Source organism: Mustelus asterias, chromosome 16 (genome assembly GCF_964213995.1).
Source record: "Mustelus asterias chromosome 16, sMusAst1.hap1.1, whole genome shotgun sequence".
NCBI lineage: Eukaryota > Metazoa > Chordata > Chondrichthyes > Carcharhiniformes > Triakidae > Mustelus > Mustelus asterias.
In genome coordinates, this window is record NC_135816.1 from 52,008,247 (window position 1) to 52,152,425 (window position 144,179).

General features: G+C 42.3%; 1 protein-coding gene across 2 annotated transcripts; it reads right to left on the reverse strand.

Moving 5' to 3' along the window:
• Positions 1-11,057: 11,057 nt before the first annotated feature.
• On the reverse strand, positions 11,058-81,560 carry LOC144505172 (ubiquitin domain-containing protein 2). 2 transcript variants are annotated; one of them, XM_078231119.1, is made up of 3 exons: positions 81,389-81,560; positions 30,115-30,351; positions 11,058-16,120 (listed from the first exon to the last, which is right to left on the reverse strand). In XM_078231119.1, exons 1-3 carry the CDS (start codon positions 81,456-81,458, stop codon positions 15,723-15,725), a joined length of 705 nt encoding a protein of 234 aa, XP_078087245.1. In that variant the 5' UTR covers positions 81,459-81,560; the 3' UTR covers positions 11,058-15,722. The 2 variants fall into 2 exon arrangements, with proteins under 2 accessions (XP_078087245.1, XP_078087246.1); XM_078231120.1 differs by lacking the exon at positions 81,389-81,560 and adding an exon at positions 60,654-60,758.
• Positions 81,561-144,179: the final 62,619 nt, after the last annotated feature.

Below are 144,179 nucleotides of genomic sequence, written 5' to 3' on the forward strand. Positions count from 1 at the left end.
AGTGAGTGTTTGCTGAAAAAGATTTAAACATTTAGAGTAAATCATGCCACAGATGAGTTTACTGACACAATGCAGGCTGAAGATGAACATTCAAATTAGCAAGAGAGGCATAGTGAAGTAATGCTAATAGAGCAGGGAGAGGGGCAGGCAGAGAAATTTCTGGTTTGTACCTATGTTCTTAATTTTCGGTTAAGTACCGGTTCAATTACTAAATAGTGCCCCCATTTGGCCAAAGTAATATTGTACATTTTGAGAAGAAAAAAATTAATTTTTAAAAATTGATTTAATCAACGAAAAGTACTTATTTTTAAACTTACATAGAAATATTTAACATGCAACAACTTGTTGACCTGGAAGATATTTCACTGACTAACAATCAGAAGTGCAAAATCCAGGTTTTAGCCCGTGTTACAAAATGTACTCAGTCCATTGTAAAGCAATCTTGGACACGTGTGGAACTGGTTGATTTGAGATAAAATAAGGAGCAGCACAAAAGTGCTGTTATCATTAAAACAGTGAATCACAAACATTTCTACCTTCCTAAGCAAGGTAAGTATTTAGATTATTAACTCTTGGAAGGGTGGTGGAGGCAGAGACCCTCGTAACATTTAAGAAGTACTTAGATATGCGCTTGCGATGCCAAGGCATATGAGGCTATGGGTCAAGTGCTAGAAAATGGGATTAGTTAGGTGGTTTGTCTTTGACCGGTGCAGACACCATGGGCTGAAGGGCCTTTTTTCTGTGCTGTGTACCTCTATGACTATAAATGTTTGTGTAAAAGGTGCTATTTAAACTCAAGTTCTTGTTTGGGTCCAGCCATGCAGGAAATGTAGACTCTCAGAACTCTTAACACTCAAATTGAATTGGTTTTGGGTTGCTTAAATAACCTGAGTATAGGTACAGAGTGGAGCTATTTATTGATTCAGACCAACAATCAGAGACATTGTTTCATCAGTTTGGGTTGGGTCCAGACTTATTGGCAAGATAGTATTTCAACATCATTAAACCATTCACTTGCTCAGGAAGATCCTCTTGAAAATCTAACAAAGGAAATCCAGAATGACATGAAGGAATCTGACAAATCATATGATCAGGGAATTAAACCACCTTTTCCATGGTATTTTTGAACAATATTCTAAAGCAGCTAAACTGTATAGCAGGGGTCGGCGACCTATGGCACGCATGCCAAAGGTGGCATGTGAAATGATTGAGTGGCACTTGCACTGCTAATCTAACGGCACAAAAAGTTCTAAAGAAAGTAAAAGTTGTCATTTACATTATTCTGAGATGGTATATCACATTAATAAAAGTGACGTTCGTGTTAAATACTGTTTTATTCATTACTGGGGTTTGTTAAAGTCCCAATTTCCTGCTTACATCTATATCATGTGATACGGAAGAATGTAGTGTGCTATGACGTCTGTGCTGTCACTGCAAATTGAGGGGTACATTTGACAAAATTTCAGCTCTGAAGAAAGCAAAGTTAGATATCCGTTTATTTCGGTCTTCTCGGACAGACGCATTTCGTTATGTTCAAAAGAAGGACAATGCTGTCTGTTGTACAAGTATTGTTTGCTGCACATCAAGTACTCACTGACATTTTTAAATGAAGCATGAGGAAACCTTTCTTGATGAAGCGGACCAGATTGAATCGATCAAAAAGGCAGCAGCAGAATAAGACGAGCAATGCAATATTTTTAAATGCATCAGTGTGAAATAAAAATCAAGCCACAGAAGGAAGTTAGAAAATTACACAGTGTATATTTTGTAACACAGAGTGTATTACAAAAAAAGGCAGCTTTCTTCAGCAATTTGGATGTTGTGTTCAATGATTTGCCAAATAAAGTTGCGATCGCATACAAAATAGAAGAACTGTCTGTCTCTGCCAGAACCTTTTATAGATGCCTAGGTGAAATGGCAGAAAGCATTAACAAAAAGCAGATGACTCCATTAAAAGGGGCAGTTAAGTGTTGCACTCAATGACAGCATGGATATGAATGATCCACTTTTGGCAGCTGTTGCAAAATATTGTGCTTCTGATAATTCCGAGGCTCAGCAGTCAAAGAGAATTGGAAGGAAAGTCAAAATGATTTGATCTGATTTAATATTGCCACATGTATTGGTATACAGTCAAAAGATCAACTTAATATAAGGTAGGTCCATTCAAAAGTCCTAAAATTGCCTAAATTCAAATTCAAATGCCTAAAACCCCTGCATGGCACGTCAAAGGGGGAAGCTATGGCAGAAACTTTTGTGAACCATTTTGAAGGGTGAGGTGTTGATATCAGAAAAATATTTTACGTGGCAACAGATTGTGCACCTGCCATAGCCGGAAAACAAAAGGGATTTCTGAAGTTACTTGAAGTTCAAATCAGGTACCCGACAGTCAATTTTCATTGTATCAAGAAAACCTGTGTGCTAAAATTTCCGAAGTGATGAGTCCAGTGAAGTTTACTGTTGCTTCATCTGCTTTGACTTACAGACAGCTATGAGTACTGCTAGCAGAGATGGACAGTACATATAATGACATTTCACTTCACAGCAACGTTTGGTAGCTAAGCTGTGGCAAAGACTTTGGTGCACTTTGTAAACTGTTTTGATGAGACCTTATAAATGTTGGCACTTAAAAATTGAAAACTCAAGAGTGAAAAAAATGAAGATTTAGCATGCCACTTCTGAAAGGTTACTGACCCCTGCTGTATAGAATAATGATCTATTTACACTTTTAACGTTCCTGCATTTTTTATACTGTTACTGAAAAATTGAGACAAATTTATTCTCAACGTCCATGAGAATAAGATGCTCAGTTTACAACTGAAGCCATCAATTGTCAATTTTTTAATACAACATATATATTTTAAAATATTATAGTCCCTTATGGGATTTGGAATACGACAAAGAGCTTCTATGTTCTGGATCTGAAAAGTACTAGCAGGGATAGCATGTAAATTAAACCATTCTCACGGACCAGGGCTCCAGTTTACAATAGTATTGGAAAATTAGAGATACATCTATCATGTGAGGCTGCATGTTTGAATCTGTAACGCTGGAGTGAGCCAGAAATCACAACTTATAACTAAGGGAAGACATTCCATTTAATTTCCTATCCACTGCATGCCTGTGTATTAAGCAGAACCTGTAAATTATTAAAATAAGAAACAAAAAAAATGCTAGAAAAAAAACAGGTCAGGCAGCATCTGTGGAGAGAAACAGAGTTAATGTTTCAGGTTGATGATCAGAACAGATGAAGGTTTTTCCAGGATTTTGTGTCTTTTTATTTCAGTTTTCCAGCATTCGTAGTATTTTGCTTTTGTGTTTCTGTAAATCATCAATTCATCGTTCCCTAAAAGATACCAAAGGAAAGTACACAAGTAATCAGTGCCTGAAAAGATCCGAGGGAGTGGAAAGGTGAGAATACAGTGCATGGATAAACAAAGGAAATGGGTGTTGTTTTAACACAAAAGCACAACACTGCAGATGTCGGAAATCTGAAATAAAAACAAAATGCTGGACATACTCCGGTCAGGCAGCATCTGTGGAAAGAGAAGCAGAGTTATTTGTTTCAGGCAAGGACCATTCTTCAAAACTAAAGAGGAGTCTTTGACTTGGAATGTTGGCCAGAATTTCCCAGGTGTTCACGCCCCGCTTCAAGTGAGGATGGGGAAATTTGGCACTCAGCCAAAACTCCATTCACAGCAACAGGACTAGGGAATCCCACTGGCGCGAATGGCCAGAAAATTCCAGCCGTTAACTCTGATCCTCTCCAGTGTTTTTCACTCTGGGCCCCCTGTCCACAACTCTGGAAATGGGTGAGACTGTGATATCAGGTGGGATAAAGTGGTGGCTCTTAGAGACATAATAAATCATTCTAAATCATAATAAATCATATAGAAACACAGAGGGACCTAGGTGTGCAAGTCCACAAATCCTTGAAGGTGGCAACACAGGTGGAGGTGGTGGTGAAGAAGGCATATGGTATGCTTGCCTTTATAGGACGGGGTATAGAGTATAAAAACTGGAGTCTGATGATGCAGCTGTATAGAACGCTGGTTAGGCCACATGTGGAGTACTGCGTCCAGTTCTGGTCGCCGCACTACCAGAAGGACGTGGAGGCGTTAGAGAGAGTGCAGAGAAGGTTTACCAGGATGTTGCCTGGTATGGAGGGTCTTAGCTATGAGGAGAGATTGGGTAAACTGGGGTTGTTCTCCCTGGAAAGACAGAGAATGAGGGGAGATCTAATAGAGGTGTACAAGATTATGAAGGGGATAGATAGGGTGAACGGTGGGAAGCTTTTTCCCAGATCAGAAGTGACGTTCACGAGGGGTCACGGGCTAAAGGTGAGAGGGGCGAAGTATAACTCAGATATTAGAGGGATGTTTTTTACACAGAGGGTGGTGGGGGCCTGGAATGCCCTGCCAAGTAGAGTGGTGGAGGCAGGCACGCTGACACCGTTTAAGACTTACCTGGATAGTCACATGAGCAGCCTGGGAATGGAGGGATACAAACGATTGGTCTAGTTGGACCAAGGAGCGGCACAGGCTTGGAGGGCCGAAGGGCCTGTTTCCTGTGCTGTACTGTTCTTTGTTCTCTTTCTCGTGGGCAGATTCTGATATCCAGATCCTTTTCAAATTGGGGATTGGCGGGGGGGGGGGGGGGGGGGGGGGGGGGGCGGGTTACCTCCAAGAAGGATTCCGAGGCTCAGCAAAGAGAATTGGAGGAGAAATTGAAATGATTTGATTTGTCACATGTATTAGTATGTATTAGTGAAAAGTATGTTTATTGTGTGTTATACCAACAAAGCATACCGTTCATAGAGGAGAGAGTACAGAATGTAGTGTTACAGTCATAGCTAGGGTGTAGAGAAAGATCAACTTAATACAAGGTAGGTCCATTCAAAGGTCCAATGGCAGCAGGGAAGAAGTTGTTCTTGAGTCAGTTAGTACGTGACCTCAAACTTTTATATCTTTTTCCTGATGAAAGGTGGAAGAAAGCATGTCCAGGGTGCATGGGATCCTTGATTATGCTGGCTGCGTTTCCAAGGCAGCGGGAAATGTAGATGGAGTCGATGGATGGGAGGCTGGTTGCGTGATGGACTGGGCTGCGTTTACCGCCCTTTGTAGTTTTGGTCAGAGCAGGAGCTATACCAAGCTGTGATACATCTGGAAAGGATGCTTTCTATGGTGCATCAGTAAAAGTTGGAGAGAGTCGTAGCTGACATGCCAAATTTCCTTAACTGCTTGAGAAAGTAGAGATGTTGGTGGGCTTTCTTAACTATAGTGTTGGCATGGAGGGACCAGGACAAGTTGTTGGTAATCTGGACACCTGGAAACTTCCACTTCATCCTCGTTGATGTAGACAGGGGCATGTTGTCCACTATGCTTCCTGAAGTCGATGACTAGCTCCTTCGCTTTACTGACATTGAGGGAGCGATTATTGCTGTTGCATCATTTCATCAGATGGTATGACAGGGTGGCAATGCTGATGGCAGTATACAAGTACTAATGCAATCAAATTCCTGATCATCAATTCCAACCATTTTGGAGTAGTTGCCACCGAGGTCCTTCTGGGAGTAAAGGCCCTGTGTATCTAGAGCTATATCAGTAGGAGGTCATGAAATTAGGGTGCAATCAAAAATGCAAAGGACATTGCACCAGACTGCTGAATTTTGTGTGGAATAGATGGAGGTCTAAAATAAAGCACTTATCACTAAAATATCAATTTATTATGAATTGAACAAAATAAATTGCATTTGTATCCTACTTTTCACACCCTCAGGAATTCCAAAGCAGTTTGCAGATAATAAACCTTGGCAACAATCTTCTAACTCTAAGGCAAGAGTTCTAAACTAAATTCATGATGTGTGTTTTATTTCAACATATGCAGCACTCAGAGCCCAAGAAGAGTGAGATCAGCAAGGGCATAAAGACCATAAGACATTGGAACAGAATTAGGCCACTCAGCCCATTGAGTCTGCTCCGCCATTCAATCATGGCTGATATTTTGCTCATCCCCATTCTCCTGCCTTTTCCCCATAACCCCTGATCCCCTTATTAATCAAGAACCTAGCTATCTCTGTCTTAAAGACACTCAATGACCTGGCCTCCACAGCCTTCTGCAGCAAAGAGTTCCACAGATTCACCATTCTCTGGCTGAAGAAATTCCTCCTCATCTCTGTTTTAAAGGAATTCCCTTTAGGCTGAGGTTGTGCCCTCTGGTTCTAACGGAAAAGTAGAACAGATGATCTGCATTTTAAAAAAAAATCAACATGCGATGCCACAGAAAAGCAGGTAGTTGATGGAGTTGGTGAGTTTCCTCGCTTTCTAAGCTAAGACTTTGGTCACAAATGTGATACTCGTATTCAAGAAAGGGTGTAAGGAGATTCCCAGTAGCTAAAGGCTAGTCACTTTAATATCAGTAGTGGATAAGGCTTTGGAAGCAATAATCTGGAAAACATTGAAGGGCGCTTGGAGAGGTTCAAGTTAAATACAGAGAGCAAGCAATGATTAGTAAAAGACAGATCATGCTTGACTAATCTAATTGAATGTTTTGATGAATTAGCAGCAAAGATTGATGAAAAGCATGCAGTGGATGTTGTTGATCAGAATTTCAAGAACGTTTTTGACCAAGTACCACATAAATGGCTGATTAATAAAATTGCGGGTCATGGAATAGGTGGTGTCAACCTAGATTAAAAATTGGCTTAAGGGCTGAAAACAGTGAGTCATGATAAATGATTGCTTTTCAGACTGGAAGATGGTAGGCAGCAGTTTTAAAAGAAAAATCAAAATTTGTCTGATACCAAACATGGAGGAATGGCAAAGTGAGGATGGTACAAATTTTCTGCAACAGGGCATACAAGTGGCATAGTAGGGCAGTGGTTCGCACTGCTGCTTCACAGCGCCAGGGACCTAGATTCGATTCCCAGCTTGGGTCACTGTCTGTGCAGACTTTGCACATTCTCCCCGTATCTGCAGGGTTTCCTCCAGATGGTCCAGTTTCCTCCCACAACCTGAAAGACGTGCTGGTTAGGTGCATTGATCATGCTAAATTCTCCCTCAGTGTACCCAAACAGGCGCAGGAGTGTGGCGATGAGGGGATTTTCAGAGTAACTTCATTGCAGTGTTAATGTAAGCCTACTTGCGGCTAATTAAAAGATAGGTTAACAGAATGGGTAGATAAGTGACAGAAGGAATTTAATGCAGAGAAGCGTGAGACAATGCATTTTGGAAGACAGGGGAGGGAGAGACTACATTGACTTAATGACACAGTTCTAAAGAATCTACAAGGACAGGGGACCTGGGTGGAGTCACAAATATAGATCTTTGAACTTGGTAGTACATATTGCAAGTGTAGTTAGCAAAGCATTTGGGATTCTAGGCTTCATAAACAGAGGTATTGAGTATAAAGGCAGGGAACTTATGCTGTACCTTTATAAAAAGCACTAATTAGGTTACAACTAGCATCCAGTTTTGGTCACATTTTAGGAAGGGTGTATGGGTCTTTCAGGTTGCAGGAGTTCGAGGGGTCAGGGATTTTAATGACAGGTTAGGTTGGAAAAGCTGTGGTTGTTCTCCTTGGAGCACAGGAGGTTGAGGGGTGGTTTACAAGATTATTACATGTTTAGATAAGGTAGACAAAGAAAGCTGTTTCCATTAGCTGATGGTACAAGGACTAGGGGGACATACATTTAAGGTTTTGGGCAAGAGTTACAGCAGGAAGGTGAGGAAGAACAATTTATTTCAACACAGCAAGTGACAATAACTTGGAACCTCCTGGTGGAAAAGGAGATGATCAATGGTTTCAGAAGGAAGTTGTATGGGCATTTGAGGGAAATAAACTTGTTGGCAATTTGGATCGAGACAGGAAATCGAATCGATTGCTCAACAGCGAGCCAGCATGAACTCAAAGGGCCGATAGGCATTCTGTGCTGCAACGACTCTGATCTTATACAACTTTAGCAAGCTTTGTACAATTTATTGCTGACACCTGCACTGGTATCATCTTTCAGTGTTGATGGAATGAAGCCAGATATTGAAAGAGAGCTGAGGCCATGACCAGCACGAAGTTTGCACAAATATTGTCAGGTAAGTAACTTATTTACCCCATTGTCCTTCAACTGCACTGACATCAGGAGTGGTTAGCTGGAATTTTAAAATAAATCTGCATGAATACTTTGCATACTACTTAGCATTGGGCCAATAATCAATTAGCCTGCAGTAAGTGGCCATCAAAAGCTAATCAAGGCAATTGTATAAAATATATTCATGTTAGTTTCACAGATTATTTTTCAAATAAATTGAGTATTTGGCCATCTCAGCGGTTAAAATTAACAAAGTAATTTATTTCTCCATTAGTGTACTGTTCAGGTATTTTTACACCAAAACTTGTACAAATTTGAATTATGGGAGAGCATCACTTAAGCATTGGCTACATGTGTTTAAATGGCTAAAACTGTTTTTATGTAGGTGGCAGCATCTTGGACCACATTTTTGTGAATCTGACAAGGGAACTGGTGTTAGCAATGAAAATTCTCTCATTATCCAAAAGGAACAAGTGCCTTGTTTATAATAGGCATTATAGGAGGCCATTATCAAATTTGTTAACTTGCCATTGACAAGATGCCTCTTAAAAAGCTGTACAATAATTCTCCTCCAACCGTTACCCGCACATAATTTCAGAATGGCACAGATTATTTCACTTGGGACTATGAAAGTAGAGGAGTATTGTTGCAATTGTGTTGGTGAAACCACATCTGGAGTATTGTGTCCAGTTTTAGTCTCCTTATTTGAGGAAGGATGTGGTGGCACTGGAGGCAGTTCAGAGGAGGTTCACCAGATTGATTCCAGGGATGAAGGGGTTGATGTATGAGGAGAGATTAAACAGTTTGGGCTTGTACTTGTGGGAGTTTAGATGAATGAGGGGGGATCTGATTGAGGTATATAAAATTTTAAAAGCAATTGATAAGAAAAAAATATTTGGTCTATATCTTAAGGGGCAATCTAGAACAAGAGCATAGGTATAGGTTGAGAAGCAGTAGATTTAAAACTGAGATGAGGAGGAGGAGCTACTTCTTGCAAAGAGTGGTGAATTTGTGGAACTCACTGTCCCATAGCGCAGTGGAGTCTGAATCATTAAATGGTTTCTCGAAGGAGATAGATATATTTCTAATTTAAAAAAAGGATAAAGGGATACGGGGAACAGATGGGGAGGTGGATTTGAGACCAGCGAGATCAGCCATGATCTGACTGAATGGCGGAACAGGCACTGCTTCTGCTCCTAATTCCTATGTTCCTACTTCAAAGATGTTTAACGCACTCTACAGGCATCATTAAACAAGAATGTTGCTCATAATAATATTTCAAATTACTGCTAAAACTAATCAAAATTACAAGAATGCTTTATTTACAGAACTTCATAAAGGCTCAGTTGAAGTTAAGGGAAGTTCTGTTTTAATCTTTGTGTAACCACAGTGTGAATATATAAAGAACAAAGAAAATTACAGCACAGGAACAGGCCCATCGGCCCTCCAAGCCTGCACCGACAATACTGTCCGACTTAACTAAAACCCCCTATCCTTCTGGGGACCATATCCCTCTATTCCCATCTCATTCATGTACTTGTCAAATCACCCCTTAAAACTCGGCAGCGAGTTCCAGGCACCCACCACCCTCTCTAAAAAATCTGCCTCATACATCTTCTTTAAACTTTGCCCCTTGCACCTTAAACCTGTGTCCCCTAGTAATTGACTCTTCCACCCTGGGAAAAAGCTTCCGACTATCCACTCGGTCCATGCCTCTTATACTCTTGTAGACTTCTATCAGGTCACCCCTCAACCTCCGTCGTTCCACTGAGAACAAACCACGTTTCTCCAACCTCTCTTCATAGCTAATGCCCTCCATACTAGGCAACATCCTGGTAAATCTTTTCTGTATCCTCTCCACATCCTTCTGGTACTGTGGCGACCAGAATTGAACACTATATTCCAAGTGCGGCCTAACTAAGGTTCTATAAAGCTGCAACATGACCTGCCAATTTTTAAACTGAATGCCCCGGCTGAAGGCAAGCATGCCATATGCCTTCTTGACTACTTTCTCCACCTGCGTTGCCACTTTGATGACCTGTGAACACCCAGATCCCTTTGCCTATCAATACTCTTAAGGGTTCTGCCATTTACTGTATATTTCCTATCTGTATTAGACCTTCCAAAATGCATTACCTCACATTTGTCCAGATTAAACTCCATCTGCCATCTCTCCGCCCAAGTCTCCAACTGATCTATATCCTGTTGTATCCTCTGATGGTCCTCATCGCTATCTGCAAATCCACCAACCTTTGTGTCGTCTGCAAATTTACTAATCAAACCAGTTATATTTTCCTCCAGATCATTTATATATATTACAAACAGCAAAGGTCCCAGCACTGATCCCTGAGGGGAACACCAATGTATTCCAAAAGAACAGTTTATATCACAAGAACAATTCCATAGCTTATCATTTCAATCGGCCACACAATCAGAAGCAACATAGGTTAGATTTATTCGTACTGGATAATGATTGAGATTTTCAGTAAAATGTCTCGACAAGAGATAAGAATAGATTGTAGAAGTTGTTACTCTGCATTTGGGGCGGCACGGTAGCGCAGTGGTTAGCACTGCTGCTTCACAGCTCCAGGGTCCCGGGTTCGATTCCCGGCTCGGGTCACTGTCTGTGTGGAGTTTGCACATTCTCCTCGTGTCTGCGTGGGTTTCCTCCAGGTGCTCCGGTTTCCTCCCACAGTCCAAAAATGTGCGGGTTAGGTTGATTGGCCAGGTTAAAAATTGCCCCTTAGAATCCTAAGATGCGTAGGTTAGAGGGATTAGCGGGTAAATATGTGGGGGTAGGGCCTGGGTGGGATTGTGGTTGGTGCAGACTCGATGGGCCGAATGGCCTCCTTCTGCACTGTAGGGTTTCTATGACTTCTATGATTTAAGTACAGTGAGCAGACAACATAAATTAATGTTTAGAAAGTGAAGAAAACTCGAGTGGTTTAAAAACACACACACACAAACTAGTGGAGGGGTAAGTTATAGTTTATTATCATGGGTTACCCTGTTTCTTGAACTTTCCCCAAAAAGGAGATTGTTTTTAATAATAACAGCATTCCTTAGGATAATCAAATAATTAAACAGGACAGGAGTTTAACTGCAATTCTGAAAACTTATTGATGGGGTGCAATTATTACAACAATTTGGTTTATTTACTCATTCATTATAAAGCATTCATTACCAAACATTCATTGGTCTTTTATGACAAATTATCATTTATTACAATGTATAGATCTTACAACAGTGCACTGCACATTAAGAGCACAAACTGTATTGGAAAGTGTATAAAGCATCAGTGGACACTGTCCCAACTTCATCTGTGAAAATTTAAATGTACAGTTACAAAACATAAAAAAAACTACTGTCCTTTAAAGAGGGAACAGTGCTAGCCTGCAGTATGGCAGTTTAAAAGCATGATTGAAAACTCATTTTATTAAGACTTTTCTTTTGCAAATTTGCATTTACAGTAAAAACCAATTCAAAAGCCCCAGTACTATTATGACATACTTAAAACATTTCAATATTTAAAAACATCATGATGTACAACAATAAAATGTTGTGCTTTATTATTAAGGGGTTAAAATTGTGTTCTCTCCGGTTCAACAAATACATGATCCTAAATAGCAGAAACATTAACGGAATAAATACTGCAAATAAAACCTTAAAAGGTGTCTCAAACGTTTTTAGGAATAGTTTTTGGGAGACTGAATCTTTCAGATAATTAGTTTTGAAAACAATATCTGACCTGTCACTAATAGCATGCCAGACAATCCTCCAGTACTATACAATTTGTTCAATGCACTCTCCATATTGATAATGGTTTATCTTGAATGTTAAATACTTCTAATAGCTAAATGATAATGCATTAAGTGAAGGCCAACTCACGTTGATCAACCTTTTGTCTGATAGCATTCCTTTCCAATGTGATATAAATTATAGATCTATTACCAAGTAATTTTTTAAAAAGTTCCAAGTTTAACATGAGGGCTAAAAGATTAATAGCACTCCAAGACTGGACAGTAATGCACAAAGTCGTATCTCTGTAATTTTCTTACAAAAGATAATAAATATAAAGCTTTTGATATTAAAACAGTATTTAATGCCTCAGGCACAATACAGGCCTATATTCACATGTACAAGTTCATGGTTTGAATTTGGTTCCAAATGACCATTTTTATGCTTCACTGGAGTTACAGAATTCACTTACTGACACAATATTGTACTTAAGGCTCCCACGTAAGCAATTCAGTGGCTGCATGATTTTTCAAATGGAGGAAATAGACATGAAATAGATCAAATTATAAAATGAACAATTTGAATTTTACATTATAACAGGAATAAAGCATTGCTTTTTCTCGATTTCATGATTGTTATTCTTAATGCCTATGAGTCATTTCAGTTTGAGAGAAAAAAAAAATCTGATGAAAAACAGCAGGTAGAATTTTCCCGTCCTATCTGCCTAGCATGGGAGTCATAGCGGGCGGGACACGGACCGCAGAAAGGTCCATTGACCTCAGGCGGGGTTTTCCAACCTTGGGGCGAGTGCGGCCGGATAATCCCGCCCAATGTTTCTGTTTTTAGTATGCAGACACAGGTCGGATGAATGCATGTACAGATTGGTTTTCAATTCAACCATGCTAACTGTTGAAAATGAACGGCGTCCTTGGAATTCAAAATATATTTAACTCTCATGGTTTTCAATAAAACTTCATTTTCAGATTTTTGGAAATTAATATTTGATGCTAAAAAATTATTTCTCCAAATAGACAATGAAAACTGAGGTTTGTTGAGGTTAACCGGACTGCAAGTGAAACCCACAAGCAGGTTACTTACTCATATTAAGCAACCTGATCAGAATGTTACAAACTAACATAGTGATCTGGAAAATTATTTAAGACAATCAACCAAGCTTAATGCTGAAAGGAGACAAAAACAGTTGAGGGCTCAGATGTTGCCGTGAGCAGTGAAGGAATGGCTTTCACCATGCACTTGGCGTATATTTGTCCAGAGACATTTTGCTGATTTGTCAGTGGAGTTCAGTTTGTGTGTGTTTTGGATCCAAAATGAGACCCGAGAGGGGATCTGTGCTGTCTATTAGGTCAAACAGCAATAAGGTCCTTTAACCAGATTAATGAATCCTCACAGAAAGACAGGCTGCGAAGCAGGGAGTGAAATACAGGAAATATAAGTTACAATTAAATCATTGTACAGGAAGAAAAATATTCAGACATACAGGTGGGGATCAAGGGAGTGATAAAGAGAAAAAGAGAGCAGCTAAAATTAAAAAAGTCTGCACCTTTTTTGTTTTCTGAAAGAGACTCCTCCCTACTTGTAACATTAACCTTTCAGGGCCACAAGATATTGCAGCAATAATGATCACTTATGCAGTTAAAACTCAGTTACACACAATTGTACAACCTCTAACTTTTCATCTGTCTTTACTGTGAGGAGGAGATAATTAGCCTCAGCTCACACCATTAGTGATCTCTGTGCAAACTTCATCGGCAAAGGATTTGAATAGTGCATCCTGTAGAGGAGCAAGATATCAGTAACAGCAGCTCCAAATTTTTACATTTAATGACACAGCTGCGGATGCCACAAGTTACTGTCAGTTTTACCCAGTAATAACAGCTATCCGCTTAAAAAAAAAACCCAGCAAAATACAGGCCAGTATAATTTAAGATGTACATATAGAAAATTAATCTGCAAGCTCTATATGGAATTTATATTGTTCTGATTATTTTGTGTTTCAATTACATCGCACTACCTAAAGCTCTTTTGAACAATTCACGTCACACCAAATTCATGACCAAAAATATGGAATTTAAGGCATGGAACACCCATTTCTCACCAGGCTCTCTTGCACACATTTGAGCAAATGCAGTGCCCTAAAGAGGGCTGTAAACAGACAGACAGTCCCTTAGCTGTCTCAACTTAGGGACAAATCTGTGGTTTCAGAAATGAGCTGACCTAACGTATGTTTTCCTTACCCAGTGGATGATGTTTGATAACAGGAGCACAATTCTGGAAAAACTGACCCTTCGTCATTTTGTTTATTTCACCTGCTGGACCATTTCCACATATCCCAGTGCAATCATGAAGCAACAGCACTGAACCATTATGATGTCCACTCATAGCATATTTACCTCTTAAAATTTCAAGTTTGTGCAATGCCAATTAATTAAATTTAATATTAATACTTATCCCAACGATGGCAGATAGATCTTGGAGCATCAGCGCTGTAATTTTAAATGTGCCAATATTAGTCATCCAATGCTCTTAACCACACTCTACCGGGAAAGCATTAAATCAAAGAAAAACAAAAATTGTTTTAATGCAACTTCCATTTTACATATTGGAAGTTATTGAATAGCTTTGCTTTCTATAATGGGATACAAAAGAGTAAAAAGCAGCATGGCTTTCAATTCATTCTTACAATATTGTCATTGTAAAGATGGCCCTGGTAATATAGAACCAAATTAATGCATACATTAGTTAGGGCTCCATCTGATATAGTCTTTATATATTATATATATAGTTATACATTGAAGCCTTTGCAATGCTTAGGATAATGCTCCTAATAATAACTAGCTTTAAAAACAAAGTACCAATTAAAAGTATCATGGCTGCTGATGAGTTGATTAAATAGAAACTAATTACTCCATATGTAGCCAATTGATGATTTAAAAAAAACAATTTTCTTCCCTGTTTTTTCTGAATGTATCAATATATAAACTGCAGTTTTACAACTACCTTATACCATACCCAATTCTTCATGAGATAGACAAACTATTTGACCATATCAAATATCACTGTCATGTCCCATCATGCCTCACCAACATCCATACATGCACTTTCTAACAGGAGTCAGTAAACCACAATCAAAAGTGACAATTGTGGCTTTACTCCTCTTTGTCTGGAGGTGCCTGGGCTAACTAACATCTCAAAGTGATCTCCACCCAAGATTGGATAGTCAGCACAAAGGTAAGACGGCTTTCTTATTCAAGAAAAATCAAGTGGAAGCTTGTGCATTACTGTATATTCCTAATTTTTCATTAAATTAATATGCCATCAAGCCAGAAATTTGAATCCCCAAGTTTATGCATGTTGGAAACACAGTAAAAAATTTTGCTGTGATTAAAAACCTGATTAAGTTCAACTGATTCAGTCTCACTGAAAATTATCCCTGAAGGAAACCCTTCTATTACCACATAGTGTATGATCTTACACATTGACAATAAGTATGTACCATTTAAAAATAGCCATGTATGATTTAAAACAGATAACTGCAGCACTGCAACTAAATAATGCATAAAATGGTAGCCACACTTAAACTACTGAGTTTTTTTTTCGTAGAACTTAACACTGCCCCTTTATTGAAAGAAATCTATTTAGGCCAGATATGCAAGAAACAAAGTCTTCCAGTAAAAAAAAAACAAATCCTTGAAGGATCTGATTGAACTGGAGCCTCTCCTGAGTTGCTTTCTTGGTAGAAACTGCTGTGCTCTACACTTAAATGGATCTATAGGAACACATTCTGGAAGTCCTCATCACAGATGGGACCACACAGGTGACATTAAATGAATGTTCTTGTGTAGAAAGGAGTAAAAGCCTAATAAAGGGATTCAAAAAAGGCCAGTCAGTTTTCCACAGGGGTAGGGGTCTGCAGAGGTTGGCTGATGATGACCTGCACCACATAGTCCTTGGGGATTTTCAGTTCTTCCAATTTCATTTTGTCTGTCAGTGGTCGGCCAGAAAAGAACCATCTCTGGCTGGAGGGCTCTACTCCCTCTGTTGTGTGCAAACGCCGTTTCATATGATAAACTGTGTCTGTGCTGCGGACAATAAGCTTCAGGTCTTTGCCTGTGGAGAGACGCAGCCGGAGCTGACATTCTTGTCCAGAATTAGGTGGTTGTTCTGGGATGTCTAGTGTCTCTAAGTCACTTTTTTCTTCAATCATGTTGATTGGAGGTGCAAGACAGTAGACTGGAAGTTGATATCTATTTCCCAGCTCATCATAACATTCTGTAAGGACTCCTGTATGTGGGAGCAAAAAGAAAATAAGTTTTCTGAAAAAAACCTCAATTACACATTCTGAACATTTCTTGTGACAGATTGGAAATTTGATTTCAAGTGGGCATCTGTATTAAATAAATAAGGAAAAATATCATTCTAACAGGCACATCAAAAGGAGGAAGTAAATGTAAATAATAAAGGAAGAAAACTCAATTTAGAAAATAATGAGGGTTAAAATATAAGTGGCTCAAAAGCACATTCTCAATACAGACATAATGCATATCATCTACCCATCTTCAGAAAGACTCACCTTTATGAAGCTGAAATTTGAAGTGTGATTTAAGCAGGAGTGCACTGTTAATATCAAACATATCAAATGATAAGGTAGCTCAGAGTAGTCAGTAGGGTTTACAAAGTGACATCTTAAAAAAAAAAACATCAAAATAAGGCTGAATTATTTCAAGCTCTCCTAAAGAGAACCATTAATCATTTTTAAAAAATACACATTGATCCCTCATCCAAATACCTTGGATAGATTTAATTTTCTTCAATTCATAATGAACATAAAATTAGTCTGGAATCCAAAAAAAAAACTAGAATGTTTGCTCATGTAAATAGAAAGAAAAGTTTCACATTGCAAAGAAAAGTCTTAACATTTCTGAAAAAGGCAAAATTATAAACAATTGCAGGAGGGAGAGAGGGAGGGAAAATGGATAGAAAGAGGAAAATAAAAATTGTAATTTCACTCAGCAAAACATTTAAGGAAATATAAAATTAGGGATGTGAAAGAATTTGAATTAACATCACTTAACCATAATATTAACCCACAGCCTATTCTTCTCAACTTTCAATGATCTGTTGCTGCTCTGATCAGCCACGGTAAGCCAACAAAATCACATAATAGGAAAGCGGGTCAAAAAGACCATCAAAAATTCATTCAGCAAACTATTGCCAGCTCCTCCTACGGCAAGACAATCAAGCAGCATAAAAAGAAAACATGGAAAACAATGCAATCTACTGGCCGAATTCCCAGGCTTTGGACAGTGCTTATTCATCGTATTCATTAATAATTTCACAGGATTGATTCCTGAAGAAACACTCAAGACCTTTCTCATGATAAAACATTGATTGAAAAAAAGGGCACTGAGGAGGACAAGCAAGGTAAAAGCTAGGCGTGGTCTTGCCCTGCTGCAGTAGTAGAGGACACAAGGGGAAGAGCTGATTGGTAAGTAGAAAGGTTGGGTAAGTATTTAATAATTTTATCACTTGTAGTCTCAGGGGTAATTTCTGTGGTTTGTAGTTTGTAAAGGTTATATTCGGTAGTAACGAGGAGCAGGAAAGAAGGACCCGAGCGAGTTGGATATAATCTGAAACAAAGCATCTTTTAAAAGTTTAATTTAAAGGGGCAAGACATGACAGGAGGGTTCCAAGCCATTGTCTGCTCTTCGTGTTCCATGTGGGAGGCTGGGAACGTTTCCAGTGCCCAGGCTAGCACGTGTGCAGAAAGTGTCTCCAGCTGCAGCTCCTGGAAGCCCGCATTTTGGACCTGGAGCGGCAGCTAGAGACACTGTGGAGCATCCACGAGGTGAAGAGCATCGTGGATAGCACGCAGAGAGAGGTGATCACACCGCAGGCTCAGACTCCACAGGCTTACAAGGGAAATTAGAGATAGATTCAAGGAAGCAGCATACAAATTGACAAGAAAAAGCAATAGGCCTGAGGATTAGAAGCAGTTTAAAATTCAGCAAAGGAGGACCAAGGGATCGATTAAGAAGGGAAAAATAGAGTATGAAAGTAAGCTACTGGGAACATAAACATCGACTGTAAAAATTGCTATAGATGTGTAAAGAGAAAAAGATTGACAAAAATAAATGTAGGCACTTTACAGTCAGAAACGGGAGAATTCAGAATGGGGAATAAAGCAATAGCTGAGGATGTAAATTTGTACTTTGCTTCAGTCTTCACAAAGGAAGACATGAATAATGTATGATGTGGAGACGCTGGCATTGGACTGGGGTGGGAACAGTAAGAAGTCTCACAACACCAGGTTAAAGTTCAACAGGTTTATTTGGAATCACGAGTTTTGGGAGTGCTGCTCCTTCCTTAGGAGAGTGGAAAGATTGATTAATTACTCACCTGAAGGAGGAAAAGTACTCCGAAAGCTCGTGATTCCAAATAAACTTGTTGGACTTTAACCTGGTGTTGAGAGACTTCTTACTATGAAATAATGTACCAGAAGTGCTGAGAGAAACATGTTTTAGTGAGGAGCTGAAGGAAATCAGCATTAGTAGAGAAATGGTTTTGGGGAAATTGATGGGATTAAAGGTGGATAAATCTCCAGATCCTGATAATCTTCATCCCAGAGTATTTAAGGAATTGCCCTGGAAATAGTAGATCTATTGGTGGTTATTTTCCAAAATTCTTTGGACTCTGGAATAGTTCCTACAGATTGGAGGATAGCTAATGTAAGCCCGCTATTCAAAAAAGGAGGTAGAGAGAAAACAGGGAACTATAGACCTGTGAGCCTAATGTTGATATTGGGGAAGTTGCTAGAGTCCATTGTCAAGAATTTCATAACTCAGCATTTGGAAGGCAGTGGTACAATCAGACAAAGTCAGCATGGATTTACAAAAGGGAAATCATGCTTGACCAATCTATTGGAGTTTTTTGAAGATGTAACTAGTAGAGTTGACTGAGGAGAACCAGTGAATCTGGTTTATTTAGACTTTCAGAAGGCTTTCAACAAGGTGTCTCATAATAGATTACTATGTAAAAAGTTAAAGCACATGGGATTGTAGGTAAAATCTTGATGGATAGAAAGTAGTTGGTAGATAGGAAGCAAAGGGTTGGCATAAATAGATCATTTTCTGATTGACAATCAGTGACTACTGGGGTTCCGCAGGAATCTGTGCTAGGAGCCCAACTGTTCACATTATATATTAATGATTTGGAAGAGGGAACTGAATGTATTACCTCCAAATTTGCAGATGATACAAAGTTGGGTGGGAGGGTGAGCTGTGAGGAGGATGCAGAGATGCTTCAGCATGATTTTGACAGGTCGAGTGTGTAGACATATGCATGGCAGATGCAGTATAATGTGGATAAATGTGAGGCTATCCACTTTGGTAGCAATAATAGGAAGAGATTATTACTTGAATGGGTGTAAATTGAGAAAGGTGGATACTCAGCGAGACCTTGGAGTCCTTACGCCTCAGTCGCTGAAGAAAGAACGTCCCCAATGGTGGCAGGGTCCAGAACGAAGGGTCATAGTTTGAAGATAAGGGGTGAACCTTTTAGAACTGAGGGTGGTGAATGTGTGGAATTCATTACCACAGAATGTCGTTGAGGCCAAAACGTCCGATTTCAAGAAGAAACTAGATATAGTTCTTGGGGCTAAAAGGATCAGGATATTTAATTTGATGATCAGCTATGATCAAAGTGAATGGCGGAACAGAGTCAAAGAGTCAAATGGCCTTCTCCTGCTTCTAGTTTGCATGTATCTATTTCCCTTGGTGTTTGACAGAGTTCTTCAATGCAGCCAGCTCTGCACAATCTAATTTATAGTACTGCTCAAAATATTTTGAGTAACCTGTACAGCATTCAAATTTCATGCATTTGTACCATAACTGCAGATTAGTAATTACTGTAGTTTGAAATGTGCTGCTTGAAATGTGTAATCAAGATTTGTATACAAAAGCTCAGTGACATTTTTCAATAAAGGTGCGTTACAAAACATATTTACAGGCATTATATATTTGATGTACTTCTAAATAAAATTCAACCACTTAATTTACTCGTTCACTCACTGTAAATTAACTACCAGTGGCAGATATCTTGCTCTTAATTGCAATAAATGTTCTCCTTTAATTGAAGGCACGATGAACTAGTTAGTTTGGAGAAGAAACAAAGCACAGGCCAATGCACATCTGTTGGAACTAGGACATATACTTCATGGACCTGAGAACTTGACTGTAACACTACATTCCGCACTCTATCCTTTCCTTCTCTATGAATAGTATGCTTTGTCTGCATAGTGTGCAAGAAACAATACTTTTCTCTATATACCAACCAATACATGTGACAATAATAAATCAAACCAAATCAAAAAATATTAGCAATCGACAAAAGGAAAAAGCAGTTATGTCAAACTTTAAAAACATCTGCTAGTTTGTGACCAGCTAGTGTAGTTAACTAGCTCATACTAAATGTGGGTGAAAATTTCTCCTTCTGCCAGTTGCAAATGTTGCAAGAGACAGTCAGAAGCCTCTGACTCCATGGTTATCCTCGCATACCACAGAAACAGGAGCAGGCCATTTAACCCCTTGAACCTGTTCCAGCATTTAATGAGATCATGGCTGATCTGTGACCTAAATCTATATACACACTATTCCTTCATATTCTTAAAATCTTTGGTAAACAAAAATCCATACATTTCTAACCAATCTAGCATCAATTACTGTTTGCAGAACAGAGTTACAAACTTCTGACACCCTATAAGTGTTTTCTAATTTCACTGCTAAAAGATCTGGCTTTTTTTTTTTAAGATTATGCCCCCCAGTTCTAGGCTTCTCAACCAGTGAAAATTGTTTTGCTCTGTCTACTGTATCTGTTTCCCTTAATATCTTAAAAACTTTGATCAAATTACCCCTTAACTTTCCAAGTTAATAAGGCAATACAACCCTTGTTTGTGTAATCTCTACTTGTAATGATACTTGGAGTTCAAGTATCATTCTCGTAAATCTATGCCACGTTCTGCCCAATGCCAATATATTTTTCCAAAGGTGTGGTGCCCAGAAATGCTCACAATACTCCAGAGGTGCTTAACCAGGACTTGGTTTGGCTGATGCAGGCCTTCTATCCCCTTGTACCTAGACCTCGCCATATAAAGCCAGAATTCTATTTGCCCTTTTGATTATTTTCTGAAGCTGTTCATAACATTGGAATTACTTGTGTAGTATGCCTCTTTGGACTTTCCACCATTTATAAAGTGTCCTGGCCTCATCCCTTGAAGTCAAAAGCAGTTGATCTCATATTCACCTACATTAAAATCCAGAGTTTTGACCATGTACTTAATTTATCAGTAACTCTTTGTAATTATATGCTTCCATCTATACTATTTATAATACCATCTAGCTTTGTGCCATGGTGCATTTGGATGTGCGGTTTTCTATCCAAATCACAAAAGTCATCAATAAATACAATGAATAATTGAGACCCAGGTTGATGGGTTGCCATGAAAGCTGTTTACTGGTTGGTTGGTGAGAAGGTCCCACCCAACCAGAAAGCTATGTTTGAAACCCTAAAGCGACATTGTTTCTAGCAGGTTGACATCACTTCTTGTGAAACTTCTGGCAACTGACTGGAGCTATTATTGGAAAGTGATTACGAAGGCTGATGTGGTGGATGAGTTTGAAAAGTAGTATCTAAGGAACAGAATTCCAAATAGGAAAAGGAGCTGGCCAAATTCAAAATCATGTTTCCATTTGTCCAGATGATCATTGAGGATCTGAATGAAGCTTTCCCGGAAACAAAACTGGACCAGGAGAAGTATTCCTTCTGGTCGCACAAGCCCACTAAGCTGTAACTGTCTCCTGCTCCAACCTGAGCTCTCTACAAATGTACTTTCTCATGCAAAATAAACCTAAGTTGTGTTAAAAAAACAGATCCTTGTGGAACGCTAATAGTCAAATTCTGTCAATCAGAACACCTGCTTAGATTACCTACCCATTATCCCGATTTTCTGTCTCCAGCCACTCCGGCAGATTCCTTACCCAAGTCAATAATGAATTACCCGGCTTTCAACTTTAGCTAAGGTCTATTATGAGGGACTTCATCAAATGCCTTCTGGGTAGCCATATAAATACCATTCTTTAGACATCGAGAGGGCAATGTTTTTTTAAAAAAAATCAGATTTGTCAAGCTTGACATACTACTGGCTAACCCGGATCTGCTGAAATTGAAGATATTCAATCACCCTATGCTTATGACTCTCGTAATTTCCTGACAACATATGTTAGCCTAACTGATGTATAAATCCCTGGCTTCCTTCTCTCATCTTTCTTAAATGGCACAATTGTCCACTCTAAGGGAACTATGCTCAAATAGAAATAACTTTGAAAGCTTCTAGTTCAGGCATTTACAACATCCTCACTTCCTTTAAAACTCTGGGAAGGAAACAATCTGATCCTGCGGATTTGTCAAGTCTTCAATGCCATTAATTTTGTTTCATTTACATTAATTTTGTTGAGTCCTCATCCCTGAATCATTATTAATTGCCTTGGGATGACTGGTATGCTGGCCCCAGTGTATATAATGACCCCAAATTAATTAATAAGCATGCTTGCCATTTCCATCCTTTCATTGACAATATCACAGTCATCCAATTCAAAGAGCTCACAAAGCTCCTGACCACTCTTTTTCCTAATATATTTTAATTTTTTTGGTGTTGATTTTGTTATCCTTTGCAATTTTTTTCCATACTTTTTTTTGTAGCTCTTAGCTTTTTAGGGGTGGCACGGTAGCACAGTGGTTAGCACTGCTGCTTCACAGCTCCAGGGTCCCAGGTTCAATTCCCGGCTCGGGTCACTGTCTGTGTGGAGTTTGCACATTCTCCTCGTGTCTGCGTGGGTTTCCTCCGGGTGCTCCGGTTTCCTCCCACTGTCCAAAGATGTGCGGGTTAGGTTGATTGGCTAGGTTAAAAATTGTCCCTTAGAGTCCTGAGATGCGTAGGTTAGAGGGATTAGCAGGTAAATATGTGGGGGTAGGGCCTGGGTGGGATTGTGGTCGGTGTAGACTCGATGGGCCGAATGGCCTCCTTCTGCACTGTAGGGATTCTATGATTTCTATGATTTTTGTCACCCTTTGTATCTTTCCCATTTACCAGGATCTGCGCTATTTCTTTACATCTTCATCTGCTTTTTCTTTTATGTTGTTTCTTACCTCTTTTGACATTAATGGAAATAGAGGGCTTGCCTCTTCGAGGTATAAACTGGTTCTGTATCACACTCTTTTTTGACAACTTCCTAATGTTTATTTGGCAGGTACTCCTTTAGGATTGTTAAGAGCAGACATGAATGTGCGCAAAAACTGGACAAGGTTTGTGGAACTGTCAATATTATTTAAATCCCTGCTCTTTACGTTTTGAAAAACAAATCAAGTCATAGAATCCCTACAATACAGAAGGAGGCCATTTGGCCCATCATGTCTACACCGACAACAATCCCACCCAGGCCCTATCCCCGTAATCTGGCATATTTACCCCACGAATCCCTCGAACCTGGGCATCAGGGGAGACTAAGGGGCAATTTAGCATGGCCAATCAACCTAACCCGCACATCTTTGGACTGTGGGAGGAAACCGGAGCACCCAGAGGAAACCCATGTAGACACAGGAAGAATGTGCAGACTCCACACAGACAGCGACCCAAGCTGGGAATTGAACCCAGATCCCTGGAGCTATGAGGTAGCAGTGCTTGCCACTGTGCCGTCCCGTGCTTATAATTTCAATTGTTGTCTGTTGATGCAAGTCTGAGGGCAATGACTAGTTCCACAATGTGTGCGCACGCGCGTGTGGGCACTTTGAATATCATAAAAAGAGATTAGCTGTCTTTGATGTGGGGTTACGAATACAAATATTAGTTTTTATAAAGGAAAACATTTTTGAGGGGATTTGAATGGATTGAATGGGCTTTTAGCAATGAGATAAAACCAGTAGACTTTTTAAAAAAAAAACATAGTGAAGTCTGTAACTTAGAACTTTATTTTATTTAATCTCAGCATGATCCCGGAGGTCTGCCCATGGTGAATACTGGGTGAGTTGGCATGGAGGATATAAGAGCAAAAGGCTGGTGGGTGGGGATCAGGAGTTGACACTAAGTTGGTACCAGGGCTATAAAGACAATGGGTGGCAGGTAGGGGCATGAGGTAGGTGGGGTGAGGAGAAGGCATAAGGTGGCATGATTTGCCATGGATCAGGCGTGGTGAATGTGTGGGAAGTGAGGGAGTGTGAGGGCTAATGTTGTTTTACTGCTTTTATTACAACTAGGACAAAGTCCCAGAGTACCAAGGTGGCCTTTTAACCAGTCTGTCTGCGCCATGTGGTTGCTTCCACATTGTTTCTAGGATCCAGTTGGCATCCACCCCCCTGCCCCTTCCCCGACCCCGGAATAAAATCCAGCTGTCAGGGTAGTTTCACCCGAGTCAGTTTGGGAAGTTGGGAAATTTTCCAACTCTGCCTATCTGACTCCAGATCTAAAATTTGTGCCTATGTTGAACTTAATCACATTATGAGCAATATTTATATAATCATTTGTGCACTGTTAGGCTATTAACTAGATCTGACTAACTACTCATTAAATCCACATGCACGGACCGTTGTTGGCTCTAGGACTTAATGTTTGGAGAAAATTATCCTACACACACTCAAGAAACTCATTAGCTTTCTGACATGTGTTGCTTTGCTTATCCCAAGCCACATGAAAATTGAAAGCTCCCATTATAACCAATCAGCTGTGACTACATGCTTTTCTAATCTGTACATTTATATAATTTACCACTTCACAGCTGCTACCAAGGAGCCTATACACAACTCCAATCTGTTGTGACCCTTGACCAGATCCCAAGTTGTTGAGGAGGTCTGATTAGCAACCAATAATACTTTGTTTAAAGCAGAGAAGGTTTGGGATTCAAGATATTTCCTCAATGAGGAAAGCCACAAGATTTAATGGGTTTTGAACAAAGATCAGGAAAGTGAAACAATTTACATTCAGGGTAGTCATTGCCATAGGGCCTTTTCTGCGCAGTACGACTCTTCGGACCATTGAGTCTGCACTGACAATAACTACCACTAAAGTCACACTAATCCCATTTCCCAGCACTTGTCCCTAAATCTTGAATATCATGATGGTTCAAGTGCTCATCCAAATATTTTTTAAAGGTTGTAAAGTTTCCAGCCTCCACCACCTTCCAAGGCAGTGCATTCCAGATCCCCATCGCCCTCTGAATGAAAAGATGTTTTCTCAAATCCCTTCTGAATCTCCTGTCCCTTACCCCAAAACTATGTCCCCTCTTGATTGACCCCTCAACCAAGGGGAACGAAGAGTAAGTGCAAGTACATGTGAATGAACAAACTGATTGTGGTCGAACACACCACACTAGACAATAAATAGAAGCTGTGACCAAGACAGAGTCCACAAGCTTCTCAACACACCCCGAAGTCACACCGAGTCAACCATATCATTAAACCCGGTCTTTCTCACAAGGCATTTCAATCCTCACCTTTGAGCAGTTTGCTTTAGAATCTCTCCACAAGTCACTAAGCCTGATGGCTTGAATATTGGTCCAGTTCACAGGGTTTTAATCTAATTTCTCAAGATTCTATTCCTCTGAATTTCAGATTATACTCTCAAACACAAACTCAAGCACAGCTTCAGATCTTTGGCTGTGCCAAGTAGAACTCTACTGCTCCCAAGGGGTACCTCTGCCCCCCCAAATGCCCCAAAGGCAGAATCACCAACCTTTGCAGATCTTTAGGGCTTCTTCTGCAAACTCTTTAATTAAAGACAGCTACCCACAGATTTTTCTTTTTGGAGCCTTTCTCTGCTCCTCCCTTTTTAACTAAACTGGGACCTTTCTCTGGCCCCTCTTGGACACTTCTTTGGGATCTCTCCTTGTCCCCTTCATCCTACCTGGGACAACTGCCAGCAATGGTGCTCCACATCCAATGACCTGACCTGGGTTTTTGCACCATTTTCTTATGCATAAGCATACCGAGCCAAAAAGAAAGTCAAAGTGTCCACACTCAGTATGCACCAAAGCTCAGAGCTGAACTTCCTGACTCTGTGCTCTTCAATTAGGTTTAATTTCCATAACAAGTCTTAAATCCTTTTGTATTTCTTAATTCTATACAAAATTTCCACTGCTTGCTTAACTCTCATTATATCTGTTGTTGAAGTAATCACTCGGGATATTCCTCCCCATACCAATTTCTCTATTTTTCTTGTAGGTCATACTACCTGGTAAATTTAGTCCCCAGTTCTGAGTATATTTGTCTCAGTAACAGCTATCATGTCATATCCCCCCAAATAATTTGCAATTGCAAATCATTCAGCATGTTTATGTAAAGACTACTTATTTGTGTCACACTCTTCAATCTGTCGCTCTGTTCTAATGTTTGATTTGCATGTTCCTTGTTTCTCTCTCCTGGTTTAATCACTTTATATCTTTCAGTTTTCCTTTCACTTGTAATACCTAAAAACAATTTCTGAGTGTTACTCTACTCTTTCCTGAGCCTTCCACCTCACATCTCTACCACCCTCCCCCACCCCACAATCCCCTTGCCCCATTTTCTAGTTTTAAATCCTCATGACTGTCCTCCTTATCTTTTCCTATAAGACCTTGGTCCAGCCCGGCTCAAGTGCAATCCATCCCAATGGTACACTTCCTTTCTGTCCCAATACTGCTGTCAGTGCCCCATAAAATGGAATTCCACTTTCCTACCCTACTCCTTCAGCCAAGTGTTGACTTTCCTAATCTGTTTATCCCTATGCCAATTTGCACATGGATGGGTTATAATCTAGAGATGATCTTTAAGATAGTATTCTTTAATTTAGCCCCTAGTTCCTCGAGTTCTCCAAGAACCTCTTGACTATTTTGCTCTGTGTTGTTCATACCAACATGCATCACAGCTTCTGAATCCCCTTCCTCTCCCTCCAATAACTTTTCAAGCCATTTCAAGATGTCCCTCATACTAGTATTATATAGGCAACATCCCGTAAAGGACGCTCAATCCTGTTTACAAAGAATGTTGGCTTTCTCCATAGTTAGAAATCCCCTACCACATTACTTTTCTTCTCCACACCTCCTTCAAGATGCCATGATCTGTACCATTTGTTCTTTTATATTTTTCCCATTAGTTGGTGGCCGATAGACTAGACCACATATGCAATCATATCTTTTTTCTTCCTTAGCTCTAGCCAAATAGATTCTGTCCTTGACCTCTCCAGGGCATCCTCTTTCTCCCTCACTGTAATACTGTCCTTAATCAATATCACCTCCCCTTTTCTATCTTTCCTGAACACCTTGTGTCTAGGAATATTTAACACCTAGTCTGACCCTTCTTTGAGCCAGATCTCTGTTATAGCCACAGCATCATATTCCTACATGGCAATTTATCCATGTAATTCATCAAACTTATTTGTCACACCCGTGCATTCTCATGCACGCACAGTAACCTGGATTTAGACTTAATTACTTTCTCCCTTAATCTGACCTCACCTATTAACTTAATATTTCCTATTCTAATGCTATTTATCTCTTCCAGTATTTTTGTTATACACCTTGATATTCCTCTCTGATATTATCTTCTACAACAAGTTAGCTTAAACTCTCTCAAAAGCACTAGCAAAATGCCCTGCAAGGAACTTGGTCCTGGCTTTATTTAGGTGCAACGCCGGTACAGGTCACATCTCCTCCATAGTTGGTCCCAATGTCACAAGAGTTTAGAGCTTTAGAGCTCCCCCCCCGCTGCACCATTTTTCTAGACATTAATTCATCTGCTTCGGCCTCCTATTTCTAAGTTTACTTGCTTGTGATGCTGAAAGTTGGACTGGTGTTGTGAGACTTCTTACCACGTTTACCCCAGTCCAACGCCGGCATCTCCACATCATGCTGAAAGCAATCCAGAGATTACTACTTTTGAAATTCTGCTTTCTATTTTCCTACCTAGCTCCCCAAATTTTGACTATGGGACCACATCCTTCTTTCTGCTCAAGTTGTTTGTACCAGCATGGTATAGCTGCTGGCTGTTCATCTCCCCCTTTTATGGTGCTCTGCAGCAGCTGAGTGACATCCTGGACCCTGGCACCAGGGAGGCAGCACAGCATCCAGGACTTTCATCTGCAGCTACAGAAGCCCTTTATCTATTCCCTTAATATTGAATCACCCATCACTGTGGCTCTTCTAGTTGTCCTTGTGCCCCCTTCCTTGTAGAAGTACTGGAGGCAAAAATCAACAGCTCCTTCCTCCTCCGCAGTAAGTAAAAGTATTTTCTAATTTGTTATTAAGTAGTTTAACTTGTCAGTCATCTCTACTGAAGTAGTAAAGCTGGTGTGATGAACAGAAATGAGTCTGGTGCAGCAAGAGCAGGAATTTAAAGTTGTGGAATCTCAAACATTGCTTAGACTGTAGATATTTATTCTGCAGAAATGCGGTTCAACGCGATTTCATGCAATTAAGTATGTAATAACTGAGTACTGCCTTCAAATAGGGTTTGTTTTTCCAGATTGCAAGTTGTGGCCATATTAGAGCATTCAGCAAGCTTGAAGAGTTAAGATTTTACTGGCAACAAGGGCAAACATAGATGTAAGGGAGTAATTAAGTAGACCAACAGCTGCAGAAATATTAGTGAATGGTCACTGGCAAAGATAATTTGGATAAAAGGAAGTGTAGTTGAAAATGGTTTCGGGGAGTGGAATTTCTTTCCCTTCCCAGGAATGGGCACAAATAATGGGGAGTTGAAAGGAAAGGTGGGGAGCTGAGGAGGGTGCTTGTGTGCAGTGATGGATACAAGAACATGGTTGAAGATGATGTTGTCTAATAGAGACGAGGAGTAAAACATAGATGGCAAGCTTGAGGGGTGGCCCTGAATATAGGTGGAAGAGCTTAAAATGATGGAAGAGGTCAGTCAATGCAGAGAGAAAAAGAAAAGCAAAAAGGGAGAGTTGGAAGATGATTGAGGATGAGGAGACATTCAATGCAGAGACTGAAGAATAATATCTTGATAAGCTTTGGAGGGTAGGAGATAATGAAGATTTTTAGAGAGGGTGGAGCATGGTGAAGCATTTGACGGAGAAAGTACTAGAGAAGTAGGGGAAGAGTTTGAGTTGTGACTAGGTAATAAATTCCCTGTTGCCAGCACAAGTGTCTGACAATTTAGAGACAGTGGAGGGTTTGAGAAAAATGGAGGTTAAGTAGATCTGTGTATTGTCAGCTTGCATGTGGAAAATTATGTTGTATTTTCCAAAGATGTTACCGAGGGAAAGCATTTAAATGAGAAATGAGTAGAACTGGATTTGAAGTGCCCAAGGTTTGCCAGCAGGAGAAACAAACCTGGCAGATCTGGCAATAGCGCAGTGTGAGCAGAGATTTTATAACATTTCCTCCCCGGAACAACCTCCCATTATCCCCAACTTCACTACTGACCTTTGGGCTGTTATTCTATTTGTCAATAATGAGGAAGGGGTCTTTGGATTGACAGTGGCGAGAAGGATGGCTGGGGGAAATTTACCAATTATTAGATGCTGGCGTTGCAATATGGGTTTTAGTCTTCTGGAGAGCTCCAGTAACTATTAAATCTGCAAGTTTTAATTCAGACTATAAAGATAGTAGCAAAGAATTCAGCATTTTAAGAATTTAATCTTCTGATTAAAATAATTTGAAATATTAAATCTGTACTTTAATACCCGTCACATCAATTTCTTAGATACTGTGAGAATAGATTTTATACTCACACCAAACAAGTAAACAGTTATAACTCAGTACAACCTCAGTTGAAGAAATCACATCACACATCAGTGCAAAACACAGCAAACTTGACCAAGATTACAACTAATTCAAACCTGACAGAATGCACACAATACAAATTTTACTACTCAAAAGGTTTTACTGTGCAACAAATGCAATATGAAATTATTTCACCTATTATTTTACTAAAGCTGTTAGTGCATTTATCCTTAAAAGATATGCATTTTCATTAAAACAACATTTAAATGACTGGTTACTAAGATTGCAGCGCCATTTCATCTACACCATTTTGACTAGTATGTTTTTAAACCACAGAAAATGCCATGAGGCTATAACGATATTACTTTTATAACAAAGCTCAAAAGATTTAGTGGATAATTTTCCGGTCCACTTGTACAATGACAACACAATCTAATCTGAGCAGTAACTCAGATGCGAACCAATTCCAAGCCAGAATCAAGATGGGTGAAACATGTAACATTCAAGGCAACATACCATGTGGTAATGTAATACTTGCACCATCAATGATTGCCTGGGCAAGTTCATGATCGTTGCTTTCAAAAGCATGTGCTGCAGCCTTGAGGGCATCCCAAATCTCCTTCCGACCTTCAAAAGCGGGTGCTGTGTCCCAAAATTCATCTCGCTTGCTGCGTAACTGTCCATCTGTCATTGGGTAATCACTCTTCCATTTTGGTTTTTCTTTTTTCAGGGGTTGATTGCGACCCAAAGCCACTGCAACAAAATGCAAAGATGGGAAATTAGCCAATATATTAGAAACAGTTTTGTGGCAAATTGTAATTTACCCATACAGCAATATTAACACTACTGTGCGTGTATATATTCTGAGACATACTCTGAAGTCAAAGCTCCTGAAATCATACAAGTAATAAAACATACGTACAAGAATAACAAGACCAGAAAATCTAATATTAAAAATTTGAAAGGGATATTTTAAGATGCAAACAACAATTTATCCTTGAAATACATCATGGAAAATAAATAAAACCAAATGGGCAGCTAAAGTCAAGAAAAACTTTGGAAAGAAAGAGAAAACATTCAGAACCTGAAATGTTGCTAAAAGGAACAGGGTAGGAAAATCAATTACAACAAACTGAGAAATAAAGAAAATAAAGAGACCGCAAGAGCAAATATAAAGAAAATTTACAAAATAGTAGTGTTTGCTTCAGAAGCAAACAAAGGATGGAAAGAGGCATCAGGCTATTCAAATTTACAATGCAAACATGAAATCTAAGGATAGAAAAGATGTTGTAATACCATACCACTATTTTGTAACTGTTAGGGAAATGCTAGAAAAATTAATTTAACGCTGATTTGACTAGAAACAGTGGATGTTTCATCACTAAATTTCAGAACGGTATTTCATGCTATCTGATAGAGCAGTACAAAGTTGTGCCAGAAAAGAGATTACTAGATTTATTCTGGAACTAAGAGGCAAGATCTAAGAATAAAGGTCAGCTAGCTTGAAATCACCTGAAAATACTAAGGAATTATTTGACAGCAGTATTTAAAATAATGAAGGGCTAAGAGAATGTGAATTTATATACAAATATTTAAGAATAAGGGGCATTGTTCCAAATTAAAATATCTGCGAACTTAAAATGCAAGAAATTCAAGCTTCTTCCCTCTAGTCAAAGGATGACAATTATATATACAGATGAACATATGGATTAAGAGGAGTAGGCCACTCAGCCCTTTGAGCCTGTTCCGCCATTCAATATGATCACGGCTGATCTGTAACCGCAACCCCAAAGCCCTGACTTAGCCTTTTACTCCCGTTAATCAAGAAGTATGTACCTCTGCTTTAAAAATTCAAAGACTCTGCTTCCCCCACCATTTCTGGGACAAAGTTCCAAAGACTCGAACTTGAGAAAACATTTCTTCTCATCTTGGTCTCAAATGAGCAACCCCTTAATTTTTAAACAGTGACCCTTTGGAAAGTGCAAAATAGGACACCCATTTTAAATAAATGGGACAGTCCAAGTAACTACAGGCTGGTCAGTTTAACAACAGTGGCGATAAGGTTTCAGAAACAACCATTGGGGAAAAATAACAGGCACTTGGAGAGGCTTGAGTTAATTAAGAACTAGATTTGCAGGAGACATTAAAGACTGTGCATGGATAGAGAGACTTGGGGATTCATGCATAGATCTTAGAAGGTGGCAGGACATATTGACAGTAGTTAATAAATATATGGGGTTTTGCAGTCCAAAAATAGAGGTATTGAGTACAAAAGCAAGGATGTTATGCTGAATCTTTAGGAGGTCTGGTTAGGCCACAACTATTGTACTGTGCCCATTTCTGGTCATCAGCTTTAGGAAGGACTTCTTGAGAAGGTGCAGAATAGTTCTAGGGATGAGGGAATTTAGCGATAAGACTGGAGAAGTTGGGTTATTCTCCTTCAGAACAAAGGAGATTGAGGGGAGAATTGATAGAGGTATACAAGGTTGTGCCAGGTTAAGGTCAGGTAGATAAAGAAAAGCTGTTCCCATTAGCTGAAAGTGCAAGGACTAGGGGACACAAACTTCAGCTTCACAGCAAGAAATATGGAGGTGGAGGGCTGGGGGAAAGGATGGGTTTGAGAAAGACTTTTTATACGCACTGAGTGATAATGACCTGGAGCTCTCTATCTGCAAGGGTATTGAACATTGAAATGGTGAATGATTTCAAAAGGAAATTGGGAGATAAACTTGCATGATAAGTGGGTGAAGGGGACTGACTGGATTTTTTGTGCAATGCTGCCATAGACTTGTTGGGCCAAACAGCTTCCACCTGTGCTGCAATTACAATTTGTCAACATACATTTCCGGTTCAGATTTTATGCATTTATTTAAGGATTCTTCAATCTGACTGATTTGAGATACACAGTTGCTTCCATGATTCACAGAGGTCCCAGAGCTCCTTTAGAAGGTGCTGTGCTGAAATGATTCTCAGTAATTTGCAGTGCAAAACCCAATAGAGTCGTGTGAGCACATGTTAGGGTCACAGAGTCACTGTCATTATAAATACAATACAGGTGTTCGAGCAGGGTTGATGGTGAGGACTGGTAAGGTGGGACAAGTGAGGGGGACAGGTGTGTGTGCGTGCGTGAGAGAGTGAGGTGTTAATTGCACTCCAACAGCATTGCTCACAGTGAGTTGGGCAAAAACTTTGTAGACTAAACTATTTTTAACTAAACCCCAGGACCTGATAAAGTGTATTCCAGGACATTGCGGGAGGCTAGGGAGGAAATTTCGGGTCCCCGAGCAGAGATATTTGAATCACCGACAGCCACAGGTGAGGTGCCTGAAGATTGGACGGTGCCAAATGTTGTGCCTTTGATTAAGAAGAGCTGCATGGAAAAGCCTGGAAACTACAGGCCGGTGAGCCCAACGTCTGTAGTGGGCAAGTTATTAGAAGGCATTCTGAGAGACAGGATCTACAGGCATTTAGAGAGGTAAAGACCAATTAGGGACAGTCAGCATAGCTTTTTAAGTGGAAGATCATGTCTCACGAATTTGATTGAATTTTTTGAAGGGGTAACCAAGAAGGTAGATGAGGGCAGTGCAGTTGACAATGTCTGCATGGACTTTAGCAAGGCCTTTGGCAAGATACCGCATGGTAGGTTGTTACATAAGATTAAATCTCACGGGATCCAAGGTGAGGTAGCCAATTGGATACAAAATTGGCTTGTTGACAGGTGGTGGTTGTAGAGGTTTGTTTTTCAAACTGGAGGCCTGTGACCAGCAGTGTCTCACAGGAATTGGTGCTGGGTCCACTGTTATTTGTCATTTATATTAATAGTTGGATGGAAATTTAGGAGGTATGGTTAGTAGGTTTGCAGATGATACCAAGATTGGTGGCATAGTGGACAGTGAAGATTATCTAGGATCTTGATCAATTGGGCCGGTGGGCTGATGAATGGCAGATGGAGTTTAATGTAGATAAATGTGAGGTGATGCATTTAGGTCGATTGAACAAGGGCAGGACTTACTGAGTTAATGATGGGGTGTTGGGGAGAGTTATAGAACAAAGAGATCTAGCGGTACAGGTTCATAGCTCCTTGAAAGTGGACTCGCAGGTGGACAGGGTAGTGAAGAAGACATTTGGCATGCTTGGTTTCATTGGTCAGAACATTGAAAACAGGAGTTGGGATCTTTAGTTGAAGTTGCACAAGACATTAGCAAGGTGGGATTTCCACCCTTCTGGATGAACTTTTGGCAAGATCAAGTGCCAGATCAAACCCAAGATAGGGTGCAATGCGTTATTTTGTCAGCTTGGATCTTGTATGTCTTCCTTGTGGTGACCAGGGGTTATAAACCCTTGTGTCTAGTGGGTGGAACCTCCAATGGACCAAGGGGGTTAGTTAAGAAGGAAGGACTTCCCTGCCTACTACTAGCCTGTGTACAGAAACATGTTAGGCTACGAACCTGGCATGGGCCTCTCCTGCCACTGGTTAATTCCTGGCAACAGCAGAATGAGGCCCTTAAGATGGAGTTAATTGCCCACTTAAGAGCCCCAATTGGCACACTGGCGGGCAGACTGCCCTTGAACTTAATGAGTCTCCCCATCTTCAATCCTGCCAGTGGAGAGTCCAAATCCAGCTGGAGATTTTGTTTGGACAGATCATGATCTTATCTTAAACTAGCCAACAGATTCCACCTGTATTTCAATCATGACATGCTTAATACTACGCAAAGCTCACCTTTAGTTTCTGGTCAGTATTTGATGGGAGAAGCATGACATATACATTTAGCAGAAAGTGAGCACGTACAAGAGCAGCATAAAGACAAACCTTCCCATTTTGAAGCCACATTGTATTATGCTTAAGTAAACCTATCTGGTTTCAAAACAAAATCAAAGAAAAGTGACAGTGATTATTTCTGCCAATTGTCAAATTAAAAAGCTATTGAGATGTCAATGGTAAACATCTACGGCACACTTTGGGAAAACTACAGCCTGTATCGTAAAATACCATATCTTATACAAATTAACAAAAACAAACTTGGGATTTTATTCTGTACAAATTTATTTTGCTCTTCCCAGGAGTGATTAATTCTATTTTAATTATTCAGGGCAAAGTACATAGCATCAGACTATAGTGCTTTGCCAATATTTATAAAATGTAGAGAAAAATCAGTTCCTATCAAACTACCCCATGTTACACTTTGAGGGAGGCAGTGGCATAGTTTTAATATCACTGGACTAGCAATTCAGAAGCCCAGGCTAATGCCCTGTGGACATGGGTTCAAAGTCTACCACAGCAGATGGTGAAATTTAAATTCGACTGATAAACTAATCTCAGTAATGGTGACCATGACAACAATAGATAGATGTAAAAACACATCTGGTTCACTCATGTCCTTTAGGGAAGGAAATCTGCCTGGTCTGGCCTACATGTGATTCCAGACCCAAAGCAATGTGGTTGACTCTTAACTGTGCCTGCAATGGCCAAGCAATACAATCAATTTAGGGCACTTAGGGAACAAATGTTGGCCTCACCAGTGACACTTCCCTTGAAAGAAGAAACCAAACTTTAATCAATTAAGGCAATATGGAACAATTCCGTAGTCGCTACCAACCTTAGGGTCAACACTAATATTCAGTTAAAATCAAGTACTGTTATCCCTGCACAAAGCAGTGCACTATTTGACAATACAGATTTCAAATGCCATTGAAACAAATGTTAACCAAAATAATGCCTTTCTCAGTAGATTGTAAATCAACTATTTCAGTTGCTATTTCACGTTTCTGAAACAAATTGAAATACCAAATGTCCTTATGGAGTTTGTCACCCATCACCATGCACGTTCACCCTTTTCATAGAAAAGGTGCACCATTCTGTCCCTCCTCAGTTTCAGCACGATCAAATGTTTAACTATGCAACATGTTTCGTAAAACAAGTCAGCACTCTAATACAGATTTGGCGGCTGTAACAAAGTCTTAAATCCAACAGCTACTTTGGTCAACTTCCCCACCCCCCCCAAGCTTACTCATTGTGAATGGGATTTGATATGCTCCTACAATCTTATGACTGCATTTGTGTACAGTTTTAAGCTGGCAGTAGCAGCTGCTTGGAAAGACCTATTACTAGCTCTGACAGTTACTCCGAATTTAGAACTTTCCACTTGAAACCAAATGGTACACTTCGGGTAGATTAATTGTGCAAAAGTAACACTTTCCCAAATTCACTGCTCTGCTCAAATGCCACTTCAGATCTGTTGAAAGCTGCAAAATTAGATGGGAAAATCACATAATCCAGTATTTTTGGGAATGGGGGAGGATTCCAGTGGGTACTATAATTAGATTTTAGTTCCTATGACCAAGAATAGCACTTTTGTGTTGACCTGTTTCTAACGCTTTGGTCAGAAGTTCTCTTCCCTCAGTTGCTCATGTTTCCATGAGGGAATGTAGAAACGTTAGTAAGAAAAATACTATCCAAGACAAAAAGAAATTAGAAAAGGGGAAATCAAAACAAATAAACTGAAATGGAAATTTATAGAAGACATTTCATGGGCAAACACGCAGACTAATGATTAAGGCAGATGGCGGCAGGGTGGATGTTGGAAAGTTCATGTAAAGGGGAAGGAAACAGAAGTTAAATATAGATAGTGCCTTAGAGAACTGACAAGTGGTAGAATAGTTGAAAATTTGCTCTGTCCAATCGATCAAAATGAATCTACATTTATTTAAATTTAACTTTTAGGTAAAATAACAGACCTCAAGAATAAATGTTGCATTTAGTGAGAATGTGCAAGTGTGGTAGTCATTACCAAAAACCAAGTGAAATGAAGATAGGCAAGGAGGATTTGTTGTAGCTTGGTGTTCAATGACAATTTAAAGTGTAGCTCCACTAACCAAAATATTTAACATATAATAATTACTTCCCAACTGGTTTATCATTGCATCAAAAAAATTGATTTACTGAAAGGGTTAAACGATTTTAGTTGCAAAATAAAACACCAAACAGGAAAAGTAAAATTGATTGACTTAACAGATGCGCTAAGAAGTTAATTGTTTTCAATGAATTAGAACAAGAAACAATAATCTGAAAAATGTTTCATAGCACTGAGTAGTAAGAACTCCAAATCTATGGGTAGTAGATGTTCCATTATCTTATTGGAGCAGGCTCAAGGGGACGAGTAGCCTACTGTTCCTAATTCATATGTTCATGTGCTTTAGTCGAGATAAGGAGCGAGACAAACTAGTACAAAATACAGCAGCACAAAGTGAGGGCTTGCAAGGTACTTGTGTGAACAATGCCTAATGCACTTACTCATGAGAAACAATAAATAAATCGGAGATGTATGATTCACACACGATTGTAAGTAACAAATTAATAGTGCACGGCTGACTTGTGTATAAAAGAGATGACTTTAATGTCAATCAAGGGAGTCAGTCTTAGATTGCCCAAGGTGGTCTCTCCCTTTGCACGTTGGAATAAAAGTCTTGAAACGCAGTCTTGGGTATCTCCTGGTGGTGACTGAATTGACCCACAGCAGTTTGGCGGAGTCGGCAGAATACCCGTACTGGACCATTGGAACGGTATTGCATTTGGATGAGTATATTTAGTCATCACCCATAGAGTAAACCTACTTGATAACCGAACAATTTAGAGGATGGCTCATGACAGGTGACGCAATGCGAGATAGAACTGGGTGGGGTAAGGCACCAATAAAGAGTGACACATCACCATGTAGGGGAAATAAACAGAAATATATTTGGCATGAGATAGAACTGTGTGAGGGGGACGAACCAATTGATTGGGGGGAGGGGGGGGTGGCAATGGGGCTCCAACCTGAGGCTCATAGCAGTACATCAAAAGACTTAAAAGTAAAGCCACGCAGGCAGCTGGTGCTATGTGTGCGCATGTGTTTTGTGTGCAATGAAGAATTAGTGTGTGAATCTTAGCGTGTGGAGTTTGAAAGGAATTTTGCCGACTCTCCGAGCTGAAAGACAAGTTGATAAAGGAAAAGTACAGCTCCTTCTGTGATTACAAGGGGAGACCCTCTCCTTGGTCTGCCCCTAAAACCAGAAAGACAAACCAGCATCCCCATCAGCCCTCCAGTCATGCATTTCCCCCTTTCCATCTGAGAAAACACAGTTCCTGCCTCTGTAGAACCTGGAGATAATGTGTGAGAAAACACTTTCTTTCTCAAGCTAATGGGCAAACTTGTATCTGGGAATCAGGAAGAGTTAAAAAAAAAATCACTCCTTTGAAGAGAATAAGAAATGGGAATACATCAGGTGGGGTAAAACAAGATTGGAAAATATTCATTTAAAAAAGGACTTGGAAAAATAACGGATGAGCTGCAAAAGAACCTGTTTATATTTATGCTTCAATGTGTTCTTTATGATTGCTGAGTCAATGAAAGTTGCAACTGAGTTTAAAGTTCTCTTTCTGGGGTAATGCCAGGAGGAAGAGTTTTTATATTTCGCAGTGTTTAGTTTTCTAGGAAAAATTTGTAGAAATTAGGATGGGAGATAAAAATATAACATTTAGATCTTGTTTAAAAAGGTTACATAAAGTTACGCTACTGTGTGCCTCATTAGGTTCTGCTGAAAATTTAGCTCTTTCTGATTGCAGCTTGGGCTGTCAGACTGCTGGATTAATAGAACATAAAATGGAAAGAAGTCAGGCACAATCCAGCTTGTTTTTGGGGAAGACAAAAAGGGACAAAATGTTAATGCCTGGCATCAAATAGAAATATTTGTTTTGTTTTAAAAATATCAGGATTCTTTATGGACTGTGAAGTCTCTCCAGACAAACTGAATAAGATGGTAACCATTGCGGATGTAAAATGGTATGACGAAATGTTAGGAAAAAGAGGACAAATGTGAGCTTAAAAGGAGAACTGGAGCTAAAGAAATCAACTTTTAAGAGAATCTCATGATCATGGTTTTATAAAATGAAAGTAATCAGCAAGAGGGCAGTGTCTGCAGCTGCCACAAATATAGTGGATGCTTCAACTAAAAAAGGCATTTTGCCAAAGAATGCAGGAATGTAGAAAACCGGGACACTGGAGAGCTGATTTTTGGCTGAAGAGGGGAAACGATGACCACCAAGACCCATGATAAGAGGGTGAAAGAGGTAGAGTTCAAGTCATTGACTGACAGAACACCAATTCTGGGAGTTGATCCTGGAGCTGACTCAAAAATAGGTAATGATGGCCCCCACTCGAGGAGGCCACAAGTGTCAGATGTTATGACTGGGGCATTGGTCTTAATAATGGATTTAGACCATATGATCACCTCACAGAAATAATACCGAGATGGGGAGTATTTTTACAAATAGAGAGAGTGATCAGGGAACACACTTTACTGACAAGACAATTAAAGTTGCATGCTGGTTGCTAGGAGTCAGACAATGTTTCCACATATCCTATCTTCCCAGAGCTTGGGAACAGGAGAAAGAATAAACAGGGCATTGAAAATAACTAAGTAAAGCAACAGCTGAATGTTGGAAAGGATGTGTGGACGTGCTACTGTTGTGATAATGCAACTCAGAGCAATACCCAACAAGATGACAGGTATTACTCCACATGAAGGTATGAGGCATGAGTTGGCCATGATAGATTGGGGAACTTTATTAAAAGGCATGACAGTGAATAGGCAATGGCTAATATTTAAGAATCAAATGTATGCATTGCAATAGTTATACACTCTTTTCTGGCACAAAAGCCCAACAAGAAAAGTGGCCCAACCATGGCTAACAAAAGTTAAGGGTAGCACTGGATCCAAAGAGTAGTCATATAAAATTGCTAGAAAAAGTAACAAGCCTGAGGATTGGGAGCAGTTCAGAATTCACCAAAAGAGGACCAAGAGATAAATTAAGAAAATGGAGCGACAGTAAACTTGCGAGTAACACAGTGCCGGGGAAATGAATGGAACTGGAAACCAATAAATCCCCAGGGCCTGATAATCTAAATCCAGGGTACTAAAAGAGGTGGCCACGGAAATAGTAGATGCGTTAGTTGTCATCTTCCAAATTTCTGTAGAATTTGAAGTGGTTCCGGCAGATTGGAAGGTGGCATATGTAACCCCGCTATTTAAAAAAGGAGGGATAAAATAGCCTAACATTAGTAGTACAGAAAATGGGATTAGACAAAGTCAACACAGATTTATGAAAGGGAAATCATGGCCGTGATTCTCCCATCCCGAACCGCAACTTTTCTGGCGGGTCCGGGTGGGAGATGCGTGCCGCCGGCCTTGTTCCAGGATTTGCACATGCGCCAGGAACGCATGCGCATCTCCCAGAGCCGGTGGACAATCACCATCAGACCACGCTGGAAACCGGCGGGAAGGCAGGCAAATAATTTGAATCTGTTTTTAATATATTTTAAATGTCTTTTAACTCTGATTATTGGGAACTTACCGGTCCCGATTGAATCTCCCACCCCACCAGGAGTACTTCATTCCGGTGGGGTTTAGAGTAGCTCTCCACATTCAGGGAACTAGTGGGAGACCCCGCTGGAATGAAGGAGAGGGGGGGGGGGGGGGTGCAATCAGGTGCCAGGGAGGTGGTGCCCTCTAGGCATGGGCACCCTGACAGTGCCAGCCTGTGCCCCCTGGCACTGCCCAAGGGACAAAGTGCCCATGCCCAGAGGGCACCATAGCACTGCCCCAGCATCGGGCAGTGCCAAGAGGATGGGGCCTAGGGGTGAGGGGTCCTGCTGCCACTCTGCATTGGGATGGAGGGAGGGCACCGAGTGGGGTGGGCAGGCCCGGGAATTGCAATGGGGTCCATGATCAAGCTGGCCAGCAAACAAGGAGCCTGACAGATCGGGGCCGCTGTGCATGCGCAAAGTTCCAGAACTGTCAAACTCCAGCGCGAATAGGCCCTGCCCCCCTGGGTTTTTAATGAGATTCATGATTGGGACCTCTGCAGTGCACAGAGTGGGGAAATTCGAGTGAGAAGCTAAACTGACAAAACAGTTGGGATCTAGGACACTTTTCCCGCCAATTCAGTGCTTTGGGGAAAATCATGGCCCATATTTGACAAACCTACTTGAGCTTTTTGAGGATACAACCAGCAATACAGATAAGGATAAACCACGGAATGTGGTGTACTTGGATTTTCAGAAAGCTTTTAATGAAGTCCCACGTTAATGGTTTGTGTGCAAAATTAAAGCACATAGGATTGGGGGTAATATATTGGCATGGACTGAGAATTGAATAGCAGACAGGAAACAAAGGGTAGAAATAAATGGGTCTTTTTCAAAGTGGCAGTCAAAGACCAGTGGGGTCCTGCAGAGAACAGTGCTTGGACCCCAGCTATTTACAATATACATCATTGAAATGGATGAGGGAACCAAAGATAATATTTCCAAGTTTGCTGATGACACAAAACTCGATGGAAGCGAGAGTGGTGCAAAAGATGTTAAGAGGCTTCAAGGTTATTTAGACAAGTTAAGCGAGTGAGCAAATGCATGGCAGATGCACTATGGCATTGAAAATGCGAAATTATCCACTTCGGACGGAGAAACAAAATGGCAGGGTATTACTTAAATGGTGATAGATGGGAAATGTTGATGTACAAAGGGCATGGTATCATTGTACACCAGTTACTGAAAGCAAGCATGCAAGTGCAGCAAGCAGTTAGGAAGGCAAGTAGTATATTGGCCTTCACTGCAAGAGGATTTGAGTTTAGGAGCAAGAATGTCTTCATGCAGCTGTACAGGGCCTTAGTGAGATCACACCTGAAGTATTGAGTGCAGCTTTGTTCTCCTTATTGAAGGAAAGATGTACTTGCCAGAGAAGGGCTGCAGTGAAGATTCACCAGGCTGATTCCTGGGAAGGCATGATTGTTGTAAAAGGAGAGATTCATCTCCCAGAGAGGGCTTGTATTTACTGGAATTCAAAAGGCGGCGACAGCATCTAATTGAAAAGTATACATTTCTGACAGGATTGTACAGAATGGATGCAGGGATGTTGTTTCCTCTGGCTGGTGTTTGGTGGTGGTGGTGGGGGGCGGTGTTGTTGCCTAGAACAAGGAGTCACAGTCTCAAGATACAGGATAGGCCAATTAGGAATGAGATGAGGAAACACTTCAGTCAGAGTGTGAATCTATGGAGTTTTCTACTACTGAAGGCTGTGGAGGCCAAGTCACCGAATATGTTTAGAAGGAGATAGATTTCTGGACTCTAAATGCATCTAGGGATATGGGGAGAGTGCAGGAGTATGGTGTTGAGATGGAAGATCGGTCATGATCATAATGAATGGCGGAGCAGTCTCAAAGGGCCGAATGCCCTTTTTTATTCATTCATGCAACACATGTTTCACTGGTTGGCCAGCATTTATTGTTCATCCTTAGTTGCCCTTGAAGGGCAGTTGAGAGTCAACCACATTGCTGTGGCGCGAATCACATATAGACCAGACCAGGTAAGGAGGGCAGATTTCCTTCCCTAAAAGGACATTAATGAACGAGATGAGTTTTTCCGAAAATCAACAATGGTTTCACGGTCATCAGTAGATAAAGAAAAAAGAACAGTACAGCACAGGCAACAGGCCCTTCGGCCCTCCAAGCCTGTGCCGCTCATTGGTCCAACTAGACCATTTGTTTGTACCCCTCCATTCCCAGACTGCTCATGTGACTATCCAGGTAAGTCTTAAAACGATGCCAGCGTGTCTGCCTCCACCACCCTACTTGGCAGCGCATCCCAGGCCCCCACCACCCTCTGTGTAAAAAACGTCCCTCTGATATCTGAGTTATACCTCGCCCCTCTCACCTTGAGCCCGTGACCCCTCGTGATCGTCACCTCCGACCTGGGAAAAAGCTTCCCACTATTCACCCTATCTATACCCTTTTGTACACCTCTATTAGGTCTCCCCTCATTCTCCATCTTTCCAGGGAGAACAAGCCCAGTTTACCCAATCTCTCCTCATAGCTAAGACCCTTCATACCAGGTAACATCCTGGTAAACCTTCTCTGCACTCTCTCTAAAGCCTCCACGTCCTTCTGGTAGTGCGGCAACCAGAACTGGATGCAGTACTCCAAATGTGGCCTAACCAGTGTTCTATACAGCTGCAACATCAGACTCCAGCTTTTATACTCTATACCCCGTCCTATAAAAGGCAAGCATACCATAAGCCTTCTTCACCTCCACCTGTGCTGCCACCTTCAAGGATTTATGGACTTGCACACCTAGGTCCCTCTGTGTTTCTATACTCTTGATGGCTCTGCCATTTATTGTACAACTCCCCCCTAAATTAGTTCTTCCAAAATGCATCATTTCGCATTTATCTGGATTAAATTCCATCTGCCATTTCTCCGCCCAATTTTCCAGCCTATCTATATCCTGCTCTATTGTCCGACAATGTTCATCGCTATCCACAAGTCCAGCCATCTTCGTGTCATCCGCAAACTTGCTGATAACACCAGTTACACCTTCTTCCAAATCATTTATATATATATCACCAATAGCAGAGGTCCCAGTACAGAGCCCTGCGGAACACCACTGGTCACAGACCTCCAGCCAGAAAAAGACCCTTTGACTGCCACCCTCTGTCTCCTGTGACCAAGCCAGTTCTCTACCCATCTAGCCACCTCTCCTTGTATCCCATGAGCCTTAACCTTCTTAACCAACCTGCCATGAGGGACTTTGTCAAATGCCTTACTGAAATCCATATAGACGACATCCACAGCCCTTCCTTCGTTAACCGTTTTTGTCACTTCCTCAAAAAACTCCACCAAATTTGTAAGGCACGACCTCCCTCTTACAAAACCATGCTGTCTGTCACTAATGAGATTGTTCCGTTCTAAATGCGCATACATCCTGCCTCTAAGAATCCTCTCCAACAACTTCCCTACCACGGACATCAAGCTCATTGGCCTATAATTACCCGGGTTGTCCCTGCTACCCTTCTTAAATAACAGGACCACATTTGCTATCCTCCAATCCTCAGGGACCTCACCTGTGTCCAATGAAGAGACAAAGATTTCCATTAGAGGCCCAGCAATTACATCTCTTGTCTCCCTGAGCAGTCTAGGATAGATGCCATCAGGCCCTGGGGATTTGTCAGTTTTAATGTTACCTAAAAAACCTAACACTTCCTCCCTTGTAATGGAGATTCTCTCTAACGGGTCAACACCTCCCTCTGAGACACTCCCAGTCAACAAGTCCCTCTCCTTTGTGAATACCGATGCAAAGTATTCATTTAGGATCTCCTCTATTCCCTTGGGTTCCAAGCATAATTCCCCTCCTTTGTCCCAGAGAGGTCCGACTTTTTCTCTGACAACTCTTTTGTTCCTAACATATGAATAAAATGCCTTAGGATTCTCCTTAATCCTGTCTGCCAAGAACATTTCGTGACCTCTTTTTGCCCTTCTATCTCCCCGTTTGAGTTCTTTCCTACTCTCTCTGTATTCCTCCAGAGCTCCATCTGTTTTCAGTTGCCTGGACCTAACGTACGCCTCTCTTTTCTTTTTGATCAGATCCTCAATTCTTAATTCCAGATTTGAAAAAAAAACTGAATTCAAATTCCACCATCTGCCATGGCGGGATTCGAACCCGAGTCAATAGTTGAGTTTCTGGATTAATAGTCTAGCCATAATACCATTAGGCCATCACTTCCACCATACTACTCCTGTTTCCTATGTAACTCATGAACAGGAGAGCACTGACAGGCAGTGACAATATAGGATCTGTTAAAGACTGGATCAGGAAATGTCTGAGGAAGCTATGTCAACATTTAAAAATCTTTGAGACAAGAAGAGAGAAAACAACTGAATGCAAAAGACCAGTGTCAAACAGCTGGGGTAATTGACAGCAGGCAAATATCCAGTGCAGGAGATAGGGTGATGATGATAATCAAAATTGAACACAATTAAAAATTTTGTGTTGTCTTCTGAGGGGCAGGAGAACTTCGGAATCGAACCATATCATTAAAGGTTGAAGCATGGGCCCAGGCAAATGGATCATGAAATGCATTGGATTACCAACCATGTTGGTATCCACACACACCGGGGAGTTTGGGAAGGAACAATAGGCAACCATGATGGGACCTGACAAATGAACTGTGCTACCTTGCCCAGAACTGGAATCAGATCTGGTGACCAGATTAGTGCAAGAGTAAATCAAGTCTTACATGATAATGCACACAATGAACTGGTACCCATAATCCTAAATATCAGATAAAGGTTTACCACTTTGGTGTTCAAGAGAGTTTGGGAGAGGACTTGATTGACTTGGCCAACTGAACTACAAAATCCGTACATTAAGCAGCCAACTGAGAGAAAAATAAGGAACAGGAAGTCCAGGTAAGACAAATCATTGAGGTCCAAGACCTGGCCCAGATAGTGCAGGTCTTGGCAGCCATACTGGAAAATCACACATGGACAATTAATGAATTAATCAACGAAGGACATAATGCCTCATGGAAAGCAGCCCAGAATGATGTCTGCAGCACCTATGGATCTTGGATGCTTCAACAGACATGAGAAAACTGGAGATGAATTTATGAGGGAGAGGTGCCCCTGTGGGTAACAAATGCACACTTATTTAACCCATCATAACACAAACATGGTTTGAGTGGTTGCCAGCTGATGGGTCCAACGCATGTGTATAAAACTGATGCTAAGGGTGTTGTGACTAATAATGTTAAATCGACATTGTTCAAACAATCCCAGCTATTCCAGAATTAACACACAAGTAGAAAATATTGGGAGTAATGAGGGGGAGCTATTCATGAGGTATCATAATGTACCACATTCGGTAGAGAGAGAGAGGATGATGGTAGTAAATACTTGTAGTATAGAAGCTCTGTAGTTGTGTGCCCACACCAGATATCTAATACAGAAGAGACAAGGTGTGGGTTTAATGCAACAGCCAACTGCACTATGGAAGCAATATGAGCCACAATAGAACCAACCAATGTTGTATACCTGGATAAAGGGAGATATCGTATAACTACATTGCAACAAAAGTATTGTGGGATTCATCGCTCTTGTCCCATAACAAACCACCCTGTGTGTCTACCCCTGCAAGCAACAACTAGAATGGGTAAAGTAGAACTGGTGGGAATCTACAAGAGTGAAACAGCTAAACATGGACGTGGAATAAAGCATAAAAAGAAACCTGACAATATTTAAGCCAGTTTTCCCAAGTGTGCCCGTAAATGCCGGAACATTTAACAGTAAACTGTGAGGGGACGCAACAAGTGCATAGTTATACTACACGTTACAGCAACAGGTTGGAACAATGATGGATATCAAACAAATTGACTGCACCATATGATGGGTCAAATGACTTGAGGAATTTGAGGCTGAACATCAAAGTACACCCATGGATTAGGATAATCTCCCGTGTTTTAGTTATCATCCAGTTCCATAATTAACATACTTGGTTTACTGCACCAGGTCTTCATACAAGAAATGGCACAAGATGGGGAGAGGGGCTGGTAATGCAGGGAATAAACAGAAGAGGCAAGGGCCTATACGGCTGGGTCAATTCATACAGATGGTGCAACCCTTACAACTGTAAGCTTGATATCTGGTCAGTATCCATGGGCAGCAGAGCACAAGAAAAAGGGCAATACCACTAACTTGGCTACCTTGAGCTAGGCCAAGAGTCAAAAGGAGGGACTGAAAAGGGTTAAACAATTTTAGCTGCAAAATAAAACAGGAAAAACAAGGTTGACTGAATTAGTAGATGTGCTAAGTTAATAGTAAGTGGCAGAATAGTTAAAATTTGCACTTTCCTATCAAAATGAATCTACATTTGTTTAAAGTTAACTTTTAGATAAAGTAAGACCGCTCTAAGTGTATCATCTTGCATTTAGTGAGAATGTGCAACTGTGCAGTCACTATCAAAATACCAGGAGAAATAACAATAGGCAAGGCAATTTGTTGTGGCTTGGTGTTCTTGATTCATTGAAGAATGGCATTTAACGTGTGGGTCCACTAACTAAAATATTTAAAATATTACTTCCCAACTGGTTTATCATTTTGTTAAAAAAATCTATAATTCTTCCTTAGCCAAAACCTTTCTTCCCTAAGACACAAACTAAGTAGGGATTTTATGATCTCATGAAGCCACCATAGCAAAAGAATGGACTTCTTGCACATCATTGTGTATTCACGTGGAGCAGAGCAGAGACAAAATGGTGATGAGAGCCAGATGGCATACAGGCACCATTTTATGCAAGGAGCCTGGATACAGTTTGAACACTAAACCATCCTTATGCCAGATGCGACAACTTATGTGCAATACCCAAGAAAGGCTGTTGCTACAGCACATTATTTTTCTGTGTCAGAATTTATCAGCTTAAGACTTGAAGTTTTAAACAAAGGTAAATTTCTCCCAGTTTTGAAGCAAGCAATCTTTTTCACCAGTATTTTTTTTGTAAACTTGAATATTAAAGGATTTTTCCTTTTCCTCTCCCATTTATATTCTCTATTACAAGAAGATTAAACATATAACTGGATAACAGTTACTTGCTTTTGATCTCAGTATTTGTAATCACCAGAAGGTGGATAATTATAGTGGATTGTCAACAGTTGGTTCAGAGAAGTGAGTCGTTAAAATGTTCTGATTTTTGCCCTTTTTGATAAAGGCAAAAAAAATCAATTTAGAAAAATGTCAAATTTTAAAAACTGTAAAAACCTCAATGGCAAAGATAGTTTGCAGTCATTAATACTTTTGCATTATGATCCAACGTCTAGCACTAACATTACGAGTTTTCTAACTAATCTTTAGTGTTGCGCTACTCAACAGGTTTACCTTTTTTTAAGAAAACCTCCTTTAATACAGCTACACTAATCATATACTCATCTGCTTCACATTAACAGGTTAGTCAGCAAATGAGTGAGCCCCAGAATTGCACCTCAACTCTTCCTGTCCCACATGAGTCTATGTTCAGTACAGTTCCACAGGTAGCCAGATATCAAAAATACCTCAGATCTTTGCATGAAAGAACAGCAGAGATAACAGTCCATAACTCAATGTCAAAATAATCCTGAGGCTATTGGTACTTGCCATTATTTGCACGTAAATGTAACAGCAACTCAGGGCAAGGGAGGGGGTTGCTAAACACTGCAGTTGCCGTCTGATTAGTGTCGATCCAACATTAGCTTTACAAATTTGGTATTTAATTGGCTGGCTTATCTTTGAAATGCATTACATTTCTTAAAGTTTCTGTACCGAGATCTGAAAGAAATTTTCCACAGGCTTGTCTTGTCTATTTCAGTCAGAGTATCTTTAACAATGAAGTAAGTATCCATTACTGCCAGGGAACTTCTGTCACACCAGAAATTAAATATTTCAAGGCTGGGGCTTGTTCCTCCAGGTTTTAACTGGTGGAGATAAATGTAAAATTAAAATAAACTTTTCCTTTCCCTCTCTTTTTTGTCTCTCTGAATTTGAGTTGACATTGAATCCACTCACTCTAATTTACATTTTTGTTGCAGTTCTTCAACCACATTGGTTAAGTGGTTTTCTCAGTCCCAGGTGCTATTTTCCCTCATTATGGCATTATCAGCTTGTACTTTCATTTGCCACACCAAAAAACCTAAACTTGCAAGGACAAGCCTAGCTAATAACAGGCACAATTCAAAACACACCCACAGCAAACTATGGCCCATGTATCACAGTGGCAGCTTTATGATCTGTACTGCTTAGTGCCATTGAACAAGATAAAGCTCAGCTGTCTGGAGAGGGGAGGGGAAGATATAAGATTTCAAAATTCATAAACTTTCAGGTTATATTAAGAGCACCTTTTTTCATCTAACTGTTGTAAAGATTAATTTCCAGTGTTGGCAAGAAGAAAGCAATTCCCACCCAATAGACACAAAGTCAAATGAAAATTCAGATATGCTGGCACATTTAAGCTTCATCTATCTTGTCCTTTTGAACTGGACTGCTCCGGTTTTAAATTGATTGTTTGTGAAGGACAGTATAAGCAGTTTAGAATCTTCATAAAGCAGTCCAACCAGTGGGTTGGAGCCTTGGTGTCACACCATCAGCTTGAGAGAAAACCAGTGAAGCTGGATGTCTTCTGATTTCTCCAAATTAGACTGTTCTGTTAATACTTTGCCGGATACCATAGTGAAAGCTCAAATAAGTAAACTGGAAACTTGAAAGCATGGTGTCAATTTTTTAAATGAAAGAAAAATCCATAATTATGCAATTTGCAATGCATAATACTGAACTGTATGTTCACTGCAGCCTACATATGGGTGGCACAGTGGCAAGCACTGTTGCCTCACAATGCCAGGGACTTGGGTTCGATTCCCGACTTGGGTCACTATCTATACGTTCTCCCCATGTCTGAATGGGTTTCCTCCCATCGTCCAAAAGATGTGCTGGTTAGGTGCATTGGCCATGCAGTGTACCCAAGTGTACCCAAACAGGTGTCGGAGTGTGGAGACTAGGGGTTTTTCACAGTAACTTTATTGCGGTGTTAATGTAAGCCTACTTGTGACATTAATAAATAAACTTAAAATATGTAGATTTTAAAAACTTGAAGTTCAGGTGTTTTTTGGGGGAGCTGCAAACAGCTGCAATTTTGGTAAGGTGCCTTCCACACAGAGTTTTAAATTTTAGCATCAAAATGTTGCCAAGGTATCATCCTGGAAAAAAATAGCAATATATTCAACAGTTCACTTTCTTCAGACTCTGCCTCCTCAACCTTTCAAAACTGCCGACCATTCCCCTTCTAAACCTACTCGAGGCCTTTGGTTTTGCCCAACTATTATCCCAATCTTCAATTTTTTTTTAACAACTTGCAATTATATGCAGCCTTTTAAGGTATTAAAAGGTTTCAGGGCATTTCATGGGAAAGTTGACAAAATTTGATATGAAAGCCAGATATTAGGCTAGGCATCCAAAAGCACACTCAAACAGGATTGACTTAAAGGAGGAAAGGTAGAAAGGTGGAGAGATTTAGAATGTTGGCAGCTGGAGACACAGCTGCCAATGTTGGAATTAAGAAAATTGGATACACACAAGATGTCAGAAGTGGAGAGGTTGGGGCTGGAGGTGGTTAGAGATCGGGAATGGATGCAGCAAAGGAGAGATTTGAACAGAAGAGTGAGAACTTTAAAATGGAGGTGATGCCAGATTGGGGGCCAGTGTAAGTCAGCAAATGCAGTGGCAATTGTGAACAGGACTAGGTGCAAGTTAAGGTATGGGAATAGAGTTCTGGATATGTTCAAGTTTATGGAGTCCTTGAGTGTCATTCCTATTAATTCCATGCCATCACACTCCTATGTTTGAATTCTCTGTTTAGTTCCCCTGCGTCCAGCAGCATCTTGACCACTCAGGACAAAATGAATGATATCCTTTGCAATTGTGATCCGGATACTCTATATCCTCCATCTCTGTGGTTTTCAAAATTGACAACCAATCCATATCTTCCATTTTCTGCATTGTCAGAGCTGACGAAGGGTCATCCTGACTCGAAGCGTTGGGTTTATTTTCTCTCTACAGATGCTGTCAGACCTGAGATTTTCCAGCATTTTCTGTTTCAGATTCCAGCATCCGCAATATTTTGGTTTATTTATTGATCGATCATGTTGTCACAAGTGACTAATTACGTAGTAGATTGAGCAAATTTCAGTTCTAAAATCTTGACTTGAATTCAATCCGAAAGACAATTTCAACCTGTTATTTTTTGCATTCAAAACACAAAGCTGCCTACATTCAACATAAAATGTTCTTCATCTTCATAGGCATTGCCTTCGGATCACAGATGACTTGCTTCCACTCTGACTTGATGGGTTCCAAAATGATTGCGCATTGGACTTATCTGTAGACTCTGCTGCATGCAGGGCAGGTGATACTTGAAGGGTTGGGTAGATGTGTTGTTAGGAGGTTTGGGTGCTCCTAAACAATCTCAGGATGGCAGATGTGGTAGGTCACTATTGCAAGGAAAAATAAAGGGGAAGGGGGAACGACTCATTTTGAACTATGAGCTATTTCACATCAAAATGTACATCTTAAAGCAATGATGAGGCTCTGACCATCCTCACTGGTTATAAGGATGGTGTGGAGGACAGAAGGACTGCTCGCATTGTACTTTGGGCTATTCCCTCCCTATCTTTTTAAACCAAAGGTCAATCAGTCTAACCTTGGAAGGAGCGAAAATATTGAGACAAAATCTAATGCAACATTTTGGGGGGGGGGGGGGGCACGGGCACGTATTATTCAAGGACAGTCAGCATGAAACAGCTAAGGGAAGTCTGTATCTAACTTGATGGAATTCTTTGCGGGGGGGGGGGGGGGGGGAGAGTTACAAGGAGGGTCTCATTCTTCTCAACTTCAATGGATACAGGCTCAACCTTCTCATAAGATAGCCAGGTATCAGTCGAATGAACTTTCTCTCAACTGCTTCAAATGCATTTACATCCTTTCTTGAACAAGGAGACCAAAATGTACACTTCTCAGATGTGGTCTCTGTATAACTTTAGCCAAACATCCTTACTTTCATAATCCATTCTCCTTAAAATAAAAAACATTCAATTTGCCTTAATGACTTCCTATCATTAATTCTTCCTGCACACTAATTTTTCCCTATTCACGTCCCAAGATTTCTCTGTACCTCAGGGTTCTCTCCATTTAAATATGTTGCTTTTTGATTCTTCCTGCCAAAGTTCACATTTTCCCACATTATACACCATCTACCAATTTTTTGTTGACACACGTAACCCCTCAATATCTCTTTGCAGGCTCTACGTCCTCTACACAGCGTACTTTCTAACCTTTGTATAATCAGCAAATTTAGCAACAATACTATTGGTCCCTTTAAAGTTGACATATGGTGTAAATTTCAGGCCCCACACTGATCTCTGTGGTATCCCACTCATTACATCTTGCCCATCTGGAAATGGCCCACTCTCTTCTTCGTTAGCTAACCAAACCTTTGTTATCTGTGTTAATAAGTTAACCTCTACACCATGACCAGAATTTTACATATAAAGTTTAGGCTTTACTGACAATCAGGAAGCCAATTTAAGTTAAACAGCAATTGACTGAAGATGAAGTCCATCAGGACCTGGGGACATGTCAGCTTTTAGTTCGAATAATTTCCCCCGCACTAGGGCGACACGGTAGCACAGTGGTTAGCACTGCTGCTTCACAGCTCCAGGGACCTGGGTTTGATTCCCGGCTTGGGTCACTGTCTGTGTGGAGTTTGCACGTTCTCCTCGTGTCTGCGTGGGTTTCCTCCGGGTGCTCCGGTTTCCTCCCACAGTCCAAAGATGTGTGGGTTAGGTTGATTGGCCATGTTAAAATTGCCCCTTAGTGTCCTGAGATGCGTAGGTTAGAGGGATTAGTGGGTAAAACATGTAGGGATATGGGAGTAGGGTCTGGGTGGGATTGTGGTCAGTGCAGACTCGATGGGCCGAATGGCCTCTTTCTGTACTGTAGGGTTTCTATTTCTATGGTTTCTTTCTCTAGTGATTATAATTGCTTAAGTTCCTCGCTCCCTTTTGCCTCCTGATTCACAAATATTTCTGAAATGTTACTTTTATCCTCTACACAGTGAAAACCGATGCAAAATACCTATTTAATTCATTTGCCATGTGCTTATTTTCCATTAATTCTCCAAACAAACTCACTAGAAGATCAAAGCTCACTTTGCTTATTCTCTTTTTTAATCCTCTGTAGGAACTCTTACTGTTTCTATATTTCTAGTTAGCTTTTTCCTGTACTCTAATTTCTCCCTCATTATAATTTTAGTCATTCTTTTCTCCTATTTATAATCTGTCCAATCTTCTGACCTGCCACTGATCTTTGCAGCATAGACTTTTCCTTTCAATTTGATACCATGTTTAGCTTCCTTAATCCTTCGAAGTCCATCCTTTGAAGGATCATCCAGATTCGAAATGTTGGATTTCTCTCTCTCTACAGATGCTGTCAGACCTGAGATTTACCAGCATTTTATGTTTTTATTTCAGGTTCCAGCATCTGCAGTATTTTGCTTTAATATTACTGAATATTCAGGTCCAGTTTGTCATCCTTCACAGAATTGTTAGTGTGGTAGGAGACATTTGGCCCATTCTTTCGGCACCCCAGTATTCCAAATAAGCAAATTGCTTGTCATTCCCCTGCTTTGCCCACGACTAAACGTTTTTCATTTACAGATGGTCTAATTCCATTTTGAATGCTGTCAGGCAGTGCAGGCTAGACCTTAACTGCTTTGATTTGATTTGTCACATGTATTAGTATGCAGTGAAAAATATTGTTTCTTACATGCTAAATAGACAAAGCATACCGTACATAGAAAATGAAAGGAGAGAGTGCAGAATGTAGCATTTCAGTCATAGCTAGGGTGTAGAGAAAGATCAACTTAATACAAGGTAGTCCATTCAAAAGTCTGATGGCAGCAGGGAAGAAGCTGTTCTTGAGTTGGTTGGTACGTGTCCTGAGACTTGTGTCTTTTTCCCGACAGAAGAAGGTGGAAGAGAGAATGTCCGGGGTGTGTGGAGTCCTTGATTATACTGGCTGCTTTTCAAAGGCAGTTGGAAGTGTAGATGTCAATGGTTGGGAGACTAGTTTGCATGATGGACTGGGCTTCGTTCACGATCCTTTGTAGGTTCTTGCATCTTGGACAGAGCAGGAACCATTCCAAGCTGTGATACAGCTAGAAAGAATGCTTTCTATGGTGCATCTGTAAAAGTTGGAGAGAGTCATAGCAGACATGCGAAATTTCCTTAGCCTCCTGAGAAAGTAGAGGTATTGGTGGGCTTTCTTAACTATAGCATTGACATGGTGGGACCAGGACAGATTGATGATGATCTGGACATCTAGAAAGTTGAAGTTCTCGGCCATTTCCACTTCATCCCCATTGATGGAGACAGGGGCATGTCCTCCACTACACTTCCTGAAGTTGATGACCATCTCCTTCGTTTTGTTGACATTGAGGGAAAGGTTGTCATCGCACCAGTTCACCAGATTCACTTGCTGCATGGAAAGGTTTTTCCTCATGTCACTTTTGCTTCCTTTGCTAATTACATTAAGTCTGTGTTCTTTTGTCCTTGATATTTCATGAATGGGAACAGTTTCTCCCTCTCAATTCTGTCCTGACCCCTCATGATTTTGAATACCTTTATCAAATCTCCTCTATTGTCCTACTACCACCTTGCAGATCACTCCACTTTCTTGTCACTGCAATACTACAGCCCTCCTGAAAACCGAACAAACACACAAGAAATAGAAGCAGGAGTAGGCCACCAAGTCCTTCAAGCCTGCCCCACCAATCAATACGACCAAGGAAAACAAACTCTCCATTCTCCAGACCGCTACAATGTCCCTCAATACCATTTCAAGTTGCACAAGCCTTTTGGGACCAATGCTATTAAAAATGCGATTTCAATGCTGATGAAACTGGGAAGGCTGAATAGAGTTCACAAGAAGTCACAAGCACCTCATGAAAGACCTGATGCAGAAGATCCCTTGCTTTTGTATTCCAGAAGTCTAATGGGTAATGCCCAAGTATATTCTCACAAACCATGACAGATGTGAATATTCCATGAATAAATGGAAAGTTAAAAGCCTGCCAGTGGGAGACTGTGATAACCTGGAACAGACCATGGAAAACATAACTCAATGCCAATTCACAACATACAGCTATACACACCACTACTCATGATGCAATTATCTGGCTTAACCACCTGAATGTAAAATTATAGCTGTTGGTCTACAACTGCCATAAAAAAAAAGTAAATAAGTCTAATGATGTAGCATCACCTCTCTTCCATAACCGGAGGTTGTGTTCCTCAGGTTTTAGAGCATGTCTCAACCTCAAACATATAATCGGGGATTTAATTCATCTATTCCTTGAAGAAGCTGAAATACTTAAATTTCATTTCAGTCCCTAAGCTTTCTCTTCTCCAGAGTAAAGAATTCTAGCTTATTCATACTCTCTTCAGAACTCAGTTTTTTTTTGGCTCCATTACACTTGTAGTGGAGGACATAAAGCAATTTTCATTGAAAACATTATAATTTTCTACAAAGCTAGCAAGTAAAAATAATTTGTTTTCTTATTGTTTAGACATCATCAGAATTCTACATTGCAGCATTGGAAGGTTATTTGTCTTTTCATTTCTGCAAGCTTATTTCAAAACTAAAACAGACAGAAGGACTCAATTGACTGCTTCTGGATACTTAGACTAGCAGAGGTTTGTAAAATTTCAATCAGGATTAGTTTGTTGGGTGGACCTGGAAGAAACAATTTCTGGTCCACAAGTACTATAAAAACCACTTACCCTGATGCCCACTTGCCTGCTTTTACCTGCTGGATTTCCCAAGGTTCAGGAAAACTGGTTGACAGCAGTTAAAAATAGAAACACTTTAAAAATTGAGGTACAACCCAAGGGCCACAATTTTCCCCCGAAAAAAAACTAAGGCCGGAATGTTATGGCTGTTCACGCCAGCGGAATTTTCCCATCCCATTGCAGTTACCGGAGATTTGACTGGGTGCCAAATTCTCTGACCGTGCTGCAGCAGGAGCACGTCGTGAGAGCGCTGGTAAGTGACGTAACGGCGAGAACATCGGAGCGATCAGTGCTGGTCTGTCACACGCGATCCAGACTGCAATTGTCCCACCACTTAGTTTTTGGGAGAATGGCGAGTTGCATGCCGGTTCTGGAAGGGGCAGGATCTAAACACGCGGGTGAGCCTGGCTGCAAGCTGCACAAGCGCCGCTTTGAAAGGGCGCCCCAAACTCAGTGCACTGGGAAACACCCTCTCCCACCCACACTAGCGGCATGTTTCCCCACCCCATCCCTGTCGCTGGGATCGGGGCACTCCCAATGCGTCAACTTCATGACCCCCCCCCCCCCCCCAACATCATGACCGCTGACATGCACCCCCGCCCCACCAACTGCAGACGTCCCTGCATGGCCCATCCCCACCACCTTGGCACTGCTACTGGCACACCAGCAATGCCAGGGTACCAGGTGGGCAATGCCAGGTCTCTGCTAGTGGAGACCAGCAGCGATTCTCACTGGTCTTGTGCCGAAGGACCCAGGATCTGGAAGACTCCAGCATCAAACAGGCTATGCATATTTAAATGCTACTTTAAATATGCTAACTGACCTCATGCCCTTTCTGGGCATGATCCGGCTTGCGCTATTAGAAAGGGACGAGGATGATAGCAAACTGTTTGGTGCAGAACCAATTTTTAGGCCTACACACCATTTTCCGAATCGGCACCATCTGCGCCAGGTGTGGAGAGGTTGGAAAATCGCTCCAATGGCCAACCCACCTCCAAAAAACAGTGGTCAAGTCAAAATCAGAAAAGGGTGGGTTCCAGGATTGATTCCTGTTCCAGCCTTTAAAATTTTTTAAACCTAAATCAATCTGTGTTACGGAATATTAAAAAGGGTTGTGTGTTCCTTAGGATGCTACCTCCTTAACAACTGGGCACGGTGGCATAGTGGTTAGCAATGCTGCCTCACAGTGCCAGGGACCCAGGTTCGATTCCCGACTTGGGTCACTGTCTGTGCAGAGTCTGCATGTTCTCCCCGTGTCTGCACGGGTTTTTTCCAGGCGCTCCGGTTGCCTCCCACAGTCCAAAAGATGTGCTGGTTAGGTACATTGGCTATGCTCAATTCTCCCTCACTGTAGCCGAACAGCTGCCAGAGTGTGGCGACCAGGGGATTTTCATAGTAACTTAGTGTCACAAGTAATATTTAGTCATTAATAAATAAAGTTTTAAAAACTCAGGATGTTTGTGAGTTTCAGCTGATTTTCAGCTCATTTTGCTATAAATGCCAGATTAAAGTTGAGAATAAAAAAACTATTTTTTAACAAAGCATTATCATTATCATTAACATGGCAAACTGCTCTAAAAATAATTTTAATGTCAAACCAAAATCTTCTTTGGGGAAGGAGAAACAATTTTAACAGGGTGACCACATATTGCACAGAGACCATCAGAAACACACAGCTAAATCGTACTAACTAGGCCCTTGGCACAATGACAAATCTGAATTTTTAAAAAAAATTGCAAGAAAGTTTACATAATTTGAATTTCCCTCCAAATTGCCAACTTATTTCTACTTCATCCAAACCATTTGGCTATGTACATTTTTATTGACTTAACAAACACAATGTCAGTGCAGGAAATAACCACAGCTTCAACAAATAATTCACCTTTATTTCTAAAATGAATCCGTTCTATACATAAAGCAGGATAGATAGGAACTGCAGCAGCTCAACCTGTTCAAGCCTGGGAATGTCAGCCAGCTTAAAAATATTAGAAGCACCTTCATTCATGACTCTGAACAGCTATGTGAACAAAGCAGAAAATCAGACATTTTATCTCTGGTCTGACATAGATTTATAACTAGTTTGCAACTAAAAGATCAAGGACGGATGGTACTCCAAGATGAATTTAGATAGTAGTTACCACTCAAATCAGCAGATACAGTTTGGATTTCAGCCAGGCAAAACCTATTTATACTGGTTGACTGAAATTTTAATCCTGCTTGCCCGACGAGTCCCTCTGCAAGCAGTTAAATTTTAAATGCTTAGGCAAAATAAGCAATGCTTACACTGTCTAAACATTTGAGCAGGTTTAAACAGTACCCAGAAATGCTTCCTGAGTATTTTCTTATATCCAGTTCTACAGCGTATTGGACTTGTACTCTGTGTGATGTTAAATACAATCATGGTGAGTATGCTTACTACAAGGAATTTCATTCCGAGGCAAGGTCAGGATTTGGCACAAAATTTACACAAGTTTAACCATGGTGCAATGAAGCAACATTTATATTAATGCTTTGTATGTTGTCTCCTCAATGCCTTTTGAAATGACAAAAAATGTTAGATCAAATATATTATATAACATAATAAAGAAATGTAGTTGTCCCCAGGAAATAATTAATCATTTGTTCTAACAACATATTGATAACTGCCTTTTCAAACTTGCATAATGAACAGCCACTTTGCCTCACCCTTTAAAAAATGACTTCAATCTCCTAATTCAGTTAGAATACTGTTTCACACAAAAGTCAAGACTTTTGTGCACCTTTTTCACTGTGATCAGTAACTGTAAATCACATGACATTTTTATTTACATGGATAAAGGTCTTAATCCTGCTTAATACTTTCAGCATGTACCCTGCTTTCTTAAAAGGCAACTTGAGATCAGTGTGAATTGTTATTTTTTTTGGCTAACCAAAGTAATACACTTTGATATTTATCCAGAATTTAAATGTCTGAAGGCAGTGGCAATTTGCTAGCTTTTGTGCATTAACTGACAAGTGGAATAGATAAAGTGGAAACATATCAGCCTGCAGTTTGCAGCTGTAATTACAGCATTTGCAGCATTAACCTGTGAAACTGACAACAACTTCTGGCATCCACACAAACACAGTTAAACTCAGAAGTTCAAAAGCTGCTGTCAGCGATTCTCTGATCCTTCTCAGGATGCACTGTTGAAGCTTCCACAGATGAAAATCTTGACAACATTGTGTTTCAGTGGCAAGGACTATTTAAAATTTAAATTCACGGGTCGTATATGTCTTTCAGGTTGTTTGATGATACAAAGATCACAGTGCCTTGGTAGAACACAACTCTAGTAATTGGAGCTTACTTCTTTCCTCAATAAAGCTGCACTTCAGTTTCCTTGATCTGTTGTTTCTGTGCTTCTCTGTCACCTGGAATAAGAGGACTTTTCTGTATCTTGCTAACTAATCCCAATTTTCCATGACCTGAGGTATTTGAAAAGATGACAGTTATATAGCCATCAAGGGGCAGATTTTGCTGCAAGCAGCCTAGTACTTACAATGTACATCAGCACTATACATCAGACTTTAAAGCAGCTAATCATTCTCTAATACTGCATTTTGCAGGCTTCTTGCAGTAACTTCAGAGCACATCTTAAATGTAATGGAAGTGCTCTGATGACAATTACCATGAGCAGGGAGCATAAGCACTTACTCCTTGTGAATAGTCTCTTATAACTGCCATAAAAATTAGTGATACTTTGTGGGGAATGCTTGCTCTCAAACATCAGACCAAATTTTCAGTTAGTGGCAAAGTAAGGACGCTCACTGCTTACCATCAAGTAAGTTTTAGCGAGAGATCCAGTGATCTCTCTGGGCAGAATTTCAGCTCCAGGGTTGTACTGTGTAACTGACTGCACCATTCTTTATTTGTTACATACAACGCAGAACTAGAGTGATGTCATCAGGCCGTCCAAACAGCCAAATACATCAAAAGACTTTCACAGACCCTCCAAAAAAAAAACCAAAAATAAAGTCATTAAATTTCTAGTCCAAATTAAAAGACTAGCATATAACCATGGGTGAAGACAGAAGTTGAAACATTCTGAAAAACAAATTAAAAGCATGAAAAAAGCTTACATAATCTAATTAATCAGTTAACAGCATTCAACAATTATATTGTTTCTCGGGATTAGTTCTGTTGCGACTCAAATTTTATTAACCACATTGAACAATCAGGTGTAACTGGGTATTTAATGGCAATGTGCAACATTTAAAGGATTTCGAAAGGCAATCTGAAATTTTTACTGATTTCATAGAACATAGAACACAGCACAGAACAGGCCCTTCAGCTTGTGCCGAGCTTTATCTGAAACCAAGATCAAGCTATCCCACTCCCTATCATCCTGGTGTGCTCCATGTGCCTATCCAATAACCGCTTAAATGTTCCTAAAGTGTCTGACTCCACTATCACTGCAGGCAGTCCATTCCACACCCCAACCACTCTCTGCGTAAAGAACCTACCTCTGATATCCTTCCTGTATCTCCCACCACGAACCCTATAGTTATGCCCCCTTGTAATAGCTCCATCCACCCGAGGAAATAGTCTTTGAACGTTCACTCTATCTATCCCCTTCATCATTTTATAAACCTCTATTAAGTCTCCCCTCAGCCTCCTCCGCTCCAGAGAGAACAGCCCCAGCTCCCTCAACCTTTCCTCATAAGACCTACCCTCCAAACCAGGCAGCATCCTGGTAAATCTCCCCTGCACTCTTTCCAGCGCTTTCAGCAATTGTCAATTTTGGGCAAGGCTACATGCAGCTTGTGGCACACTGGCAGAGTACTTGACATTTTATGACCATGCCAGATGTCCTTAAGTTGTGGTCAGTTTAGAGAGGTAGTGACGACACCGGACGTTAGAGAGACAATGACAATAAACACTGACGGTTCATCACCAGCACATACCTTGCCCTTGCAAAATTAGGCCCTTTTAAAAATAATCATTGCTGCACTTCCATATTAACAACTTATCTATCTAACATATTTACTGCAATAAAACGTCCCAAGTTGCTTCTCAAGAATGCTAAGAAAGAATACATGACACTGGGTCACATTCAGTACAGATGAGCAAAAGCTTGATCAAAGAGGTGGGTTTTAGAGTGTAAGGGAGAAAAGATAAGTAGAGACATAGAAAGATTTAAGAGACAGAATTCCAGTGCTTGGGGCTTTGGCAGCTGAAGGCACAGCCACCTATGGCGGTGTAATTCAAATTGGGAATGCTCAAGCAGCTGGATTTAGATAAATGCACAAAAATCAGTGGGATGTAGGGCTGTCTGGAAGAGAGTAGAGGGTAAGGGAGAGATGGGGACAGAGGGATCTGAAGATAATTCTAATTTTACAATTAAGCCACATTGTGAAAAACTAAAGAAGCTCAGTAAAATTGAATTGTTTTTTTGAAATACAGATAAAATTGGAAAATATCCCACTAGGAACTTGAACCATAGAAGCAACCAATGTAAAGCACAAATACAAAGCAAACATAAATCAAAATTTAATTTAATGCTAGACTTTAAAAAGCTTAAATAATTTTAAACAGATCTGTTACTGGAAGAAGATGGGAATTCCTTTGGGGCTTCTGAAAATGCTACATGATTTATGAGCAAGAGCAGTTCATGAGGTGCCAACAAATACAGGTCGCATGACACCCGAGTTTCTGTCTGCACCAATCACCAGTGAATATCGTGGAGATGGTTCTTCCTGTGGAAGTAAAAGTAAAAGCACAAGAGCTTTTCAAGCTACCCAAGGGAGAGATGACACAGTGCGCATATTTATTAACAAGAGATAAATTCTAAAGGCAGGTTTTAACCTTGTCTGCACAGTGAAAGCAGGGTGGTCGGGTGTTCATTCCAGTCGAATTTCCATCTACTGATATTTTAATTGCTTTTTTTTCGGCAGCATCGCCCGCCCCTGAGAGGTGGGGGCCTCACAAATACTTCAAAGTCAGCATTTGATGACATCATTCAAACCGCAACATGATTTTGCTGCCAATTGCAACATGACGCATAGTGTCATATTTATTACTGAAACCAGGGGCAGGCAGGATCATGACCAGAAGAAACCAGTTAAGTTCAACATACGGTTTCTTTCTGGACCTGGACCGTTTCTCTAAGATCCATAGGGATACCCGGAGCCTCCACTTCCCTCGCCATAATTGCCCCTGGGGCGCTCACTCTCTGCCCTGCAACTACTGCTCATCTCAATGCCAGAAGCATTCCCTCGGATCTTTAGCATCCAGTTCCTGCTACGGCCCTCCTTGTTGCAACACGATGATGAAATCCGCGAGTTCAAATGCTCCTGACTACACACCGGCGCCATCAGGGGCGTCCAGCCTCCGCATACTGTTCATCGCATAGGCAGGATTTTACGGCCACGGTCGACCAGAGACCGGAAAATCCCACCGAGGCCAATGGACATTTCCATTGTTTGCCCCTCGTCCGCTCCGATTCCGTGGCGGGCGAAACAATCAGTGCACTGAACGTTGAGCTTTTATTACACGAGTGCCCCAAGTATTGTAGATGGGACTATTAATGCTTCCCTAATCTATCTACAGCAACAAGACTAACTCAACGTCTTCAGATGTTTCCATAAAAAAATAAAAAGCAGCATTGAGTTTCTGAATGGACATTATCCGGAAACAGCCGCAATGTGGCAGTCCACGGTGCTCATATTTCTGGAAGTTTTTGTTTGGAAGGATGGTTAATCTCTGCATCCATGGTTGCTGACACCATTGAGTAAACTGCCAGCCCTGCCCTGTAAGAATAGCACTCTCGGCTGAATGGCTGACCATCTGTTTGCGATTCTAAAAGAGTATCTCGATTTGCTTTGGCAGTGTGTGTGTGCAAAAGGGTGTGTAAAATGTGTTTAATAGTGCTTGCAGTTCCTACAGAACTGGGAATTTATAAATCATATCAATGACATGTTTGAGAGATCCCAAAAGAAATCTGTACAATGGCACGCTTGCTCATCTCCCTCCTGATACCAGCACGTTTCCACCTCATTCACGGCCATGTACGAGGAACCTGGCTGGCTGAAATACTTTGGTCAGCAACCTAAACAATCTGTTAAGCTTGCCTCTGTCCTTGCACTGGACTGGGTGGGTTTTAGTTCAAAATATGGTCAGCAGCACCTCCAATTCTTCAGAAGGGCCATAGCTGCGCCACTGATCAATTCGTCCACTTTTCTCCCACTACCATTACTTTCCTATTAATGACAATCAGAGCCAAATCAGATGTTGAGCTCACAGACAAGGGCAAGCTTTTCATATGCCATTTGCCCATTCAAGTAAAAAAAAAATCACTTGCAGAAAATCTGGCACCATTCATCCCACCCCCTGCACGTCATCACAGGCAATCCTTCAGCATGGGCCTGTCCAATCCATTTTGACCTATGCAATAGGCCAGAACATTTGAACCAATTAATCAGTTAGAAATAAGTTACATATGTGCGTCTGTAATATCAGGAGCTTGAAATGGGTCAAAATCAACACTCTCTCTAATAGCAGTGGGTGCACCGACACCACCTGGACAGTTCATGAAGGCAGCTTGCCATTACCTTCTCAAGGGCAATTAGGAATGGTCAATAAATGCTGGCCTCAGTAGCAATACTCACATCGGGTATACAAATAAAAAAAAGTGCTGTAATTTCTGTTCTGGAAACAGCCTAAAATTTTGTTTCTCTAAAAAACAAACTACAGGAATGATTATGCTTAGATAACAACTGAACCCAGCTCTGAAAGGGACCCATGATCAGATAAGACAGAGTAAGGGAGCAATCGTTAGATACTTAAAATTATAATCTATGATAGTATTTTTAGTTAACCTTCTGAATTCATGGGAGTAGAAATTACTTTGGTGAATGTCAATAGTTTTAATATTTAATAATAAGAACACCTACACCGAATGGCCATCATGAGCAATTATTAACAAGCCTTACAAAGAGTTTAGCCTAAACGGATAGTGGAATTGAGGTAGATAATTAAACTTTTGGGAGTTGGCTTTACGCCAGAGACACAATATGTATTTGAATGATGAAGCTGGTCAGATAGAACATCCTGAGGTGTGATAAGGAAAGGATGATGCAAGGCCTAGGTTGGATTGATCAAGGCCAGAAGTACAAGCAAAATAGTTAATGGTAGGTGAATAACATTAAACGTGGACTTTTCAACTCAAGTTTTGCTAAAGAATGTGATATTTTACAGCAGGCTTGTCCAACTTTTTCATGTTGGGGGGGGGGGGGGGGGGAGAAGAGATACATTTCAATATTTTTTCACTCAAGGAGCCAATACAAAAACTTCAGCAAGATATGTTTTGGCACAACTTTAAACATGATTTTAAAAAAAATCAATGTCAAAGCAATGAATTGATTATTTTAAGAAAATCAAAAATTACCATTAAAAAGCACCAAATAACAGAATTAATCCATAAAATCTTTGTCTTTTTGCTTAAGAAGCAGAGCTGGAGAGACAGACTAGGTAACAAGACCTGGTCACCAGGGAAGGGACAGGGAGTGGGGCCAAGCTAAGGAGTTTGGTTTAACTCACACATTTGCCTCCTGTGGGCTACAGTCCGAGCTGGCCTCAGCAGAATTCCTAGCGGGAGTCGGATGCAAATTGTCTTTCAGCTAAGGTTTTCCTCATTTTCTGGCCTGCTATGTAAGTAGGTTTTTGAGGGAGGAGGAGGATACAGTGTGTCCATGTCCAACTCACTCCCAGTCTCATTTACTCCCCACCCAGGTCCTGGAAGTTTAAATATCTTACTGAAGAGGTATTCAGAACACTATGAAGAGATGCACTTCCTCACTCCGTCCTGTCTGAGACTCCAACTGCCTGGATTAGGGAGGAGGTGGGGGTTTGGGCAGGCAGGTGCTATTCCTGCGACCCTCATGCTTCTCCTCCCCCCCCCCCCCCCCCATTTTGTGCCTTGTGCTCCTTCAGGGGCTGGTGCCCATGGAGGAGGGTGGCAAAGACAGAGCGTGGCCAAAGGTAGAGAGATCACATGGTGTAAAAATATAACTGCGTTATGATCCTCCAGAGACTGTTTCTCTCCTGAATTTGCTGCTGATAGCAAACGAGGGAGAGAAACAGCTTGTGATTGGAGGAGCAGCTCCTTGTAGAGCTTACTTATAGTTTGAACACAAATCCACAGGCCAGATAGAGACGCTTGGTGAGCCAGATAGTGGCCTGTGGGTGGATCATGGGTTGGACAAGCCTGTTTTACACGGTATTTTGAAATAAAATAAATCCTTAAGGTAAAAAAGCCTCGTCAATAATCATCTAGGTCCACAATTGAAAAAGGATATAAAGTAGGAGACTTGGGGAGACCTCAGTGTAGTTAATAGTAGAGAGAAATTCTTAAATGGTAGATCATCACTCATGCTGCTAAGTAGTTTGAGAAGTTGTGAATATGCGAGGCATCAAGAAAAGTGGAAAAAGAGCTGTTACTGTGTGTTAGCCATCCTGCTTGATCTGGATCAGTACTCGTTGCTCGTCATGATCAACGAGTGTGCTATATTCAGCCTTAAACTTTAATTAAGCTCAACAGATCCACCATATTGTTTGCAGTTGATACTGATTGAATGGATAATATCAACAATCTTATGCAAAATTTAAAAACATTATAAAGAAGCCAAATGAACAACCAGTGACCACAAAGTCACCAATTAACCATTCAATTTTACATGTTTGTTTCAGCAATCATTTTATTTATTTTCTCATTTCCCCAACTGCACAATATGGAAAATTTAATATCACATAATGACAAAGACTTCTCCTTTGAAACACAACACTCAATCTTAGCCATTGTGCAATAACTATCCCACCCTATGTGGGATAGTTTCTATGAAGGCTAGATTTTTTTAGTTCCCAGAGAATGTATTATGGTACTTAAATACTCCCTGAAATGAACAAGTTCAACCAGGTAATGGATTACAACTCTCAGTTTACAACTCAGGACAACAGTTTCTATTTATTCCAGCTGATATGGCAGTGGGAGTTATAAACAAAACAATCTTGGCGTGCTCCAAGAATGACAGTCTTAATGCAATTGCGACCTCCTGCCGCAGCTTTCCTGATTACTTTTTTTTTAGGTAAACATTTTCAGGGAAGACAAAGAAATAAAATACTTTTTTCCCCTGAACAACAAGACTTACTACTCACTGAGTTTCATGACTTCCTGTTTATAAGTTTCATTCCTCTGTATCACAATGACACAGCAAGCGTGGTGGATCTACTCAAAACCTTGAAATAGCTAAGAAATTTTGAATATCAAAGAATGAATAAAACAGTTTTAAAATAGATTGGGGGTAATTTACAGAGAAAAATGTAATCATACGCAAGATCACATAAATTGATAGATGTCAGTTACAGAGGTTGGCAAATTCAAGTACAAATTTTGGGAAAAATGAACTAGCCCTTTATCAACAGGCTTCATTGCTTACAGCATAAAAAAAGAATTACATGGGTTATATCAGATGCTGTCAGTAAGTCTTGCAAGGAAGCTATTCCATTCATGCGAATCTCCCTCCCTGTCTGAGAGAGAAGACAGAGCGAAAAGGGCAAAGGAGAACAAAAAGGACTGAATTGTGGAAACATGATCATTTTTCACTAGCATTAATTTTTCCTCCTGATGAATAATGTGCAACAATTTCCAAATTCACCAATAACCTGTCCTGGTCCCCCATGCCGACAGTATAGTTAAGAAAACCCATCAACGCCTCTACTTTCTCAGAAGACTAAGGAAATTTGGCATGTCAGCTACAGCTCTCACCAACTTTTACAGATGCACCATAGAAAGCATTCTTTCTGGTTGTATCACAATTTGGTATGGCTCCTGCTCTGCCCAAGATCGCAAGAAACTACAAAAGGTCGTGAATGTAGCCCAATTCATCACACAAACCAGCCTCCCATCCATTGACTGTCTACATGTCCTGCTGCCTTGGCAAAGCAACCAGCATCATTAAGGACCCCACGCACCCAGAACATTGTCTCTTCCACCTTCTTCTGTTGGGAAAAAGATACAAAAGTCTCAGGACACGTACCAACTAACTCAATTACAGCTTCTTCCCTGCTGCCATCAGACGTTTGAATGGACCTACCTTGCATTAAGTTGATCTTTCTTTACACCCTAGCTATGACTGTAACACTACATTCTGCACTCACTCATTTCCTTCTTTATGAATGGTATGCTCTGTCTGTATAGCGCGCAAGAAACAATACTTTTCACTGTATGCTAATACATGTGACAATAATAAATCAAAATCAGACGCAGTATTATAGTCAAACATTTCCAAAATAAAATTGCTTTATTGAAGTTCCCTACAAAAAAATGTGTTAAGCAACTGAACATTACGAACAAATAGTTTCAATGAGTCAATATGCAGCAAGAAGGTCTGAGATTCAACAGAGATAAATTATAGCTTCACCTTGATACAAGTGGAAATGGTAATTAAGCAGGTTACAATTTGCCAGCTTATGCCCAAAGTGAAAATGACCCACCCCCAATGGCGAGTTAGCTGATCAGTCAGATTTTACACCCCAAAGTCAGTTGTGAGTGTATGTTGAGTGGAAAGGTTGGGGGGAGGGGGGTGGGGGTGATGAAAGACAGCCATGTTGCCAACTGCAATTATGATCGTGTGGCTCATATAGAGCTAGGTGTGTGTGCATATCTTTCCTTTGAAAGATAAGGGTCAAGCTTCTGAAGTAACTTCTTGGTCAAGTAGCCTATCAAAAAAAATGGTTCTGGAGGTTCAAATAACAACCATTTGGGCTGTACAGGTGCACTGGAACCCTATTCCAACAAGGAGTTGGGGGAAGGGTGTGAAGAAACGTAAAAGGAAATGTGTGGAGTTTGCATGTTCTCCCCGTGTCTGTATGGATTTCTTCCGGGTGTTCTGGTTTCTTCCCACAGTCCAAAGATGCGCGAGTTAGGTTGCCCTTAGTATCAGGGAGATTAGCAGAGTAAATATATGGGGTTACGGGTGTGGGGCCTGGGTGGTATTGTTGTCGGTGGAGGCTTGATGGAATTCTATGAAATCTCAAATTCAATATTCACCATTTTTCCTTTTAGATCTCTGAAGAAATATTCAAGAGGCTGAGAAAGGCAAATACTACCCCAAAAGATCAGCCACCGTGGTGTACAATGCTATGTTATTCAAGAAAGTTGCATGGTCATTAAAGAATTCTTTCAGATCACTCAAACTTGATTCTTGCTTAGATTTGAATTTAGATTAAGATTGCACTGGCAAACCTACTTAGTGCTAGTGCAGCAGGCCTCATTTATAAACCAAATATAGATCATATGATCAAAGTCCATCTCCCTTGGGTAATCCAAGAGACAGTACAGAAAATCAAAATCAATTGCAATGCCAGTAATAGTCTTAACCCAACTAGTAAACAAAACCCACTATAAATACATTTGTGAACACTTGAAAAAAAGTTTACAAGGCCTGGCCAACATGTTTGTAGCTTTTGCTTTCTCTCGGATGGGGAAGGAGATTCATATGATTGAAACGGCTTCCTTACAAGACTTACTGACAGCATCTGATATAACCCATGTAATTGTCCTTTTTTTGCTGTAAGCTGTGAACCCTGTTACTGTAGAACTAGTTCATTTTCCCAAAATTTGTGCCTGAATTTGCCAACCTCTCTAATGAACATCTATCAATTTGTGTGATCATATGTATATGATTGCATTTGTTTTTGTCAGAAAAGTTCCTAAAGCATAAACTGGTGTATAACAAATTTAGTAGTAAGTTTCTGAATCATTCTCTTTCACTAGCTAACGAATATAATGAAAGTGGGCAAGCAGGTGGTATTTCACTGCTCTTGATAAACATCAAGGTCTGCCCTACATGTTGCTGTGGTTCAGAAGTCCGACACTGGATCCATAAATATCTGAAGTTGCTTTTATACTCTTCTTGAACTCATACTTTTAAGTTAGTTTTCCATGGTGGCAGCATACTCGTAGATCAGATATAACTGGATCAACAAGTTTCCTATCAATGTACAGAAAATGAATTAAACAGAAAAAACACTGGAAATCAGCTCTTGACTGTGGGCTCCTGGGATCAGAATTAAAAGAAAAGTGTAACAGCTAAGTAAGAATTAAGAGAAACGCTTTCCCAAATTGCGTAAAGACTGCCAGCTTCAACAGTCTTAATCAAATAAGTGGCTTCTAACAAGTAAAGACACAAACACAGCTTGAAGTAGTGATAAAAATCGCCACCTTCAAGTGAAAAATAAACCAGGAGATTTATACAATTACTCAGTTTCCAACCGATATTTACTTGTTTGCAAGCCTTTATTGTGCCAACTAAAGATATCACATGGTGGTAATAGGGGAAACATCCAGGGTTAAACCACAAGGGCATGTTGGCAGACAGGCTGACTGGGGGTGTGGAGGGAGGGGGGGGGGGGGGGAAGAACAGAACAGCATACATCTTTTCATATGCATGCAACCCAGCTTAAAGTTTGAAAATTTACATAAACAGTGAGAAAGCATAATTATTAGAAACTGAAAATTAAATATAGAAAGTGAGATGACACAGTTACAATGATGAAATTTAAAAAGACTAGAGCTATATTTACAATAACTTGAATTTATATAGCACTTTTAACATAATAAAACCTCCCAAGGCACTTCGCAGGAACAGTATAAAACAGAATTTGACAGCAGACATTTCAGTTTCATAGAAGGTTGTGTTTTCTAATGCTGTCAGGTTTATTGCTAACAATAAACCAATATTATACTAGAAGCTCCAGTTATCATTTTCCCTAGTGTTAATGATAGTTAATATTTTGATTGCCTAACTGGTATGAAATCATTTGACCTTTAAAATGGAAATACTAACAGCGCAGACTTTTTCAAACTATATTACTCTTCTATGCCTTCTTAGAAAAGATAGTAAATTATTTTTAATACACTGGATTAGGGTACACTAAAGAAATTGGGTAAACAGTTCTTCATTTTTTCAAGTAATTTTTCAGTTATCTAATATTAGGTTATTCAGAAATGGAGACTAGACACACTGAATAAATATGTTTTTGTGATAAATCCATTTGACTATTAATAAAACTGGATAAAGTTACCAAATATCATTGATTACAAGTGAAAAGAAATTCTAAAATGCTGTCCAATGTGCTGGTTCATGGAAAATTTTATGTTTATGATTATGCAAATGAGTTTGAGCAGAAACTTGAACCATAACTTCACTTCAGAAAACTAGCATACTTTTAACCACAATTTGCACCCAGAATGGAAAATGCTAAGCCACTGGTGTCTTGTTTTGATCCCCTACGATTGTGGATGATAAGAGGTTTTGATAATGTTTCAAAGGAGGAACATTAAAGGGCCTTTGTTGTAACAATAAAAACAACAAAGAAAGACTTGTATTCATATAATGCTTTTCATGACCACCAGACGTCTGAAAGCGTTTTACAGCCCATTAATTACTTTTGAAGTATGGTCACAGGCAGCCAATTTGTGCAGTAGATACCCACAAACAGCAAAGTAACAATGACCAGATAATCTGTTTTTGTGATGTTGATCGAGGGATAAATACTGGCTCGAATAAAGTACCTTGCTCTTCTTCAAAAAAGTTCCATGGGATCTTTTACATTCACCCAAGAAGTCAGGTAGGTCAAATAGAGAATGGTGGAAAAACTCAGTGGGGCTGACAGCATCTGTAAGGATAGAAGCTCAGTAAGAAGTCTCACAACACCAGGTTAAAGTCCAACAGGTTTATTTGGTAGCACAAGCCACTAGCTTTCGGAGCTTCAGGTGATGAAGGAGCAGCGCTGATGAAGGACTCACGTGATGAAGGAGCAGCGCTGATGAAGGATTCACCTGATGAAGGAGCAGCGCTCCGAAAGCTAGTGGCTTGTGCCACCAAATAAACCTGTTGGACTTTAACCTGGTGTTGCGAGACGTCTCCTCTTACTGTGTTTACCCCAGTCCAACGCCGGCATCTCCACATCAAGGATAGAAGCTGCCAGACCTGCTGAGTTTTTCCAATATTGTTTGTTTCAGATTCCAGCGTTTGCAGTATTTTGCTTACTTAGGTCAGGTGAGATCTTGGTCTAATATCTCTCTGACAATGCAGCACTCTCTTAGTACTACATTGAAATATTAGCCTTGATTTTTGTGCTCAGGCCTTAAAGTGGAACTTGAACCCTGAATCTTGTGACTCCAAGACAAGAATGCTACCAGTTGAACCATGGCTGACACATAAAATAGGTTGAAAGAGCCTAACAGGCTTTAAGAGCTAAAACATTTATTACACAAAGCACAGACTTTAATAACAGTTTGCATTTACATCCTTGTTCATGAAACCCAGAAAGCTAGCATACTGGTGCAGAAGGTAATAGGGAAGGCAAATGCAATGCTAGCTTTTATTTCAAAGAGGCTCGAGTAGAAAAGTAAAGAGATGTTGCTGGAATTGTACAAGGTACTAGTGAGGCCACATTGAGAACACAGGTACAGTTTTGGTCCCCTTATTTAAGGAAGGATATATTATCACTGGAGGCAGTACAGAGGAGAACTACTAGGATGCTCCCACATATGGAGGGACTGCCGTACGAGGAAAGATTAAACAGGTTGGGTCTGTATTCCTTGGAATTCAGAAGAATAGGAGGTGAAATGACTGAAACATACAGGCCTTATACAGGATAAACATTAGGAGGTATGGGAGAGCATAGGACCAGAAATAGAAAGAATAAGGGGGTGCTCATTTAAGATGGACTTGAAGATTTTTTTCTCTCAAAAAGTGGTGAATCTTTGGAATTCTTTACCCCAGGAAGCTCTGGAGGCTGAGTCATGGAAAATGCAGGAAGCCATTCGGTCCATCAAGTATGCACCAACTCTGACAGAGAATCTTACCTAGGCCCATCCTCACAACCCCACACATTTAATTTGCTAATCCCCCAACCTACACATCTTGGGACATGAAGGGACAATTTAGCATGGCTAATCCATCAAACCAACACATCTTTGTACTCTGGGAGGGAACTGGAACATCCCGGAGGAAACCCACACAGACATGGGGAGAACATGCAAACTCCACAGACAGCAACCCAAGGCTGGAATTGAACCTGGGGCGCCGTGAGGCAGCAGTGCTAACCATTGTGCAGCCCAAGTCCTTGAATATTTTCAAGGCTGAGATTGATAGAATTTTAATCAGCAAGAGATTTAAGGGTTATGGCAATAAGACAGGAAAGTGGACTTAGTGAGTGTTAGATCAACCGTGGTCTTATTAAATGGCAAAGCAGGCTTGAAGGGCTGAATGGCCTACTCCTGTTCCTATTTCTTATGGTATCTTTAATGAAGTAAAGCATTGCAAGGTACTTTAATCAGCTATGAACACTTGACATCTAACCAAGGGAAACATTAGGAGAGGCAATTAAATGGCTGGACAAACAGGCAGGTTTTAAAGGATTGTCTTAAAGGGCAGTGGAGATGCAGAGAGATTTAAGGTGTGCAACGATCCCGGCTGATGTTACCACTGAACAACTCAGATCCCAGGGTAGAACCTGGCTTGATAAATTCTAACTTTTATCTTTTGTTTAGAAAAATGGAGGGCGGTTACTGAACAGAGTCACAGGAGCCTAGTGATGAACTTCAAAGAAAATAGAAACCATTAAAGCAAGAAATGAACTATATTACACTATTCCTTCAGCCCACCCATACTTTTTACAGATACATACAGATTAGTAAGGATGACACAAGTTACAAAATCTATTTTCTATTCTAACGTTTGCATAAGTCTACATTCCATGTAAACTCACATACCACACTTTGAAACCAAGTGATGGAATCCACCCAAAATAGATGCTATGGATCTCTCATCAACTCTCCCAGGCCACTCCTCACACTGAGCACCAACTGGTCTCAGAAACTTAGGGGGAATCTTATCAAACTTTCTCTACGTGTTCAGGCTCAGACTGAAACTGGCGTGAAGCTCACCAGCTTCACAGACCAGTTTTCACTCCAGAATCTGAGCCTCTTAGTCAAAAGAAAATTAATGAATGTACGCCATCACTCTGGCGAGGCAGGGCCATATAGAGCTGGCAAGGCCGACTAGTGAGATCTGGGCATCCTGACCAGAACAAAAGATTAACTCCACCCACCCCCCACTATGGAGGTATCGAGGGCTTTCCATCGCTGGCATTCCAACCCTCCACCCCATTACATCAGTGGAGAGGGCCAATTAAATTCGGAAAGCGCATTCACACCAGAGTGAACCATTCTTTTCGATTCTCATGGTATTTTGACCCCACCACCAATCCAGTGGGTGGAGAGTGTGGGATCAAAACACCTCCATCTCTCACAAGAGTTTCCAATCTCCATTCTCAATGAACTCGTCTTGACATCTTCTCCAAACGACACTTTCTCTCAGACATCAAGAAGGATCCACCACCAGGGTTTCAATCTCTCTTTCCAATATACCTCTGCCCAGATCGCCAGGTGCATTCAAGCTTCACCTTCTATGCACTTTACTCAATCATATCAAATAGAACACCACTGCCTCACTGCAGTAAGGAGTCACTGAACTCTAGCATTTCCTCAGATCTTCCCACAAGCCTATTTTGCTTTATGTTACTTTCCTTCAGCTTTTCTCTTTAATTTGGAGTCTTCTCTTCATAGAATCCCTACCATGTACTTGCAACTTCACTGAACAGGACCTCATTCAGATTCCTATATTTTCCCTTGATTTCACGGTCTTTCTGGGATCTTTTTTCTGTCCCAATCCTTGGTTTCTGGAACTTTTTTCCTTTCTTTAGGAACATCTGCTCTCTACAGTGCCTCTCTGTGTGATGGTGCTTTCTTCCGAGTCACCTGACACTTTTTTGTGTTGGTACACTTCTATTTTTGTTTCTTCTGCGCAGGTGCAGAGCTCTCTACAAAAAAACCCCCAGAAAAGACCAAAATATGCACGTGCGCAGGGCCATTTAGCATAGACATTAAACCTGACTAACTGCTCACGTGCGACCATTCACCAGCAGGCACATGTGCAGAACCACCAAAGATCAGAAAATGAATGAATTGTGCATGTGCCGCCTTCTCAGGACTGATGCATGCGCAAAGACTGATGAGACCTAACTGGGACTTGTCGTTGCCGGTCTCTGAGGTTCGAGCTCTGTTTTTAAAGTGGATTTGTCTTTTTTTCCTGTGCTTGCAACAGGGGGAATTCCAAAGCTTAGAGCTGCTAAAGACCAATGGTGGCACAAAGAAAGTTGGGGACACAAGAGGTCAGAATTGAAGAAATGCCAATGTTCTGTCTCAGCAGTGTGACCATCCGGAAATTCCTATGCTGCAGAGCACAATTTGGCCCCTTGGGAGTTGCCACATGTGCACGGCTGCACAAAACAGTTGAAAGCTTAGGGCACTTAAATGAATAGGTTGCAGACAACAAAAAAAAAGGGGAAGTTGGCTGAAGCACGGGTATGTTGTAATTAGTGATGAGCAACACGGGGTACTTGAACATGAGAATTTTAAAAACCACTTCTGCCTCAGCTCTTATGCTGTGGAAAACCTCATCAATGCCTTTGTTACCTCCTAACCTGATACCATCCTAGCTTCTTGCCTCCATAAATTGAGGTTACCCAAAACTCTTCTACTGGCATCCTACCTCACAGAGTTCCCCCCTCACTAATATGTTCAATGACTTACATTGGCACCTAGGTGAGGAATGTTTTGATTTTAAAATTATTACCCTTTTTCAAAGTTCATGGCCATGGCCCTTGCTATCCTTGTGATTGCCTCCAGGCCAACAACTGCACTACTCAAACTCCGGTCTCTTGTGCATCCCAAATTTTTCTCACTCATCATTGGTGGCTGCGTCTTCAGCCTTCCAAACCTCCAGATTTCTCTTTTAACATGATCCTTAAAAATAGCTCTTTGACCAAGCCTTTTATTCATTTGCCCTAAGATATCTTCCTGTAATACAGTCAAAACGTTGGACAGTGCTCCTGTGATGGTTCATTTTACTACATTAAAAGGCCCTATATCAATATAAGTAGTTGTTATTGGAGGAGTGGAAACCAATGTAGGTCAGCAAGCACAGAGGTGATGGACTAGGTGTGACTCACATAAGCAAATACTAGATTAGATGCCAGGAGGCGTTTTTTTTCCTTGAGTTGTGGAAGAAGTTGCTAGCTTACAGTGAATACAAAGCATTCAAAAAAGGGAGGTGGAAGGATTGCTGACCATGGCTGTCCCACTAGATATAAAAAGTAGGTAGAGTGCTGCAGATATGTCTCCCAGTTATAGTGGACTCCAGGAACTTGTGGCTTGAGGGGTTAGAGAGATTGGCTTAAGAGATTGTGTGGCTAGTTGGTTCGTTGGAGTGGGTGGATAGCTTGTGGTGCGCATAACTTGAACTACGACAATATGGGGCATCCTTTGGTGGAGCTGCTGGCCTTTTCCTATTCATTTTCTTCGGTCTTGACATGTCCAAAATAACAAGTAGCACATGCAATTAATTTGCAAGACTGGCTGCTCAGTAAATTAGGAAGGTAGCATTATAATATTCCTCATTACTAATAATGCAATGTAAAAAGCAGCTTTACCTGCATGAAACAATGAGCATTATTGCTACATTCTCCTCAAAGTATCAAAACTGGCAGAGCACCACAAGCACAAGAAAATGAAGCCACGCATGACATGGAATCCAATCTCCAAAAATATCACAGCAACAAATCCATTAACCTTTGTCTAATTCAAAGGAAAGTATTCCAAAAGCCTCTCCATATGTCTGCATCTTGTGAGTTATATAGAGATACAGATAATGCTTCAACAGCACAGTACATGAAAAGCTCATAATTTTAATCAGGAGTAGCTTAGTAACTAGATAGTTGACGCTGCAAAAATATATCGGTGGTTCAATTAAGATCTGTAGAAGACCCACTGAAAAATAATAAACCATTACATTTTAACTGGATTATATAATTATTTATTGGTATATCCCCGCAGAGAGCCATGTGGCATTAAATGACAAATTAAGTCAATGCATGTACTGGCGTCTTATGTAGTTCTGAGAGAAATATGTCCTGACTGCAGTTTCCTGAAGAATCAATTTTAAAACATGACAAGGCAACAATACCAATATAACAACCTGTGTAAAATGAATTGCTGGAATCCCAAAAAAGGCTCAGTATATTGTAACCACAATATTTCATGCTGACAAGAAACATTTGACTTCCACTCTGTGATTCTACCACACACAATGTACCTGCAGACAAATGAGCAAACTACTAAAAACTTAAAAGTTAATTCATTTTAAAATTTGTTTTAGATAAGCATTTAGATAAAACACTATGAAGCTGGTTAAATGAGTGAGCAAAAGTTTGGCAAATGAAATATAATAGTTAAACATGAAGTTATACATTTTGGTAGGAAGAATAAAGAAGCCAAATATTATTTAAATGGAGAAAGACTACAGAAAGCTACAACTCAGAAGAATTTGGGGGTCACTGTGCAGAAATCACAAAAAGCTCAGCAGGTAATAAGGAAAACAAATGGAATGTTGGCCTTCATCTCAAAGGGAATGGAGTATAAAAATAAAAAAGTCTTGCTGAAACAAGAGAATGAAGGCACAAAGTTAGAACACACCTGGAATCCTGTGAAAAGTTTTGTTCCTCTTCTCTGAGGAAAGCTTGATTGGCATTAGAGGCAATCCAACGAAAGTTCACTAGGTTCATCCCAGGTATGAGGGATTTTCTTATGAGAAGTTGGGACTGTACTCATTGGGACTTTAGGAGAATTAGAGGTTACCTTATTGAGACATATAGGATGCTCAGGAAGCTTATCAGGGTAGAAGCAGTGGCATAATGATACTGTCGCTGGACTAGTAATCCGGAGACCCAGTGCAATGCTGTGAGGATCCAGTTCAAATCCTACCATGGCAGATGGTGAAAATTGAATTCAATAAATTTCTGGAATTAAAAGTCTAATGGTGACCTTGAAGTCATTGTTGTAAAACCCATCTGGTTCACTAATGTCCTTTAGGGAAGGAAATCTGTCATTCTTACCTGCTCTGGCCTACAAGTGACTCCAGATCTACAGCAATCTGGCTGACTTTTAAATGCCCCTAGGGATGGGTGATAAATGCTGGCCCAGCCAGTAACACCCACATCCCACAAACAATTAAACAAAAGATGCGGAGTTTTTTTTTCCCCTTATGGGAGAGTCTAGAACCAGCGGACATAATCTCAGAATAAGAGTCATCCATTTAAGACAGAGATGAGGCGGCACAGTAGCACAGTGGTTAGCACTGCTGCTTCACAGCTCCAGGGACCTGGGTTCGATTCCCGGCTTGGGTCACTGTCTGTGTGGAGTTTGCACATTCTCCTCGTGTCTGTGTGGGTTTCCTCCGGGTGCTCCGGTTTCCTCCCACAGTCCAAAGATGCGTGGGTTAGGTTGATTGGCCATGTCAAAAAAAAATTGCCTCTTAGTGTCCTGGGATGCGTAGGTTAGAGGGATCAGTGGGTAAATATGTAAGGATATGGGGATAGGGCCTGGGTGGGATTGTGGTCGGTGCAGACTCGATGGGCCGAATGGCCTCTTTCTGTGCTGTAGGGTTTCTATGCTTTCTTCTAAGCTTCTAAGATGAGGAGAAATTTCTTCTCTCAGAAGGTAGTAATTTTGTGGAATTCTTTACCTCGGCAGGCTATGGAGATTGGGTTGTTAAGTCTGAGATTGACAGACCTTTAAACAGTAATCAGGGTCATGGGGATAACGTGGGAAAGTGGAGTTGAGGATCATCATTTCAGTTCAGTCATGATCTCGTTCAATGGTGGAGCAGACTCAATGTGCCAAATGGCCCACTTATGCTCCTATGTCTCTTGGTCTCATAATTGAAACTGCATAATACAAGGTGTTAATAAATCCTAAGAGGCTGAGTTATGAGATATTAAAAGTTTTCAAGATGAACTTAAGATGGGGCAACATATTCAAAAAATCAGAGCTAGACCTTTCAGGAGTGAAATTTGGAAATACTTTCTACATACCAAGGGTGTTAAAAGTTTGGAACTCTTCTGCAATGACAATTGTTAATTTAAAAACTGAGATTGATATATTTTTGTTGGACATGTATAATAAGGAAGATAGCCAAAGATGGAGTTAGATCACAAGTCAGCTATGAACTCATTGAATGGTGCGTAACAGGTTTAAGAGATGAAATGGCAAATTCATGTTCCGTCACGAGACATACAATACATATGTTTTTGCAATGAAAATGTTAGCCCTCCAACTATTATATACATAATCCATTATTTCAACAGGACAGACATTCAAAATATGAATCAATTTGATTAAAATACATACACGATTTAATCCTACATATTAATAGACATAGTAAACTAAGTTGGTGGGACAGCGGCAGTGGGGAACCAAATGAAACATGATAGAGGAAAAACAAGGTGAACAAAAAATGAGACAAAAAGCACTACAGTAAGAAATAGTAAAGTTGTAGGGTCAGAGTAACAGGGAATTCAATAAGGCCTAAATTAGGCATGTATGCGGAACACAGTAAATAAACTTGTGAGCTGCAAGTGCATATTGCCAAGTGGGAATATATTATGGTGGTGATAATGGAAACCGGCTCATAAAAGAGCAAGCTTGGGTACTAAATATTTCTTGATACAATGTGTTCAGGAAACATAGGGAAGGATAAAAGGAAGAGGAGTGGAAGTATTGATTAAGGAGGAATGGAAGTACCAATTAAAAGGAGAATATTAAACATTGGAAAGGATGTTTTAGATGGGTCAAGGACAATCTCTTTGGTTAGAGCTAGAAAGCAAAATGTATCATTATAATAGGGGTATTCTATAGGCCAACTAGTGGGAAAGATACAGACTAGTAAATCTGCAAGGAAACTACAGAGGTGCAAAAGCTATTGAATAGTTATGACGTTAATTATCCTAATGGAGATTATGGTAATAATACTGTAAAAGGAGGAAAAGTTTATGAACTGGAACAGGAGAATTTTCTACATTTTTATCTCCAGTCCAATGAGAATGAGGCATTGCTGGAAATTTGGTTCTTGGGAAGGAGGTGGGTCAAGTGTCAATCGGGGAACATTGAGGAAGCAGTGATCATACTATCATAAGGTTTGGGTTGGCAACTGACATGGAAAAGGAGCAATCTAGAGTAATCCTTCCATCACTTAGCTGATGATTGAGATAGGCTGATGTGGAGGTGATTAGCAGGATTAGATGTATCGTATTTTTTGTAGATGGAACACAAGTGGGACATTTTTCCATTTTATTGGATAAGATGTCAATGTTGTCAGTACTGGAACAGCTTGGTTCAAGGTGCAGCAATTTCTGGAGCACAAGTTTTGTGTGCTATAGCCAAGCTGTTGTCGGGACTCGTAGCTTTTGCTGTATCTATTGCGTTTAGCCATTTTTGATATCACTGAATCAAATTGGCCAACAACTTGCATTTGGGGTGTGGGAATATCAGGGAGGAGCTTAAATGGATTATCCACTCCACATTTCTGGTTTAAATCTTACAAATTATTACGATATAATCCCAAATTTGGTGTCATCCACAAATTTTGAAATTGTACTTCCAATTATAAATTGCATTTAATAATGGAAAATAGCATGGAGCCAGTATCGATCCCTGTGGAACAGCATTCCCATCTTTGGCTTATGGCCTACCTAGAGTAACTATCTTCAACAACTACTTTCCATTTTCAGTTTGGGGCATGAGAAAGACAAGCATGTCTTTTTTGTGCTGAACTTGTCACAAATGAGCTGTGAAATGTTAGCATAATTAATGTATGCTTACTGTTTTAGTACTACATTACTGTATTCTATTATTTTTTGTTTTACAATCACTGTTGAATTTTTAGTAAAATATCCAATGGGCACGATCGGATCTAAGTCATTGGAATCCTGGATTTGAAATTTGTATTTATGTCTCAATGCATGGAATAAATTTAAGAATAAACTAAGTCTGTAGGGCTACAGGCAATATGACCAAATAATAAACATGATGAAACAAAAAGTGACAAGAGAAGAAAACAGCATTTACACAGATGTTCCATAACATCTGTTATAACTCATAACGTCCTAAAGTCCTTCACAATCAATGAACTAAAACAAAATCTCTTGGGATGAGAAGCAATATTGTTAATGCAAGGTGCCTGCTCCATAAATTGTTGTACTTAAGGGGAAAAAGAGCAATCCCCCTCAGCTTATTACAATGTAGATGCAGGAAATATTTCCTCAACATTGCAATTCAATTACATGAACTAAAACATTTATTTTGAAAATTAATATGTTCAATTGCTCAAGTCTCCAAAAACAAACTGAGTAATAATTTATGTGGAAATGGTTTGAATGTGACAAAAATGGACTCCCTCAAAGTCATGTGATTTTATGTTGAGCTTCCAGTCAATCATAAATTCTCTCCTACTTTACATCTTCATACTCTTCTGCAACTATATTCAAATACAATAGCAATAATTTCCTCGGTTATTTTAACAGCACTTACCATAACATTTTTTTTTGAAAAAAAAGACGTTCAATTTCTTCGAAGTATTTCTTTCCTCAAAAACATCTACCTATGTTGCATCTTTTTGGATGTACACAAATGGGAATACTTTGTTGCTATCCATTTAAGAAATCAGTGACCAAGAGGAAGAATAAACAAGAAAACTCAAGTGATTAAACGTGAATATGCATTTTTGTCTCTACCCACAACAAAGGTAGTTTTATTGGAATTCTGGCCCTTCACGCATGCATTTAGACCAATACATTGTTCTCATCATTTGCTCCACTGTGAACTTGGCAAGTTACACAATACGTGACAATGTAGCACTAAAGACAGACCTGACTACAGCATAAGCTTATATGCTCTAATGGAAATTCTCATCCACCCAAAATAGAATCCTCACCAAGTAGAGTTGCGAATGCAGAAGTATCTTTTTCAGAAATATTATTTTAAATTGAAAGAACCTGTGACATGACAGCATTATACTAGCTTTATATACCACTGCAATGAAAAATATACTCCCTATGAACGGTTCTGTATGAAATTCCAATAAATCAGCCTGGGCATTCATTCAAGGCGCTACTGAGTTCAGATCCCAATGTTGTTCATGTAAGATCTGTTACTTTTGGGAGATAAATGTTACCAGTTCTCACCGGGGCTATGAAGCATTTTATAGTTGTGGAACTCTTAACCGTGAAGGTAAGGATCACTGCAAGCATCAACAAGCCTCAGAAAATAGGCCACCACACACACACTCAGAGGCCAGATGGGTTTTGTTTTGGGGTGGGAGGGAATAGTTTGGTGGTGAAAGATGACAGAAAAATGTTACAATGTACATATTTTCTAGAAAACAATAACGCAGCTGTACATCAGTTCATCTTTCATTAAAAATAGTTCAGCATATCTTTCCTTCCTTTCATGAAAAGTCTGCAATTTGAAAACTCCAGTTAGATATGCAGCATGCCAAATTTGCCCCTTCTCTGGATATATTATGGAGTACTTTAGCCAGTCATGAAAAAGTTTGCCAATCTTCCGTTTAAAGAAGAACATAAATCATGTCATCATAATGACAATTCAACTCCCTTCCAGTTTCAGACATTCTTTTGGGTGATTGACAACTTGACTAAGTCAAAACATCAAGGGAATGAAAGGTAGTTAAATTACTTGCAGTACAGACTGACTGCGTTATTTAATTGTTTTATGTGCTAGTCCGTTTAGTAGTCCTGTTTTTACTTCCAAGCTTGGACACACGTGCAAGACTGTTGAATTATACCGTTTACAAGATGCCCAAATCATCAAGTTAGGCTTGGGGTTGCAAGAAAAGCATCAATATTTGGGTAGCTCTATCACCCAACTTTGCTGCTTACATTGCATTTAATAAAAAGACGCAGACTTGAAAATAAAAGTTACCACACAACAAAACATTTAACGATCTACACCAGACTGTAAACATTGCAACGCCACACCAAAATTATTAGGACCGAACAAAGGAGAACAAAGGGAACACAACATTTTTAAAGAAAAGAATCAAGAGTGGCGCCTCATGTTAATTGTACACCAAGTCTTCAACTCGATCACTAAAATACTGCGATAACATCTCGATGGGCTGTTTAAAACGTGTCGATTTTAGGTCAAACGAGGTAAGGAAAAGTAGTGCTCAGATGTGGGCCGGTGAGAGACAAAGGCAGCAGCAGCAGCTCCTGAACCCAGTACCATCCCTTCCTCGACGGGGGAAAGGAAGCATCCCTCTGGCTGCCAGCATCAGCTGCAGCTCTCAGACCGAGAGAGCTGGGGACGGCCGAGAACAGGACCCAGCAATGGCACACCCCTGGTGTGAGGCAGCACTCTCCCCGGGCTCAGCGGCCACCCGGCCCCGGGGCGGGGGGTGAAGGTTTGAAGTGAGGGAGTATGTGTGTGAGTGAGGCCCACACTCAGACTTTATCACTCGTCGCCAGACACCGAGCCAACTCAATTACATAATTATCTTTTAAAAAAAACTTGAAAACCGTCAGGAAGGAGAGAGTGAAGGACAGCGGCTTTCTCTTACCCCCTGTGCCGTCGGAATTCTCGTTTAAACTGCCTGAGGAATCATGCTGAGTGCCCACACACCCTCCCATGGGTGAGCTCCTGTCACTTTTACAACGGACCAACTGACCCGGCCCGCAGCCCCGGCCAGCGCTCACTTAACTGACTGCCTCGGGCGCGCGTACCCCCCCCCCTCCTTGCGCGGGCACGCGCGCGTGCTCCCCGGCTGGCCGGCCGGTGCTCACTTGCAACTGACTGACGGGCTGGCTCGAGCGCGCGACCCTCACGCACGCGCTAACGTCACACCGCCCCCACCCGGACCCGGGCGGCCCCTCCCCGTCCTCCACTTGGCCCCACCCCCCCGTCTCCATCCCGTGTGTGGCCCCGCCCCTCATGAATGCCCCGCCCCTTATGAATGCCCCCCCCGCCTCTTCTCCGTGTATCGCCCCGCTTGTGCGTGTGTGTGTGTGGCCCCGCCTCCAATCCGTTATAGCCCCTCCTCCCCGCTTTCGATGTCTCCATTGACAGGCACCGCCCCCGCTCCGCCCCGTGAGTGGCCACGCCCCCTTCTCGTGAGTGACCCCGCCCCTTTCCCTGTGTGGCCCCGCCCCCCGTGTGTGGCCTCGCCTCCTCCCCGTGTGTCGCCCCACCCCCCCGTGCGCGCGCGTGTGTAGCCCCGCCTCTTCCTCACGTATTGCCCCGCCCCCTGAGTGTGTGTGTCCCCGCCTCCAACCCATGCGTGGCCCCGCCCCACAAGAGCTCCTAGGCACAGCTGGGTGTTAGTTACTCATGGCTCGTTCTGTGGACTTTTTTTTTAACTTTAAGTTTGTTTCTCGCATCATTTGAGGTTTTTATTCACTGTCGTGTTTTGGGGTGCGTGTTTTTGTTACTGTGATCTGCAAAGGAATTATCATTGTCCATCTCATATCTCCAGCGTGCATGTTCCATCTCGGGTTGCCAACCCTCAATAGAATATCATAGAATCTCTACAGTGCAGAAGGAGGCCATTTGGCCGATTGAGTCTGCACAATCCCACCTATTCCCCCATACCCCATGCAGATACCCTAGCTAGGCGCCTGACACTAATGGGGCAATTTAGCATGGTCAATCCACCTAACCCGCACACCTTTCGGACTGTGGGAGGAAATCAGAGCACCCAGAGGAAACCCATGCGGATATGGGGAGAATGTGCAAGGTCCACACAGACAGTGACCCATGCCGGGAATTGAACCCGGGTCCCAGGCGCTGTGAGGCAGCAGTGCTGAACACTGTGCCACCATGCCGTCCAGGACTGGCTTGGAGTCTCCAGGAATCTGCAACCCAGGAGAAGAATCATTAGGACATTAAAACAGTAGTGTTTCTTAAAAAATATTTTCTTTGAACATTTATCTTTAATGGATATTAATATGGGTGAAAGGTTTTTTGGCCGACAGTCATGCATCATTCAATTGGGTAATGAGTTTTTGATGTCCATTTGGTCGAGGAAGGCAGTGTATTATATGGATGGATCTAATGGCTGGTGAATGGGGGCAAGTCATATGTTGAAACATCCAGGGTCAATCACCATTGGCAATCCTGGTTTTTAAATCCCATTAAGTCCTGTTCAGACTGTTGCCCTGTGTTCACTCGATGTGGCAGTACCTCCATTTTAACATTCTCATTCTTCTGTTCAAATCCTTGTGTGAATTCATCGCACACTTGTTCTACAACTATCCGTGATCTGGGTACTCCTCCATTGCTGGCCTCTTGTGCAACCCTGATTTTATTGTCCCACTATTTGGTGGGCCTGCCTTCAGTTTGATCCTGCACTCGAACTTCCCATACTTAACCTCTCTGCCCCTGTTTCAGATGCCCTTTGAACCCAACGTCTGACCAGGTGGTCCTAATTTCTCCTTAAGTGGTTCAGTGACAAAGTTTGCTTACTATTGCACCAGTGTGCACTTTGAGGCATTATATGAAGTTCAACACTGTCAGACTGTAAACTCTACACATGTTTCTTTGCTTCTTTTCTTGCCCCACCATTGTGTTGCATGCTCAGACACTAAAGGTACTGCTCAGTCTCCTCTCACTCACTGCCCAGGGAATTGGGACAATGACGTCCCAAGAAGCCCCACATGAGATGTGGGACAGAAAGCCAAAATCTGGGACAATCCCAGAAAATCCAGGAGAGTTGGTCTCACTGACTGCAGTGGTTCAGGAAGGCAGCTCACTGCCACTTTCTCAAGGTCAATTAGGAATGGAGAACAAATGCTCACCCAGCCAGTGGTGTCCCCATTGCACAAATCAATAATAATAAAAAGAAACAACTAAGGCTGATCTGATGAATTGGCTTGCCAAATGCACTCAGCATATAAGTCATGACTCTCAGTCACAAAGTCCTCCAAAACTTTGTTTCCTTCATGAAGAATTTCAGCTCCTCTTCGTCTAGGATTTTACATGATCCCCGGCCGACAGCAGTGCACAATCAATCCAAGTTCCACTGGCAGGGTCTTCAACAAAAATGGCACACGTCTGTTGAACCTCCTCAACACTATTTATGACAGACTGTATAACATGGATCCACCAATATTATCCTTTGAGTAACAAACACAACTGCAGAAACTGCGTATTGGTCTATTTTTGAAGCCCAGTCCATCACGTAAACCAGCCTCCCATCCATTGGCTCTGTCTACACTTCCCACTGCCTCGGAAAAGCAGCCAGCATATTTAAGGACCCTACGCAAGCCAGACATACTCTCTTCCACCTTCTTCCATCGGGAAAAAGATAAAAAAAAGTCTGTGGTCACGTACCAACTGACTCAAGAACAGCTTCTTCCCTGCTGCCATCAGACTTTTGAATGGGCCTACCTCGTATTAAGTTGATCTTCCATGAGACCCTAGCTATGATTGTAACCCTATCTTCTGCACTCTCTTCTTTCCTTCCCTATGGATGGTATGCTTTGTATAGCTTGCAAGAAACAATACTTTTCACTGTATACTAATGTATGTGACAATAATAAATCAAATCAAAATTTCAGCTTCTGGATCTAGCGACTCTTCAGCCTGCCTGCACCACTGAATCATTTGACCTCTGATGGCTTTGTTTCCTTTTATATCGTTTCAATCAACTCTAGACACTCCTGAGGCTTTGGTTTCAGATCTCAGTTTCAGTTTTAGTTTCCTTACAAATTGTAAGCGTCAGTTTTGTTTCTCACTTTTCCCTTTTCAGTTACTATTTTCAATTAGGGTCTGCCTCAAAAATATAAGCAATGAAACCATAGATTCCATTACGTGGGTGCTTGGTCAGCATTTCTTTCATTGTTTTTTAAATATAAGGATATATTTTCATCTGCACCACCAAACTGATAATTTCATGGAGCAGATTGTCGAACATTTGGATATAAACTAAGAAATTATATGGAGACGTCAATGAAATCAGATAATAGGGGTGTGGTTGATAAACTGGAACGCAAATTAAGCTGTGGGAGTGGGAGAAAGGGACACAGGTTCAAATTTGTAATAGTTAACCGACAGCTGATATCAGAAAGTTTTTCATGTAGAGTATAATCAGAATACAATACTTGGAAGACCGGTGAAGATAAGGACACTGGAAATATTTGAGAACTGAATACAATTATAGGGGGAGTGTCAGATTATTATTTGTGGATGGGACATGAAAAGAATTGTTTTCTTTCAGATGGTCATGAATGTTTGGAAATCTATTTCCTGGAGAGCAGTGGAAGTAGGGTCATTGAATATTTTAAGGCAGAGTTAGATAGATTCTTCACTAACAATGGTGTCAAAGGTTATCAGGGTTAGGCAGAATGTGGGTTTGAGGCCACAATCAGATCAGCCATTGGATTGTGGAGCAGGATCAAGAGGCCGAATGGTCTACTAATTTGTATGTTTGTATGGGTAAATTAAGGTAAGCTGAATGTGCTTCTTGATCACCAGGTTTTTGGGGATCTCGAGATGAGCACTCTCTTAGTTTGACTGGAAGTATATCTTCCCAAAATATAGTGTACCTGGAATCTGGATCCAATTATTTGGCCTCACACTCTAAATTCTTAATCAAAAAGTTGGTTTGTAAGCGGGGCCTCGAAGAGAACAAGTTTGAAATTGGGGCTTAGATGTCATAAGGCACAGCCCTCAGGGGTGAGAGGGATGGAGGTCAGAGGTCCAGAATGTCCTGGGGTTGACCAGAAGGATTAGGATAGGAAAACTTTGCAGAGGTGGAGAGCTGCAAGGCCATGAAGGGATTTTAATACAAGGATGAATGGATCAGCAATGACAGCGACGATGGATGAGTGGGACTTGGTGCAGGATAAAATATGAGCAGAGAATTTTGAATAAACTATAGATTGGGAGATGCGAGGCCAGTCAGAAGAGCATTGGCATAGTGACTCTGGAGGTGATTGATGTATAAGTGTTGTTCCAGTAACAGATGGACTGTGACAGGGATGGAGATGAGGGATATTAGAGGTGGAGGTAGGCAGTCTTTTTGATGGAGACATTTCATTTACTGTCAAGCTTTTGCCATGAAAACTTGGGAAGTTATTTTCTGTTCCTTAAGTTACACTTTGTAATAATAACGCTTCTCACATTGTCAGGCAGGCTTAAATCCTTGGAAACCCAGTGGAATTTAACAGAGCGTTTAATTATCAAGGATCTCTTTGCTTTATTTCAATTCATTGCAAATGGATTAAAATATTTTTTAAATTATGAAAAGGAAGAATGTGCAGGGTTGTGGAGAGAAGATAGGGAATGGCACTCAGCAAATTACTCATTCGGCCCTGGCACGATGGGCCGAATGGCCTTCATCTGTGCTGTAACTATTCTGTGTTTCTGCTTGGGTCATAAACATGGTGCAAGCCATATAATGTTCGCTGGATCATACAGCACATGGCACCGTGGTTAGCACTGTTACCGCTCAGCACCAGGGACCCGGGTTTGATTCCGGCATCGGGTCACTGTCCATGTGGTTTTTGCATATTCTTCCTGTGTCTGCGTGGGCTTTCTCCGGGTGCTCCGATTTCCTCCCAAAGTCCAAAGATGTGCAGCTTAGGTTGATTGGCCGTGCTAAATTGTCCCTTAATATCCCAAGATATATAGGTTAGTGGGATAAATATGTAGGGTTATGGGGTAAGCCTGGGTAAGAGCTGGTCAAGACTCAATGGGCCGAATGGCCTCCTTCTGCACTGTAGGGATTCTATGATTCTAAGAACCGTACAGACTGAAATAACAAAAGCAGAGTGGAGTCTATTGCATGTTGAAGGCTGGATTTAGGAATTTCTCAGTCCAGATCTGGATCACAGTATGACATTTAGACAGTCTCACAGTAAATCTTTTGGATTTTTCAGAAAGCATCTGTGATGATTCCTCACCATTAGAAGGACAAGATGCAAATACTAAAAAAAAGATAATTTGTTTTAGATGGACATTTTCATGCACTAGGCAAATGTAAAGTTTCAAACTGACTGACAGATCTGTCAGGTTTTACCCATTTGGTGTGAGACGCATTCAGTTTTTTCATAACAATACAGCTTATTTTTGTGCATCCCAATCTTTAAAATAGACTGAGCTCCATCTGTTCAAATAATTTTGTGATCTCCCACTCTTTTTGATCATAAATGTCACTCTTAACATTCACAAACGTTGACAACCCTGCATTAGTATTCAAAAGAATCAGAGAAAGCTGAAAACAGCTTTTGGTGAAAAAAAACATTAAAGTAAACCAATTCTGATTCATTTTCAAACTTTAAGCAATGAAAGGGGAAATGAAAGAGAATGAAAGACAAAAAAGGAAGAGATGAAGTGTGGTATTTTTGGTTCCTACCAGTGTAAGAGTGTCAGTGGGTGGGGTCGAAAATACCAGCATCTGCTGATAAGTCGGTTTCCCAATGCTGTTCTTGGTGCTGGCCATTTTCATCAGGGCAGTCGGAAGGCAGCTTTGTGCTTCATTGTTAAAGTTAATCATGTTGGTTGAAAAACTCATTAAGAATATTTTAATGGGGATTGTTGTGATTTTTTTAGGGCTGCACAGGCTGCTCGTGGTATCTGGGCCAGACCAGCTGAATGGAGGTGGGTACACAATGTGGAAGTAGTTATGGATGCCCAGGGAATTAGCTGGGCGCTCTAAAAGAGCAAACATTGCAGTGCAGGGCTTGACCATTGGGAGACAGGTAATATCAGGTCAACACAGGTTTTGGGGGAAGAGTGGGGAGTAAGTGCTCAGGCAGTGCAGGGGGACGTCCCTTTCTGGTGTAAGAGCATGCGGCAAAACTACCAAGGCCAACTGGACTGCAGATGGCAATGAGGGTACACCTCTCAGATTTTGGACCCAGTGATGATAAAGAGCAACACCCTTTTCATTCAGGGCTGAGCTCCAACTATAAAGAGGGTAAGGGAGAGGGGTAAAGGGCTGGAAGGACAAGGAGGCTATACCTTCAGCATTGGCTCGATCAGAAAGATGGATCAACCTAGAGATGACCGAGGCCCAGTTCCACAGGTGACCGTGATGCTTTAGGCAAGTGGCCATAGACATCTGTGTCCTCATTGCTGAAGAGCTCGTGCCTCATACCTCACGGCACTGGTCATCATGCACTGACAGTGGTGGCTAAGATCACTATGGCCTAAAACTTTGTTGCTTCTGGCTCTTTCCAGGGATCAGCTGTGGACGTTGTTGGCATTGTCACACCTTTGCATCTCGCAGGTTTTGCTACCATCACTGGTTTCCCCCAGGACAGGCATCAATGAAGGCACCCATATGGCTATCAAAGCACCTAATGATCGGCTAGCCAGATTCATCAACAGGAAGGATTTCGCTCCCTAAACACTCAGTTGGTCTGCAACCACAATAAGATACCTGCCACGACTCACTCATCCTCTGTCAGTCCAGGCTACTACAGCTATTTATTCCAATCTTCACTGACCCCTCAAACTTTGTGGATGGATTATAGAGGACAAGGGATATCTCTTGATGAGATGTCTACTCCTCTATGGGAACCCAGTGTTATGATCTCAGCTGATATTAATACAGGACAAATCAGAGTGATAGATCCTAACTTTTTTTTAGAAACTGTGGAGAAAAGTTACTGAACACACAAACTTTTAACAGAGAAAATAACATTTATTAAAACAAGAAAAATGAACCATCTTACATCAGACAAAAACATTGGATAGATCTCAATGCAAGTTCAAGAAGACAGTTCAAATTCACTCTATTTCTTTGCCCCAGCAATATCTTTACAGGCACATAAACCAGTGAAGAGTTACCACGAGCTTAACACAAAGGCTTGGGACTGGCACAGTTGCAAACAGTTTTCTTCCAGTGAACTCCTGAGCATTAATTTGATGTTTCTCACCCAACTCATATATCCCCCAAGACACCCAAAAACTGCACTTTGAACTCACTGCGCCCTACTTTACCATTTTGATTCTAAGTGCTAAGCGGACTTGAAACTGGGAGTGTTTCAGATCCGACTTTTAGACCCGTTCTCAGATGCCCCCATATGCACTCTGCCTGCAAAAATATCAGCAAGTCCAAATTGCGCTGCACAAGCCTGTGCGCAGGGCTTAACGCGCCCAAAATTCTGCAGCTCTGATCGGCACCTCCAACTGCGCATGCGCAGAAAAAAAATGACAGAATGCTGCTCACCTGCAACATTCCTCCTGGGCCGGATAATGCCTTCCCCTGGCCCCCACAGACATTGCTCTACCCTCACAACATTACGGACCTCCCTTATCCCCCCCCCCCCCCACATCCCCACAACCCAGAACCGATCGCGGACCCCTCCTCCTCTTCCCCCCCACCAATCTCAGGCAGAGTGGCAGTGGACCTCCCTTCCCCTCCAACAATCTCAGGCAGAGTGGCAGCGGAACCTCCTCCCCCCCACTGATCACTGGCAGAATGGCAGCGGACCCCACTTCCCCTCCACTGATCACTGGCAGAGTGGCAGTGGACTCCCCTTCCCTCCCACTGATCTCAGGCAGAGTGGCATTGGACTCCCCTTCCCCCCACTGATCACACGAGGAGTGGCAGCGGACCTCCCTCCTCCCCCAACAATCTCAGGCAAAGTGGCAGCCGGCCCCTCTTCCCCCCCCACTGATCACTGGCAGAATGGCAGTGGACCCCCCTTCCCCCCACTGATCACTGGCAAAGTGGCAGTGGACCCCCCATCCCCCCCACTAATCACTGGCAGAGTGGCAGTGGACCTCCCATCCCCCCCACTGATCTCAGGCAGAATGGCAGCGAACCCCCCTTCCGCCCCCCACTGATCTCAGGCAGAGTGGTAGTGGACTCCCCCCTTCCCAGGCAGAGTGGCAGTGGACCCCCCCTTCCCCCTGTTATTCACAGGCAGAGTGGCAGCAGACACCCTTTCACCCCCAGTGATCACAGGCAGAGTGGCAGCGGACTCCCCCTTTCACCCCCCCCCCCCACCGATCTCAAGCAGAGAGCCGTCAAACATTTGCCACTTACTTCCTCACTGACCCTCACTGATGGAGCGCCTGAATCAGGCTTATATGTAGCCTGTTTGATTCACGCCGATTCCGGATGGGCGAATGCGGTGGTAAAGGGGCAAGTGCCGGTAAGGTTGGGCGTGCAGCTCATTAAGTCAATTTAAATGCACGCAAATGCATTTAAATGGCCGTCGCGTCCGTTTCGGATGCGGTCCTGATCGCGGCCATTTTGGGGACTTGGTAAAGGGGGAACCGGCGCAGAGATGGGCATGGATTGTGCTACTCCCCCCATGCTCGACTTTACCAAGTTTTCATGCCCGAGTTTTTACAGGTAATCAAGGGCGCAACACAATGGTAAAATTCGGCCCACTGTTTCTTCAACTATAGGGCAACAAATGAGTTCCCTAAACTCAAGTCTTTCAGTAGCGTCTCTGCTAAACTGATCATATTACTGAGTCAGAGGTCATTATTATTCAGTTTAATGTCCCAGTAACCTTTTAATTTTACTTCTCAGAGAGCTTAAACCCCATCTTCTCTCTCTGACACACATACTCAATTGCCCTTTCTCATTCCTGGCTTTGTGTCCCTGGATTACTGACACCAGTAGGTAGGTAACAGTGAAGCTTTTCTACGTTGTGTTTATTTCACCAAAATTTTAACCAATTTAAACCCATTTCTTCAATTTCAGAGATTTTAAGACCTCATTAAAAAAGCAAACGACTAGAAACCTTTTTATAAGAAGTATATCCAGACACCCAGGCACCAAGGTTCATAAACAAAACCTAAAAGAAACTGAAACCATTTTTACCTCAACACAAAACTATATATGTACCAATTCAACTTAAAATTATACATTGTTCATAACACTCAGATAGAGAGATGATACAACCAAAAACCATCTGTTCACCAGGATCACCATTGAACAGATTATTGTGCTTTTGAAGATGCCATTCTAGTGCTTGGACCTGTTGGTGGTGTCTTGCAGAACACTCTGCAACAGTCTTTCCTGCTCTTTGTGGTGGTCTACTATGTTCTCCATAACATGAACCTCCAGAATGGGCTTGGAGGACGGTGAGTCCCTGGAAATCACAGCTCATCAGAATAAAGATGCAGTAGAGGATGAAGACTATCTAGGTGCTTCGGCTACACAGGGATCTGGCAAGGCACAGTGTGGCATTCAAAGATCTCATTAGGATGCCATGAATATCAGGATCTTATGATTCAGATATGTTCAACTGAGCCCCTCTAACCCTGGATGAACGGTGGAGTATGGAACTCACTCTGAACCTGTCCTTGAGCTACCCCCTCCTCCATTCCTGCCCTTGCTGGCAATCCCATCCCCAGATCAATTAAGGGATTCCTGACAGGAAACAGAGAATATACAGGTCATTATCTGGTTGGCAAGATGTAATGAGTGATGTGCCACAGAGATCAATTCTAGGGCCTTAACTATTTACAATTTAGATAAATGACTTGGATGAAGGGACCAAAGGTATGTTTGCTAAATTTATTGATGACACAAAGGTAGGTAGGAAAGTAAGTTGTGAAGAGGACATAATGAGGTTACACAGGGATATAGATAGATCAAATGAGTGGGAAAAAACTGGCAAATGGAGTATAATGTGAAATTGTCCATTTTGGCAGAAAAAATAACAAAGAAGCATATTATCTAAATAGTGAGAGATTACAGAGCTCTGAGATTCAGAGGTATCTGGGACTCCTCATTCATGAATCAAAATATGTTAGTATACAGGTACCGCAAGCAATTTGGAAAGCTCATACAATGTTATCATTTATTGTAAGGGGAATAGATTATAAAAGTAGGGAGTTTATGCTTCAGTTATAGAGAGCATTGGTGAGACCACATCTAGATTACTATGTATAGTATTGGTCTCCTTATTAAAAGAAGAATGTAAATGCATTGAAAGCAATGAAAAGAAGGTGGACTGGACTAATATCTGGAATTGGCAAGTTGTCTTATGAGGGAACATTGGACAGGCTAGGTTTGTATCCACTGGAGTTAGGAAGAGTAAGAGTTGACTTGATTGAAACATATCAGATCTGAGGAGTTTCGACAGGGTGGATTTGCAGAGGATGTTTCTTGTTGTGGAAGAATCTAGAACTAAAGATCACTACCTAAAAATGAAGGGTCATTCATTTAAGACAGTGACATGGAGAAATGTTTCTTTTAGAGGGTTGCGAGTCTTTGGAACTCTCTTCCTGAAAAGACAGTGGAAACAGAGTCTTTGAATATTTAGGAGGCAGAGATAGATAGATCCTTGATTAGGAAGGGGGTACAAGGTTATTGAGGGGAGGCAGGAATGTGCGTTGAAGTTACAGTCAGACTAGCCATGATCTTACTGAATGGCAGAGCAGGCTCGAAGAGCCAAGTGGCTTTCTCCTGCTCCTAGTTTGTATGTTTCTATGTATGTTCATATCCCGGGGAGGATTACTCTTTCCCCCTGGGGATAGGTTCAGGATCCAGAAGCAGTCCTGACTCCCGTTTCCCTACCCCTGCTGTGAAAATCCAGCCCCTTGTGCCGTTTTCTGCACAGTCTAAAGTGTAGCTGTAGAGTGAGAAATGCTTAATATAAGGTAACCATGTAAAATGCTATAGGTAGATTAACCTCAGCTACATTGTATGCCTTTGCATATTGTGCTAAGAGAACAATGGATCAAATCAAATCATCCGGTCAGTCATGCTCCAGGTTCAGTTAGCAGCGCTCTCACCTCTGAGTCACAGGTTTGTGGGTTCCCACTCAAGGAGCAGAATTTAATGGAGCTCGATGGAGTGGGGTGGTGCGGGTGAGTGTAGAATCACGTGGGAGGTGCCATTTTAGATGAAAGGCAGCAATGCTGTATGGAAGTTGAGGGAAGGCAATTAAGCTTGTTAAAGAAGTACTTATGTTGGGATACCAGCAGAAAAGGCTGATGAATACCTGTTTACCTTCAAAGAACCTTGAGAGGATGTCCCAGATGTGACAGCCTGCTGCTCTTCCTCCCTCTACGTATGCAATGGCACCTCCCTGTCTACTGAAGATAGAGGTACATGTGAAGAGGGGTCCAGGTGCCTCAACCACTTCTTGCCTAGCTATGGCTGCAGTAAGCACGTGGTGTGCAAGTTTGAGTGCCAATCCGGTAGCCACTGAGTCCTTCCTAGATAGGGGAAATGTTTGATGTCCTCGGCTGTTGCCCAATGGTGATGGGAGGATCTTGTTGCTATCATCATTGTCTTGATCTTCTTGCAGCTGATGTGAGGACCAACCTTGGCATTGCTACTCTCAAGACTGGTGGTCATACCTTTGAGTGGGTACGAGTCTTTGATCAGCAAGACGATGTTGTCTGTGAAATCCAGGTCCATCACTAGTGGTGTTTCCATGAGAAGCCAAAGTCTGCTCATATCATCACCTTCCTCAAGACGAAATCAGTAACCAAGAGGAAAAGGAATGGGAAGATATGCAGCCTTAATATAAGACAAATTTTACATGATATGCCATATTCTGCACAGAACTAATTTCTCAAAAAAAATCAACTTGAGGATTTGTTGATTTTTGGCATTGGTACAATATGCACAGTCAATTTAATATGATATTTTGGAGCCAAATCTTCCATACAATGCTGAATGACAATAAAAAGTTATAATTAAAGGTTGCCACAGAGTTCTGTCCAATAAAGATCATAAAAATTGACAGACCTGGACACGATTAATCCTCAGTTTTTGGAATTAAGGTACTTCTCAGTAACCACATGCAGAGGGCAGGAGTTCAATTCAATACATGGCAATATTTCTTTATAATAATTTCTCCCCTACAACCATTGCCTGAAATCTGGAAAGCACATGCTTGCAAATTGACCAGGTGACTCCACATATTTATATGGAAACAATTGCCATTTGTTTATTACAATGGAAGTTAAAATTTCCGATTCATTTGAGGAAATGTAGTTTGATTTATTTTTTCACACATTGAAGTACATATTTGTATTCATGAATGAATGAATTTCTTATGGATAAATTGCATAGAATTGGCAGAACAGTTCGAGTCTGTATAGTCATCTATAGCTGTCATTAAGTATAGTAATCATATGAAAATACGTGTGGATGCTATCTGAATTTGTGAGCAAGTTAATTATAAAACCACCTATTAATAGTATCATGTTTATTATTGTATGAAACATATCCATGATGAGAGCAGCAAAAATAGAGCAGTGGCTAATGATGCTGGCAGTCAAACAGATGCCAAGGGGATGATCGAATGGTTTATGGAATTTATGAGGATAATGGGTGAGGTCAGGATCAGAATCAGCTGTGATCCCCATGGCGGAATAATTGGTCTAAGTTCACGGTCTCAGCTCACACACTGAATAGTCATTTGAACGAGCTGTTCAGTAGCTGCTGATGCTTAAGGAACTCTATTCCTGCAATGGTCAGTGTCCGCAGAAGAGGATGCTTAAAAATGAAAATAAAAGAGAACTCAAGAAAACATTCCAGAGGCAAAAATATCATCCAAGTCGCAGTTTTGAGAACACATTGAAACTCTTTGGTAATAGTTTTGAAGAAGGTACTAGAAAATGGATAAATACAACCATCACTGTAAAATTTGTCATTATAAAACAATTTTGCTTTTTATAATACCCTAATTTGTACATTAGAAATTTTGGTACTGACGAAAAACTTGCAGCTGTTTTTTTTCAAAAATAATTTTGAATGATTTGATTTATTTCTCAACAATGACAGCCAATTTTTTATACAGGAAACGTTGCATAAAATGTTTGTATGTGCAGTTTCAATGTTAAATGTTGTTAAAAAGAGAGCTGGTTTAAACAGTTTATATTTGTACTTGGATGTTAGAAATAAGTTATACGTTTAAGCTTAATTTGTGTTTCTGTAGCTGTCTAATGAGAAAGAGTTAGAACTTCAGTTAGCTCATGTTAAACAAAGTTGCCTGCATGTCTGTGGGTTTTGGCTTCATTTCAAATTTTGCCTGCATTGTAATTAAAGGTTTACAACATAGAAGCAATTATTGAAGTAACAAAAAAGCTAAACTGTTGCTTAGCAGCCAGACCCCAAATTTATAAGTACTTGTGATTCAGTTGGAACCAGGTAGCTAAGAAGAAAGAAGGTCTCACAGAAACTGCCAGCACAGGCAGGACAATGGATTAAGGGGCAGAAAGCAAGTCACAGAAACAAAAGAACAGATAGTTCTGGAAAACAGAGGTTGAAAAGAGAAGTCCCAGGAAGACTGAAGTCCAAAGGAACAAAGAACTGGAATCTGAACAAGATACTGTTCATTGAAGCTAAAGAAAGGGGCAGACAGAGGCTGAATGGTATGCACCAGGTGAAGCTGACTATTGACAACCCTGATGTCTGAAGTAATCCTGAAGTTGGTGACATCTTAATACAGCCTGTGAAGCAGTAATGTTCTGTTGGCAAAGCTGAGCACCTGTGAGATTGTGTGAATGCTTGAATGCATGTGGCAATCCAGAGCAGAGGAATACTCAAAGGAGGGATTGAAATCCTGGAAGTGGATCCTTGATGAATGCATCTGAGAGAAAGCATTGTGTTGGAGAAGATTTCGAATTGTGATCTTTGAGAGTGGAGTTTGGAAACACTCGTGTGTGTGGAAGTCAATGTTCTATTGAGACCAGTTGGCTCACAATGTTACAAGTATTTGGGGCATTTGATGAGATATCCACAGAAGTTCTATTGGGTGGCATCTGCTACTTGGTTTCAGAGTGTGTTATGTCTGACCACAGTTGGCTTGTTGTGCTGCGTACTTAGTGAGAACATCATAGTATAAGATATATTTTGTAATTGTATTATGCCTAAAAATCTGTGTACATCTATGAAGATATAGGCGAGGTGAAGGAATGGTGTATTATAGGTAATCTTTTCATGTGTAAGAAATGTTTTAATTCTTTTCTTAAAAGTTAACTGGCAGTGCTGTGACTCTGTTCATCCACATCTCTAAATGAAACATAGAAGTTAAGCTCTATTGAGCCTGGGTTCCATTCCGGGACCTGACTATCCAGTAGTAACATCAACTGAGATCATAACAATGTTGACTTTAAAGCACTGTCAGGAATCATGATTGCAGATGGGATTGTGGACAGGAAATTAACAAGATTTTTAATAATGTGTAGATGGGTCATTTTGAAATTGGTTATCTGATGTAACAGTCAACTAAAATTGTCACCATAAATGTTTCAGAAAGGCATGAGCTCATGACAGAGTCAGATAACAAAATTTCACACAATGATGATGATAAAAAAAGTTTAATTTGCTATTTTGACTTGACTTTTACTTTCTTTGGCAGGCTGACTTGTTTCCCACGACACACATTTTGGTGGCAGAGTGCCAATTCAGAATAGTTCACCCAGAAACAAAAACTGAATAGTTTTGACGTTTCAAGGTTGACTGGTGCAGTTGTAAGCGTCCATATCATTGAGCCTGAAGCTCCATTTTTGAGCCCCATCCCTGGACTTGATGGCCACAGAAAGTGCATTCATACAAGGTGGCGAAAGAGGGGATTATTAACCTGTAAACCCTACTAATACATTCTAATAAACGTGCGGCGCCCATTTAATTCTGCCAGAACTGTGTGTTGGCTGCAGCGCAACAGTCTCCCTTTGTTAAAGGCGACACATGCAAACGCTTGCCACAGCATTCGAGGCAAGCATCCTCCTTTCTTCGAGGAACTAGAGAGAGTTTTAATGTTGGTGACCTTTAGTTCAAGTATGTTAATTGGAAAATTACATGTATAGGATGCTGGGAACTGTTATAATTTCTAAAAGGTACGGGATGTGTTATGTTTGTGTAACTTTTCAGCCCAATATAAAGTACACTTCACACACAAGATCACTGGTACGGAACTGACTTTATTTGCAGCCAGATAATTTCACAATGGACATTGAAGCCATGTGTATTCAAATAACTGCACAGTTTGCACAGTACTCTTGTATATTGCAATAATATCCTGTATGAAATAAAGACATAGGGGAGGTTTAAATCTGCACCAGTAGAAACTGGGTAAGTGGGTTGTTAAAGTCAGCCAATTGACTTATCCACCAATGTCCCACCTTGATATGATTTGATTTTGACCTGCTTTCCTGCACAGGCAGAAAGGGCACCTTCCTGAAGCCTATGATGTTTAAATATGAACATATAGTTTTACAGGGTCCTGACTGCAATTTTAAGTTGAGCTGAGCAGGGAAGCTTGTTTCAGGCAGGCAAATGATTGACAGCATATAGCACAGCCCAGGAAGTAAAATCACCCAGATCTTATGCTGCTGAGATTGGACAGGATTGACATTCACTGTGGCCCAAATTCCATTTCAAGTCCTGTCGTACTGAAGGCATACAAGTGCTTCTCAGGACAACAGAAAATGAAGCCGGTGTATGAATTTTAATGTTATATAGCAGCATTAGACATGGTGAAGAAAACAATCTGTACAGGTTATTGTATGGAATAAACTGGGCCTGATTTTAACTTTGTCTAAGTGTGTGGGTTTTGAATGAGATGAGATCTTGTCCAACCTGTTTTTTTATTGAACTAGAACTCACAAATGATGTACAGAAAATAAGGGGGGCGGGAGGGATGGGGTGGGGGTGGGGGGCGATTCTCCCAGCCTGCTGCGCTGATCTAGCAGTGTAATGCACCGGGAGACATCAGTGGAGGCCGTTTCGCAGGCTTCCTGCTGGGCACCCTGGCCTTCATGCATCTCCGGGACTAAGATTTGGAGTGTCATCAATATTTAAATCCAGATTTGCATTTGATTAGCACGTCTGGGGATGAAATCTCTGGGCCACTAGCATCACCTCCCCCCCACCACTGCTGGGAGTGGCTCACTCCAGCAGAGTTTACTACTGCTCCCCAGAAATGGGGAACATGTGGCCTGACCCTGCTGGAGGGAACAGAGGCCATGGAGGCCACTCCAGGTGGTTGGGGGAAAGGGACTGTGCCCTCTGCGCAGAGCCAGCCTGGCCTCCCGGCATTACCCATGGGGCAAACTGGCAATGCTCAATTGGCATCTTGGCACTATCCACCGGGCATTGGGCAGTGCCAGTGGGGTGGGGCCAGAGAGGGTGCGGCCTATAGGAGTGATCGATGCGGATGGGGGTCACTCTGCCACTCTACACAGAGATCGTGGGCAGAAGGAGGGAGAACGGTGATCGGGGCTGCCAGTGGAGGGGGGGAGGGGGGTGCTGGGGAGGTCAGTGATTAGGCTGGCCAGCGATCGAGAGGCCGGCTATGTGGGGCCACTGCGCGTGCGTCAATCTCCACTCCTCAGATTGGCGCATGCACAGTGACCCGCTCAGCGCTATGCTGTTGGCCTCTCCAGCGGGAATAGGCCCCTCTACCTGATTTTCATAGTGAATCACTCCAGGGCACTTAAGTGTGTGGGAGATCCAATCTGAAAATCCCACTAAAAAACCAACGAGGACTTAGAATTTTTTTGGGAGAATCCCGGCCAAGCTCTCTTGTCATCTGCCAAGAGCTGAGAAGGCTAAATATCAAATAACTGTCTGCTGTCTGGGATCTAAGTTCCCAGGAATAATCAACTTATTCCCCAGAGCACTCAAGCTAATGAAGCTCATAACAATTGCTGGGATCTTTTGTTCAACAAACATAGAATAGGTTTCCTGATTGGTAATACCCAATTTTAGGCAAAAAGTAAATAAAACATTTCAACTGGGTCACAATTAGATGGTGGCATTGTTTTAGTGTTGAAGTGAAGGTCTCTCAATATAATTTATGAAAGATTATTACTTTTGCCTTTTTCTACACAGATTGAAAGAAGCTGTCCAGGGTTTCCAGCCTGTCTCAAACATGAATGGCATGATGTCTCAGGCTTTTTTGGAAACAGCTTCATTCTTGAAAAGAATGAGCATCTGTTTGGAGCATCAAATGTGACAAGCAGGCGATGGCAAGCAAGCTTTCACCATTGGTTTAGATACTATAAATGCCATCTTCAGTAGGACGAATGATATCCTCACCTTTGAAGTGCCTTGAGAAATTTTATTAGGATTAAAGGTGCCATGTAAGTCCAAGTAGTTGTTGACATATAAAAGAGATTGTAAAACATGTCACGGAAGTGGGGATCTGGTTCAAAGTGTTTCCATTTCTCATCCCAACCCCTCTCAATCCATACTCGATATACTACTATGTGTCCTGATGTCTGCCCCTGCACAGATGCAGACAGATCAATTTTTGCCAGTGCCCTCCTGGTGGAATCCAAGTGAAACTCACAAAATGAGACTATCATAGGCAGCATATGTGCTGCTGCTGTTGCATTGTCTACAGCATGGTCACCTTCTCCTTGGAAGCATCTGAAGAGGCTCTGTGCTCTCTACCTTCTTCCTCCTGTAGATCCAAACCTCACTGTTGTGCAATGTTATGAAGAGCTCAGCACAGTGTGACCATTCTGGGTATTCTGGCTGCTGTGCACTGAAAGATACCCTCAGATGTCTGTAGGCATCTGAAGTGCATCTTCAGCATGCTGATTGCAATGCTCAATGATGCATGTGATTGTGGATATGGTTTTCATTGTAATTCACCTGGACCTCATTGGTTGGGGGTATCCCTCGTCTCTGAACAGCCACCAGAGATGCAAAGAAATCAGGGAGCATGGGATGGCGTAGGATAAAAGCATAACAGCAGCTACCTGGAAATCTTGCATACTTCTGCATAGATATCTTTTGTAGTTGCACGCCTGTTGCACATTGATGGCTTGGATACCCTGGTAATGATGAATTGGCGATGACATAAATGCCATTTGGGTGCAGTCGATAACCGCACAGAATGCAAATCCGAGCGATCGTTCATTCGGAGTGGTGTCATTACAGGTAAAACTGACATAATTACCGGCCCTGGCAAATAAACCATCAGTCTTCTGCCTTATACTTTGTGTGATTGCGATTGCCAGACCTGAAAATATACCTCCAGCAGATCTTGGACAGAAACAAAAGGTTGAAGACAATGGTGACTTTGGCAGCTAATGGTAAAGTGTGGATAGTAGGCCCAATTGATAGCAAGTCTTCTTCCAGCAGGTTGCCAACACTGAGGGTGGAATTTTCCTGTCCCATCCGCCATGGGAATCGTAGTGGGTGGGACCCCACCATGCAAAGGTCCAATGACCTTGGGCGGGATTTTTCTTGGGCAAGCGTGGTCGGAAAATGCTGCCCTGAAGCTCTCAGCCGTCCAATATATTGGGTGTTCTGGTATGTGGAGGAAGCTATCCTCCATCTTTAGACACTGTGCATCAGGTGTGGCCTCCTATAAGCTAATCGCTCTACTGTTCCTCTCTCTCCTGTGGAACTTCAGGGTCTGTCATCACTCAGCTGCTGCTGCATCGTTAGAGCAGCTCCTGTCACTCCTGCCACTGTTGGTCATCCTGGTTCTCATCTGAGGTCCAAAGTAACATCTGCACCACTAAGTGCTAGGCAATGACCATCTCCAACAAAAGAGAATCTGACCATCTTGAACAAGAGAGAGTCTAACCATCATCCCTGGCCATTCAGTAGCATTGCTAACACTGAATCCCCCACTATCAACATCCTGCGGGTTGACCAGTAACTGAACTAGACTAACCGTATAAATACCGTGGCTTCAAGAGCAGATGAGAGGTTAGAAATCCTACAGCGAGTAACCCACCTCCTGACTCTCCAAAGCCTGTCCATAAGTCAGGAGTGCGGTGGAATACTCTCCCCTTGTCTGGATGAGTGCAGCTCCAACAACATTCAAGAGGCTCAATGTCATCCAGGAGAAGCAGTCAGCTTGATTGACTTACCACCTACAAACATCCAGTCCCTCCACCACTGACGCACAATGGGAGCCGTGTGTACCATCTACAAAATGCATTGTTGGAACTCACTAAGCCTCCTTAGACAGCTCCTTCCAAACCTGTGACTGCTACCATCTAGAAGGACAATGGCAACCGATGTATGGGAGCATCACCACCTGGAAGTTCCCCTCCAAGTCACTCACTAATCTGACTTGCAAATATATCATTGTTCCTTCACTGTCACTGGGTCAAAATTCTGGAACACCCTCCCCTACAGCACTGTGGGTGTACCTACACCACATGGACTGCAGTATTTCAATAAGGCAGCTCACCACCACTTTCTCAAGGGAAATTACGTTTGGGAGTAAATGCTAGCCTAGCTGGTGATGCCTACATACCATGACTGAATAAAAAAAACACACAGCATAAACAACACTGATAGTGACATGATAGATCAGAGCCCCACAGAGCAAATAAGGCACCAAAGTTGTGAAAGTTACCTCTTGGCACAAGTGGTGTGAACAAAACCTCTCACATAAGTGGGCAAGTAAGCAGCTGTGAAATTTCAATACTTCTTGGCATACTTCCCAGTCCTGTCTTCAGGCCCTTCAATAGTCACTGTGTTATTGCTTTGCTTTCGCTGGCAAGTCCCAGAAATCCTGGGCAACCCCTAGACTTGCACTTAAATTGCAAAAGCCTTATATTATTATTGCTGTAATTGAATGATTAACATACTGAAATTAACAACATGCTTTTCCTGAGCCTAATACACCATAGTTAAATATAGAAGTCAATGGTATGAAACTGGCTTCCTGATGTGCTGTCAATTCCCTCAGTTTTAATCCTTGACCCCCTCCCAACCCATACACTGCTGTCTCCTAAAGTTCAACCCATTATATCCAGGCTCAATTCAGACCAAAAAAAAGAAGTGAAACCTGGCAACTAACGTTTTCTCCTTACAATAGTCCAAGTCATTTCGGAATATCTAGTGAACTATCATTGCCTCTGAGCCGCAGTGAGTTTGAATTTACGATGATTGATATTCAGATTCCTTTTGTCATTTAAGTTTTAGCCTGCTTATTTTAAAAGGTTTTTGCCCTTTCTGTGGGAAAGCTTGATTCCTATGACGCCATGTCCATGGTTAACTCTTGAACTCCTTCGACAATATTAAAAACGATACCAAGCGTACAAGCGCCCTGACATTCATGTGGAACAAGGCATTGGCTGTGAGCATGTGATAACAGTGTATAATTATAGAATGATTGATTATGTGTGACAGCAACATGGATGTTGCCAACAGAAATTCTTCTGGGTGACAAGAAAATAGTTGTGCTATCTACGCAATGGACACCAGATTTGGAAAAGCTAATCTTTTATATGGGAAAGAGCAAGGCTGGCCTCCTGCTACAACCTGCTACAAAAGAACAAAGTGTTGCTGCAGGTAACAAAGGCAATTATCCTTCAGAAATACCTCCTGCCTCATCATTGAATTGCCATGGACATGGATAGAATAATTGGCATTCTTCACAGTGATACTCCTGATAATGCTGCAGACTCTCCCCGTATTTACATAATAGAAGCCTTTCTTTTCATCATTGATGCGTACACTCTTAGCAGTCGCACAAGTAAGTAGGCTGATGACTCTCTAAGCCTGAGGGTAATCAGTAATGGGAAAAATATGTTTCTTTGGTCCTCTTCTGTTGGGATTTGATGTATCATTGTGTCCTCATGACCACAAAAAAATCTAAAATGCTGCTGGCTGATTGATGCCAGTCTGTTGATCTGACCTAGTGATAGCATTAAAGATGAACACAGCACAGTCGGTCAAGCCAGTATTTGAATTTCCTTCTTTCATTCAACGTAGAAGTCACAAAAAAATTACCTGTTAAATTTTCCAGTAAGGTTTGCTCGGCACAGGGAGCTCAGGCATGAAGGCACCTTGAAAAATGATGAGGTGCTGTATTGGGACAGTTCTCGAGATAGTCCTGCCACTGGGGAAGATTCATAGTGGTAGGACCGTGAATGCAGATCTGCTGCCAGCTGAATGGAGCTTGACAGCCAATTTAAATAGTTAAAAGCCCTATTTAGGGTAACTTTCCTGGACTGATGATTGTAGTGTTTAATGTTCTTGTGTTTGATTGTATGAGTCTGGTAACTAGTCACTGTGCTTGATTGGTTAAGCCTGGATGTGGACTCAGAGCAAAGTGAACAGAAACCACAGAAGCTCCAGAAGCTGAGCTGGGATAAGCAGCGTGCAGATATTTTGCAACTGCAGAGATATTTTAAAACTCTTGTAAATGTATCTGTTGTACATTTAGAAAGTAGTGACATCTGTGCATTGCTCTGAAATATCTAAAGTATACATTTTCCTGGCTCCCACCATCCCCTTCCAAGTGGAGAGGCCACCAGCTTTGCGGAGGAGTCTTCTCTATGACTCTCTAAGCCTGACAATAATCAGTAATGAAAAACACATGTTTCTTTAGTTCTCTTCTGCCATCCAGGAGGGCTACTGAAGCTGGACACTCCATATCCCAAAGAGGGGGCAGTGGGCTGGGAAGGCTGCCCTCTTGGCTGCAATGAGTCATCAGGAGGCGCTTGCCTCCTTGGCTCCTCTGATTTTAACGTTTTTACTTTTAATTTTACCTCTCCAAGGCCATCTCGTCTTGAAGTTCCTTCTCAATCCCTGACCTTGGTCAGCAGGGCCCACATTTCCCAGTGGGGCTGCTAAGCCATCAGATCTGCCAGCTTTCTAATTGATTGGGTTGGTACCATCTCCATCCCATCTGATGACTTTAATTGAATGGTGAGCCTCAAGGTAGAGGCCACCTCTAGTAAAATTGCTGATGCAGTACTGGGAAGTCAATAGTAAAATCCTTCCCTGTCCTCACTAAGTAGGTTATCTGTTAGAACTGTTAGAATAAGTTCTAATAAGTGCAAACCAAGTATAGGGGTTCATTTTGAGAAGAATAGAATTGAAAAGCAGAGACGTTATGGTAAACCTCTGTAGTTAGACTTCACTTACGTTAAACCTTAGTTAAACTTCACTTGGACTACTAGTGCACAGTTCTAGTCTCCACATTGTAAAAAAAAACAGATAGAAGCACTGGAGAAGGGACCAAAAATATTTACAAGGGTGATACTGGAACAGAGAGATGATACCTATCAGGAAAGACTAAATATGCTGGGGTTCCATTCCCTAGGGGTGACCCAATAGATGCCTTTAAAATTATAATAACGTTCTATTGAGTAGACACAGGGGTGATGGGGGAGTCCAAAACTAAAGGTTCAAAGTATATGATAGTCACTAATAAATCAAATGGGGAATTCAGGAGCGATTTCTTTTATTTATGAGTGGTGAGGTGAATAGAACAGATACTTTTAGGAGAGCCTGGATAAGTACATGTGTGAGAAAGGAATAAAAGGAGAAGTTGATAATGTGAGGTTAAGTAAATTGGGAGGAGGCTCATGTGAAGTATAAATACTGGCATAGACCTGTTCAATCAAATGCTCTATTTCTGTGCTGTAAAATTCCATGGAAAAATCTGATTCTGAAATGCCACCTCATTCTGAATTCCATATACCTCCAGCTTTAAAAGACCAGATTTGTCTTAAGATTGCAGCAGTAGGCCAGGAGAACAGCATGTATAAAAGATAGAGAATCGAGCCAAGGTTTCAAGTCTGGATGACCCTTCGAAGAGTCATCCGGACTCGCACTATTGGCTCTGTTCTCTCCACAGAAGCTATCAGATCTGTTGAGATTTTCCAGAACTTACAGGATCTACAGTATTTTTCTCTTATAATAAGATTGAGCGCTTGGCAAACTGAGTTTGTTGTCAAAAAGGGTTGCTTGTCCCGTTATAATCATACCACAGACAGTATAAAAAAACCTGAAGCTGCAGTACATTGTACATGATATACAACATCACAAAAACAATTTGCATTTATATCGTGCTTTTAATATAGTAAAATGTCTCCCAGGGATGTTATCAGACAAAATTTGATATTTGATCCGGGACAGGTGAACAAAAGCGTGACCAAAGAAATAGATTTTAAGGAGTGATTGAAAGGAAGGCAGATAGAGATGGATATGCAAAGAGTTCTCAGGGAGGGAATTCCAGATCTTATGACACAGACAGCTGAACACACGGCTTTCAGTGAAGAAGGCAATTGGAGACGTGCAAATGCCCAGAGCTGGAGGAACGCGGAGATCTTGGAGGATTGCAGAGCTGGAGGAGGTTACAGGGACAAGGAGGGCTAAGGATATGGAGGAAATTGAGCAGAAGGATGAGAATTTTAAAAAGGATGGATTGCTGGGCCGACAGCCAATATAGCTCATCATGTGATGGTTGAGTGGGACTTGCGGCTAGATAGGATATGGTCAGCAAATGTTTGACTGGAAATTACAAAATATCTCAGGAGACTTTGATATCTTGTTTATCCCTGTGGATGCACTGAAGGAAGAAAAATGAACTGCCATACAAAAAACTAATGCCAATTTGGAACAGTTTTATAGAAATGTGACGATAAAGATATGTCAAACAAGTGTTTAAGATCAGGTGCATTACTTGATGTGAATATTCAAGATAGTTCTGGAAATACCCAGTGAATATTTTAGGCTAACTTCAATGTTCATGCATTTCCAGATGTGCGCAAAGGAGCGACAATCATGGCTTTGTAATTTGATCAGTGGCCTCCATTCTTTTTTGAGCATCTCTAGTTGTGGGGAGCTGGGAGCACTGAATATAATCTATATTTGACCAGATCTGTAGTCAGTATGAACAAACAGCACTGGCTGTTCACTACAGTTATACTTGCCCACAATTTTCTGTGGGCTTTTCTACTGGAACTTCCTGCAATTTAAAATCCATTTTTGTGCAGTGCCCTCTGTGCGACCAAGGCTAACAACTGTATATCTCCTCAACCAAACAGACTGAAGAGTTGTTAATAAGATGACAATCACCAGAGAAGTGATACTGAGTAAATTGTTGGAACTGCAGGCTGACAAGTGCCTGGGCCCTGGTGGACTTCATCCTAGGTGCTTAAAAGAAGTGGCGAGTGAGGTATTTGATGCATTTGCTTGAATTTTCTGAAACCCCCTAGATCTGGGGAAGATCCCATTAGCTTGGAAAGTAGAAAACATAACTCCATTATTTAAAAAGAGAGGGAGACAGAAAATGCCTAGTTAGCTTAACATTTGTCATAGGGAAATTGTTAGAAGCTATTATTAAAAAGTTATAGCAAAGCACTTAGATAATTTCAGGCAGAGTCAACATGGTTTTGTGAAAGAGAAATCAGGTTTAACTAACTTGATGGACTTCTTTGAAGAATTAACTTGTGCCATGGATAAAGAAGAGCCAGGAAATGTGCTGAACTGAGATCTCCAGGAGGCATTTGAGAAAATGCCACACCAAATGTTATTGTGGAAAATATAAGCTCATGGTATAGGGGTAACATATTGCCATGATATGTTACCCCCTAAGATTGGCTGGTTAACAGGAAGCAGAGAGTAGGTGTGCATGGGTCTTTTTCAGGTTGATAAGAAGTAATGAGTGGATCCTCAGGGATCAGTGCTGGGACTTCAACTTTATCATTTATCACTTGGGTAAAGGGATGGATGGGAAGGTTGCTAATTTGCTGATGACACAAAGATAGGTAAGAAAGGAAGATACAGATAGGTTAAGTGAATGGGCAAATGAAGTTTAATGTGGGCAAATGTGAAATTGTCCATTTTGGCAGTAAGAATAAAAGGGAAGCATATTATGTAAATGGTAAGAGATTGCAGAACTGAGATGCAGAGGGATCTGGGTGTCCTGATACATGAGTTGCAAAAGGCTAGTTTGCAGGTACAGCAAGGAATTAGGAAATTAATAATTATTTGGTATAATTCCATCCAGTTCTTTCATAGGGTACTGGTGCTGGTTTCCTTTTTCCTCAACTTCCATTTGTTTTATGATGAGGTTACCACACATCTTCAGCTACTTTTGGAGCAGAATGTTGTGGGCACTGTCCTCCTGTGCCCACAATTCATCCTCCTGCTCCTCCTCCTCAGCTCCAGCAGCAACCAAAAGAATAGCAAGATCAATTGGTTGCACTGCATAAATCATCGTCATTCTGGAGTGAGGAGGAGGTTGGGGCAAGGGGAGAGAGAGAGAAGGAAAGGTTAGAGATCTCTGCTCGCCCCCAGCCCAGCCACACACACTCCCCAATTCCCCCCCAGCCCAGCCACATTCCACAATTCCCTCCCAGGCCCCCAGAATGGCAACACAGCCCCCCGCCACATCCCACCCACAGCCTCCCAAAATGGCAACACAGCACCTTCCATCCCCCCCATACACAAACCCACCCAAAACCCATGCAGTAGTGGACCGAGGCAGTACTGCTTGACAAGGCCCAAGGCTGCAGCACTGCCAGTTCTGAGAGTTTCCAGTGCAACACCCACCACCAACATCACTTGCTGCTGCTAGCACTAGGACCCAGCGTCAGCGCTAAGACCCGAGGTCAGTGCTCAGACTTGGGTCCATGCTGAGAATCTGAAGTCAAACCCCGTGAGCAACAACAGCCCCACCCCCCATATACACGCAGGCCCACTCCCCCGACCTGAAACACAACATGGCAACCACAAAACAATCTCCCCCCTCTGCAACACAAAGCCATTTGAAAACAGAGACTTACCCCCTCACTGCTCCTGTGCCTGAAGCCAACTTTTATACTGGAGGTGTTTTGCTCACTGGTTGCAGCTGCAGCGAATGAGGTCATTAAGGCAGGTGAGCTGGGATGATTGGGAGTGAAGTTCGCTAATGACATTGCGATGAATGCAAAAAAATGAAAATTGACATTTCAGCCATTTTGGGCGGGCTGCGATCTTGCCCTTTTTTTGGAATGGGTGTGAAACTGGGCGCCATTCCCACTAGTCATAGAAACAGTCAGGTCACTCCCGATTTTATGACATTTTCCCACTGAAAAACGAGCACGATAAGGTCATAAAACTCTGCCCTGCGTATTACTGCAATACAAAATACAAAATATAGCTATATTTGAACTGATGTAAATCGCATATTTTACAGTGACTGTGAGGCTGCCTAAAGGGTTCAATAGTTTAATGTTCACATTAACTGCAAAGAATTATACAGCCACTTTTTTCAAAACTCAAAATAAGATTTCAAAGAGGAAAGACTGGTTCACGGGATTCCTCTAATGCTTAACGATCTCATCGGCTCTTTTCTAATAATATAAATTTCACTACCAGTCAGAGGCCAATTATCAGAAATCTGAGTATGTACTGAATTATGCATATCCAGAGCTCTGCTTACCCCAGAGCAAGAGCGGTATGTTATAACATGGTCTCTGTGCATGCACTATTGTTAAAGCAAGTATCAGGGTTAACAGCATGTGCAGTAGAAAGGCAGCATTATCTCTCGCTGCAGTTTCACTTAACCGCTTACTCCAATTCAGGGTCGCGGGGAGTTGGATCTACCCAGAGAGACACTGGGCGCTAGGCAGGATATGCCCAAGGCATCACAGGGCACACACTCACACACACCAGGTCGCATTATTTATCTGTTAATTATGCCTGTTGTTTCCCTTCTGAAGAGGCCAAATCCGAAACCCATCAGATTTCATGTGTGTTCTTGAGGAGCTGCAGGTATGAACTCAACTGATTCGCATTTAGACAACATAAGAAGTCTCACAACACCAGGTTAAAGTCCAACAGGTTAATTTGGAATCACGAGCCTTCAGAGCGCTGCTCCTTCATCACTCACCTGATGAAGGAGCAGCGCTCCGAAAGCTCGTGATTCCAAATTAACCTGCTGGACTTTAACCTGGTGCTGTGAGACATCTTAGTGTGCCCACCCCAGTCCAACACCGGCATCTCCACCTCATCATTTAGATAAAAGCAGGAAGTCTTGTTGCGTAGTGGTACAAGCCCTACCTCAGAGTCAGAAGTGCTGGGTTTGAGTCTCATGCCTCTGAGGATTGATGGCCATGGAAGGTGCATTCGTAACATGGTGAAACAGGTTGATTATCAACCTGCAAATCCTTTCAATATACTGATGCACTATCAATCAAGCAAAGACTAGTTTGCATGCAAGAACAAAGAGGCTTTTATTAGCAAACGACTTGGAGCACACCCATGCCGATGAACTGGTCCAGAGACTGAGGCAGGAGGTGGGGAGCAGTCACCTTTATACCTGGACCGGGGGGGGAGGAGTTCCAGGCAGGGCCGGCAGGGGCATGTCCAGGCATGTCACACACACACAGGCAATAAGCTAACAGTGGTTTACCACATTCACCCCCTGCTTTTAAAAAAGAGTCCAGCAGGGGTGAGGTGGGTGGAACGATATTTACAGAATTACAAATTTACAAATTTAGTCTCTCTGGGGGCTTGATCTGCCGCTGTGACCGCCGTAGTGCCGGTTGAGGTGTCGGTTCGGTGGCCGCGGTGTTGGTTCAGGTGCCAGGCCGTTGTTGCTCGAGTCGTCTGTAGTCCCTTCCGATTGTCGAGTGCGTGGTGGCGGCTCCTGGGGCTCAGGCGTGCTGTATACGGGGGTTGGGGTGTGGGGTTGTGGGTTGTAGTGGTCCCTGGGGCACCTGCGGGTGCCAGGTCTCGAATGGAGACCATGTCCTCCTGCCCGTCGGGGTACGCTACATAGGCGTATTGGGGGTTGGCGTGGAGGAGTTGACCCTATCGACCAGGGGGTCCGACTTACGGGTCCTCACGTACTTCCGGAGCAGGACAGGGCCTGGGGACGTCAGCCACGACGGTAGTGAGGTCCCCGAGGAGGACTTTCCGGGGAAAACAAACATTCTTTCATGAGGGGTAGCATTGGTAGCTGTGCAAAGGAGTGATCTAATCGAGTGTAGTGCATCAGGGAGGACCTCTTGCCAGCGAGTGACTGGAAGACCTTTAGATCTCAGAGCTAGTAAAACGGCCTTCCAGACTGTCGCGTTCTCCCTCTCTACCTGTCCGTTCCCCCTGGGGTAGTAGCTGGTGGTCCTACTCGAGGCTATGCCTTTGGAGAGCAGGTACTGTCGCAGCTCATCACTCATAAAGGAGGATCCCTGGTCGCTATGGATATAGCTAGGGAAACCGAACTGGGTGAAGAGGCTGTGCAGGGCCTTGACGACCGTGGCCGAGGTCATATCCGGGCAGGGAATAGTGAAAGGGAAACGTGAATATTCGTCAATGACGTTGAGGAAGTATATGTTGTGGTCAGAAGAGGGGAGGGGGCCCTTGAAGTCGACGCTTAGGCATTCGAAAGGGCGGGTGGCCTTTATGAGGTGTGCTCTGTCTGGCCGATAGAGGTGCGGCTTGCACTCTGCGCAGACCTGGCAGTGTCTGGTTATAGACCTGACTTCCTCAATGGAGTAGGGCATGTTACGGGCTTTAATGAAGTGAAAAAACCTGGTGACCCCCGGGTGGCAGAGGTCGTTGTGGAGAGTCTGCAATTGGTCTATTTGTGCGCTGGACATATTCCCCGGGACAGGGCGTCTGGGGGCTCATTGAGCTTCCCGGGCCGGTAAATGATGTCGTAATTGTAGGTGGAAAGCTCGATTCTCCACCTCAATATTTTATCATTTTTGATCTTCCCCGCTGCGTGTTATTAAACATGAATGCAACTGACCGTTGGTCCGTGAGTAGGGTGAATCGTTTACCAGCTAAGTAGTGGCGCCAGTGCCGTACAGCTTCCATTATGGCTTGGGCCTCCTTTTCGACAGAGGAGTGTCGAATTTCAGGGCCTTGGAGGGTTCGTGAAAAGAAGGCCACGGGTCTGCCCGCCTGGTTAAGGGTGGCAGCTAGGGCGAAGTCAGATGCATCACTCTCCACCTGGAATGGGATGGATTCGTCTACAGCATGCATCGTGGCCTTCGCGATGTCTGCTTTGATGCGGTCGAAGGCCAGGCGGGCCTCTGCTGTCAGGGGAAAAGAGGTGGATTTGATGAGCGGACGGGCTTTATCCGCATAATTGGGGGCCCACTGGACGTAATACGAGAAGAAGCCCAGGCATCTCCTCAGTGCTTTGAGGCTGGTGGGGAGGGGGAGTTCCAGGAGGGGACGCATGCGGTCGGGATCGGGACCGATGGCCCCGTTTTCCACAACACAACCAAGGACGGCGAGGCGGTGTGTGCGGAATACGCACTTCTCCTTATTATAGGTCAGATTTAGGAGTGTGGCGGTGTGGAGGAATTTGTGGAGGTTGGCGTCGTGGTCCTGCTGATCATGGCTGCAGATGGTGAGGTTATCCAGGTACGGGAAGGTGGCCCGCAGTCCTTTCTGGTCTACCATTCGGTCCATCTCACGCTGGAAAACCGAGACCCTGTTAGTGACGTCGAAGGGGACTCTAAGGAAGTGATAGAGGCGGCCATCCGCCTCGAAGGCAGTATATTGGCGGTCTTCTGGGCGGATAGGGAGCTGGTGGTATGCAGATTTTAAGTCGACGATGGAGAACACCCAATATTGCGCAATCTGATTAACCATGTCAGATATGCGGGGAAGGGAGTACGCGTCCAGCTGCATGTATCGGTTAATGGTCTGACTGTAGTCAATGACCATGCAATGTTTCTCCCCAGTTTTAACAACTACTACTTGGGCTCTCCAGGAGCTAGTACTGGCCTCAATGATCCCCTCCTCTAGGAGCCGTTATACTCCAGACCTGATAAAAGCCCTGTCTCTAGCACTGTACCGTCTGCTCTTGGTGGCGAAAAGCTTGCAATCGGGGGTGAGATTTTCAAACAGTGAGGGAGGGGCAACTTTAAGGGTCGAGAGGCTGCAGGTGGTGCGCGGTGGGCGATCTAAGAACTGCTGATTGCAAACGGAGAGCGGGGGAAAAGGCCCATTATACTCCATGGTGACACTCTTAAGGTGACACAGGAAATCTAGCCCCAGGAGTACGGCAGCGCAGAGTTGTGGCAGCATGAGGAGCCTGAAGCTTTTGTACACTGTGCCCCGTACAGTCAGGGTCGCTACGCAGTACCCGAGGACATCCACCGAGTGGGGCTTTGAAGCCATGGAGATCGTCTGCTTCACTGGCAGTACTGAAAGGGTGTAGCAACTCACTGCGTTAGGGTGAATAAAATTCTCCGTACTCCCACGGTCAAATAAACAGTTTGTAGTGCGACCGTTTACCTCGATGTCCATCATGGACCTGGCGAGTTGGTGAGGCCTGGATTGGTCCAGTGTAACTGAAGCCACCGTTGGATTTTGCGACGCGGCTGATGGCGTCCAAGGTGGCGGCCCGCACGGTTCACACGCGGCTGATGGCGTCCAAGATGGCGGCCCCCGCGGGTCGCACGCGGTGCGACTGGGCTTGGAGGTCGATTTCGCCCTGCATACCTTCACGTAATGGCCCTTCTTTCCACACCCGGAGCAGATCGCATCCTTCGCCGGGCAGCGTTGTCGGGGGTGCTTCCCCAGGCCGCAGAAGTAGCACTTTGGGCTTCTGGAGACAGCGGTTGGGTCATTGGTGGGACATGGCGTGGCGTAGGCCTGCAGCCCTCCCGAGTACAGAGGTGGCGGCGACCGCGGTGTCCACGATGCGCTCCCGTGGTCGGGGGTGTAGGCCTTGAGATTACGGAAGGCCACCTCTAACGAGTCGGCAATTGCCACAGTCTTTTGTTGGTCCAGCCCACCCTGTTCCAGCAGTCGTTGTCGGATATAGTTTGACCTGATACCCGTGACATAGGCATCTCTGATTAAGTCCTCAGTGTTTTGGGCGGCTGTTACGGCCTTGCAGTTGCAGGCCCTGCCAAGTGCTCCCAACGCACGCAGGAATTGATCACCCGATTCTCCTGGCTGTTGTCTGCGAGTAGCCAGAAGATGTTTGGTGTACATTTCATTAGACTGTTTGTTGTACTGGCCTTTTAAAAGTTCGATCGCATCCTTGTAAGTTTCAGCGTCTCTAATCATCGAGAATACTTGATCGCTTACCCGGGCGTGGAGCACGTGTAGCTTGTCGGTTTCGGTCCGGACGATGAGGCGGAGGCGATGAGGAAAGTTTCGAAACAGTGCAGCCAGTGATCGAAGCTGTTAGAGGCTCCTACAGCTTGAGGATCCAATTCGAGTCTATCGGGTTTTAGTATCTGCTCCATACCAAAACTTTTGCTAATAAAATTGTTGCACTATCAATCAAGCAAAGACTAGTTTGTATGCAAGAACAAATAGGCTTTTATTAGCAAAAGACTTGGAGCACACCCATGCCGATGAACTGGTCCAGAGACTGAGGCAGGGGGTGGGGAGCAGTCACCTTTATACCTGGACTAGGGGGGGAGGAGTCCCAGGCAGGGCCGGCAGGAGCATGTCCAGGCATGTCACACACACAGGCAATAAGCTAACAGTGGTTTACCACATATACCCATGGCGGGCTGTAAGAGTGGGAAAATTTCCTGGTCAACCAGAACTGTGTGGTAGTTGCAGTGCACAGCCTCCCCATGTTAAGAAACTCTCCACACGGAGGTTCAGACCTCTGGAATGTACTTTGCGTCACTCATCCTGCTCATTCAGAGTGAGGCAGTTCGAACAATTACAAGGGTGCACAATGTGATTGTTTTGGGAACCAATTCAATCCTTCAAACAGTCACGATAAAAAATCCTCTTTGGTTTGCTGCACAACTGTTGTTGAAAAGTAACCCTGAACAAGGCACTATTTTTGCTGCAATGTAAATTCTACTGAGCAACATTATCCCAGCTTCATTTTAATTGTGAGTAAAATACTAAAATAGACATGTAGGAGATCATTCATGTGAGTTTTGTTAAAAAAAATAGTTGAGTGCAGCAATGGAATTTTGTGGGCTCGTAAAAGAATTACATCTATTTCCTGTGGCATTTCTTTCATCTTCAGTAATTGAACTTTTAGGAAACATTGAACATCGCTACAAGAATGGTAACTACAAACAGAATAGCATATAGGGGAAATTCAAAAATGATCCACCAAATTACTTTTTAATACATGGAAATGTGAGTATTTTATTCACACTTCTCTGTTCCGATCCTTTGATCTTAATTTCTCCCTTTAAAAACAGCTCATTCATTATTTTATTTCAAAAGATTGTGTCGAGCGGCAGAATGTTCTGCCTCTCTAATGGCACTTGGAGGCAGGGAGGGCATTTAACTGGGCAGGGAGGGTGGAAGGTGAACATCTGTCACTTACCTGACTCCACCCTGAGTAAGTCTGGGGCGGGTCGGCCCATGGTCAACTCTCCCATCCCAACGCTAAATCAGGCCCTTGGGTGGACAATTAATGTGCACTTAAGGGCCTCACATAACACCACAGCTGGTATTAATCCAGCTGCGGGCAGGCCTTTCCCCATGTGGTGTGCATGACAAATAAACTGGCATGAAATGCTTACTGTCTCCCTGGAGTGCGGTGGGAGGGAGAGGTTGGGAGTTCCTCCTTTGAAGGCTTGTGCCTGATTGAGGGATCCATCACTGGGAAGGGGGCGGAGGGTCCATTGGGAGTCATATCCTCCCTTGCTGCAGAACCATCTCCAACCACCACACCATCACCCTTCCCCCACAAAACCCTTACCGCCGTCCTTTACCCATGATCTGCATCAATCTGTGATCTTGGGCCTCCGGTGCATGACTTTCCTGCCACCATATCCCCAGTAAAGCACTCGCTAGGTGGGACCTCCACCCCGGTGTCCTGATTCCAGGGAATGGCTGCTGCTGGCTGCTCCACCGCCTGGTTGGCTCTTGGTTGGCAGGCCTTTCCCAAAGGAGACAACACGGATCTCTCACTGGCTCTCCAGCTGGCTGGTGGGATCCTTCTTAATCCATCATTTCTGGAAGATTTTGCCTGAGAAGTGGGCCTCAAAAGCTGCAGAACCGAAGAGCAGGATTCAGTTTTCTCTTAAACAGTAAAATTTGGAGAGCAGTCACTATTGTATGTGTAAGGAAAGAAAAGTGAGGGCCAGTGACCTCAGGTTGTCATAGACATAAGAGATAGAAGCTGGAGCAGTCCATATGCTCCTGGAACCTGCTCTGCCATTCAACATGATCAAGGCTTGTCTTCAACTTCACTTTTCTTCCCGCTCCCCATATCCTTTGATTCTCTGAGAGGCCAGAATTCCATCTCAGCCATAAATATAGTCAATGATGGAGTACCCATAACCCTAAGTTTCATAACCACCTGAGTGAATAAATTTCTTTTCATCTCAGTCTGAAGTGATCAATCCCTTAATCTGAGACTGTGCCCCCATAGAATCATAGAATCTACAGTGCAGAAGGAGGCCATTTTGTACCAACAACATTCTCCTCGTGTCTGCGTGGGTTTCCTCCGGGTGCTCTGGTTTCCTCCCACAGTCCAAAGATGTGCGGGTTAGGTTGATTGGCCAGGTTAAAAAATTGCCCCTGAGAGTCCTGGGATGTGTAGGTTAGAGGGATTAGCGGGTAAAATATGTGGGGGTAGGGCCTGGGTGGGATTGTGGTCGGTGCAGACTCGATGGGCCGAATGGCCTCCTTCTGCACTGTAGGGTTTCTATGATGATTCTATGATTTCTAACAATCCCACCCAGTTCCTAACCCCGTAGCACCATATATTTACCCTCCTAATCCCGCTGACACTAAGGGCAATTTATCATGGCCAATCCGCCTAACCTGCATATCTTTGGACTGTGGGAGGAAACCGGAGCACCCGGAGGAAACCCACGCAGACAATGACCCGAGGCTGGAATTGAACCCTGGCGTGTGAGGCAGCAGTGCTAACCACTGTGCCACTGTGCCCCCATGTTCAAAATTCTCCAGCCAGAGGAAACAGTCTTTCAGTGTCTACCTTGTCAAACCTTCAGAATCTTGAATGTTTGAATGAGCTCATTTATCATTCTTCTCAACTCCTGAGAGTATAGACCCAATTTACTCAGCATCTCATCACAGAACAATTCTATCATCCCAGGAATCACTCTAGCAAGTCTGTGTTGCCCTGCACTACCTCTAAGTAGATCCTTCCCTAAATAAGGAGATAAAAACTGTGCCCCGTACTCCAAGTGTGGTCTCACCAAACACTACGATTCTTGGAAGATGTCTTCATTCAATCCAATGTGTTTGCTATCAATTTGAATCAGTTTGTAACATTCTTGCCTCTGAATCAGCAAGTTGTTGGACTTGAGATCTGCTCCAAAACGTCAACAGACAACCATCACTAAAACCAAATCTCATAATTTATCCTTTGGCTGCTTTTTTGGACATTGCTGTACAACAATGTTGCTGAGCTTACTATATCACAACAGTGACCACACTTTGAAAGAGTATTTTGTTGACTGGGAAATGTTTTGGGTCTGTGGCCACGAAAATGCAGCATAATTGCAAATTATTTTCTTCTCAATCTCAGCTGGTGCTCTGGTGAGATACTAGAAATATGCATTGATAGGATATGCAGGTTCCAGCTGGCTTAAAGGATCCCATGTCATTAGTTGATGTAGGGCAAAGAATTCTCCCAGCATTAGGAGCAACATTCCTACCTGAACTATCACCACCAGAAGTCAAGCTGAAAGTCTATTCATTTTGTCTGCAGTCTCCAGGATTTTGCATCACAGGCTCCTGTGTCTGCTAACATAGCAGACGTTTTACGAGATAGTTTATTCATTGGTTGTCAAAATCTTTGGGACATCTTGGAGATGTGGCAAAGGTTATTATTTTCTAACCGCAGACAAACACTACAGAAGCCCGAGAGCCTGCTCCCTTCACCTGCCCATGTTCTTTCACCAAGGCCAGAAAAATAACTTAATTCAGCAGACGTTTCTCCTGCAGGTTATAGTGGCTGGATTTTCGATCCCTAGAGAAGTTGGGCCTGGATATAAAATTAGAAATCCGAGCAGCATACTGGCTCTCTGATGTAGTCCCGTCTCCCATTGATTTTTGAACAGGCATCAGGGCCTTGTTGCTGGCAAGCCGCCTGAATGTAGCAGCTCAGCACTAGCCTGGAATAAGGCAATTAACAGTCACTTAAAGATCTGTAAGCTCTGTTATCAGACCAGTGACTATGTCACTGAGTAGGAGGTGCCAGCCTAGCACAGAGGCAATCGCAGAGCTGTTAGTGAATTAAAGAGAAATGGCTCAGAGAGCTGTTCAGGCAAAGGAAAGTTGACCAATTATTACGCAAAGGTAGTATAGAAGTTTTGTTTTTGTTTAGATTGCTGGGGAAGTAGTTACAGTTTGATATCAAGGTTAAAAATCTGTGGTAGCGTGCCCCTTTAAGGGGCGGGCCCCCATGGGTCATGTGACCCAGTCAGGCAATCGAGCTGCAGCATGCAGTTCCAGGGACAGAGCGCGGTGGGGTTTCCTTAGTTGTTCGGGGTCTGGAGTCATGGAGTACTGTAGCCTTTTCATCACGCTCTGTGAATAGTTCTTTATCTCAATAAACTGTTTATTCGTTAATCTACCTGATGGTCGCCTGTCCTTAAAGATACTACAAAACCCATTCAATGGCTTCAACTGACTCAGTGTGAATGGCTGTGACACCACCATGAATGGAAGTTTATGACAGAAGTTCAGTACGTAAGCAATGCCCCCGGTCACAATTGGAACTGTTCCTCATGTTCTTCTTATGGAGCAAGTGGTCACATTTTCCTTGGCTAATCCTGAAGTGCTTGAAGCTTGTCAAGATTTTCTGTGGGAGGTTGAAACCCTGGACTTCTCTACCCGGGTCAGTTACGAGGTTGTGATTGGTGATCTGTCAGTTAAGCTGGAGGTGTGCCATCAAGAGGTGGGACTGTCATTAGTTTGTAGGGTTTGGAGGGTGTTCCAGTCAGGGCCACTGAATTTCAGATGAACTAAAGCACAAAGGACAGAGAAAAGTATAGCACAGGAATAGGCCCTTCTGCACTCCAAGCTTGTGCCGATCATGAAAAACCTCTAAAAAAAGTGGAATCGGCTGACGTCGGTGGTGGTGGAGGCAAACTCGTTGGGGTCTTTTAAGAGACTTCTGGATGAGTACATGGGATTTAATGGGATTGAGGGCTATAGATAGGCCTAGAGGTGGGGATGTGATCGGCGCAACTTGTGGGCCGAAGGGCCTGTTTGTGCTGTGGCTTTCTATGTTCTATGTTCTATGTTCTATAAAAACCCTCTGCCCTTACTCTGTGTGCAGTTTCGGTGCTCTTATCTGAGGAAGGATGTCCTTGCTATAGAGGGAGTACAGCGAAGGTTTATCAGGCCGATTCCTGGGATGGTAGGTCTGTCATATGAGGAGAGACTAAGTTGGTTAGGATTATATTCACTGGAATTTAGAAGAGTGAGAGGGGATCTCATAGAAACTTATAAAATTCTAATAGAGTTAGACAGGGTAGATTCAGAAAGAATATTCCCAATGGTGAAGGAGTCCAGAACTAGAGGTCATAGTTTGAGGATAAGGGGTAAACCTTTTAGGACTGAGGTGAGGAGAAATTTCTTCACTCAGAGGGTGGTGAATGTGTGGAATTCACTACCATAGAATGTGGTTGAGGCCAAAACATTGTCTGATTTCAAGAAGAAATTGGATATAGCTCTTGGGGCGAAAGGGATCAAGGGATATGTGGGGAAGGAGGGTCAGGATATTGAATTTGATGATCAGCCATGGTCAAAATGAATGGCAGAGCAGGCTCGAAGGGCTGAATGGCCTACTCCTGCTTCTGGTTTCTATGTTTTTATGTTTCTACTGAGTCTCTATCCCTCTATTCCCTCCCTATTCGTGTACCCATCCAGGTGCCTCTTCAATGTTACTAATGTGCCTGCTTCCACTACCTCCTCTGGCAGCGTGTTCCAGGCACCCACCTTTCTCTGCATTAAAAACGTCCCCCGTACATCTCCCTTAAACTTTCCCCCTCTCACCATGAACCCGTGTCTCCTTGTAATTGACATTTTCACCCTGGGAGAAAGCCTCTGACTATCCACCCTGTCTATGCCTCTCATAATTTTGCAGACCTCTATCAGGTCCCCCTCAGTCTCCGTCTTTCCAGTAAAAACAATCCTAGTTCATTCAACCTCTCCTCATCCTCGAGATGAAGCAACATCCTGGTGAACCTTCTTTGCACTTTCTCCAAAGATTCCACGTCCTTCTGGTAGTGTGGTGATCAGAACTGCACGCAATACTCCAAATGCGGCCTAACCAAGCTTTTATATAACTGCAACATGATTTTCCAACTCTTGTACTCAATGCCCCGGCCAAAGCATGTTATATGCCTTCTTAATCGCCTTGGCCACCTGTGTTGCCACTTTTAGGGAACTGTGGACCTGCATGCCCAGATCCCTCTGTATGTTAACATTCCGAAGGGTCCTGCCATTTACAGTATAATTCACACCTAAATTCGATCCTCCAGAATGCATCACCTCGCACTTGTCTGGATTAAACTCCATATGAGTGCGTGCATGTTTTTTTTGAAGTCCTGTGTCAGTGCGTGTGAGTGCGTGCGTGTTTTTTTGAGGTCATGTGTCAGTGTGTGCATGTTTTTTTGAGGTCCTGTGTTTCGATGGCAGTCAGCCAGTGGTATTCTTTGAGGAGGATTTTTTTTCTGTGGCAATCAGGAGGTTTAACATGTGCTAGCACAGGAAACCACTCGAGCTGCATTAGTCTCGATGTCCCAGAAATAATACTCATGACTTCCTGGACCACTCAAGTTCCTTGATGAAGGATGCCTAATAAGATGGTGGAAAACAGCAGGAAAGATTGACTTCACGCTCTTGCGTATTGAGGTATTCTTTTAGGCACTGGAACACTTGAGAATTGCTTCTGGGTGCAAGGGAGGACAAATATGGAGATGAGGCTGAGCTACTCAGGTATGGGGATGAATAATGATCAGGAGGAACTGCTCACCTAGTAAGTGCAGACCTATGGCGCTAAAGCAGGCAGGGGTGTCAGACGGCTCCTCCTCCACTGTCCCTATTGGGCATCCAACGTGCTCCCTGGTTGCTAATTGGTCTTCTTCTTTGAAATCATATTGCTCGTGACGTGAGGTTAGGGTCTAGAATTGCTCCCTTCCAATACCAGATCCAAAATTCTGCCCGTGGTGTATAGTATAAACTAAAGCAGTGCCTTAACAATCTTAGCAAAATGTCATCTACTCCCTCTTGTGGTAAAATCTTTAATTTCACATAAAAACATAGGACAGGATCTTGAGCCCAGACTCTCCTTGTGGGGGAATGGTTGTGTGGGCTCAAAATGCGGAAAGTTTGAAAGAAACGTGAATCTCGCCAGTGAGATCGCATTTTCCTATCTTGGGCTAACCTCACCGGGGTAGTGATGTGAAACACGCCAAGGAAGGATGGGAAGCTAATTTGAATTCATCAGCTTCTCATTAGCGAGCACTCATTCCAGATATTGAGGCCGCATTAAATATTCAGCTGGCATGGGTGTGACATCACACTGGTACCATTTACAACAGGTCTACATAAGCATGAACCTGGCACCTTCACTTCCGAGGGGGATATCGGAAGTGAGTGCTCAGGTGGCCATTTCTTCTCAGGCAGTGCAACCTAAAGGAGCACCAGGGAGAACAGTAGGGACAAAGAGAAGTGCAGCTCAGGACCAGGGTGAAGATCACTGTAGCCATCCGGGGGAGTTGGGAGTGTGGGTGAGTACCTCAGAGACCTTACCATCCCTTCATATCAGGTCACCCCTTGTTCTAAGGGGATGTGCTGGCTGTTAAGCAGGCATCATTTCCCAGTTCCTCCAGGCTGGGTTAGTGTTCAAACAATTGCTGAGTGGGTGCCCTTCCTTGTTGGGAGCTGCAAGCTGGGTGGGAGGGCCACAATAGAGGGGCAGTACTAGGGGCGACTTTGAGATATGGGGTCCTGCCTTGTGAGAGGCCAGGGCAACACGGGGGACATCTGTGGCATCGCCCAGTCTGCCACTCACAAATGTATTAGGGAGGTGACAGATGCCCTTTATGCCTGGTCTGATATGTTTATCAACTTTGACCAGCAGCAGGCCAGCCAGGATGCCAGGGCCATAGGATTCACTCACCTAGCAGGGATGCCCCATGTGCAAGCTCTAATAGACTGCACTCACATGGCTCTTAAGTCACATTGACTGCATATGGTGCCATTCAGGAACAGAAAGGGATTCCAATCCCTCAACGTCCAACTTGTCTGCGACCACACAATGCACCTCATGCAAGTGTGTGCCTGTTTCTTGAACGTCCATGACAGTTCCATCTTGTGCCACTCATAAATTCCAGCTGTCTTTGAGGGAGAGCGACGGTTGCAGGGACAAGGGGTAACCCACTTAGGAAGTGGCTGATGATGCTAGTGCGGAGGCCACAAACACCAGCGGTGACTCGATACAATGTGGCTCACGCTTCAACGCGCGTGTTGATGGAGCTGGCGATCGGACTGTTGAAGATGCAGTTCCAGTGCCTGGACCAGTCAGGGGTGCCTTACAATGCAGGCCGCTGAGGGTCTCCCACATGCTTGGGGTCTACTGTGCTCTCCACAATGTAGTGCTGCAGAGCGGAGACAACCTAGACCTGGAGGAGATGGATGAGCGCCAGATCTCCTCGGGTGAGGAGGATGTTGAGGGTGGGCCTGAAGATGCTGAGGAGGAGGAAGAATGCTGGGCAGTGGACAGGGCCAGAATGAGCCGACGAGCAAGGGATGCCCTGATTACGTGTTGTTTTGGGGACGAGCAGGAGTAGCAGGTGGTGAGGCCTCCCACAATGGGTATAATGGTGTTGGTGCCAGCATTATCTAATCGTTAGATTGCATGTTTTCAAGGGCAGGAGACTGTAGCCATTGGCCTAAGTCTGTGGGAGAATGATGAGGCTCTGAGTGAATGGAGTGATTTATTATTTGTAACTATATACAGTGGTAACTTCTCTATACTTGAGTCCATTTTCACCCATGGCAAATAGGTGCCTATCATTTCTTACTCTTCCTCACACTCTCACTAGAGTCATAGAGTCAAAGAGGTTTACAACATGGAAACAGGCCCTTTGGCCCAACTTGTCCATGCCGCCCAGTTTTAACCATTAACTAGTCCCAATTGCTCGTGTTTGGCCCATATCCCTCTACACCAATCTTATCCATGTAATTGTCTCAATGCTTTTTAAAAGACAAAATTGTACCCGTCTCTACTACTACCTCTGGCAGCTCATTCCTCACACTCACCACCCTCTGTGTGAAAAAGCTACCCCTCTGGATCGTTTTTTATCTCTCCCCTCTCACCTTAAAAATATGCCCTTTAGTTTTAGACTCCCCTACCTTTGGGAAATGATGTAGACTATCTACCTTATCGATGCCCCTCATTATTTTATAGATCTCCATAAGATCACCCCTAAGCCTCTACGCCCCAGGGAGAAAAGTCCCAATCTATCCAGCTTCTCCTTATAATTCAAGAAATCAAGTCCTGGTAGCCTCTTAGTAAATCTTTTCTGCACTCTTTCTAGCTTAATAACATCCTTTCTATAATAGGATGACCAGAACTGTGCACAGTATTCCAAGTGTGGCCTTACCAATGTCTTGTACAACTTCAACAAGACGTCCCAACTCCTGTATTCAATGTTCTGCCCAATGAAACCAAGCATGACAAATGCTTTCTTCACCACCCTGTCCGTCTATGACTCCACTTTCAAGGAGCTATGAACCTGTACCTCTAGATCTCTTTGTTCTACAACTCTCCCCAGCGCCCTACCATTAACTGAATACGTCCTGCCCGGGTTTAATTTACCAAAATGCGTCACCTCACATTTATCTAAATTAAACTGCATCTGCCATTCATCAGCCCACTACTAGGTACTTCCCCAGGATCCACAGCTCAGGTTGAGAAGGCCTGTTCACTTCCACGCCCTGTTGACTGAGATAACCTTGGTGAGTGCCCTCTAGGGAGCCTGGACCTTGAGGGCCCTGGCCTGCTTTCAGGCAGCATGGTATTACATTGCTGCTCCTATCGATGTGTGGGGCTGGAGGAGTGCCACTTAAAGGAAGGCTGGACACAGATGGGCTGGACCCCCCACGGTCTCCTGGGTGGAGGACCCCGGATTGTGATCCAAATTATCCTCATCCCTTCGATCTCTTGATGGGCCCAGTGGTTCTCCATGGGATAGAGGGGCAGCTGGAGTGAGATCTAGAGGCCCTGCTGGCCTCTGGATACCCACTAATGCCTGCACCATGCATTTGAAGCCCTGTACCATGGAGTTCATGGCCTCAGGCATGGAAGTCATGAGCTGAACCATGGAGCGGATATCCCTTGTCATGGAGTGCATGTCCAACACCAAAACCGCCACTGGGAATGCCACCCTCACAATGTTGGCCTCATTTGCCTGGCGTGAAAGCACCATCTCCTCGGACAAAAGATGATGGGACACCTGCAGTCAGCTTTCAGTCCGAGGTGGGATGCTGGCATTCCTTCCTGATATCCGTGACTCTGCCTTTGTAGTTCCATCAACTCTGGAAAGACCAGACTCAGGGTCACATCACCTGCCAGGACTCAGTAGAGTCCTGGCTCCTGCATCCCTCCATGTGCCAGGTCCTTGGGACATCTCTGCCTCTGCTCACTGTGGATCTTCAACTGTGAGATGCTCACCAGTGAGTGACCCAGAAGCCTGCTTACTTAGTGAACCCACACTGAGTTGTTGTTTATGTTTTAAAGTTCAAAGTTTATTTATTTATTAGGGTCACAAGTAGGCTTACATAAACACTGCAATAAAGTTCCTGTGAAAATCCCCCAGTTGCCACACTCCAGCACCTGTTTCGGTACACTGAGGGGGAATTTAGCATAGCCAATGCACCTTAGGAACATGTCTTTTGGACTGTGGGAGGAAACCGGAGCACCCAGAAGAAACCCACCGGGGAGAACGTGCAGAATCTGCACAGAGCTGGGAATTGAACCCAGGTTCCTGGTACTGTGAGGCAGCAGTGCCAACCACTGTGCCACCGTGCCACCCTTATCTGTGAGTATCTGTGTTGGTGCCGAATGTGGGTGACAGCTATGACACCTCTTCCATGGTTGGGTCTGATGTGGGAGAATGATCTAGACTGCTCTGCTGCTTTGCCTGCAAGAGAAGGGAGATGGCATTAGTGCCTTACACGGGATAAAGGAGGGAGCATTGATTACTCAGTTGAGACTTGGAGAATGACTATGTGTTTTGAGGATTCTCACTTTTGTCCTCTGCTCCCACTTCACCAGCAGCACAGGCGTGCTCTTCCTCCTCTCCGGCCAGCTCGAGTGCTCTCTCCTCAAATGATGTGAGGGTTCTGAGTGCTGGCATTACTCCAAGTGGGCGTGCTTTCTCATGCTTGTTGTGGTTGATTTTGTCCTGCAAAGACACAGACAGGATGAGTGTAGGTGGGAGTCTTGACATTTAAGATGATGATGAGGTGTGGCAGGCATGGACCTTGAGTGTGAGCTGGAGTGTGAGGAGCATGGCAGCAAGTAGGGGGAAACATGGTGATTAGGGGGGTGGGAGAGTAGGGTCTCATTCCAGATGTTGGCAAAGCCCAATGTGGCTGGGTAGAGATGAAGTGTGAGCTGCGAGGGGTGTGTGAGGGGGCCCATTAAAAGACTGCATGAAGCTCACTTACCCTGGCTGAGCGAAGAAGATCTTCCACCTTCCCGTGACACTGCTGTCCCGTCTTCTTCTGCTTTGACCTGGTACTCATCAGGGCTGTCACTGCATCCCGGGTGGGAGTGGTGATCTTGGTGGAAGACCTTCTTCTGGATCGGGGGTAGAGTCCATCCCGTCTGTTGCAATTCATCCAGCATTCTGCTCAGGGCTCCCTCCAAGAATTGAGGTGTGGGCTGCCTGGCAGCCGTCCCTTGCAGTAGCTGTGGAACAAGTGCTGGGGAGCCGTTTATATGGAGCTTCCCAGTGATTGCCACGATTAAGTTGACTGGGGCGGGTGAATCATAGGGAGGTCGCTGCGGGAGCGGCATGATTCTCGTGGCCATAAAAACCTTTGATCAATCAGGATCAAGATTCAGTCAGAAATTATGCCGGACGCATTGGCGGGTTCACTCAATTCTTCACGCTGGAACTGACACATTGCCAAATTCTGGTAAGATTGCCCCCATAGTAATACATTTGTAATATTAAACTTCAGATTCAAAGGAATGACAGTGATTATTAGACAAGATATTGATGTACTGAACAATTTCATGTGATTTTTTTCAAAAGATAAATCATAACTGCTAATTTTGAAATATTGCTTAGTCATAAGGTTTCTGATTAAAAAGCAGTATCTTGCATTGAACCATCTACTTACTGCAGCACAGAAGGAGGCCATTTGGCCTATTGTGTCTGTGCCGACCCTCCTAAGGAGCAATCCACCTAGTCCCATTCCCTTACCTTTTCCCCATCGTCCTGCAATTATTTCTTTTTCAGATAATGATTCAATTCCCTTTTGAACATGCATCTATCACACTCCCAGGCAATGCATTGCAGATTGTAACCACTTGCTGCATGAAAAAAGGTTTTCCTCATGTTGCCATTGCTTCTTTTGCCAATTATCTTAAATCTGTGCCCTGTGGTTCTTGATCCATCCACCAATAGGAACAGTTTTGCTCTATCTACTCTGTGCAGTCCTCTCTTGATTTTGACTATCTCAATCAAATCTCCCTGCCTCCTCTTTCCAAGGAGATCAGTCCCAACTTCTCCAATCTTTCCACGTAACTGAAGTTGCTCATCCCCAGAAGCCTTCTCATGAATCTTTTCTGCACTGTTTCTAGTACCTTCACATCATTCCTGAAGTGTGGTGACCAGAACTAGATGCAACAGTCTAGTTTTACAGCACTCCCTTGCATTTGTTTTCTGTGCCTCTATTGATGAAGTCCAGGATGCCAAATGCTTTACTAAGTGCACCCTTAACCTGTCCTGCCACTTTCAATGAGTTATCCACATCTACACCCAGGTCCCTCTGCCCCTGCACCCCCTTTAGATTTATACCTTTTATTTCAAATCTCACTCCTGCCAAAACGAATCGCTTCATATTCCTGTGCATTAAATTTCACCTACCGTATCTCTGTCCATTTCAGAAATCTGTCCATGTCCTTTTGACACTGTTCTCTTCATGCTGCACAATGCTTCCAAGTTGTGAATCACCTGCAAATTTTGAACTTGTGCCCTGTACAGCAAAGCTTATGTATCAGGGGCCCTAACATCCCCCACAATAAATCTTCCTCCAGTCTGAAAAAAACAATTAACAACTATTCTTTGTTTCCTGTTACTCAGTCAATCTTGTATCCATCTGGCTACTGTCAATTTTATTCCTTGAGTTCTAATTTTGCTCACAAGTCTGTTGTGCGTCACTTTATCAAATCCACATCCCCCGTCATTACCCTCATCGACCCTCTCTGTTACCCCATCAAATATAACTCAGGCTAGTCAGTTAAAGACCATTTGCCTGATTGAGTTGTTACATCACAAAAGAACAAATATTTTGTTCCCTCTCTTTTTATATTGATGAGTAGAAGGGCCAAAAAATGGAAAACACTATCTTACCTCATGACAACAGAAAAGAAGGTATGGTCAAATATGTTTTGTCACAGAGTTAACATTAGTTCAGTAAAATGTTTTAAATGAATAAATTCTTAAACTGTGAAATAAAGAATTGTTTCTGATGAACTACAAAAGAGATGTATCAATGAACACCATTAATGCTATTCTTTCAGTTTGACAAACGGCCTGGAGCTGTTTACATCATCTTACACATCATTTTAACTGAGGTCAAACACTGAGAAAAGAATCAGTCACTATACATTTCACTCTCTCTGAGGGAAAAACAGTTTGGCAGACAATAGGGACTGAAAGCATTTTTACATTGCTGCTCGTTTAGTTTAGGTATTGGGGGACTTGTGTTAGAATGTAACCGGTGAAACATTGTATCTGTTGTAATGTGACCAATGGTAACAGACTGTAAGGGTCAGCTGGCCAGGTAAACCATGTAACCAAAGACAGAATGATGTGATGATCAGCTGACCAGCTGACTCAGTATAAATAAGAACCTGTTGGGCATTGTTAAATTGCTTGGAATGGCCCAGGGTGAGGCCTCAAGTTTGGAGTAATGCAGTTTTTTTATTAAACCTTTTCTTTGATTTATAAGTTGGAGTAAGTTTTATTATATTTTTATTGTCTACACTGGAAGAGTTCCTTCTGGATCAACAGCCTGTCCCTGTATGTTAGCAATTATGCTGCTAAAACCAGTATTCTTATCCTCTAGGAGGATACCACACAAATAATTGAATCTGTGATTATGGTGTAGAGATATAGGAACTGTTTTGAGCTGTGTAAATGTGAGTCTCACTCATACAAAGTCATTGTTCTTCAACACTGTAAACAAATGCTCAATTTAAAATTACCTCGAGAGACTGAGGCTGGCTTTCTAACTCTCAAGGCAGCACAGGTCATTTCTGATTTATGTTTCTTTGGCTGACAGTCAGAAGTGGCAGAGGACAGATACTGTGACTATACAGTAAATATTCCAGCTTGCTGCTCTCTCCTCACATCTGACAAAATCAAAGGATGAAAGATTGAGTGGGTTTTGACTTGATTCAGTCCAAGTGAACTACCCAGCACTCAAAAATAACTATTATAACACATGATGTTTTTTGTATTCATTTCTTTTCTTTCTTATGATAACTTCAATAAAAATTGATTTTCTATTGTTAATTTGCTTTAGGAGGGTCCATTTCCTCTGCCCTTTCCCACTTTTGAATGCTAAAATTAGAATCCATGACATGGAGGCAATATATTCCCACAAAATACCTCATAGTTTTAGGGTGAGAAAACAAACAACATTCTATGCACTGCAATTACTCTGGGATATTAAGATCAATTGAAATAATCTAGATTTCAGGATTTTCTAAATTTTCAAATTCTTTGTGACACCGTTTGTCCATAACAAGCTTGCACCTAAATGACTGTCAAAATGATGCGTCCAAAGAAGCGATGGTTGACCAGGAGTGCCTGACATTGCACTCTGAATTTGATTGAATGTCAGGTGCATTTTACCCTCTGTGTATGTCGGTTGCTTCGATCATTGAATCTCCTGGTGCAGTCAACTTTTCTGAATACATTTTACCTCTATGCCAGTGGGTGAGTTTTGAATTAGTTAATATCTTAGAAAGCCTTGAGCCTTGAATACTATCAATAGGATTTTGTAACTACTCCATTTCTGTCATTTGCAACTGTGACCCTATGTGTGTGTTTGGAGTGGGTAGCAATTGCTAACTCGCAGACAATATTTTTAAGGTAGAGGTGACTAGCTTCTTGCCAGGGAAGGAAATCAGAGGTTACTGGGGTGTGGCATAAATTTTAGTGATACTTTATGGTCACTGGTTGTTTGTATGTGAAGGGGAGGATGAAGACTCGAGGGACAATATACCTTCATTTCTAAATGGTGTGGATGGAATAAGGTTTTTACTTCAAACACAGGCTCTAGTTATAATCCTAGCGACCTTGATTCCATTTACATCATAGAAAAGGATACATTCTTTCAGTCAGGAGCTAAACTCAAAAGCAGTTCTGATCACAAGTAACACTGCAACAAAGAATCCTGTCACCTGCATCACTGGAGCTGTTGGGCAACAAAGAGCAGCACAAATGCCCACAATCACCTGCCTCCTTTGTGGGGGTGGGGAAGATGGGTTAGGGTTAGCAGGAGGAATATTTAAACTCAGGAAGATCTTCCTCCAGCGCTTACCAAGTTTAAATTCCCCCATTCGGAGTTATCATGGCAGTAATGATGAGAAATACTACATATGATCGTCCTGTCATTTCTGTGCACCTACTTATATCTGGGTGGGTATATTCAATATCCGACATGACTGCCGGCATTAAATCCCCGAGATCAGTGGGGGGGCTGGTGGAACGATTTTTTTCATCTCCTGCCACTTCCCCCTCAGCTGAAAAATCAGCACAAGTGAAGAATAAAAACCCTTCGCTGTGCCTGGAATTTTAGGTGGAAAGTTTGAATCATAATTCACTTAGATGGTTAACTTCACACTTTCAAGACATAAGTATTAATAAAGATTTTCTGTTCTTTTTAAGTCTTCTTACCTTAAGAGTCACATTTTTGTCTTGCAAAATCACTGCCTCACTTTTCATTCATTCTTGGGATGTGGACATTACTGGCTGAGCCAGCATTTATTGCCCATTCCCTAATTGTGCTTGAGAAGGTGGTGAGTTGCCTCTTAAATTGATGCATTCCATGCCTTCTATGTGCACCCACAGTGCTGTTAGGGAGAGAGTTCCAGGATTTTGACCCAGTGACAGTGAAGGAATGGCGATATATATTTTCAATCAAGATGGTGTGTGGCTTGGAGGAGGACTTGCAGGTGGTGGTGCTCCCATGTGTCTGCTGCCCTTGTTGTGGGTTAGGAAGGTGCTGAGGAGCCTTGATGAGTTCCTGTTGTGCATCTTGTAGATGGTACACAGTGCTGCCAGTGTGCATCGATGGTGAAAGGAGATAATGGCCGGGATTCTCCTGAAAATCTAAGTTCCCAACGTGCGGGAGGATGGGAGTAATTCGCACCGGTTTTCTTAGCGTACTTACTGGAGTGAATCTCTGACACTCTGAGCACTGCAGAGCGCCTCAGCAGGATTCACTCTGGTTAGTGGTGGATCTATTCCCACCCGGGACGCCGGCAGTATAGTGCTGAGCGGGCCACTGAACATGGACTGATCTGTCAGAGCAGAGGAGAGATTGGCGCCTGTGCAGTGGCCCCTCCCAATCTCTGGCCTTCCCAATCGCTGGCCAGTCCTGCAACTCCCCATTGCTGACCTTCTGATCAACAGATTCCTTTTTTAAAGAAAGAATATCAAAGGAGATAAATAAAAGCACCAATGTTTTGGGCAGCAGAACATGCCTGCAACTACATTAACAAGTTCATAATCAAAATGAGAATCCTGGGTTGAAAATAGACTTGCAGGAAAATAAAGATGCGAACGGTAGTATCGGTTCACCTGGTTTGCTGGTCTCTCCGACCTCCCCGGACCAGACCCTATGTCTCCCCATGCCCCTAGGCCAGCACCAATCTCCCCGACAGCCACCCCCCCACCACCACCAACAGTCCCTAACTCCCCCCGCCACCCAACAATCCTGATTACCAGCCCCAGTGTTCCCCATCTCCCCCACCCCCAGCCAGCCCGCCCCCCCCCGACTGAAGCCCTGACCCCCCTCCCCCAACACACCCCGATGGCCAGCTACCAAAGCCATCACTCCCTCCCTCCCCCACCGATCCTTTTGCAGAGTGGCAGCGGCTCCCCCTGCCATCAACCGCACCTCCAATAAACCCTGCCCCCAGTAGGCCCCACCTCCTCTGGTCCCATCCCCTTGGCACTGCCCAGTGGGCAGTGCCAAGATGCTCAGTAGGCAGTGCCAGTTTGCTCCTAGGGCAGTATCATGGCACCAGGCTCATACTGCCCAAGAGGCAACCCCCTTACCTCCAACCTCCTGGGGTGCGTCAATGGCCTCTGTTCCCTCCAGCGGGGTCAGACGCCTGTTCCCCGTTAGTGGGGAGCAGTCGTAAATACTGCAGGTGGGAACCACTCCCGACCAGGGGGAAGATGCTAGCGGGCCTGGAGAATACCATCCCGGGCCCGCTAATCATATGGAAATCATATGGTGCTAACCCCAATGATAATCAGCTCTGCACTGATTTCCAGAGTGGAGCTGATGACGCTAAAATACTTAGATTGGGAGATGCGTGGAGGCCGTGGTGCCGAGCATGAATCCCAGGAAATGGCCACCACTGATGTCTCCCGGCCTGCTGCACTGCTTTGCTGGTCTCCCGGACCTCCCCAGACCAGACCCTATGTCTCCCCCTGCCCCCCGGCCAACTGGGAGAATTGCCCCCTATGTTTGTGGAATGGATGCCAATTAAATGGGTTGTTTTGTCCTGGATGGTGTTGAGTTTCTCGAATGTTTTTATAGCTGCCCTCATTCAGGAAAGTGGGTAATATTCCATCACACTCTTGACTTGTGCCTTGTAGATGGTGGACATACTTTGGGGAGTCAAAAGGTGAGTTACTCACCGCAGGATTCCTGGCCTTTACTTGCTAGCCGCAGCCTTTATATGGTGAATCCAATACAGTTTCTGGTCAATGGTAACTACCAGGATGTTGATAGTGGGAGAATTCAGTGGAGGAATGCCATCGAATGTCAAGGGGCGATGGTTAGATTCTCTCTTGTTGGAGATGGTCATTGTCTAAAAAAGAGCTTTCCACCCAAGCCCTTCCCTCTGCACTAACCCCATAACCATGTGCATTTACCATGGTCAATCCACCTAACCTACACATCCTTGGAGACAAAGGGGCAATTTAGTGTGGCCAATCCACCTAACTTGCACATCTTTGGACAGTGGGAGGAAGCCAGAGCAGCCAGAGGAAACCCACGCAGACACGGGGAGAACAAGCAAACTCCATACAGACAGTGACCCAAAGTTTTGGTTTTGGGAAAATTAATGGGATTGAAGGTGGATAAATCTCCAGGGCCTGATAATCTTCATCCGAGAGTATTTAACGAAGTGACCCCAGTAACAGTAGAATAATTGGTGGCCATTTTCCAAACTTCTTTGGACTCTGGAATGGTTCCTACAGATTGGAGGGTAGCTAATGTAAGGCCACTATTCAAAAAGGGAGGTAGAGAGAAAACAGAGAACTATTGGCCAGTGAGTTTAACAGCAATACTGGGGAATTTGCTAGAGTCTTTTATCAAGGATTTCATAACAGAGCATTTGGAAAGCAGTGGTATAATCAGACAAAGTCAGCGTGGATTTATGAAAGAAAAATCATGCTGGACAAATCTACTGGAACTCTTTGAGAATGTAGCTAGTAGAGTTTACCAGGGAGAACTGGTGGATGTGGTTTTTTCAGACTTTCATAAGGCTTTTGACAAGGTCTCACATTATCATGAAAAGTGAAAGTGTATGAGATTGCGGGTGGTGTCTTGAGATGGATAGAAAGCTGATAGAAGATAGTAAGCAAAGAGTTGGAATAAATGGGTCTTTTTCCAATTGGCGGTGACTAATGGGGTACCACAGGCATCTGTGCTGGGACCTCAATTGTTCACATTATATATTAATAATTTGGACAAGGAAGGTAAATGTATTATCTCCAAATTTGCAGATGATACAAAGTTGAGTATGAGTATGAGCTGTGAGGAGGATGCAGAGATGCTTTAGCTGAGTCAGAGGGCATATCCATGCAGTATAACGTGGATAAATGTGAGGCTATCCACTCGGTAGGAAAAATAGAAAGGTGGTTCATTATTTGAATGGGTGTGAATTGAGAGAGATGGATACTCAGTGAGACCTAGATGTACTCATGCATCCGTCACTGAAAGTAAGCACGCAGATACAGCAGGCAGCAATGAAGGCAAATGTATATTGGCCTTCATAGCGAGATGATTTGAGTATAGAAATAGAAATGTTTTACTCCAATTGTATAGGGCATTGGTGAGGCCACACGTGGAGTATTGTGTGCAATTTTGGTGTCCTTATTTGAGGAAGGATGTTCTTGCTACAAAGGGAGTGCAGTGAAGGTTTACCAGGCCGATTCCTGGGATGGCAGGTCTGTCATATGAGGAGAGACTTAGTCAGTTAGGATTATATTCATTGGAGTTCAGAAGAGTGAGAGGAGATCTCATGGAAAGTTATAAAATTCTAATAGGATTAAACAGGGTAGATTCAGAAAGAATATTCCCGATGGTGGGGGGTGTCCAGAACTCGGGGGTCATAGTTTGAGGAGAAGGGGTAAACCTTTTAGAACTAAGCTGGGGAGAAATTTCTTCACCCAGAGGGTGTTGAATCTGTGGAATTCACTGCCAGAAAGTAGTTGAGGCCAAAACGTTGTGTGATTTCAAGAAGGAATTAGATAAAGCTCTTGGGGTTAAAGGGGTCAAGGGATATGGGGGGAAGGTAGGATTAGGGTATTGAATATGATGACCAGCCATGATATTAAATGGCAGAGCAGGCTCGAAGGAGCAAATGGCTTATCCTGCTTCTGTTTCCTATTTTTTCTATGGAAGGCTGGAATCGAACCCGGGTCCCTGGCGCTGTGAGGCAGCAGTGCCACCATGCTTCATGTTAGTCTAAGCACCAGTACCAGTATCACTGCAATTACTAACTGCTAGGATTGCTTACTGATCTGCAGTTTATTTATTTCAGTAGATGCCTGAAGTTTATTAATTCTAACTTATCCCTCATCATATTCTGGCATGACAATGGACAATTTTGTTTGCCAAGCTATTTCAAAAATCAACTTTGGCAATTACATCATCTTACTGTGAACAAATATTTCCCACATGTCTTGAAATTCTCCAATATTACAATGAATAGAGAGCTTTTTCAAGGATGTGATAAACGCTCCAATGTCCTCCCTCACTGAGCAACTGATTTGTGGATTCACAGCAACAGCTTTCTGCAATTTCCAAAGGTTTGGGTTTGTGATGCTGTTCAAGCTTAATTAAAATGTCCAACAGCAGCATAACTTCTGGCCTTTCTGGGGTGAGCAAGTTCTGGAGAGTCTCACATATCTTTGGGTCTGTTTCAGTCAAAAATATTGCTCTTCTTCATTCCCACACTGCTTGGTATACAGCTGCATTATCTGGATCATTAAGGATAGTATTAGTGTTGGAAAAGACATCGCTAGCCACTCCGCAAACTTACTGAAAGATTCTCAGTGACAGCTGTACTCCCCGGCTACACTGATAATTCCACTGATACGTTGACATTTATTCAGATTAGTACCTACTAATCTGTCCCTCTTCTCAACTGCATAAGGTAAGATATTATCATATCCTATCCACGTCCTTTGCAAGAACTCCTATAGTCTCTATTTCAACTTTAACCCAACTTCATCCATTAGAATTATTGGAATCCCTAATATCATTCCTGAGGCTTTTCCTCGGGCTCCTCCAAAATTGTTCTCAATCCAAAGCCTAGGCAGCTGTTGAAATTGACAACTTGATATATTTGGATGTCTCTTCCCACCAATCAAATATTTTAATTGTACATTACTAATCCAAGATGGAACCATTCCTTGGTTAGCTTGTTTAAGATTCTCCCAAAGCTGTTCTATCATCCAATTATCATAAATCCTACAGAGTCCTGTTCTGTTGTCTACCATCATCTGTTACTTTCCCTTTAATGATTTGATTTATTGTCTTAGCATGTCCCACTAATATTGTAACCATATAGTCATCAGCTTGATTTTCAATTAACTCACCTTTAGTGTTCAATTCGTCATTAGCATGTATGTTACTTAAAACTTGTTTGACCTTTTGTCGTTAAAATTCTAAATTTATTATGCAAATTGGCTAGATCAAGTCTATTAATGGTAGATATGCCCGCATCATAGGCTGTCGCTAAGTCATTGAACAATTCCCTTTTTTGCCGATTATTCAATTGTAAACTTACTTTCCCTTAACTATTCCCTGTCTCTTGCTTTAACAACTTCTGAGTCAAATGAAAATACAGATCCCTAATTTGAGAAAGGCACCATTTTGAATCCAAATTATATCCAACACTATAGATATTAATTCATGATGGACATTATCATGTAGAATTTTACCAGTTTCCTTCATAACAAACACATTTTGTGGTCCTGACAAGTATCCACTAGGTGTAGGCATTGTTGTAAAAGCTATACTAGGTTTAGGAGTGGTAGTTTTAGGTTTTCTCTTTATGTTATAAAGAACACAATAATCAACTTCTTTAGGTGAGCCCCTACAAATATCTTTATCTTCATCATAAGGAATATCTCAAATTACCTGTTTAAAACCACACCTCCCATCTTGAGGAATATAGGTTGCACATAGAATCATGAAATTTAAATGATATGGATCCATCAAGATATAACGACTCTAATCTAGGTTAGGCTGGACTTGAACCATGTCACAATAGGGTCTATTGCACCATCTAAGAAAAGAATCTCCCATAAATTGATATTCACACCCAAACATTATCAACGTATCAAATTCAACCCATAAATGTCCATTTTCACAATATCCTACGCTTTGTGGAGTAAACCATAGATTTCGTATTTGGTTTTCAGTATGTTCATCTCAAAACATCACTTCCCACGATAATGCATTGAACACCAAACCAAGAAAAATGACATTCATGAAGAACTCCATCTTCAATGGCTCTGTAATAGAATCAAGATAATAACTGCTCTTATGTTCAGTTTACAATCAGTTCCTTATTTGGACTACATTAATTTCCAGAAATGGTTGATATACAACTTTTAGCAGTTTATGGAGATAGTAATGATTAGGATGACAACATCCCTGATGATGCTGTAAGATTTCATTAAAAGATTAAACCTTAGAAGATCAACAGCGAGAATAAATACACCCCTTGTTGTAATTCACAGAGATCCATTAATCGCAGAGATTCGGAAGACAAACCAAACTTTCAAGTTACATCAAACAATAAAAATATTGAGAAGGCATCGTTAAGTTATGCCCAGCAATAAAAGTATTGATAAAGTGTTGAAACCAATACTTCACGTATGTGTGACGATGATGGCTACCAATCTAAAACCAGTAAAAATGAAAATCAGTTGTCGGGCATCAGAAACAATTAATCCTGAGCACCGTGATGAACAGGAATCATTTCATCATTTAAATTTGCCCAATAACCTGCTCAACAACTTGCCCAACCTTATCATTCTCCACTAGATTTCCCTCGTCCTCAATTTCTACAATCTGAACTCCTGTTGTCTCATCCCTCGGACTCATCTCAGATTCCAACAAAATGATCTTGTCTATCTTGTACCCAACCTCGTTTCACTGATCCCTGTGACTGGATTGACGAAACATCTGACCAGCTACCTGACCAATCGTCTGATTGATCATCTGTCAGACTATCTAACTGATCATCTCTCTGCAGAGTTTGTGTTGATGAAGAATCGAATGGAAAAGAACCAGACCATAAAGGAAAAGAATGAGTAGATGGATCACACACTTCCAACATCACATGATAGTGATGATTATACTGAGCATCATGTGCTTTCATTTGATTTACATGATACCATCCAGTCTTTCCAGAATCCATTTACACCTTATGTACAGATGGACTTCTTTTACCTACAATGGGATGGGATCCAGAATATCTAGGAGACAAGAATGTACCTGGTTGTTAAATTTGGAGCATAATCTGTTGTCTCACCTTATATACAATTATCAGATTCACTTTACCATCAAAATAAGCCTCAATCTGCTTCCTTCTATGTCCCATTTTAACAGCGGTTGACATCTGGGCAGCTTGAACAATTGCTGTACATGACTCTGATGACTGAGTCTCTTATGATTAAGGACAATAATTTCAGGTTCAGAAAAGTTCAATCCTAAAATAATTTCAATTCCCCTCATGGGACTTCCAGCCATTGAAACATGTGAAGTAAATCCAGTTGAATTTGAGACCGTATTTTGCACTAACATCAGAACAAAAGGGAATACTATGTTCCATGTGGAATTATTTTGTTGTACAGTTTTCTGAATCAGGGTTTTTAAAGTTCGATTGATCCTTTTTACTATCTGACTTGATCGAGGATGATAGGCAATATGGAACTTGTGGTTGATCCTAAATAAGCTCATAACATTCAGCATTATTTGAACAGTAAAATGAGTATCTTGACCTGATTCGATACCGCATGGGAGTCCCCATCTAGTAAACACTTGTTGGAACCAAGACATTGGCTGTCACTTTAGCTGTATTACCTCGGGTAAGGAATGCTTCAACCCATTTACTGAAAGTGTCAATTATTGCTCGGATATCTCTGTAATCCTCCTTGACATGGTGGTAAAGGACCACATAATCTGCAAATTAATCCATGGTCCTTCAACTGGTCATGTATGCCTCAATTCCCCTTTACTTGTGTACCTATCAGAGTTATTTTGAGCACTTACCAAACAATTTTCCACATAATGCTTTACATCTTCATCTACACTAGGCCACCAACATAGCCCTATAATCTATTGATAGTTGTTTCTGCTCCCTAATGACTCTGAACATCATGACTTAGATAAATTTGATTACAATCTTGGGTTGGTATTACATACCATCCATTTTTATGAATGAGACCACCCTGGAGTTGTAATTTATCATTTCCATTTGTCGTAAGAATCAGGATACGCTCCATCCTGTAACTGAAGATATATGATGATATAACCTTAATAATCCCATGTTCCCAGCATGGAATATGGACAGTGCAGTGGCACAGTGGTTAGTGCTGCTGCCTCACAGTGCCAGGGACCTGGGTTTGGTTCCCGGCTTGGGTCACTGTCTGTGTGGAGTTTGCATGTTCTCCCCGTGTCTGCGTGGGTTTCCTCCGGGTGCTCTGGTTTCCTCCCACAGTCCAAAAGACGTGCTGTTTAAGTGTATTGGCCATTCTAAATTCTCCCTCAGTGTACCTGAACAGGTGCTGGAGTGTGGCGACTGGGAGATTTTCACAGCAACTTCATAAGCTGAACTTGGGCAGTTTGTAAAATATATTTCAGCAAAGGTGCAGATGGTAAAGGTTTTCCATCTGCTGAAACAAAAGCTCTCGCTTTCTGCAATGGCAGGAAGTCAGTTAAACTATTGCAGACATACATGCTGTTGGAATATATATATCTGTTGGTGGTGACACTTATCAGGGTGACTAATCACATAAGCCACAGCTGCCAACTTAGCTGCTTGAGCACTCATTCCACTGGGTAATTTTAGAGCTCACTCAACGAGAGATATACCTCGGTGATCCTCTACATATATTCTGCATCCTGTCTTTCTATTCTCCACCATCGAGGATCCAACAACAAAAATATTCAAAGACCATTTTGTGGCTTCCGTCTGTACAGGTATGTGAATCGTGGACAGCACAGTGGTTGGCACTGCTTCCTCACAGCTTCAGGGGCCCAGGTTCGATTCCCGGCTTGGGTCACTGTCTGTGTGGAGTCTGCACGTTCTCCCTGTGTCTGCATGGGTTTCCTCCGGGTGCTCCGGTTTCCTGCCAGAGTCTGAATTGCATACTGGTTAGCTGCAATGCCCAAGCTAAATTCTCCCTCAGTGTATCCGAACAGGCACTGGAGTGTGGCAACTAGGGGATTTTCACAATACTTCATTGCAATGTTAAAGCCTACTTGTGACACTAATAAATAAACTTAAAAATTATGTCAGATATATATCCAGATTGAGAAGACTTTAAGGGCCCTATTTTACCATTTTGATTCTAAGTGCTGGGCGGACTTGAAACTATGAGTGTTTCAGATCGGACTTTTAGACCCGTTCTCAGGCACTCCCATACATACTCTGCCTGCAAAAATATCAGTGAGTCCGAATCATGCTGCACAAGTCTGTGGGCAGGGCTAAACGCGCTGGAAACCTTGCAGCCCCGATTGGCGCCTCCAACTGCGAATGCGCAAAAAAAAGATAGAATGCTGCTCCCCTGACACATCCCTCCTGGGCCAGATAATGCCTCCCTCTGGCCCCCACAGACATTGCCCCACACCCCACAACATTACTGACCTCCTTATCCTCACTCACCTCCGCCAACCAGACTGATTGCGGCCCCTCCCCTCTTCCCACCCACCGATCTCAGGCAGAGTGGCAGCGGATCCCCCTTCCCTCCACTGATCACAGGCAGAGTGGCAGCGGCTAGCTTCCCCTCTACCGATCTCAGGCAAAGTGGCAGCGGACCCCCTTCTCTCCCCCCTTCCCCCCCGCCCCTCCACTAATTTCAGGCAGAGTGGCAGTGGACCCACCTTCCCCCCCCATTGATCTCAAACAGAGAGCCATCGGATGCTTGACACTTACCTCCTCACTAACTGGAGTGCCCGAATCGGATTTATATGGAGCATGTCTGTTTTGCGCCGATTCTCGATGGGTGAACGTGCTGGTAAAGGGGGAAGTGCCGGTAAAATTGGGTGTACAACCCATTAAGTCAATTTGAATGCATGCAAATTTGACACTCATGAGGCTCACCACTGTAATCTAGATTGTCAGCCTAGAAAGTGGGAAATTTAATCCATTTAACTGCTACATCTCGACCCTGAAGCATTAAAATCCAACGTGCTATGTGAATTTGACTGAGTGTACCATCATTAATTCATCCATCTAACAACAACTGAATGGGAGTATGTTCTGTTAGTATTGTTAAAGGATTAAGCCCAATTATATAGGAAAAATGCTGCACTGTCCAGAAAATTGCAAGAAGATGTCTCTTACACATTGTAAGTCCTTGCTCTATTGGGGTCAGAAGCTTTGCAAGCATAAGCCATCGGTCCAAGTCTCCCATGGTGTTCCTGCAGAAGCACCTCTGAAATATTTTAGTCAGCTGCAGTGACCTCCAATGCAAAAGTGAGTTCTGGGTCTGGCACTTGCAGTGCTGGAGCCCTGGCTAATGCCTGTTTTAATTCCGAAACAGCCTGTGTGTGCTGCTTGGTCCACTGCCATGGAATATCTTCTTCAAAGGTCTGAGGTCACGAACCAACTGACTCAAGAACAGTTTCTTCCTTGCTGCCTTCAGACTTTTGAATGGACCTACCTTGCATTAAGTTGACCTTTCTCAACACCCCAGCTATGACTGTAACATTACACTCTGCACCCTCTCCTTTCCTTCTCTATGTACGGTATGCTTTGTCTGTATAGTGTGCAAGAAACAATACTTTTCACTGTATGCTAATATATGTGACAATAATAAATCAAATCAAAAGATCTGATAATGGGGAGGCTTCAGTAGCAAAACCATCAATATGAATTCTGCAATACCCCACTAATCTTAAAAAAGATCAAAACAAATTCACATCTTTTGGAAAGGGCAACTGCACAATTGATTCAATGCACTTCTGTCCCATTTCCTACTTCCCATGGGTTACCACAGTTCCCAAAGATACCACCTGAGATTTTATCATTTGCACATCCTTAGGATTTATTTATAATGAAGTGAGGAGGGTTAATCATTTGTCCAATAACAGAAGATGTTCCTCTCTAGTATTAGTTTGGATAAGGAGATTTTCTACATATTGGATTAAATGGTCAGATCATGAAAAACTTTAACCTTTTATCCAAACTTCTATCTAAGATTGATGGAGAGTTGGGGAACCCATGATGTAAACAAGTCCATGTATATTGCTGATCTTCAAACATAAAAGCAAATTTATACTGACATTGCTGATTTAAAGGAATAGACCAGAACCCATTACTAATATCTAGGACAGTAAAATATCTCGCTTGTGGAGCCTGTTTCAGCATTGTCTGAGGGCGAGTTGCAACTGTTGGTGCTGTTAATGGAATAATTTTATTGAACTATCCTTAATCAATTGCCAGTTTCCAAGAACCATCTAGTGTCCCTCTACCCATGAGGCCACATATGGAGGCAGGAAACCCCTAGGGTTAACATCCTCCCTCACTTCTTCCTCTACCTCCTTCATTTCTCCACACTGGACCAGAATTTGGACCTTTTACAGGAAACATTTTCCATTCTTATTCATTCTACCCTTATCTACCTCTTGAATATCCCTCTCCCAAGCTCAAACATTCACCTTAATACCCATGCCTTAGTATGTCTGACACTTGAGGGATCAAAGTTCTCACACGCCTTCTCTCTCCCTTCTGAAGCGTGCGCTACTAGGGTTCTTGTCCAATTAGAAAAGTCATGCCAATGCAATCTTGTACGTTGCATCACCCCAAAATCATGAGTAAAACCAGTCCACAAACGACCAGCATATGCAGTTGGATGCTCTCCTTTCCACTGTCTATACTTATTTTAAACCTTCTACTAGATCCCCTCTGTTATAACCCACCGTGATTAACATAGCTTCTTTCATGTCTTCCCCGTATTACCTCCCCGTATGTTCTGGGGAGCAGGTAAAGCAGAATTAATTGAAGGCCTCGAACATATTACATTAATTTTACCTCTTCGGTTTAATGAGCCAATGTAAAAGCCTTTGTTGACAGGTATCCTAAAAAAAAATATGGGGGTCAGCAGAAGGCTCAAAAATGGGGATCTTTTTAGCTAACTGTGCTACCATAAGCAGAGTTGTGTAGGTGACTGCATGCGGGTCATCTTCAACTTCCTTGCAACTAGTAGTCACAGGACTCATCAGGGCAGGGGCAGGTCTTGGGAGTGCTGAGGAATTTGATGCCTCCAGAAAGGGAGGTGTGGGTACCCAGTCATCACCATGTGCGACATACCAATGGGCGTCCTCTTCTAGCCCCACTCAATCCACTCTACAATCACTGTCTCCCTCAGACTCAACTGTTCCATATACAGATAGCATTCCTTTTTGTATCGACAGCTAGGATTTTAATCTATCAATCTCCCACTGGCACTTTGAATGATGGACCCCAGGGATTCTATTTTCTCTGCTAAGTCGATGCAAAACTTTAACTTTAGCCTGCAAATTTGTGCACTTTTTATTCAGCTTGGTCATAGCCCTTTTGGCCGCATCATGGTCATTGTTTGCATGCTGTGCTTCCTGATAAGCTTTCTCACATTGGCTGGAATTTTACCGCCCCACTCGCCACGGGAATTGGAGCGAGCGAGGGTCGGACAATGGGAATGTCCATTGACCTTGGGCGGGATTTTATGGTTTCGGGATGAGCAAGGCCGTAAAATCGCGCTCATTGTGTTTGAAACTGGCCCATGTGCAACAAATTTATCTGACTATTTTGTTACTGTTCGAACTTCTCGTTCTCCTGTCTCACATTTTCTAACTCATCTTTTAGCCAATAGAGTTATTCGTAAGCAACTCCCAAATGTTTATACAAGGTGCATGTAAGTCACATAGCCTCACCAAATATGGAATAAGGCCATAATCATCGGCTTCGGTCTGACAGAAACCCGTCTAAATGATAATCCTTATTTGGTCAACACAACAAGTGTCAGGCCACATCTCCCAGGACAAGTCATGACTTGTTTCGGCCTTATCTGACTTGCATCAGTGTTTAATTCAACTTGATCAAAATTCCCAGAATGCTTTATTGTAGCTCTTAACCATTCCCGCTGTTGTTGTTGCCATTGGCCATCTGGCCACACAGTCATTATCAAAGGTTAGTTCACCCACATGTACAGTACATGTTTCTCGAAACTGGATTTTTAAACCTATTTGTCATAGAAGGTAACTCACGACATTAGCTGGGAGTTTCTCCAAACCAAGCTAGAGTATTTGCAATTCCATTTTTGCTGCCATATTTGTCACACCTTTGCAGACAAAATCACTCATGTGGCCAACTCATGTGGCCAATTGGTAACAGAGAACCAGTTCAGTCCAGTTTTGTCTATGGCCATAAGAGGGTGCTATTGCCATTAGTAATTCTTGCAGTTTTGCTCCAGTCATAATTTCTTACTGGACTGGCAACCTAATCATGTTTCTTTGGTATTGCTGATGATTGATTCTGCAAGGATCAAGAGGGTACCCTCACCAAATCAATTGCTCTCGAGGGGTTTGAATTGCATTGGATACAGGGTCAAGTAAAGGGGCAGCCTAAGTGGCCCTCAGGTGAGTCACAAAATGGAACAGGGAAGTGGTGGGGGAGGGCAGTGCATTACCACTTATGGGTCATAGATAGAGAAAGGTCTAAATAATTACAAAATGATTCATGTGCATGAGAAAACCATGTGGTTTAAATGTGTCCTGTGACTGTAACAGGACACATGTTACAGGCATTTGATCAACTAACTAAAGCTGCAGGAGCAAAGCTAAGACTAGAACCAAATCTCTGCTTTGAAATCGCACTGGAGTAATTCATACAAAAGCATCTACCTTTAATTTTATTTGGTCACAATCTGTTTGAATGATGACTTGTTTGATTTGAACTAACAACATGCTCCCTTTCAGTTTGTTTATTACAATGATAGTGACATCTTCATTGAATCATTCAGAAACTCTCACGCTGGAATTCTACCGCTCCGCCCACCACGGAATCGGAACGGGCGAGGGGCGGACAATGGAAATGTCCGTTGTCTTTGGGTGGGATTTTCCGGTCTTGCTGGAGCGAGACCATATAATGTCTCTAAGCAGAATGAAAAAGTATTACAATTACAATCATTGTGAGAGCGAATTCCGAGTGGTTACAAGAAACAGGAGTCCTGTATTATTGTCTTACAACATGATCCAAAGCAGCTGTCATTATTTATAATTTGTTACATATTTAAACTTACAGGGATTTCATGCAAGTTATAATGACATTATATAATAGGAATGGATGTAAACCAGCTGTATTGCACAAGTGTTAACTGAAAGTAAAGACGGTTGTTTGATCATAACCATGTCTAAGATTATTTGACAGGAACAAGAGAGTTCCTGAACAAAAATATTTCCTGCTTTAATTAATAGAATATGTTTTAACGCTCAACTTAATATTTATCTTAAACTGTTAACCTATTATTCAAATAGTTTAATCCCTGAAAGAGAATCTGCTGTCGTCATGGATTTTATTACTGCTTTTACCAGCTAATAAACTTCATTCTGAAAAAAACCCTGTTGAGGTTTCCTGCGGGGTTCTATAAATGGAAGATATTAGCTGAGACTTCTAATATGAGAGACATGCATCAGGACCATGCAGAGATCACTCAAGTGTATCATCCCTTATAATGACAATTCATAGTCTCACTTCAAAAGAATCTATAACTACTTTTGGCTGTCAATCAAATTGTGAAATGTCAATCACCCTACTGTGATAATAAATGGTTGTGAAATCAGTCATGCAGTGTCATCCAATGATGGAAACAGACAGAGTGAAATAGCAAACAATTTCTTTTAATACTCCAGGCATTTTTTCTAATACTTAAAGGGCAGAACCTGTAAATGTCTTGAGAACTCCCTTTGATATGTGCTTTTGACAGGTCCTTTTGGCATTTTTGATAGTTTATTTTGAAAGGTCTGTTGATGGTTCCAATGACTTTGATGGTTAATATGTTGATACACTTTTATGCACACCCATGCCTAATTTTAATAATTCGGAAGGATACTTGACCTCCACCAAAGGGGTACCTTATCTTTCTAAACGAGTTTCCTGGTTATCCAAAGGAATCCACAAAGTTCAGGCCTGCTCTCAGCAGGTCTACTCTGTATACTTCAGGTTTCACACCCCTGCTGGCCTACCAAAGCCCAACTGCACTGGAGGCAGTTGATGAGTTAAATGGTCAGCTTATTTAAGGATTCAAAAGGCTGGAATGCTCATTTTATGCATATGTGAGACAGTTGCATGGGTTATGGAATTCACACAGCAGTGACACCTGATGTTCAGTGACCATTTTGTGGACATCGTGATCTTTTTAAACCAATATTTTGAACTGCTTTCCTGTTCACTGTCCACATTGAATGTGGTCTGTGGTTCAAATTATAAATGTGCCTTGCATAACACTGCTCAATGTGCACACCCCATCACTCATCCAACAGCACTCCCGGGCACTCATGATGGATGGATAAATACAATACTTTGTAGTATTTCTGGTGTTGCTGAAAACACATTGGGGTTAGAAATTAGATTCAAGATAAATTTATTTGCTGCTTATTTATTCATAGAATCCCATCGACCCATTGAGTCTGTACCAACCACAATCCCACCTAGGGCCTATTCCGGTAACCCCACACATTTACCCTGCTAATCCCCCTGACATTAGGGTCAATTTTAGCATGGCCAATCAACCTAACCCTCACATCTTTGGACTGTGGGAGGAAACGGGAGCACCCGGAGGAAACCCAC

Bases quoted from the DNA above. Each gene is read 5' to 3' on its own strand.
- LOC144505172 (XM_078231119.1), bottom strand. From the start codon at position 81,458: ATGGGAGGGTGTGTGGGCACTCAGCATGATTCCTCAGGCAGTTTAAAC. The intron at 30,352-81,388 runs GTAAGAGAAAGC...ATTTTGTTGCAG, and splicing joins GAATTCCGACGGCACAGGGG to TGGCTTTGGGTCGCAATCAA. The intron at 16,121-30,114 runs GTATGTTGCCTT...TCCCACATACAG, and splicing joins AAGTATTACATTACCACATG to GAGTCCTTACAGAATGTTAT.